At 39.8% G+C, this 144,179-nt stretch overlaps 1 protein-coding gene across 1 annotated transcript; it reads left to right on the forward strand.

Moving 5' to 3' along the window:
- The first annotated feature begins 12,025 nt into the window (after window positions 1–12,025).
- On the forward strand, window positions 12,026–108,138 carry LOC128645335 (histamine N-methyltransferase-like). The gene is made up of 7 exons (XM_053698258.1): window positions 12,026–12,154; window positions 43,144–43,318; window positions 44,758–44,810; window positions 52,601–52,708; window positions 76,896–77,026; window positions 97,933–98,026; window positions 107,674–108,138. The coding sequence occupies exons 2-7, from the start codon at window positions 43,182–43,184 to the stop codon at window positions 108,042–108,044; spliced, it is 894 nt and encodes a 297-aa protein (XP_053554233.1). The 5' UTR covers window positions 12,026–12,154; window positions 43,144–43,181; the 3' UTR covers window positions 108,045–108,138.
- Window positions 108,139–144,179: the final 36,041 nt, after the last annotated feature.

A 144,179-nucleotide genomic window follows, 5' to 3' on the forward strand; every position in this document is an offset into this window, starting at 1 on the left:
GGAGGTTTGCACTCAAAATCTCACGATACATGGCCCCATTCATTCTTTTATGTACATGGATCAGTCGTCCTGTTCCCTTTGCAGAGAAACAGCCCCAAAGAATGATGTTGCTATCCCCATGCAGTAGGTATGGTGTTCTTTGGTTGCAACTCAGCATTCTCTCTCCTCCAAACACAACAAGTTATGTTTCTACCAAACAGTTCTACTTTGGTTTCCTCTGACCATATGACATTCTCCCAATCCGCTTCTGGATCATCCAAATGCTCTCTAGCATACTTCAGACGGACCCAGACATGTACTGGCTTAAGCAGGGGGACATGTCTGGCACTGCAGGATCTGAGTCCCTGGCGGCGTAGTGTGTTACTGATGGTAGCCTTTGTTATGTTGGTCCCAGCAGCTCTCTGCAGGTCATTCACTAGGTTCCCCCGTGTGGTTCTGGGATGTTTTCTCACCGGTCTTGTGATCATTTTAACCCCACAGGGTGAGATCTTGCGTGGAGCCCCAGATCGAGGGAGATTATCAGTGGTCTTGTATGTCTTCCATTTTCTAATTATTGCTCCCACAGTTGATTTCTTCACACCAAGCTGCTTGCCTATTGCAGATTCAGTCTTCCCAGCCTGGTGCAGGTCTACAATTTTGTTTCTGGTGTCCTTCGACAGCTCTTTGGTCTTCATCATAGTGGAGTTTGGAGTGTGATTGTTTGAGGTTGTGGACAGGTGTCTTTTATACTGATAACAAGTTCAAACAGGTGCCAATAATACAGGTAATGAGTGGAGGACAGAGGAGCCTCTTAAAGAAGAAGATACAGGTCTGTGAGAGCTAGAAATCTTGCTTGTTTGTAGGTGACCAAATACTTATATTCCACCATAATATGCAAATAAATTATTTCCAAATCAGACAATGTGATTGTCTGGATTTGTTTTCACATTTTGTCTCTCATAGTTGAGGTATACCTATGATGAAAATTACAGGCCTCTCTCATCTTCTTAAGTGGGAGAACTTGCACATTGGTGGCTGACTAAATACTTTTTTGCCCCACTGTAGTCCAAATAATAACATGCATCCCTGTTACAGAAAACAGAGAAAAGCTTATAGACAAACTGTCATACACACCCCAGCAGCATAAGGGGGAGATGTATTAAATATCGTGTGGAAATGATCCGCTGTAGCGGATCATGTCCACCCAACATCGCTAAATGCCGACAGCATATGCTGACGTCATTTAACATTACACAAGCATTTCTGGTGAAATGCTTGTGCAATGCAACCCCTGCACATTCACGGCCAATCGGCCGCTAGATGAGGGTGTCAATCATCCCGATCGTATCCTATCGGGATGATTGCTGTCCGTCAAGTCAGAGGTGGCGGATGAGTTATGGAGCAGTGGTCTTTTATGGCATATTCTATCAGCATTTAACATTACACAAGCATTTCTGGTGAAATGCTTGTGCAATTCCACCACTCTGCACATTCATGGTCAATTGGCTGCTAGCAGGTTGTTTTAATCATTCCGATCATATCCGTTCTGCTGCTTCTTAACTTATGTTTCTGGCGAGCCTGAAGGCTCACGCAAAAACAGCTGCATTTGCAGCATAATAAATCTACCCCATTGTGTACAAATGGTAGCCCACCTCCAAAGGTGAGGTCATTTGTGAGACAACCAAAAAAAGAACAAGGGTGGTACTGTCTTAAAATTGTGGCAAGGGTCAAAACACAGCTGCACATAAGCTTTTTGCTGGCAAAAATAAAAGAGGCAAAAGTTATATTCTCTTCAAACAGATTTGCTGCCAGTTCACTCAGTGTCACCTGTGTCAATCCTGACCCTGCTGCCAGTGTATCTAGTGCCACCAGTGCCAATACAGCCCAGCTGCCAGTGCGTCCAGCACCATATGAAACACACAGCCCTCATTTATTACTCATGACAGTCGGATTGCTGTGACTATTATTAGATAATCTTCATCTTAATTTCTTTAAATGGATGTTCTTATTTTTGGGTATCTTCAGCTGTGTATATCATGTCCAATTACAGCGCCTAAAAGGAGCGGCTGTCATGTGAATATTATTTTCAATGTTCAAGCTTTCAAATGTCTGATTTTTTTTTTTTTTTTTGGGGGGGGAAACATCTTTAGCACTTAAATGTGTGGCTCATATTCATATTATTCATAAAAAACAATTGGCTAAATTACGAGTCTTGCGTTAGCCTTAAAAAGAAGCGTTGAGAGGTCCCAACGCTGCCTTTTAACACCCGCTGGTATTACGAGTCCGGCAGGTACAGGTGTATCTCTCACTTACCCCAAATCCCCTTACGTAAATTGCGTATCCTATCTTTTTAATGGGATATGCCTAACGCTGGTATTACGAGTCTTGGAAGAAGTGAGGGGTAGACCCTCTCCTGTCAAGACTCCTACCGCATTTAAAAATCAGTAGTTAAGAGTTATATGGGCTAACGCCGTAACATAAAACTCTTGACAAAAGTGCTAAAAAGTACACTAACACCCATAAACTACCTATTAACCCCTAAACTGACCCCCCCCCACATCGCAAACAGTTAACTAAAGTTTTAACCCCTATTCTGCCGACCGGACATCGTCGCCAATTTAATAAATATATTAACCCCTAAACTGCCTAAACCGCCAGACTCCCGCCTCGCAAACACTAGTTACATTTTTTTAACCCCTAATCTGCCATCCCTAACATCGCCGACACCTACCTACATTTATTAACCCCTAATCTGCCACCCCCAACGTTGCCGCTACTATATTAAATGTATTAACCCCTAAGTCTAAACCTAAGTCTAACACCCCCCTAACTTAATAAATACTTTAAATATAATTTAAATAAAACAAAATAAAATTACTACAATTAAATAAATTATTCCTATTTAAAAATAAATACTTACCTTTAAAATAAACCCTAAGATAGTTGCAATATAACTAATAGTTACATTTGTATCTATCTTAGGGTTTATATTTATTTTACAGACAACTTTGTATTTATTTTAACTAGGTAGAATAGTTATTAAATAGTTATTAACTATTTAATAATTTCCTAGTTAAAATAAACACAAATATACCTGTAAAATAAATCCTAACCTAAGTTACAATTACACCTAACACTACACTATCATTAAATTAATTACCTAAACTAACTACAATTAAATACAATTAAATTAAATAAACTAAAGTACGAAAAAAAAACCACTAAATTACAGAAAATAAAAAAATAATTACAAGAATTTAAACTAATTACACCTAATCTAATCCCCCTAATAAAATTAAAAGCCTCCCAAAATAATAAAATCCCCTACCCTATACTAAATTACAAATAGCCCTTAAAAGGGCTTTTTGCAGGGCATTGCCCCAAAGTAATCAGCTCTTTTACCTGTAAAAAAAAATACAATAGCCCCCCAACATTAAAACCCACCACCCACACACCCAACACTACTCTAAACCCCACCCAATCCCCCTTTATAAAACCTAACACTACCCCCTTGAAGATCACCCTATCTTGAGCCGTCTTCACCCATTCGGGCACAAGTGGTCCTCCAGACGGGCAGAAGTCTTCATCCGATCCGGCCAGAAGAGGTCCTCCAGACGGGCAGAAGACTTCATCCAGGCGGCATCTTCTATCTTCATGCGGAGCGGGTCCATCTTGAAGCCAGCTGACGTGGAGCATCCTCTTCTTCCGACAACTCCCGACGAATGCAGGTTCCTTTAAATGACATCATTCAAGATGGCGTCCCTTGAATTCCGATATCAGCCAATCAGAATAAAGGTAGAAAAAATCCTATTGGCTGATTGGATCAGCCAATAGGATTGAGCTTGCATTCTATTGGCTGTTTCAATCAGCCAATATAATGCAAGCTCAATTCTATTGGCTGATTGCATCAGCCAATAAGATTTTTTCTACATTAATTCCGATTGGCTGATAAAATCCTATCAGCTAATCGGAATTCAAGGGACTCCATCTTGGATGACGTCATTTAAAGGAACCTTCATTCGTCGGGAGTCGCCAGAAGAAGAGGATGCTCCGCGTCAGCTGGCTTCAAGATGGACCCGCTCCGCTCCGGATGGATGAAGATAGAAGATGCCGCCTGGATGAAGCCTTCTGCTCATCTGGAGGTCCTCTTCTGGCTGGATCAGATGAAGACTTCTGCCCTTCTGGAGGACCACTTGTGCCCAGCTGGGTGAAGACGGCTCAAGATAGGGTGATGTTCAAGGGGGTAGTGTTAGGTTTTATTAAGGGGGGATTGGGTGGGTTTTAGAGTAGGGTTGGGTTTGTGGGTGGTGGGTTTTAATGTGGGGGGGTATTGTATTTTTTTTTTTACAGGTAAAAGTGCTGATTACTTTGGGGCAATGCCCCGCAAAAGGCCCTTTTAACAGCTATTTGTAATTTAGTATAGGTTAGGGAATTTTATTATTTTGGGGGGATTTTTTATTTTATTAGGGGGATTAGATTATGTGTAATTAGTTTAAAATTCTTGTAAATATGTTTTATTTTCTGTAATTTAGTGTTTGTTTTTTGTACTTTAGTTTATTTAATTTAATTGTATTTAATTGTAGTTAGTTTGGGTAATTAGTTTAATGATAGTGTAGTGTTAGGTGTGATTGTAATTTAGGTTAGGATTTATTTTACAGGTATATTTGTCTTTATTTTAACTAGGAAGTTATTAAATAGTTATTAACTATTTAATACCTATTCTACCTAGTTAAAATAAATACAAAGTTGCCTGTAAAATAAATCTAAACCCTAAGATAGATACAAATGGAACTATTAGTTATATTGTAGCTATCTTATGGTTTATTTTATAGGTAAGTATTTAGTTTTAAATAGGAATAATTTATTTAATTGTAGTTATTTTATTTAGATTTATTTAAATTATATTTAAGTTAGGGGGGTGTTAGACAGGTTTAGACGTAGGTTTAGGGGTTAATGAATGTAATATAGTAGCAGCGACGATGGGGGCGGCAGATTAGGGGTTAATAATTGTAGGTAGGTAGCGGTGACATTGGGGGGGATATTAGGGGTTATTAACTATAATATAGGTGGCGGCGATGTTGGGGAAAGCAGATTAGGGGTTAATAAGTGTAGTTAGGTGGCGGCGACATTGGGGGCGGCAGAGTAGGGGTTAATAAATAAAAAGTAGGTGTCGGCGATGTTGGGGGCAGCAGATTAGGGGTGCATAGGGATAATGTAGGTGACGGCAGTGTCCGGAGCGGCAGATTAGGGGTTAATACTATAATGTAGGTGGCGACGATGTCGGGGGCAGCAGATTAGGGGTTAATAAGTGTAAGATTAGGGGGGTTTAGACTCGGGGTTCATGTAAGGGTGTTAGGTGTAGACATAAATTTTATTTCCCCATAGGAATCAATGGGGCTGCGTTAGGAGCTGAACGCTGCTTTTTTGCAGGTGTAAGGTTTTTTTTCAGCCGAGTCTGTCCCATTGATTCCTATGGGGAAATCGTGCACGAGCACGTTTAGCCAGCTTACCGTTACCGTAAGAAACGCTGGTATTGAAGTGAGATGTGGAGCTAAATTTTGCTCGTTAACAACGCACCCCTGTTACCGCAAAACTAATACTCAGTGAATTATTTTTAAAAAACAATTATGCGCAATACTCAGAAAATATTAAAAAAATCTCACTGGGTATTTCAAGTACTAGGAATTTAAAGTACTTCTACTAAAAAAAAGTGTTAAAAAATTACACTTTATATTTCCAGCAGAGGTGTATTTAGGTGTTGTGCTGCCCTAGGCCCTCAAAATTTTGCTGCCCCCCCACCCCCCTAGGTTTTAGGCTTTTTTTTTCAGCCATAATATTTTTACACCCCAGGACTTCCATGTATGTGTGTGTGTGTGTGTGTGTATATATATATATATATATATATATATATATATATATATATACATACATATATATAGTGTGTGTGTGTATGTATGTATATATATATATATATATATACACACACACACACACACAATGCACAGTCACAGACACAGTATAACTAATATTTCCAGCAGTAGCCCATCACCTGCAAAGAGGTTAAAAAGCCTGTTTTTTGCTGTGAGCAGGAGGGTGGGGGTATTTATGACCTGCCCTGCCGCAGCCGACTGTAGCACACATTATTTACAACAAGCCTTGCTATAACAATAACATCCCTGATCCCCCTCTTACCACATATTCACTGAATATTCTCCTGTGATCTGATCTATGCCCTGTCTTCAGAAGCCTGCTGTTCACTGCTACTGTCTTGATCTGCGTGGCTGTGTGCAGATGCTGTCAGACAGTCAGTGAAAGCAATGTCAGCTGAGCATGGCACTTGGGGGGCCAGGAAGGGGGAGGGAAGGAAACGACTGCTATGCTATTAGACAGATTAGGAAGCGGGACTGCTGGTTTCACAGACATTACACTGACTGTCTACACTTACACAGACAGTACCTCTCCTGTCCTCGCTTCAGCCCTAGCCATTAGTGTGCACTGTGCGGCAGCTAACACTTAATGCCTCCTCTGGTAGCAACATTAATATTTTATTTCTTAATGATTAGGCAATAAAATGTTAATGTCGCTGGCAGAGGAGGCATTAAGTGTTAGCTGCTGCACAGTGCATGTTAATGAGATCATTCCTATGGTACCTACTGTCAGGTGTCAGACTCAGCCCGCCCATACCTGAGTAAAGTGAAAGTCCTCTGGCTCCTCCACATGAGTCTCCGGCTGTCTCTTTCGCCACTGACTGGATGCCTTCTTGTTCTCCTAACCCCAGGCTGTTGCCGCCAAGCAATGTGCATGCGTGCGTGCGCCAGTGTTAAAAAAAAAACAAATACATGCAATTGGCTGAGAGTGTATGAAGTGGCACTTTCAAGTTTATTTTTTTATTTTTTAAATGATCAGCCGCATATTCAGTGCAGCCACGGCAAATGCCGCCCCTCAAAATCTATCGCACTAGGCACTGGCCTCGTTGGCCTATACCTTAATACACCCCTGATTTCCAGGTATGTGTGTGTATATGTGTGTGGTACTTCTTAAAAGTGGTTGCAAGTGCACAGATTATGCAGTGAAAATGCCCATTAGCAGAAAGTAAAGGTTACGCGTTTTGAGCTATGAGTACGGCATAAAAGCTTTACTTTCTGCTAATGGGCATTTTCACTGCATAATCTGTGCATTTGTTACCACTTTTAAGAAGTTAATAAAGAATAGTTTTATTGAGCTGCCCTCTCTCCAGACTCGTTTTTTGGAAGTTACTATTGCTAAATTGGGGAAAGGCAGCATTTATCACAGCAAGTTTTTCCTACACTTCGATAGAAGCATTGGGACGGATAAGTTCAGAACGGAGACACACAGAGGAAGTTTCCATTTTAATGACCAACTTACCCCAGGAAGCCGTCTACGTCGTGTGTCGTCATCCCCTGGAGCAGAGGCCTGTGGAGTCATGGCAGCAGATCAACCGTGAAGGATCCGTGGGAGAGTGTGAGACTGACGGCTACAAGCACAATGTATCCACAGGAGCGTCATAGCCAGATGAAGCCAAGGTGAGGGGTCTCCCTAAAGGCAAAATAGTAATTAGCAGTGAAGTGGGGGTAAGTGACACACTTGTTACGTGTTTGATCAAGTGCCTTTACTTTTGGAATACTGTGAATGGCTCCAAAACACACATGTTTAAACATGGATTATGTGTATTCCAGGTGGTAGGTGCACCAAGGGTCTCCTCTATGTGAGGTTTATTGTTTTTCTATATGTGTTTGGCATCTACCTATCTATCTATCTATCTATCTATCTATCTATCTATCTATCTATCTATCTATCTATCTATCTATCTATCTATATATATATATATATATATATATATATATATATATATATATATATATATATACTGTACATACTGTGAACCCTTCCCAGTCAAACACCTGTCATATACCATATCCTCTTTAAAGCCTTTTTTTTTTTAAAATAATTAAATATACATTTTTTTTTTTTTTTTTTTAATTTTAACATTTTTATTGATAAGAAATTTGCAGTACAATAGCAGTCAGACAACACTGCATCATAAGATACATGCATCAAATATAAATGGTACATTACAGAATTATGAAATGAAATTGACAATTCCCCCAAAGATATAAGGGGGCCTCTTTTGGACCTCCTAGACTAGATTGATGAGATAGTGGGGGAAGTTTGGGGAAAGGGAATAAAGTAACAAATCGGGCCACTCTTGGACCCAAAATATTTTATGTAGTAGTATCAAAACGGCTTACATAAGAGATACAGGGCAAGGGGTAATATTATGTTAGAGAAGCTTCTTGGTGGCAGAAAAGTATATAGAACCACAATATTGTCACACACTCTTTCCATAGTAAATAACATATCTAAGTTGGTCATTAAGTTATACACATATAGTGATCAAAGGAGACCGCTTATGGATCCCAAATATCTTACCTCATTTTTTATTTGGATAACTATTTGAACCCAACCTAACTAGAATATATATAGGGGTACAAGCTAACAGAGGACCTGATAATATAAACAATGCTTGACACTACCTAGGGGGATGTGAGCTGCATATATTTTGATTTGTAACATAAATTAATATGGCTCAGCAATTAACCACAATTGCAGATGAATAGACCAAGAGCTTGGAGAAAGAGATCTAGAGGCCACTAGTAGTCCAAGTGTTACTGAGTGGGACTATTTTATGAGGACTATGTATGGTGAATTGTAAAAATGCATAGAATAAAGGGATAACTAAACTATTAAATTGTAATGTAACAACTACTAGATATCAAACAGTGTTCCTATATAATAAACTATAAGGATCTCTCATACTTCCGCTAGAATATATATATGGGGCGAGACAGCATAAGAGGGCTCAGTGATACTGACAAAACGTAACGTCACCTGGAAGGCAATGAGTTTAAGATCCTCAGATGTACTACATCAACAAACACATTAGAATAGGCAAACAATTTGTGGCCGAGAAACAACTAATCAGTGCATAGTTAAAGTACAAGAACATACCAATGTGTTACCTTAATGTCTGTTTTATGAACCAGAGACTGAAGATATAAATGTTATCCTTTATATAATATCTAGTGAATCATTACGCTATTTCTCTAAAAGTGAGAGGGGTGAATAGCATATTACATGTGGGGATAAATCTTATTATTTCCCCCTTGAGGCTCTTTTGTAGGGCTTGAAAGAAACTGCATACCTATTCCCTCCATGACTTACCCCAGATAGGTCCTGCGTCAGTACAAAGTTTTGAGTTAGATAATAAATTAGTCACCCACATATATATAGCAGAATAGAAATAAAAGCTGGTATAGCTTAGTATTTAAAAACAGGGGGGCCTGGAATGGTACAAATTTCTCACATGGCTAGACATAGAGCCTTAAAGCAGGAATAGCTATCAAATATAAAAAAGGAATTTAAGAAGATACAGCTGTAAACAATATGGTAAGCATAGTAAGCTATCTGGCAGATTCTCCTAGCTAGTGGAGCAATGGGGGCAGTAAATGACAAAAATAAGGATCCACAAATCAGTAGTAGTATTAACACTTGCACTATCTAGTTAATGGTATGTGCTTGAAACGGCCACTATCTTTAACTCACTTGCTGACAAGTAACATATACAGAAAATAAAAAAAATAAAAATAAAACAACAACAGATTGTCCCACAGTATACTAGAGAACTCTCATATGGCATATCTTGATAGAGTCCTACTGTGATGCCATACTAGACTCAGGAGAACATCCTTTGAAGGAAAAGCGTAGCGTTCATATGGAGAAATCCCACAGAGTTATAGGTGATCATAAAATCACTAAAGTAAGTCAGCACCTAGCCTATACCCACCGGGTCCAGAGTTGATAAAACAAATATTGCAATGTGACCCGGAGTTAAGAGCCAACATACCAACACCGTGCCAATGATGATCAGTCCGTCTGTGTACAGACCCGCTCGTGTTATGTTATGTCCTGCAGCAGCGTGTCTCATCTCATCATGATGAACCGTCTTTGAGGGGGTAAGCAGCTCCCCTCTTGCGTGAGAGACACTAACTGAAGGGGGGGTACCGTGAACTGCCGGTCTAAGAAGTTGAGGAGATCGCCGGGAAGCCTGCTCGGAGGGGCGGTCAGCTGTCACGCATGGAAAACTCAGGTCAGAATGTATCCCCCTCATGTCGCGGTACCTTGCCTTGTTACGTGTCTGGTTGGCTCCGGGCCTGCAGGCATTAGCCGGTATGGGTTGATCTGCGGAGGGTAGACCCACACCTCTCAGAGTACCTCTCTGGCCTATCTCAGATCCATGCCCGATGTTTCTCACCGCTCCAGAAATAGGCACCTCAGATGTCCAGGGAATCCCATCCTTGGAGTCCACTGGTTCTGCAATTGTCGGAGCTGTAGGTTTAGGGTAAGTTAAATCCTCTGTTGGTAAGTGCGCTTTCAAGGGTAGCATAGGCAGCCGAGTGACCCCATCATCTATCCAAAGTTGCGGTCGAGTGCTGAAGCTATTAGTAATTAGGTGAGACAGCCTCTGAAAGTGCTCTTCAAAGATATGGTAAATTGTATCCTCGAGAATTTGCCAGTCGGATGCCATAGTTCCACCGACAATGAAGTTAAGGGTGCCAGAAGATAGCTTGACAAACTTGCTTTGGGAGGGGAAGAAAAGGGACAGCGTATAACGCTGCTATACCCGGCTTACCGGGGGGGTTAGGTGGAGGTCTGGCCCGCTTCTAGGCCGCCACTGCGTACCTCACCGTTCCGGTACCTCAGGACAGAAGTTGGCGTCGCAATCTAGATCAAAAGATTCAGCAGGAGCTACAGTTTTAATATATAGTAATTAAGATCATAGATGGTGCGGTAGTCAGGCGATATGCAGCAGATATATTAGCCAGACTCTTCAGCCTCTAAAATAAGCAGCCATCATGGCCGCCGCCCGGAAGCATCCCCCTAAATATACATATTTTTATTAAATATGTGTATAGTGTAAAACTTTATTTTAATATGTTTTCCATGTGTTTTTTAAAACTTTTATTTTAGCCCTAACACTTTACTTTAGGTCTCAGGTCCTGCTAATTCTCCTAGTGCTATTTTGGCTTTACATAGAATGCGACCCCTAATTTTCATCTTGTAATATGAGAGATGTTTAGCATGGTCACAATATCCATTGAAAGTTTAGGGTGTTCTAAAGTTATGTTGGCCATGCTAAAGCTTCTCTGGTAATTCTGTTTTAATATGGACTTCTAATATCAATTTGCGCACAAATTTTAGGGCTGTCCAGTGATATTGATATCCTTCCCTGTACTATAAATAGCGCTCCACTTGTAATGTGGGCTTGAATTGGTATTTTAATTATGACTTACCACTGACATTGATATGGCATCTGATTGCCATTAGGATACATGAGCAGTTTGTCTGTCTTGGCTGCCAGATAAGAACTTAGACGTAATATATATTCTGATAAACAAATTGTTAAAGGGATAGTATACACCAATTTTCATAAAACTGCATGTAATAGACACTACCATAAAGAATAATATGCACAGATACTGATATAAAAATCCAGTATAAAACTGTTTAAACACTTATTTAGAAGCTTCCACTTTAGCTCTGTTAAAAAGGTAGCTGGAACACCCACTGCAAGTGGAAAATAGCAGACACTCCCCCCTTCCCCTGCATATGAATAGACTCTTTACACAAACAGGATCAAGCTGCAGTAAGTATACATAAGTATTCTCCTAAAACTTTGGGGCTTCGTTAGGAGCAATGTTTAATCAGAGCAATGTTATATAAAAATAAGCAAAACTATACTGTACATTTAAAAAAAAAACTGTATGGGTTATATAAGTTGATCATCTGCAAAAAATTTATGCAAAGAAAAATCTAGTGTATAATGTCCCTTTAAACTTCTGCATTCACAAGCAATTATGTCTTTGTGAACTGAAGATCGCATCTAAACAGGTTAAACTGGTGAAACTGGTTGAATGTATGTATTTCATGTGGAAAATATCACTTAATAGCTAAATGTATAGTACCCTGACTCCTCCTTACTACAGGTATCCTTTTATATATGCCTACACTGTGCAACTACTCTAAGAAAGGAAAGTTTACCAAAGTTTTGAAGAACTACAGAGGTAAACTACTCTCAACTGAGCCTCAAGTCTAAGTAAGTAGATTTTCTTAATATAGTTGTTTTTTTACTGAGATATGCAGTCAATTTTTAAACATATTTATGATCACTATAATATATAAGCAAATGGGTTATTAATTTATATTCTAAGACAAATAATTCATTGGAAACTGGAAATGCATTTACATATTTTACTCTTTAAACTTTTTTTTTCTAATTTAAAGGGACAGTCTACTCCAAAATTGTTATTGATTAAAAAGATAGATAATGCCTTTATTAACACAGTTATATTAATATACTTTTTACCTCTGTGATTACCTTGTATCCAAACCTTTTCTGACAGTCCCCTGATCACATGACATGTTCTCTATTATCTATTGACTTGCATTTTATCCAATTAGTGCAGTGTCTGCCACAACCCACAGGTGTTAGCACAATGCTATCTAAAAGGCTCACATGAACTAGCACTCCCCTGATGTGAAAAGCAAATAAAAAAACATGTGATCAGAGGCTGTCTTTAGTGGCTTAGAAACAGGCAGACATTTAAAGGTTTAAGGTTATAAAGTATATTAATATAACAATGTTGGTTGTGCAAAGCTTGGTAATGGGTAGTAAAGGTGTTATCTATCTTTTTAAACAATAACAATTCTGGTGTAGAATGTCCCTTTAAATTTGCTTTTTTTTCATTGAGTCTCTACTGCAATATTCCACAGATAAAATGAGTGAAGAAAAATTTTGAATTTATAAAAAAATATTTTAAAGATATTTTTGCATTCACATTATTTAAGATATAAAGCACAACATACAATTGTACAATATAGTCAGTGGTTTTTAATATTTGTGCAATGGATAATTTTAATAAATGTATCTTAGCCTTAAGTAATGTATGTACACCAATGAATTTTAATGTTGTTAAAGAAAACTATATTTTATAACCCATATTCCCTTTAATCACTATGGCATGAATATCCCATAAAATAGATGTTTAACTTGCATCTCATTTTATTTTATTTTAGCAAAACAGAACTAATTTTTAAAGGGACAGTAAATCTAAAAAATAATGTTATATAATTCTGCACATAGTGCAGAATTATATAACATTATATTAATGCTATCGTTATAAAAGTTTATATTCCCTTTTAATTTTTTTAAAAAATGTCAGTTTTTCAGACCTGCTCTCTGCGCTCTTCTGAGCGGGTCTGTTTTTATTACACAGCGCATCGGGCCAGACAGAGCAGAAGCGAGCTGCACTTAGTGTTATGGCGCGGTCGGGCTGGGTTGTGACTATACAGCTGGCCCGATGCGCTGTGTAATAAAAACAGACCCGTTCAGAAGAGCGCAGAGAGCGGGTCTGTAAAACTGACATATTTTAAAAAAATTAAAAGGGAATATAAACTTTTATAACGATAGCACTAATATAATGTTATGCACTATGTGCAGAATTATATAACATTATTATTTAGATTTACTGACACTTTAACGCTTATGAGATATTTCACAATGTCACTTATAGAGCAGTCAGTTAGCAAACAAACAATTAGTGGTTTAGATTTTTATTAGTTTAGTGTTAGTTTGCGATCATGGGGTACTTAGGTTTAGGAGTATCCGATAGGCAGACGGCAGTTATTCAAAGGGATTGCTTACTATATGGTCGGCCAGAGGCGTAACTAGAATTCACAGGGCTCAGGTGCAAGAATCTAAGAAGCCCCCCCCAAAAAAGTGAATTTGATACATATCTTTTTTTATAGCTACATGAATCCATGCTAGTGATAGCGGTATTTTAACTCTATCTTTGTCTAACATCCTTTTTTTGTCTAGAAGCATTTTATTAAATTGTACATTTTTTTACTATTGAGAACAGTACTACATCGTTTTAGCTCATTTGAACTATCATAGTGACCATCTCCTTCTTACATTCTTCGTATGTTTAGCCTCTTAAGCTTGTTTTAGCGCTCACTCCATATCTTTTTCACTGTTACCCTTTTTAGTCCGCTAGGGGACTTATTTGGTAGTGAGCTTTAGGCCGTTTCTATAGCGCTTGGGTTACTACATACTTAGTATACAAAAGGGTTACATACACAGGTAAAGTCCATACAGATATTGCAGATCCTGAGCAGAACATGGTGGGTGAGCCAGTCAGGAAGGGCAGATAGACCCATGTAGTCCATGAGCTGCAATATGAATGGCTCTCAAGCTGGACCAGTTCAGTCATCCCCTTGTTGGAGGTTATACACATTAAAAATAGATTCTTAGTGCAATTACAGACTCTAACAATTTGGAGCATGTCATTTTAACTAGAATGTCCCATATTTAATAGCTGTAAGATTTTTAACCCTGGAATTTTAGAGAAAAACTGGCTGGAGAATTTTAGTTTTTTTTAATTTACCTATCAATATATCTACAGAATTTAAAAGTAAAAAAAACAGCAGGGTGCGTGCAGCTGCCAGGATGCTCTGGATATATATATATATATATATATATATGTATATATATATATATATATATATATATATATATATATATATATATATATATATATATCATTTGGGCGAACGGGTTAATTTCCTGCTTATAACATAAAATATTTTAAACAGATCATTAGAGTTTTAACAAAAAGTGCAGGATTGCCTGGTTTCAAAGTCAAGATCATTCCAATTTATTGAAAGTGTGTTTGTTATTTTGGACATTTTTCAGTGACAGTTCTAAGGAGGTGTAGAACTCAAATCTTTTATTTTATAGCCCAATTGGGCTCAAAATTAGGGTAAAAGTCCCTCCCTGCCACTGTCCATTTAGCTAAGCCACATCCCCATTCTATGTACCCTCATCCCTTACACCGGACCATGCCTCCTGACTTCTGAAATCCATCCACTGAATGCTTGTGACTGCACCTCCACCCTACCCAGTGATGTACTGTGATGTCAGAGGCTGGTGAGGCACTGGCTGTGATATGCCAGAGAAACACATATATGAAACCAACAGAGGCAGCTTAAATTTAAATAAAGCAGGTTGCAGGTCCAATTTACTGCTATTATTAAATTTGCTTCATTCTCTTGGTATCCTTTGTAGAAGGATATGCAGCAATGAACTACTGGGTGGTAACTGAACACATTAAATGAGCCAATGACAAGAGGCATATATGTGCAGCCAACAATCACCAGATGCTCCCAGTAGTGCATTGCTGCTCCTTAGCCTACCTAGGTATGCTTTTCAAATGATACCAAAAGAAAAAAGCAAAATAGATAACAGAAGTCAAATGTAAAGTTGTTGTTTTTTTATCTGATACCTGAAAGAAAAAATGTGTGTTTAATGCTCCTTTAACATTGTAAAACAAATTAACATTAATCTACTAAAATACAACTTAAATGGACAGGAAACCCCAAAATTTTATTTAATGGTTTTGATAGAACATACAACACATCTAGTTAGCCAGGCACCAATCAGCAGCAGCTCCCACTAGTGATATGTGTGTATTAGTATTCAAAAAGGGATACTAAGAGAAAAAAAGCACATTTAAAAATAGAAGTGAATTTAAAAGTGTCTTAAAATGACATGCTCTATCTCAAACATTCAAGTTTAATTTTTACTTTCCTATCCCTTTAAGTCACACATTCCAATATGTATTCTCTATTAGTTGTTATCCTTCCTTATAAAGCAACTGCAATTGTATTTCTTAAAGGGACATGAAACCCTAAATTTTTATTTCATGATTTAGGTAGAACAGACAATTATTTGAAGCTACTTTCCAGTTTACTTCTTTTATCTAATCTCCTTCATTATCTTTGTATCATTTGTTGAAGGAGCAGCAATGCACTACAGGTTTCTAAATGAACACATGGGTGAGCCAATGGCAATCGGTTTATAGATGCAGCCACCAATCAGCAGCTACAACCTAGGTTCTTTGAGGCTCCTGAGCTTTCCTAGATAAACCTTTCAGCAAAAGATAACAAGAGAAGGAAGCAAATTAAATAATAGAACTAAATTGTAAATTTTCTAATTAATTGTATACCTAATCTGAATCATAAAAGATAAATACACACACACTAACACCGCTAGAACTGAGTATATACACATACAGCTCTAGAACTGAGGATACACACATACACTGACACCTCTAGGACTGATGATACACACATACACTGACACCTCTAGGACTGAGGATATACACATACACTGACACCTCTAGGACTGAGGATACACACATACACTGACACCTCTAGGACTGAGGATACACACATACACTGACACCTGTAGGACTGAGGATACACACATACACTGACACCTCTAGGACTGAGGATACACATACACTGACACCTCTAGGACTGAGGAAAAACACACATACACTGACACCTCTAGGACTGAGGATACACACATACACTGACACCTGTAGGACTGAGGATACACACATACACTGACATCTCTAGGACTTAGGATACACACATACACTGACACCTCTAGGACTGAGGATACAGACATACACTGACACCTCTAGGACTGAGGATACACATACACTGACACCTCTAGGACTGAGGATATACACATACACTGACACCTCTAGGACTGAGGATACACACATACACTGACACCTCTAGGACTGAGGAAAAATACACATACACTGACACCTCTAGGACTGAGGATACACACATACACTGACATTTCTAGGACTGAGGATACACATACACTGACACCTCTAGGACTGAGGAAAAATACACATACACTGACACCTCTAGGACCTAGGATACACACATACACTGACATCTCTAGGACTGAGGATACACACATACACTGACACCTCTAGGACTGAGGATACACACATACACTGACACCTCTAGGACTGCGGAAAAACACACATACACTGACACCTCTAGGACTGAGGATACACAGTTTCAATAGTGACTTTCTTCTGCAAATTCTTCAGGGCTGCACAGAGGCCTAACCTGGTCTGGTCCTTATGCACCTGAACATTTAAATCTCAGAACTATTTAAATATTAAAATTATCTTAGGGAAATTTTACTGTAACAGACACCAGACTGACATAAATGTCGAGGTGGAGGTGGAGGTTTCAAGGTTTTATAAGAAGCATAAACAGAGAACTGGACTAATCACATACAAAGTGCTAAAGGTGGGCTGGTATGATGGGTACTTTTTTTCACTTGTATAACATCATAGATTTGTTTGTTTTTATCACAAATGCAAACATACAACCCACTAGTGCTAATAAAGTTTGAGCTAGCTTCTGTCTGTATGCCCCCACACAACCTAATTAAGTATCTGACTCCCCACTCCTAAACTGTCAGACGCCCCATTGCAATAATACCCTAAACCTTCAGACCTCCCTGCAAAAAAACCCTTAAACTGCCAGGTCCCTACAACTATAAACCCTAAACTGCCAGAAACACCATTATTATTAACTCATAAACTTCTAAAGCCCAACCTCTATTAACCCCTTAACCACCAGCTCACTCTGCTATAAAACCACAGTCCCAGACTCCTTACTCCTATTAACAACCTAGCTGCAGGACCTCTCACTGCTATTAACTGTATAGTCAATAAACCCCCCTCTTATAACTCCTAAACTGATAGACCTCCATCTCAAACATTTTTCTAAGAATTACACCCCATGAATTAAAACCCAGGAAACACATAATACACTTCAGGGACCCTCCTTAACTAATAAAACCTAAAAAGACCACCTCCCCCAAGACTCCCTAAGCATTGTATTACATTAAATATACTACCAGAAATAAAAAAGATGCATTTAAATATAAAAGCCCACCTAGATAAAATAAAATCACCCCATTTAATGTACCAAATGTACATGAATAATAATAAGTCTGGCTCTGCCTCATTGGTCAGTTCTATATATTGTGTGTGTTGGCCTTTGGTGGCCATTGTCAAAGGTTATGGATTATCCATTGCAAATGTAATCATTTATATATGCTCAAAATGTCACAGTCTCACATGCAATATTTGACACTTTGCCCTGTTACATTTTCTCATCCTAGAAGTAATACTTGTGTCTTTACACAGAAAATGCCTCTAGTAACTGTTAAAATAAAAAGTGATGTGTTGTATACTACTATACAAGGAAGGTGAGAAGGTCTAGTGGAATTGGAAGGAACCTTACCTGTCCTGAGCTGATGAGGTCCGGTCGGTCATCAGACAGAAGACTGAGAGACTCTGTCACTCCTGACTCCACCGGGTATCCAGGTCCACCCACTTGGCACTGGCTCCTCCACCTGAGTCCACCACCGTTCTCCTCCTGAGTCTCACTCTCTCTCCTCCATAACCGCAGCTAGCTGACTCACTGAGCAGAATTAGTGAGCACTAAGCACTTTAATTTTTACAGCCCAGGCGGGCACCACTGAGGGCAGGGCAGCACGGGCACGCAGTCGCACTATCTGCAGCAGCAGCAGCAGCAGCTCCCTCCAACTACTGAGCTACTGAGTCTTTCTGCCAGTCTGACTGTGTCGGCGGCGCAATGTCACACTCCAGACTGTCACTCAGCAGCCCAGCAGGCATGCCTCCCCACAGTGCTGAATGCTGATTGGGCAGATTGGCTGAGTGATCGCCATGGGGGGGGGTACACTTGGGGGCATGGCATAAAAGTAAGATGAAAAATATTTTTTTTTAAATAAATATTATTTGAAATCTTTTTTTTCCCTGATTGGACAGGGGAAGCGCTGCCTCCTCTGCCTCCTATTACTGCATGTCTCTGATAGATAGCTAGACCATTATGCCACTGACAAATGAGGCAAGTAGGCAACTTGGGAAATGGAGGCCTGCACTGAAATAAGCATTGACATAACTGCTAGGGGTTTTCGAGTGATCCAGTTGCTGCTATCATTGACAGATATTCTTTGTGTCCTCATATATAATTATACAAACATATTTATTGCAGATCTGTGCAGAACATCTGACCATTTAATAGTTTTAGGTAGGAACCCTTTAAATATGTCAAGGGAACTTGTAAATCAGGAAAAATCTTAAATTATAATTATAAGGAAGCCTTATTATTCTATAGTAGTTCTGCTTACATACAAACTCAGTACATACGAGTGGTGTCTTGCAGGGGAATAATATATTGTAATACTACAAATGTACAGTGTTTTTTCACTATAGGCAGGTTGTTTTGCCCTCGATTTTTGGTTTACGGCTATAATCCAGTTTTGCTGATGATTACATTCATTTTTGTAACCACACCTACAAAGTGTGAAATGAATGTTTGAGCAGAACAGCAGCACCAAAAATAGACAGCCTGTTTGGCCCCTTTGGGGCTTATCCCTCCATTGTGTTAATCTTAGCAAAAATTAAATATACTTATATGTGCAAAACTGCAGGGCCGCCACTAGAAATTTTGGGGCCCCTGACTTAACCATTGATCAGGCCCCCCCCCCCCTCCTTTGACATGTGCAATTTTTGACCAAGTGACTAAAACGCATTTGCACTTTATTCTTAAGTGTCTATTTAAACTTGGAAATGTTGTAAAGGTAGTAACATACAAACACACAGACACACTCATACACTGAAACACACAGACACACTCATACACTGAAACACACAAACACACACACTCACACATAAGGATTCACATATAGACACTCTAGCAGACATGCAAAGAAACACACGTAGACACCCAAACAGACACTTAGCACTTGTTTACATTGACCTGGCAAGTAATGAGGTAGACTACAGTTTTGTAAAAAAAAAAAAAAGGAGATTTAGAAAGCAAAATATGGAGTTCTGATTATCTTTTTGTAAAGGAAGATGCCAACTAAATGATGACAACAGCATGCAGTGGCTGAATGGAAGGGCCCTGAACTGCCTAAACAATAATTTAAAGGTTAAATGGTGGATTAGGGGACTTCCGGAAAGGTCTCATTATTCTCAAAGTCTGTAGAAAGATGTGAATAATCAGTAGTAAGGTCAAAATGTCCTAAAAAGGAACAGACAATGAACACACACACACAAAATCAAACACAAACTTGCACATACACCCAAGGAAACACCGACAGACAGCCTCAGAAAACACACAAAGACATACACACACACACAGAGACACCCACAGAAAACACACAAAGACACACACAAAGACATACACACACAGAGAGATAACCACATAAAACACAGAAAAACATATACATACACACACCCTCACTGAGACATCCACAGAAAACACACAAAGACATACACACACCCTCAAAGAGACACCCACAGAAAACACACACTCTCACAGAGACATCCACAGAAAACACAGACATACACACCCACCCTCACAGAGGCATCCAGAGAAAATACACGAAGACAAACATACACACACCCTCACAGAGACACCCATAGAAAAAGCTCAAATACACATGCACACACCCTCACAGACATCCACAGAAAATGCACATACATACACACCCACTCTCACAGAGAGACTCACAGAATAAAAATACATACACACTCTGAGACACAAACCAAAGCACAAAGACAAACACAGACACCCACAGAAACACTCACAGGGGGAAATATGTATGCATCTTGCATCCCCTAAATCAACAGTGTGTGACTTGCATGATAAAAACATGCAGAAATTTAGAGATCACTTTTTAAAGAATCATATTTGTAAATGTGCAAGTAAAAATAATTCTGTGAATTCAAAATTGTTTATTAATGATCTGCTTAGATGGCTAGATGAAGAAAAGTACTTTTAAAAGGTTGACATATGGTTGTTTTATTTTTCCCCAACCAGAAGCACAACTTCAAATATAGTGTACAAATGTTCCCATCTGTCAGCTGTACTTATGTTTTTTGAAAATGCTGTACTCTATATGGTCTTGGTGGAACCATAAGCTGTGGTACTCATACCATTAGATCTGGTTAAATGCAGGATTTAGGCTTGTTGGTATGTATTTCAAAATTAAGTCAGCTGTAGTGTAAACTGAACAGTTTTAAGTTAACCTGTCTCATTTCAAACACTGAGCAATCATAGTCTGAGAGTATAACATAGTATGCAGATGTAAAAATCTTAGATAAAATGCCTCCTTGCATCTGGAAAGTCCTTGCATAAAGGGGCAAACTGGAATGTAATATATATAAATAAATAAAAAAATGCATATTTGCCAAAAGGGCACCTACCGTTTGTGTATTGAGGAGGAAACATTACTGCATGGTTTTAAATATAGAATTTCTACAGCATTATCAAATAATCATAAATACACTGCTGCTAAAAAATGTGTTTTTATGGACCCCTGGCCCCACCATACAACTACTACCACACTGAAGTTATAATCCGAAATTGCACAAAGAAATAAAAAAAACATTTGCTTAGTAAGTGTCTGACTCAGGCACACACTGTACAAACAAAGTGCCAAGTCTGTCTCCCACTGTGCATAGTGGTTTAGTGCACACTCAGAAATCCTCTCAAATGTTAATACTTTACTCCTTGTAATAACATTTCCAATGCTGAATTAGCACTCTGCTGTAGTACCCACTGGTACCTCATGGGGCCCCCCTGGTCCATTGGGCCCCTGACAGGAGTCACCCCTGTCACCCCCTGATGGAGGCCCTGCAAAACTGCAACACTTATAATTCAAAATCCATTTCAATATAATGGGCAGCCACATAGCAAAGGGTGGAATGCTCGAGGACATCAGCATCAACCATAAGGACTTGAGTGAGAAAAAGTCCCAATGTAGCGAAACAGGCTGCGTATGGTTGATGCCGTGATATTTATGTTTAAATCATTTTTATTGAAATTTTGCATAGTACATATTATTCCAACAGTCTTTTCATATAAGATTAACAAAACTATGTACTGACAACAGATCACATTACCATGTCCAATCATGATAATATAAACTGGATATACTAGTGCTATAGTCCTCGACCACTCTTAACAGTCTTGCTGATTCACCGTCTCAAAATATGTTTGAAGGTTAAAGACTACAGTGGTCTTCCCTACCATGAATTGATCGGAAGCATGTGGAGCAATCTGGAATAGAGCGACTTTTCCTTCTGGAGAAATATATTCCTCCCTGGGGTGTCCACATGGTCCAAGTAAATACCCATATATAAATATAAAAAAAATAACAAATAACAAAACCATCAACAGAAATAAGTAGCCTTCAGGATATCAGAAACTCTGTTTGAATTTAAATGTTCTCAACAAAAATACCCATTGGGACAGTCACCACTTATCAAAAGATAATATCTATTGTTTCTCTATATGTACATAGGAGAATGAAAACATCTAACCAGCGTATTCAGATCCATTCCTGAGTGTCCAGTAGAACCAAACCTCATCATTAGCCTCCTTAGTTCCCAGAGACCAAGATGCTGACTCATACATTGTGCATATAAATTGAATCTTATTCTTAATTTCGGGCCACGGGGGTAACCCTATCTTCCAGTATTTCGCTATGCATGTTCTTGTTACCGTGCATAATATTTTGATGAAGGTATTGATTAGTCTATTACACCTGTGAAGTTGGGTTTGAAGTATTGCTTGTGTGATAGTGAGATGTATTCTTTCATCTAATATATAACTAATCAGCGAGGAGAGCCTTCTCCATATGTTCTGTATGTCTGTATAATCCCACCACATATGTCTATATGTACCCAGTTCTTTACATCCTCGGTAACATAGCCTGGAGCCGTTAGGAATCATGTGGGAGGATCTTAAAGGGGTTAGATACCATCTGAACATTGTTTTTAGGGAGTTCTCTTTTAGGTCTGCACTCACTAGTCCTCTACCCGCTGAGGTGAACACCTCATTCCACTTATCTCTAGTCAAGGTAAGTTCTAAATCTGCTTCCCATCGGAGTAGAAGTGGGTTTTTAGAGGCATCGCCCATTTTTTGCATCGCTATATATATTCTACTAATGGAGTGTTTTGGTCTGTTTTCTTCTAAACAGATAGTTTCCAACAAGGTCCTAGGTCTGTCTGCCTTTAGTTTAAGATATTTATTCATGGAAGAGGAAACCTGAAGGTATAAATACTATTGTAACTTAATAGGGTGTAGTTTGTCTTTTAGCTGTGGGAACGTCATAATTTTGTTTTGTATCAGTAGGTCTGCTACACGGTATAAACCCTTATTTTCCCATTTGTCTATATCTCTATGGAACTCCTTCGGCAGTAGATATCTAATGGGCATCAGAGTGGATTTAGGGGGGCACATTCCCCTTCTCATAGCCCATTCAGCCCATATATGAGTAGAGGTGTCCGGCACTAAAGATCTAATTGTAGTTTTCTTATTCACTACGGTTATCTCATCCCATAATCTAGAATCACTAGATTCTCTTCCCTCCATCACCGCTTCTAGTTTGATCCATATAGCTTCCTGTTTTAAAGGATGTCTTGGGCTAGTCTAGCTGTTCTGTAATAATCAAGTAAGTTAGGATTCCCAGGCCTCCCAGAGATCTATGGGTCATCATTAATTTATGTGACATCCTTGCTGCATTGTATGCTTGCCAGCTCTGGTTGTAGGAGTTAAATCAGGAGGGCCCTAAAAAGGTAGAGGAGGCATGGTAGGACATTCATCTTAATCGTGGAGATTCTCCCCAGCCAGGAGAAACCACATTTCTTCCAATTTAGTATGTCTTTTCTAATTGATTTATATAGAGCGGTATAATTCAACTTATACAATTGCTTAATTTTAGTTGTTAGGTGAATACCTAGATATTTAAGGGAGCGTTTAGCCATTCGGAGTTCAAAGTTTACCTCTATTAGTTTTTGGGTATGAGGAGGTATTTCTATAGGGAGCATTTCTCATTTGTCTATATTTACACGGAAGCCAGATATTACCGCAAATTTGGTGAGCACTTCAAATAAGTTAGGGAGGGAGATAAGCGGCTTAGTGATCATGAGTAAGATGTCATTTGCGAAAAGGGTCAATTTATACTCAGAATTTTTTATCTTAACTCCCGAGATATCTGGGTGCCCTGTCTCGCACCACTTAGGATGGGGAATGGTTGTGATTTATAGCTTGCAGAGGATACTTGGGCAGTAGGTGAATCATATATTGCCTTCAGGGCAGTAATAAATGAACCCTCAAATCCCATATGGGACAGGGACATCTGCATATATTGTCAATCAACTCTATCAAACGCCTTCTCCGCATCCAGCGCTAGAAGCAGAGAAGGTGTCTGGGTCTCACTCAAGAACTGGATAACATTAATTAGTCGTCTTATATTATCTGGGACTTCTCTATCTTTAATGAATCCCACTTGGTCCATATGGATCATTTTGTGCAGGATGTGTTTAAGCCTATTGGCTAGAATTTTGGTAAATATTTTTAGGTCTTGGTTTATGAGGGAAATTGGCCTATAGTTAGAACATTTCTTTGGGTCTCTACCAGGTTTGGGAATTACTATAATTTTGGCTTGTAATAATTTGGGAGGGATAGGATATCCCTCCATAATATGATTGCAAAGTTTGGTAAGATGTGGCACTAGGGTGGTTTTAAATCATTTATAATATTCACCGGGAAGCCATCTGGGCCCGCAGCCTTTCCTGGTTTAAGGTTCTTAATTGCCAATATCACCTCCAAATTTGTTATGGGGGCATTCAAAGATTTTCTGTCTGCATCTGAAATAGCAGGTTGAGGGGTAGTAGCTAGGAACTCGCTGGTAATGTTTCTCACCCCAGGGGTATGTTTAACCTTATGCCCATTATATAGTTCCCCATAGTGTTCCGCAAAGGTGTCTACTATCACCTGCGGGTGGGAAGTATATCTTTTGTCTGGTTTTTCTATGACTGGTATCGCAGTTGCTTTTTGGCGTTCTCTGGTTTTATGTGCTAGGAATTTATCTGGTTTATTGGCGTATATAAAATATTGACCTTTAAGTCTGGTGATTGCTCTACTGGCTTGAGTATTCAGGTGTTTTGCTAGGGTCGCTTTCTTATTCTGTAGGGTTTGTAGGATGGATTCCCTCTTGGTCAATTTGTGTTGTCTTTCTAGTATATCTATGTCTTTGTATAATTGGGCCAGTTGAGTCTTATTCTGCCTATGTTTATGGGCTTTTTCCTGGATAAGTAGTCCCCTAATGACTGATTTGTGAGCAGCCCACGAATATATAGGATTGGAAGTGGAATCTGTGTTTATCTGCCAATATTCACTGAGATGTTGGGATGTGTTAGAAAAAGATAGTGGATCCTTGTGGATTGTGGAGTCATATGTCCAGGATCTGACCCTGTTGTAGTCAGTTACCCCTTTGAGCTTAAGTGATAGTATAGAGTGGTCTGACCAGATGCATGGGTGTATAGTGGAGGAGATGAGTACAGGTTATAGGATCTGACTGGTATATATGTAGTCTAGCTTAAAATATGTATTGTTTGCTGCTGAGTAAAAAGTAGTATCAGACGTTATTCCATTTAAGTGGACCCAAGTGTGCACCAGGGAATGTGAGAAAAGAGAGCCCTGTATTGACTTGACTATACTGATGCATCTAAGCTCCTTATTGGAAGAGGGGCTAGGTAATTTGGTCATTGGTTTGGATATGGAGGCATTGAAATCCCCAGCTAGTATTATTCTAGATTGAGACCATTGTGTCAAGACGTGGGCAATACTCTCAAAGAATATATGTTGGCTTTAATTGGGTGCATAGACGTTGCACAGTACTACCTCCATGTTATTAAGTTGTCCCTTCACTATAAGATATCTGCCCTCTGTGTCTGCTATTGTGGACTTATGGGTAAAGTCTACCGTGGCATGAAGGAGAATAGAAACTTCCCTTTTCTTAGCTTCTGCAATAGCATGGTAGTGTTTTGTAAATCGCTGGGCCCAGTATCATGGTATTTAAGGTTTAACAAAGTGGGTTTCCTGAAGGAACAGGATATCTGCTCCAATGGAGCTGTATTGGTTCATTGCAGTGTGTCTCTTAATATTTGAATTTAATCCCCTAACGTTATGTGAAACTATATGTAGTGTGTGCATTATTTACCTGTGCAGATGAGGGTAGCTTATATACCTGATTTTTAGGCCGGGTGTGTAGATTTGGATGTTACATACAGGTATTTGAGGTATAACATTTCTGGAGTCTAGTGGTGAGTCTCCAAGAGCTTTGATATCCTTCAACAAAAAACAACAAGTTAATAACATTAAGTTAAAATATAAATAAAACAGTTGAACAAAATGATCATCCTTGGAATTGGGATCAACCGCTAACATTTAGCGAGAAAGGCTGCTACTAGCGCAGCATGTGTACATGGGATTACATACGTCATACTTCAAATCTGAGAAATTATTAATTCTGCTCCTAATGTTCCTATATTGGCTTATCTCAGAGATAAAGTGAACATAAACTCTAACATATTATCAGATAGCATTTTAAGGAAAACATTGCAGATTGACTGATCATAGTAAAAGGATACACTGAATGAATGTTCCTGGAGACCAGGGGTGTTGTTTCTCAGGGGCTGCTTTCCAGCCCTCAGATGTAAGGAGAGTAATCATATGGTCCTCTGAATTAAGTTTCAAGTTTTTTGTCTCTTGCGGTTTACTTTGAACCATTTTGGTATATTAGTGTGTGGCTTCTTCTTTGCTGTCTGTTCTGAGGATGTTGCCGGAGTCGAAGATGGGATTGTTGGAGCCTCCAAACCTAGAACACCACACACCTCCTCCATATTTTCTGGTTCCCTGATGGTGATAATTTTGGAATCTTTGGTGATGTAGAGTGCAAATGGGAACCCCCATTTATAGGGAATTTGATGTTTACGAAGAAGTGAAGTTAGCGGCCTCATTGTGTTTCTCCGCTGTAGAGTTCGCAGTCTGAGATCTTGAAAGAATTGCACTACATTGCCCTGGAATTTAAATGTCGGATTCTTCCGGGAGGCCTGTAAAATCTTTTCTTTTTCCTGGAACAGAGCGAGTTTAATTATAATGGGGCTTAGTTATCAAGCCGTCAACCTCAAATACGCTGGAATTCCGCAGCGTATTTGTGGCGAGGCTGATTCGCCTTAGTTATCAAAGGCTTCAGACCGGCAAAAGTAGAATTTTGTGACGTAAGCTTCGATCCGCCGGACTCCGTCCGACACAGATCGATTCTTACGTCACTCCAGATGTTCCGCACACAAGTGCGGCACAATCTCACTACTTTTGCTAGTTATCAAAAAACTAGCAGGTATGCTCTGCACTTTTACGGCCCAGCGTACCTGGTTTTCAATCCGCCAGCCTGGAGGCGGCGGATCCCATAGGAATCAATGGGAGTCTGACCATAGCGAAAGTACAAGTTAGCTGCTGCCAGATATCCCATTGATTCCTATGGGAGCTGTCTACACCTAACACCCTAACATGTACCCCGAGTCTAAACACCCCTAATCTGCCCCCCTACACCGCCGCAACTAAATAAAGTTATTACCCCCTAAACCGCCGCTCCCGGAGCCCACCGCAACTATAATAAATGTCTTAACCCCTAAAACCCCGGAGCCCACCGCCACCTACATTATACCTATTAACCCCTATCCTGCCCCCCCTATACCGCCGCCCTCTGTAATAAAGTTATTAACCCCTATCCTGCTGATCCTGCACCTCGCCGCAAATAAATAAATAGTTTAACCCCTAAACCGCCGCTCCCTGAACCCGCCGCAACCTATCTTAAATTTATTAACCCCTATCCTTCCCCCCCTACACCGTCGCCACCTATAATAAATTTATTAACCCCCTATCCTGCCCCCCACTACACCGCCGCCACTGTAATAAAATTATTAACCCCTAAACCTAAGTCTAACACTAACCCTAACACCCCCCTAACTTAAATATTAATTAAATACATCTAAATCTTATTTATATTATTAACTAAGTTAATCCTATTTAAAACTAAATACTTACCTATAAAATAAACCCTAATATAGCTACAATATAAATAATAATTACATTGTAGCTATCTTAGGATTTATATTTATTTTACAGGTAACTTTGTATTTATTTTAGCTAGTTAGAATAGTTATTAAATAGTTATTAACTATTTAATAACTACCTAGCTAAAAGAAATACAAAATTACCTGTAAAATAAATCCTAACCTAAGTTACAATTAAACCTAACACTACACTATCATTAAATTAATTAAACTACCTACAAATAACTACAATTAAATACAATTACATAAACTAACTAAAGTACAAAAAATAAAAAAAGCTAAGATACAAAAAATAAAAAATAAAAGTTACAAACATTTTAAAACATATTACAACAATTTTAAGCTACTTACACCTAATCTAAGCCCCCTAATAAAATAACAAACCCCCCCAAAATAAAAAAATGCCCTACCCTATTCTACATTAAAAAGTAAACAGCTCTTTTGCCTTACCAGCCCTTAAAAGGGCCTTTTGTGGGGGCATGCCCCAAAGTTCAGCTCTTTTGCCTGTAAAAGAAAAATACAACCCCCCCCAACATTAAAACCCACCACCCACATACCCCTAATCTAACCCAAATCCCCCTTAAAATAACCTAACACTAATCCCCTGAAGATCATCCTACCTTTAGTTGTCTTCACTCAGCCGAGCCACCGATGGAACTGAAGAGGACATCCGGACCGGCAGAAGTTATCCTCCAAGGGGCGCTGAAGAAATCTTCCATCCAATGAAGTGATCCTCCAAGCGGCGCTGAAGAAATCTTCCATCCGGGCGAGGTCATCTTCCAAGAGGCGCTGAAGAAGTCTTCTATCCGGGCGAGGTCATCGTCGAAGCCGGGTCTTGAATCTTCATCCCGCCGACGCGGAACATCCTCCTTTCCCGACGAACTACCGACGAATGAAGGCTCCTTTAAGGGACGTCATCCAAGATGGCATCCCTTCAATTCCGATTGGCTGATAGGATTCTATCAGCCAATCAGAATTAAGGTAGGAAAAATCTGATTGGCTGATGGAATCAGCCAATCAGATTCAAGTTCAATCCGATTGGCTGATCCAATCAGCCAATCAGATTGAGCTCGCATTCTATTGGCTGATCGGAACAGCCAATAGAATGTGAGCTCAATCTGATTGGCTGATTGGATCAGCCAATCGGATTGAACTTGAATCTGATTGGCTAATTCCATCAGCCAATCAGATTTTTCCTACCTTAATTCCGATTGGCTGATAGAATCCTATCAGCCAATCGGAATTGAAGGGACGCCATCTTGGATGACGTCCCTTAAAGGAGCCTTCATTCGTCGGTAGTTCGTCAGGAAAGGAGGATGTTCCGCGTCGGCGGGATGAAGATTCAAGACCCGGCTTCGACGATGACCTCGCCTGGATAGAAGACTTCTTCAGCGCCTCTTGGAAGATGACCTCGTCCGGATGGAAGATTTCTTCAGCGCCGCTTGGAGGATCACTTCATCGGATGGAAGATTTCTTCAGCGCCCCTTGGAGGATAACTTCTGCCGGTCCGGATGTCCTCTTCAGTTCCATCGGTGGCTCGGCTGAGTGAAGACAACTAAAAGTAGGATGATCTTCAGGGGATTAGTGTTAGGTTATTTTAAGGGGGGTTTGGGTTAGATTAGGGGTATGTGGGTGGTGGGTTTTAATGTTGGGGGGGGTTGTATTTTTCTTTTACAGGCAAAAGAGCTGAACTTTGGGGCATGCCCCCACAAAAGGCCCTTTTAAGAGCTGGTAAGTTTATGTAATTGTATTTAATTGTAGTTATTTGTAGGTAGTTTAATTAATTAATTTAATGATAGTGTAGTGTTAGGTTTAATTGTAACTTAGGTTAGGATTTATTTTACAGGTAATTTTGTATTTCTTCTAGCTAGGTAGTTATTAAATAGTTAATAACTATTTAATAACTATTCTAACTAGCTAAAATAAATACAAAGTTACCTGTAAAATAAATATATATCCTAAGATAGCTACAATGTAATTATTAATTATATTGTAGCTATATTAGGGTTTATTTTACAGGTAAGTATTTAGTTTTAAATAGGAATAATTTATTAAAGTATAGTGTAGTGTTAGGTGTAATTGTAACTTAGGTTAGTTTTTATTTTACAGGTTAATATCTCTTTATTTTAGCTAGGTAAGCTATTAAATAGTTAATAACTATTTAATAGCTATTGTACCTAGTTAAAATAAATTGAAAGGTACCTGTAAAATAAAAATAAATCCTAAGATAGCTACAATATAATTATTATTTATATTGTAGCTATATTAGGGTTTATTTTATAGGTAAGTATTTAGTTTTAAATAGGATTAACTTAGTTAATAATATAAATATGATTTAGATGTATTTAATTAATATTTAAGTTAGGGGGGTGTTAGGGTTAGTGTTAGACTTAGGTTTAGGGGTTAATAATTTTATTACAGTGGTAGCGGTGTAGTGGGGGGCAGGATAGGGGTTAATAAATTTATTATAGGTGCCGACGGTGTAGGGGGGGCAGGATAGGGGTTAATAAATTTAATATAGGTTGCGGCGGGTTCAGGGAGCGGCGGTTTAGGGTTTAAACATTTTTTTTATTTGCGGCGAGGTGCGGGATCAGCAGGATAGGGGTTAATAACTTTATTACAGAGGGCGGCAGTATAGGGGGGGCAGGATAGGGGTTACTAGGTATAATGTAGGTGGCAGCGGTGTCCGGGAGCGGCGGTTTAGGGGTTAATACATTTATAAGACTTGCGGCGGGGTCTAGGAGCGGCGGTTTAGGGGTTAATACATTTTTAATAGTTGCGGCAGGGTCTAGGAGCGGCGGTTTAGGGGTTAATACATTTTTAATAGTTGCGGCGGGGTCTAGGAGTGGCAGTTTAGGGGTTATCTAGGAGTGGCAGTTTAGGGGTTAGTAACTTTATTTAGTTGTGGGGGGCTCCGGGGGCGCCGGTATAGGGGGTAGAACAGTGCAGTTTAGTGTGGGTGCTTAGTGACAGGCTAGCAAGAAAGCTGTCAAACAGCCGAAGAGCAGCGAGATCGGATGAGTGATAACTCTCACAGTCTGCTGCTCATCGCCCCGCAGCTTTTTGACAGCTTTTTTTGATAACTTAGGCGTATTTTTTCAGGTCCGCGGCGGGGATGTGAGGCGAGCTTAGGCGGGTGTATTGGGCCGGCGAAGGCAGAAAAGTTGACGGCTTGATAACTACCCCCCATAGTCTCTAGTTGGCAGCCCTTTTTTGGGTTTAGGCTTGAGGGCTCTGTGGGCTCTTTCAATCCCCATACAGTAGTCTTCAAGTTCTCCTGTGATTTGGTGAAACAGCTGGGCTACATAAGAGAGCAGGTCTTAATTGGAAATTGATTCAGGTATTCCTTTCAGTCTAACATTAGATCTCCTACTCCTATTCTCTAGATCTTACAGTTTGTCCTGCATCTCATTAAGCAGTTGTTGTTGTGACACCACTGTCTGAGAGACTTCGTTGAGATCTTCTACTATTGAGTCTGTATGTTCTTCCAGGGAGTCAATCCTGCCACCCAGATCAGCAATCTCGGTTTTTATTTCAAAAAAGCTATTAGAGACTGAAGTGTACATATTGTCTATCTTGTTCCATAGCTTTTCAAAGCTTACAGACATGTCCTTTTTAGAGACTAGGGCTTTAAGGTCTGCCCTTGTTGCAGGTAGAGATTCTTCTTCCAGTGGGTTGGATTCAGTATTTAGCTCCTCTGATTCTTCTGGTGGTCTTTCCGTAGAGCTTGGGGTTTTTAGACCTTGGGATGCTTTAAAAAAGATGTTCATGTTGTTTAATTTAGAAGGCTTGTCTCCCTTTGTCGCCCTCCTAGAGGACATCTCTGAAAGTATTTTCTTGTTCTTGTGTAGTCAGGACTGGTACACCTCACAATCCCTCTTTGGGCCGTAGAGGCAAGATTCTTCTGGTGGTATATTCCCACCAGTTTGGTGTCCTTATTTAGAGAACCTCTGATGTCGCCCCCTTTGGGCTGCTATCTCTTCTGGGCGCAAGGATTACTGGGAGAAGTATTGAGTACCTCTCAATGTGGCGGGGATCCCTTGTATATAGATATGTATTAAGTTTTAGTGGCTAAGCATCCCCAATTGCTGATTATTTTCTTCTTCCTGGTATCACTATACTATTTTTGTTGGTATCTTGCATGTGTTCCTTAGTGATGCAGTGTTCACAAAGTTAGAGGTCAGTGGCGTATATAGAACAAGTAAAAGTTATGATAACTAGATCCCATGTCGCTGCGCCAATATAAACAATAAGACTTCCATGTTTAAAATCTTCACTCTAGCTACTATTTGGGCCATTTCAGGGTTCTGGAGCTTTGTATGGCAATTCAGGGGTTACAAGAGTGGTAATAGTAATAATGTGTAGTGCTGTGGTTTGGGTGTTAGGCCTATGTCGCATTTACACCCTCCCTCATCTTCTTCTCTTCCAGCTTTACTTTAAAAAATGGCGATTTGCGCCAACAACTCCGGGTAATCTCCTCTCCTCTCACTCTTTTTCATTAGGCTTTTTATCTCACCCCTGCTGCTCTTCTAATGTGTGGCTCTATTCTTCAACTGTTTTTGGTGGTGTTTGATGCTTTATTACCTCCAAGACTCCCGGAGCAGGCCACAGCCTCGGCCTTTCCTAGTATTTTGCTGGTTCTGTTTATCCGTTATGTCAAACGTTTGCTTCAATCAACTTAAAGTCAACTTGGATTGACTAGTATGATGTAACTTCTATCCCAGAGTCTTTTCTAGTCAAAGTACCCCCATTTTGTGTCCCAAAACACTGTTAATTATCATTTTTTATACGGAGCTCTGCAGTTTAGCTTCTGCTCAAGGTGCTGGCAAACTCCGCCCCCCATGCTGTGTTATTTAAAGGGACAGTCAAGTCCAAAAAACTTCCATGATTTAAATAGGGAATGTAATTTTAAACAATTTTCCAATTTACTTTTATCACCAATTTTGCTTAGTTCTCTTAATATACTTACTTGAAAGCTAAACCTAGGAGGTTCATATGCTAATTTCTTAGACCTTAAAGACTGCCTCTAATCTGAATGCATTTTGACCACTAGAGGGTATTAGTTCATGTGTTTCATATAGATAACATTGAGCTCATGCACGTGAAGTTACCCTAGAGTGAGCACTAATTGGCTAAAATGCAAGTCTGTCAAAAGAACTGAAATAAGGGGGAAGTTTGCATAGGCACAGATACAAGGTAATCACAGAGGTAAAAATTGTATTTCTATAACAGTGTTGGTTAGGCAAAACTGGGGAATGGATAATAAAGGGATTATCTTTCTTTTTAAAAAACAAAAAATTCTGGTGTTGACTGTCCCTTTAAGCATCATGTATTTCACAATTTGCTATACAACTGGTTTAAACTGACAGGTGCATATGGAATGCCATATTAAACATGCATTTTGAATTAGTAATACACTCTGTGGGATAATTTGTATATTCTATCCATTGTATTCACTGATGAACTAATTAAATGGAGGGTTTATCTCACTCTATTACAACAATACATTTATTTGGTACAATGGGAGTCCCTGCTCTAAAGAATTTCTATGGGTTTAAGTGCAGACCCTGTTACAAGGAGCTTACAATCTAGTGTTGTAGTGCTTTGCTCAAAGAGCGTATAATATTGTATTTAAGGAGAACTTACCTCTGGGTACTTACAGTGTAGAGAAATAAAAGGAATCCCTGATGTAAAATTGCACTCAGCATGTGACATAACACTATTGCCTCTGAAATCTTCAATCTTGCTGCCACTGCCAGAGAGTATTCCAGTCTTTATTATACTGCTTGCCAGATATGGATCAGTCTATGCACATCATGTAAGGATTTTTCATTCAATGCAAGAAGATAGGTGCATGACACACTGCAGTACTTTATTCAGTTTCTAATCTGAGGTATAAAATACAGGGCCATCCCATGACGTATCAAATCTTGTGCTTCACTATGATTCTCTGCTTCAAAAATCTATCAGTAGTACTTCTCCAACGGTGACTGTAGACATTCAAGTTTAGTGTCACAGGCATAGTAGTCCTTGTTCCAGGGTTCCAGCTTCAAGGTGCTTATAACCTAGTAGTATTATTGGTGTCCCTACGTCAAGGCATTACATTGAGGATATAAGTGCTAACATATTAATCATATCATTGTATTCTCTTTGCCAAGATCCTTAACATTATTACATTATACAGATATGTGCAGTGAGAGTGGATTTACACCATTCAATTTCATTGATTATTAAAGTTATAGCAGTGTAAGCATATTTATGCTGTATTGTTGATGTGATAGTTCAAGTTCTAGTGTCACATAGATGATATCTGTGATGAGATCCGGCTCCATGAGCGTACAGACACATATGCAGTGAGGTCAGATCATTGCTCACATTTCTGTCACACTTTTCCTTTACTTTACTATTTGATAAAAATCTTTAGCTTTTATTTGGTTCTGTATGGTTAAAACTTTCTGTACTCTTCAAGAATTATTGATATAAGATATGCAGAAGTTTTGGAACTACATTTCCATGATGCTCATCCAGCATATCAGCTGGCTGAGCATCATGGGATATGTAGTTCCAAAACCTCTGGAGGGCCAAGTTTGAGGATGTCTGATATAAAGTATATTAATATAACCATGTTTTTTGTGCAACGCTGGGAAACAGGTAGTAAAGGCATTATCTATCTTTTTAAACAATAACATTTTTTTCATGTTGACTGTCCCTTTAATTTCTAACAAAACTCCCATTATAATTCCTGAGTTTCCAGTGCTTATATGTTGGCAATAGAATAAAAATGACATGAACTGCTTTGATCTGACAATATCTACAGAGCTATGGCTGAGCCTCAGGATCATGTCATGTGATTACCTCTGGGGTTACCAGCCATACTAGCTAGGAAACTACAGGTCCTAGGTCTGTCATTATTTAATAGTAGAGTCCCCACATTTAGAAGCCTTTATGTCTGTATCAATGTATTTTAATTATAGTTGATCTGAACCATACAAATAGGGTGTTTAGTAGTTTAGCAGGCTGTCCAGTACAATCTGTACTAAAATACTGGACACTTAAAGATCCATGTCTAAATGTAAAGGGCCTTCTAGGCCTTTATGCATTAGAAATATGGCTAAAAAAAAAGGTACACTGTGAATTTTCTGTTATAGGCAACCATGGGGGTGTTTAATCATTGCTGGGTGATTACTTCTGGCAGCCAAGGGGGTCACATCACTACTACGTACAATGGCAACCAAGGGGTGAAAAATATATGTGGTGGGATCAAGGATGGGGCCTAAGGTTTAGCTTTTGTGGGGACATTGTGTGAACCCAGCTACATTCCGTGTCCAGTTACCTATAGGTTGTCCAGCATTTTTACTAGACCAGAGCGGGAGCGAGCTTCATTTATTCCAATAGCGCGACTGGGCGTGCTGTGACTAGCCAGCAAGCCCGCAAAGCACTTTGGATATCCAAAACCTGCTCAGTAGATCCTGGAGCGGAGTCCAATGTTACACTGCAAAATCGGAAAATACTTTTAATTTTCAAAGCTACCGCTTAAATAATGTTATATTATTCTGAACCTTTACTGTCTCTTTAAGTCACCAATTTTGTCCCAGTCCTCAGGTTGTACTTGCAATGTCATTTATGACCTGCGCATATGTGGCATGCACAATCAAAGCCAAAGGTGTGCTGCAAAGATTAACCCTTTGTTCTGCCAGAGAGGGAGCAATACAATGATATACAGAGCCTCAACTAAATGCTGCTTAGTGCACCAGGTATGAGCCACCATTAAAGCGACTATCAACACCAAAATTGTTAGTGTTTAAAAAGATAGATAACGCCTTTACTACCCATTCCCCAGCTTTGCACAACCAACATTGTTATATTACTATACTTTATAAGATTTAAACCTATAAATTTCGGCCTGTTTCTAAGTGCCTCTTATCACATGCTTTTGTATTTGCTTTTCACAACAGGGGAGAGCTAGTTCACGTAAGCCATATAGATAACATTGTGCTCACGCCCGTGGGTTGTGGCAGACACTGCACTAATTTGATAAATTCAAGTCAATAGATAATAAATAAAAAGCCATGTGATCAGGGGGCTGTCAAAAGAGGCTTTGATACAAGGCAATCACAAAGGTAAAAAGTATATTAATATAACTGTGTTGGTTATGCAAAACTGGGCAATAGGTAATAAAGGGATTATCTATCTTTTTAAACATTAAACATTTTTTGGTTGACTGTCCCTTTAACTATAAACTATAAATGTATGTGGCAATTACTAATGTGCAGATCGGCGCTGTATCTAGGGTTGCCACCTTTTGCCCAGAAGATTCCTGGACACTTTCTAAATGGGGGCGTGGCTTGGGGCGTGGCTTGGGGCGTGGCGTTTGGGGCGTGGCTTTGCGCGGCCTCAAAATTAATATGAAATCAAATTTATATGTATATAATATACAGTATATATAATATATATATATATAAGCTTTCAACCAGCCGAAAATACGTTATATTTAGCAGAACTTAGGGAGCATAAGGAGAAAATATATATATATCAGCATGAGGTAACTATAGTCATATCTTGGTGTCAAATGTTTTTTTTTACGTTAAAACAATGCACTGTGCTCACTAAATAAATACTAAATACTTGTCCCCAGTAAGCTGGACCGGTCACCGGCTGCACGAGCACGCACCTCTGCTCACTCACTGTCTTCTTGTCAGATTGTCTCCTCCTGAGTCCTGACTGAGTCCTTAAACAATCTGCGCACGCACTGCAGGCTCAGCGCAACGAGGAACATGGAAGTGAAGTGACATCACGTGACCCCCTCCTCCTCCTCCCTCCTTCCCACATACTCCAGAGTCAGACAGCTCAGGTTCCGTGACTGTCGCTCCTCCCTCCGGGTTATGAGCTCCTCTGCTCTGGCCAGCTGTTTTTTTTAAATCTGCGGTCAGTGCTGTGCCAGCCCCAGGGGAGCTCTTAGCCCGGGGCATTTGACAGTATTTCCGGGGCACGGGACATATAGTCCCAGACCGGGACTGTCCCGGTGAAACCGGGGCAGGTGGCAACCCTAGCTGTATCTCTCTCTCTCTCTCTCTCTCTGTCTATATCTGTCTGTCTGTCTAATCTATTATCTCTCAATTTATATATATAACATTATGCAAATAATCATCATAATGTCTTACTTTTTTGCTTATTAACTCCTTATGCCTGTGCAATGCTGTGCAACAGAAAAATCACCAGTAATTACTTCAGTTGTTTTATAAATAACAAATGTAATAATGTCTGATATATCACATATTTAGAGTTACATATCAGATTTATGAGAATGTAAATGTACTGTTATGGTGATTATATTAATTATGTCTGAGAAAGTTCACTCCAACTTACATTTCTCTCCATTTGAATCTCTCTCAATTTGAATCTGTTGCAGCCGTTACTAGAGTCAGGTTCAGAAATAAACTGTTGGGTTTGGTGGTTTAGTATATATCTCTATCTCAGCCTTGTGCTGTGACTTTCCTTAGTTTTTCTTACTTTTCCCTGTCTGCTTAGGGTTTAAACATGTTTATTTAATGCTATGGGAAGCAGTGAAGACAATTCAGCATAATATAACCAGTCATGCATTAAATTGAAGATTATGAAGATATCAGGTATGGTTACATTTGTCTAGGATAATTATTCATGCCCTTTGGCATCAAGTACTCATATAATGTAGCTTTTTAAACCAAACTAGGTCAACTAGGCCTGTGCCTAGGGCAGTAGGTTTTAGGAAATTCAGCTAATTTGGTAGAATATTTTAATATTTATTCTTATTTTAATATATTCTTATTTTTTTTATTAGTTTAATATAAGTTATCAGTTTATTTTTTGCTTAATAGGGTTCATAATCCCTCCATGCATGCATGTGAGTAGTATATGAAGCAAAAAAAAATAAAATAAAGTATTTGGGGTTAGGTAGCCAATTTCCCAGTGCCTAAGGGAATCACAAAAGCTAAATATGTCACTGTTTCAAACCTCAAACTTGTTTTTGGATTTTGATGCACATAACATTTAAGATAAAATGCCCCATTTCTACTTTGTATCTGGATCAAACTTCATTATTTAAAAAATCCCCATATCCTGGGTGTAATATTTTTCTCTTGCTTATATTTATTCTCATTAATTCAGTGTTATCTATATTGATTTCAACATTTTGGGTGCTCATTAAAGATAATTAAAATGGACTATAGGTTGTAAAAGAAGTTATTGACCATTGAAATAATTACTGAGATATAAACTTTTTATCTACGTGCATCATATGCCAATTTATTGCACTGTGATCTTATATTGCTTAAAGGGGCAGTATAAACCAATTTTCATTTAACTGCATGTAATAGACACTGCTATACAGAATAATATGCACAAATACTGAAATAAAAATACAGTGTAAAACCTTTTAAAATCTTACTTAGAAGCTCCCAAGTTAACACTGTTAATGAGATAAGCCTGGGACACCCACTGAAAGGGACGAATAGCAGAACCTCTCCTGCATATGAAAAGACCTATTACACAAACAGAAGCAATCTGAAGTCTGTATACATCGGTAAACATCTAAAACTTTGGGGCTTGGTTAGGTGTCTGAAAATCAGAACAATGTTATTTAAAAATAATCAAAACTATAATTTTTTACAAAGACACACCCAGATGGGTTATATAAATGGATCATCTACAAAACATGGTCCCAAATATGTGATAACCTAGTGTTATGCTGTTTTAGTTATCACAAAATACAAATAAGAAAATGTATAGATTCATATTATGACTGAATTTGGGAGCTCAGGGTAGAGTTATAAGGATGAGGAGAGACTAGGGGCCCAATGATCTAAAGGTCTCTGGGCTGGTGAGATTATTAAAGAATGCTCTCCAGTCCTTTTTACCATGACAACAGGGTGTCTCATACTGCATTTTTGTATGAGAAGGAGATCCATACGTACAAAAGTGCAGAATAAAATCTGTATTTTAAAAATATTACAAAACAAACAATTGAACTATTCACACAAAAATACACAGGAAAAAATTGTATTAAAGGTTCATCAAAAACCGTAATAAAAATTTGTCACCAAAAATAGTTTTTTTATCAAAAATGTAAAATTTGAAAGTAAATTACACAGGAATAATTTGTATTAAATATGCACAGCATAAATCGTAATTTAAGTACATTGGATGTGCAAAAATCACTTTGAAATTCATACATTTAAATACAAAATATAAAGCGTAATTGTTGTTTTCACGTAAAATGGGCTGAATATGGGTGTTCACATTGTCTGATTTGGAAAGCATTTATTTGCAAATTATGGTGGAAAATAAGTATGTGGTCAATATCAAAAGTTCATCAATGCTTTGTTATATATCCTTTGTTGGCAATGACAGAGGTCAAACATTTTCTGTAAGTCTTCACAAGGTTGTCACACACTGTTGCTGGTATGTTGGCCTGCATGCAGATCTCCTCTAGAGCAGTGATGTTTTGGGGCTGTCACTGGGCAACACAGAATTTCAACTACCTCCAAAGGTTTTCTATGGGGTTGAGATCTGGAGACTGGCTAGGCCACTCCAGGACCTTGAAATGCTTCTTACGAAGCCACTCATTCGTTGCCCGGGTGGTGTGTTTGGGATCATTGTCATGCTGAAAGACCCAGCCACGTTTAATCTTCAATGCCCTTGCTGATGGAAGGAGGTTTGCACTCAAAATCTCACAATACATGGCCCCATTCATTCTTTCATGTACACGGATCAGTCGTCCTGTTACCTTTGCAGAGAAACAGCCCCAAAGCATGATGTTGCCACTCCCATGCTTCACAGTAGGTATGGTGTTCTTTGGTTGCAACTCAGCATTCTCTCTCCTCCAAACACGAAGAGTTGTGTTTCTACCAAACAGTTCTACTTTGGTTTCATCTGACCATATGACATTCTCCCAATCCGCATCCAAATGCTCTCTAGCATACTTCAGACTGGCCCGGACATGTACTGGCTCCTGAGTCCCTGGCGGCGTAGTGTGTTACTGATGGTAGCCTTTGTTACGTTGGTCCCAGCTATCAGCAGGTCATTCACTAGGCCCCCCGTGTGGTTCTGGGATGTTTGCTCACTGTTCTTGTGATCATTTTGACCCCACGGGGTGAGATCTTGCGTGGAGCCCCAGATCGAGGGAGATTATCAGTGGTCTTGTATGTCTTTCATTTTCTAATTATTGCTCCCACAGCTGATTTCTTCACACCAAGCTGCTTGTCTATTGCAGATTCAGTCTTCCCAGCCTGGTGCAGGTCTACAATTTTGTTTCTGGTGTCCTTCAACAGCTCTTTGGTCTTTACCATAGTGGAGTTTGGAGTGTGACTGTTTGAGGTTGTGGAGAGGTGTCTTTTATACTGAAAACAAGTTCAAACAGGTGCCATTAATACAGGTAATGAGTGGAGGACAGAGGAACCTCTTAAAGAAGAAGATACAGGTCTGTGAGAGCCAGAAATCTTGCTTGTTTGTAGGTGACCAAATATTTATTTTCCATCATAATATGCAAATAAATTGTTTCCAAATCAGACAATGTGATTTTCTGGATTTGTTTCCACATAGTTGAGGTACACCTATGATGAAAATTACAGGCCTCTCTCATCTTCTTAAGTGGGAGAACTTGCACAATTGGTGGCTGACTAAATACTTTTTTGCCCCACTGTATGCAGAAAGCAGCATAATGTGATTTATATTGGCTGCAGGATTTAATTTTTAAATTACACACGCTGCTCACTGTTAAGTTCGCTCCACAGTGCGGGGTGCCTTTCCACCGAGCTCCATTACTTTCAATAGGAGACATTTCGCCATTCGCAGGGACTGCCCCCTTTTATGATAATTCCAACAGGGCAGCCCCTGCAAGTTTTGGCAAGAAAAACCATGTCTGAAATTGTGAGGTTTAGATCATTGGGCCCTAGGGCTCTAAAAGGGGCCAAGGAGACAGGCTTCCCAATGATAACCCCTTTTAAGCATAATGTAAGGTCATCCTGTTGTATACTGTGACCAGACCTTGAAGTAGCAATAGTAACTGATGAAGCCCGGGTACACATATGTTTGTGGACCTGTGGCATCAATGCAGGCTGCTGGTAGGTCTGTAGCAGCAATGTAGGCTGATGATAATTCTGTAGCAGCAATGCAGACTGCTGGTAGGTCTGTAACAGCAATGCAGACTGCAGGTAGGTCTGTAGCAGCAATGCAGACTGCTGGTAGGTCTGTAGCAGCAATGCAGGCTGCTGGTAGGTCTGTAGCAGCAATGCAGACTGCTGATAAGTCTGTAGCAGCAATGCAGGCTGCTGGTAGGTCTGTAGCAGCAATGCAGACTGCTGATAAGTCTGTAGCAGCAATGCAGGCTGTCGATAAGTCTGTAGCAGCAATGCAGACTGCTGGTAGGTCTGTAGCAGTAATGCAGACTGCAGGTAGGTCTGCAGCAGCAATGCAGACTGCTGGTAGGTTTGTAGCAGCAATGCGGGCTGCTGATAAGTCTGTAGCAGCAATGTAGACTGCTGGTAGGTCTGTAGCAGCAATGCAAACTGCTGGTAGGTCTGTAGCAGCAATGCAGACTGCTGGTAGGTCTGTAGCAGCAATGCAGACTGCAGGTAGGTCTTTAGCAGCAATGCAGACTGCTGGTAGGTTTGTAGCAGCAATGCAGACTGCTGGAAGGTCTGTAGCAGCAATGCAGCTTGCTGGTAGGTCTGTAGCAGAAATACATGCTGCTGGTAGATCTGTAGAAGCAATGCAGGCTGACATGTCTGTGGAAAAGGGAATGCTGCAAGGTATAAGTAAAACTACAATGTAAGTGCATATGTCTGTGGCAGAGTCAATGCACCAACACAAACTGATATCCCCGTGGTGATACCAATACAGGAACACACACATTATTTTTTTGACAGTAGCAATTGCAGGAACACAGAAAACCCAAGGCTGATAAGCATAAGGGCTAGAAGCAAAGCACAAAGTCAGGCAGTCAAGAGAGTACACAGCAACACAATTAGGGTCATATATTAACCAAACCAAAATTGTAGAATAAAAGCAGCTGAGCAAACACTGGAACCGAGGTACAGACAGGTTGGTTACAAAGGGAGATGTTCTAAAGACAGCAGGCAGCTCCCAGAAAATAAAGGCAAAGTTGATGGGACCCTCTAGTGGCACATGACATGAGTAACAGGGTGCAAGAACAAACCCTCAGTGCATGCTTACAATAATAAGATAGTATGGTTTGGAATACAGTACAAAGCATTAGGCATGTGCATTATATTAGGCTCAAATATCTGTATGTGCATAGATATTTGAGTGTTGGCATTGTTGTCAATTAAATACGGTGCTGAATATATATAAATGACAGACATTTCTGGGCTTTGTTTCACTAATAAATAACAAAGCCCAAAATAATGTATTACATCATGAGTTACAGAAATTTGGCATAAAGGGGCAGATAATCAGTGATAAAAAAAATTAAAAAAAATAATTCATAGAATTTTAGCAGAGTGCTCAACTTCTTAAAGGGACATGAAACCCAGAAAATGTATTTCATGATTCAGATAGAGAATACAATTTTAAACAACTTTCTAATTTACTTCTATTATCTAATCTGTTTTATTATCTTGGTATCATTTATTGAAGGAGCAGCATTGCACTACTGGTTTCTAACTGAACACATGGGTGAGCTAATGACCATCAGTTTATATATGCAGCCACCAATCAACAGCTAGAACCTAGGTTCTCTGCTGCACATGAACTTTCCTAGATAAACATTTCATCAAAGGATAACAAGAGAAAGAAGCAAATTAAATAATAGTAGTAAATTGGAAAGTTGTGTGAAATTGTATTCTCTATCTGAATTGTGAAAGAAAACTTTTGGGTTTCATGTCCCTTTAAGTAAAATAATTTGCCTTACTTTAAAATATGCCTCCTCTTCAATGACACCCTCACCTGTCTCACAAATTATTAATTTATTTTACATTATAGAACCCATGAACTAAATAGTGTTTTATTGAATTAGGTTCCCTAAAATAATATACAAACTGTATAATCAGATAGGCTGTTATTCAGTAAGAAAATGTATAAATCCGCTTCCTGAATACATTTAATCTGAGAACATGAATGTATTGTCATATGCCATCATCTTCCTTATCGTCATCTACATATCACAAAACATTTTATTTTATTTCTACAGTTTGGCAAATAGACTGAACAGGTTAATTATTGACAAACATGGACTCATCTTTAAGAAGTCTAATCACAGATCCCGTTCAGTATTCAGAAGCCTTCTTTATGTACCTTAACCGCTCAACAGAACATGAATGCATGCAGAGATTTATTGATACAAAGCTATCTGATATCATATCAAGGTAAATAGAGCATTCTTTTTATACAATTTCAGTTAAAATGTTTGTATAATACTGAAACCCATACAGGAACCATATTTTTTATTAAGCAACCAACTATTTAGAGATGCCTGCCAACAAAGAGATACTTTTATGGAAGTTTAAAAGGATATTCCAGCCAAAATTGGAATTCACATGGATGCATTTCAGTTTTGAATAGAAGCATTTTTGTAATATACATGTATTAGCAAAAATGCTTCTAATAAAAGCTATAGCTGTTTTAAAAGTGTATTTAAGTATGCACCTTGCACCAGCATTTTAAACACAGCACTTGCTCAGAGAGTCTAAGGTGCTTGTACCACCTGGTAATGGTGCAATTTGTTAATTGCTGACATGGTACAATCCCCACCGGAGCTCTGAGCAGCTGCAGTATTTAAAATGCTGGAGCACTGAGAATATCTAGCTATGTTTCACATGCAGAGGAAAATGCTAACACTAAAACAGTGATAACTTGTACTTTATTTTTACTGATACACGTATATTGCAAATATGTTTCTATTCAAAGATTTCATTCATCTATGTGTATTTAAATTTTGAGAGGAATGGTCCTTTAAGTAATACAATTTTGCTTCCATATACAATCCATTACTGCATTTTGCTCTCTGCATAGAACACATCTAAATCTGTGCTGTGGATTATATGGGGGAGGGAGTAAATGTAGGATAGTTGGCAAAACGAGTGCAAATAACCAAGCTTGAAATGCTAGACAGTACCCAATGAACTCCTGCCTATTGGTGCAAGTAGTGTTACTATTTTTGAAGCACTAAAAGCTTGACAATAACTTTACAAACAACATTTTTCAAATCCATCTCACAATGGTTTTACTATTAAAATTTCTTACTTTCCATTTTGTATTTCTTAAACTAGATTCTGATATACTGAGAGTCATCCTGCAGCAAACATTTATAATTGTACTCTTGCAGTACCGGGGAGAGAAGGATCATCAAATGGAGCTTAGAAGCAAGAGAACACTATGGGTGCAGCAGCACCCACTCTATGTGCTGATGGTTATAGGTAAAGCTAGAGAGCATAAGGTGTTGCTGTACCATGTGCTGTTGGAGAGGCAGAAGATGCAGATACATAAACAGCTTGACTTGCAGGGAAGGGTGATTGTACTAGGCACAGAGTGCACTCATCCATGGCACATGTAGTGATGTAGTGCAAGTAGGTGATATGAATAGCCACAGCCATGCCACACCCACCACATTGCCTCAAAATATGTTTTGGAAATTCCCGTGAAATAGATGGTCAACCTAGTCAGGAAGAATGTAATTTTAAGTATTGTAGATTATGTTATGAAAATTACTACAAAAGGAACAAATGAAATAAAGCTCTTAAAGATGTTGTTTAGATGTTATTACATAGGCTATAAATGCACATGACATATATCATCTTTATTTCAGAATAGGCAGTGGGAAGTCTCCTATCAATGTCTTGAGTTTAGGAAGTGGAACAGGTATGTTAACATGAACCTCTTAACAGTTTAAATCTAGGTTGCCTAAATGACGATAGTTTTTAAAATAAAATAAAAAAAAATGTGTAAATATACCAAATTATGTAAGTCCAAAGATAGTATACAGTTATTTTTTGTTAGTAATTTCCTATGTAATTTTAACTAAAAAAGGGATTATAATCCTATAATATAAAAGGCCAAGGCCTAGATTTAGAGTTCGGCGGTAGCCGTCAAAACCAGCGTTAGAGGCTCCTAACGCTGGTTTTGGCCTCCCGCTGGTATTTGGAGTCAGTGATTAAAGGGTCTAACGCTCACTTTTCAGCCGCGACTTTTCCATACCGCAGATCCCCCTACGCCATTTGCGTAGCCTATCTTTTCAATGGGATCTTTCTAACGCTGGTATTTAGAGTCGTTTCTGCAGTGAGCGTTAGAGCTCTAACGACAAGATTCCAGCCGCCTGAAAATAGCAGGAGTTAAGAGCTTTCTGGCTAACGCCGGTTTATAAAGCTCTTAACTACTGTACCCTAAAGTACACTAACACCCATAAACTACCTATGTACCCCTAAACCGAGGTCCCCCCACATCGCCGCCACTAATCTGCCGACCGCCACCTACGTTATACTTATGTACCCCTAATCTGCTGCCCCTAACCCCGCCGACCCCTATATTATATTTATTAACCCCTAACTTGCCCCCCACAACGTCGCCGCAAGCTACTTAAAATAATTAACCCCTAATCTTCCGACCGCAAATCGCCGCCACCTACGTTATCCCTATGTACCCCTAATCTGCTGCCCCTAACATCGCCGACCCCTATGTTATATTTATTAACCCCTAATCTGCCCCCCACAACGTCGCCGACACCTACCTACACTTATTAACCCCTAATCTGCCGAGCGGACCTGAGCGCTACTATAATAAATGTATTAACCCCTAATCCGCCTCACTAACCCTATCATAAATATTATTAACCCCTAATCTGCCCTCCCTAACATCGCCGACACCTAACTTCAATTATTAACCCCTAATCTGCCGACCGGAGCTCACCGCTATTCTAATAAATGTATTAACCCCTAAAGCTAAGTCTAACCCTAATACTAACACCCCCCTAACTTAAATATAATTTACATCTAACGAAATAAATTAACTCTTATTAAATAACTTATTCCTATTTAAAGCTAAATACTTACCTGTAAAATAAATCATAATATAGCTACAATATAAATTACATTTATATTATAGCTATTTTAGGATTAATATTTATTTTACAGGCAACTTTGTAATTATTTTAACCAGGTACAATAGCTATTAAATAGTTAAGAACTATTTAATAGTTACCTAGTTAAAATAATTACAAATTTACCTGTAAAATAAATCCTAACCTAAGTTATAATTAAACCTAACACTACCCTATCAATAAAATAATTAAATAAACTACCTACAATTACCTACAATTAACCTAACACTACACTATCAATAAATTAAATAAACACAATTGCTACAAATAAATACAATTAAATAAACTATCTAAAGTACAAAAATAAAAAAGAACTAAGTTACAGAAAATAAAAAAATATTTACAAACATAAGAAAAATATTACAACAATTTTAAACTAATTACACCTACTCTAAGCCCCCTAATAAAATAACAAAGACCCCCAAAATAAAAAATTCCCTACCCTATTCTAAAATACAAAAATTACAAGCTCTTTTACCTTACCAGCCCTGAACAGGGCCCTTTGCGGGGCATGCCCCAAGAATTTCAGCTCTTTTGCCTGTAAAAAAAAACATACAATACCCCCCCCCCAACATTACAACCCACCACCCACATACCCCTAATCTAACCCAAACCCCCCTTAAATAAACCTAACACTAAGCCCCTGAAGATCTTCCTACCTTGTCTTCACCTCACCAGGTATCACCGATCCGTCCTGGCTCCAAGATCTTCATCCAACCCAAGCGGGGGTTGGCGATCCATAATCCGGTGCTCCAAAGTCTTCCTCCTATCCGGCAAGAAGAGGACATCCGGACCGGCAAACATCTTCTCCAAGCGGCATCTTCTATGTTCTTCCATCCGATGACGACCGGCTCCATCTTGAAGACCTCCAGCGCGGATCCATCCTCTTCTTCCGACGACTAGACGACGAATGACGGTTCCTTTAAGGGACGTCATCCAAGATGGCGTCCCTCGAATTCTGATTGGCTGATAGGATTCTATCAGCCAATCGGAATTAAGGTAGGAATTTTCTGATTGGCTGATGGAATCAGCCAATCAGAATCAAGTTCAATCCGATTGGCTGATCCAATCAGCCAATCAGATTGAGCTTGCATTCTATTGGCTGTTCCGATCAGCCAATAGAATGCGAGCTCAGTCTGATTGGCTGATGGGATCGGCCAATCGGATTGAACTTGATTCTGATTGGCTGATTCCATCAGCCAATCAGAAAATTCCTACCTTAATTCCGATTGGCTGATAGAATCCTATCAGCCAATCGGAATTCGAGGGACGCCATCTTGGATGACGTCCCTTAAAGGAACCGTCATTCGTCGTCTAGTCGTCGGAAGAAGAGGATGGATCCGCGCTGGAGGTCTTCAAGATGGAGCCGGTCGTCATCGGATGGAAGAACATAGAAGATGCCGCTTGGAGAAGATGTTTGCCGGTCCGGATGTCCTCTTCTTGCCGGATAGGAGGAAGACTTTGGAGCACCGGATTATGGATCGCCAACCCCCGCTTGGGTTGGATGAAGATCTTGGAGCCAGGACGGATCGGTGATACCTGGTGAGGTGAAGACAAGGTAGGAAGATCTTCAGGGGCTTAGTGTTAGGTTTATTTAAGGGGGGTTTGGGTTAGATTAGGGGTATGTGGGTGGTGGGTTGTAATGTTGGGGGGGGTATTGTATGTTTTTTTTTACAGGCAAAAGAGCTGAAATTCTTGGGGCATGCCCCGCAAAGGGCCCTGTTCAGGGCTGGTAAGGTAAAAGAGCTTGTAATTTTTGTATTTTAGAATAGGGTAGGGAATTTTTTATTTTGGGGGTCTTTGTTATTTTATTAGGGGGCTTAGAGTAGGTGTAATTAGTTTAAAATTGTTGTAATATTTTTCTTATGTTTGTAAATATTTTTTTATTTTCTGTAACTTAGTTCTTTTTTATTTTTTGTACTTTAGATAGTTTATTTAATTGTATTTATTTGTAGCAATTGTGTTTATTTAATTTATTGATAGTGTAGTGTTAGGTTAATTGTAGGTAATTGTAGGTAGTTTATTTAATTATTTTATTGATAGGGTAGTGTTAGGTTTAATTATAACTTAGGTTAGGATTTATTTTACAGGTCAATTTGTAATTATTTTAACTAGGTAACTATTAAATAGTTCTTAACTATTTAATAGCTATTGTACCTAGTTAAAATAAATACCAAGTTGCCTGTAAAATAAATATTAATCCTAAAATAGCTATAATATAAATGTAATTTATATTGTAGCTATATTAGGATTTATTTTACAGGTAAGTATTTAGCTTTAAATAGGAATCATTTATTTAATATGAGTTAATTTATTTCGTTAGATAAAAATTATATTTAACTTAGGGGGGTGTTAGTGTTAGGGTTAGACTTAGCTTTAGGGGTTAATACATTTATTAGAATAGCGGTGAGCTCCGGTCGGCAGATTAGGGGTTAATAATTGAAGGTAGGTGTCGGCGATGTTAGGGAGGGCAGATTAGGGGTTAATACTATTTATGATAGGGTTAGTGAGGCGGATTAGGGGTTAATACATTTATTATAGTAGCGCTCAGGTCCGCTCGGCAGATTAGGGGTTAATAAGTGTAGGTAGGTGTCAGCGACGTTGTGGGGGGCAGATTAGGGGTTAATAAATATAACATAGGGGTCGGCGATGTTAGGGCAGCAGATTAGGGGTACATAGGGATAACGTAGGTGGCGGCGGTTTACGGAGCGGCAGATTAGGGGTTAAAAGTGTAATGCAGGGGTCAGCGATAGCGGGGGCGGCAGATTAGGGGTTAATAAGTGTAAGGTTAGGGGTGTTTAGACTCGGGGTACATGTTAGAGTGTTAGGTGCAGACGTAGGAAGTGTTTCCCCATAGGAAACAATGGGGCTGCGTTAGGAGCTGAACGCTGCTTTTTTGCAGGTGTTAGGTTTTTTTTCAGCTCAAACAGCCCCATTGTTTCCTATGGGAGAATCGTGCACGAGCACGTTTTTGAGGCCGGCCGCGTCCGTAATCAACTCTGGTATCGAGAGTTGCATTTGCGGTAAAAATGCTCTACGCTCCTTTTTTGGAGCCTAACGCAGCATTTGTTTGAACTCTCGATACCAGAGTTAAATTTATGGTGCGGCCAGAAAAAAACCCGCGGAGCGTTAACAGCCCTTTTACCGCCGAACTCTAAATCTAGGCCCAAGTGTGTTTGTCTGAAGCTGTCATGCTCAGTAGAGACTGCGCAAGGACAAAAACCTGGCCTTCAATAAACTGACCTAGCACCTGATCCGTGAAGGAGGTGAGGCTAGCCGGGCGTGAAGTGGCAGAGCCAGTGGGCGTGACCGGGCCGGGCGGGGCCAGACGGGTGGGGCAGGGTGGGGCTGGGCGGGAGCAGCTGTGGCCATCTGCTGTGAGAGAGAGAGCGCACAAGAGGGGGGATATAGAGCAAAAGAGGGGAGGATAGAGCAAAAGAGAGGGGTGAGAGAGAGCAAAAGAGAGGGGTGAGAGAGGAAAAGAGAAGTGGGAGAGAGAGCAAAAGAGAGGTGGGAGAGAGTAAAAGAGAGGGGGAGAAAGAGCAAAAGAGAGGGGAGAGAGAGCAAAAGAGAGAGGGGAGAGCAAGCAAAAGAGAGGGGGAGAGCAAAAGAAGTGGAGAGAGAGAGCAAAAGAGGGGGAGAGAGAGCAAAAGACAGGGAGAAAGAGAGAGAGCAAAAGAAAGGGGGAGAGAACTAGAGCAAAAGAGAGGAGGAGAGAGAGAGCAAAAGAGAGGGGAAGAGCGAGAGAGAGCAAAAAAGAGGGGGGAGATAAAGAGAGAGAGAGCAAAAGAAAGGGGGGAGAGAATGAGAGAGAGCAAAAGAGAGGAGGGAGAGAGCGCAAAAGAGAGGGGGAGAGAGCGCAAAAGAGAGAGGAGAGAGAGAGCACAACAGAGAGGGGGAGAGAGAGAGCGCAAAAGAGAGGGGAAGAGCGAGAGAGAGCAAAAAAGAGGGGGGAGATAAAGAGAGAGAGAGCAAAAGAAAGGGGGGAGAGAATGAGAGAGAGCAAAAGAGAGGAGGGAGAGAGCGCAAAAGAGAGGGGGGAGAGAGCGCAATAGAGAGAGGAGAGAGAGAGCACAACAGAGAGGGGGAGAGAGAGAGTTCAAAAGAGAGGGGAGAGAGAGAGCACAACAGAGAGGGGGAGAGAGAGAGCGCAAAAGAGAGGGGAAGAGCGAGAGAGAGCAAAAAAGAGGGGGGAGATAAAGAGAGAGAGAGCAAAAGAAAGGGGGGAGAGAATGAGAGAGAGCAAAAGAGAGGAGGGAGAGAGCGCAAAAGAGAGGGGGGAGAGAGCGCAATAGAGAGAGAGGAGAGAGAGAGCACAACAGAGAGGGGGAGAGAGAGAGTTCAAAAGAGAGGTTGAGAGAGATAGAGCAAAAGAGAGGGTGAAAGAGAAAGATTGCAAAAGAGAGGGGGAGAGAGAGAGAGCAAAAGAGAGGGGAGAGAGAGTAAAAAGAGAGAGGAAGAGAGAGAGCAAGAGAGATGGGGAGAGAGAGAGAGCAAAAGAGAGGGGGAAGAGAGCAAAAGAGAGGAGGAGAGAGAGCAAAAGAGAGGAGAAAGAAAGAGAGAGAGAGTGAGAGAGATAGCAAAAGAGAGGGTGAGAGAGAGAGTGCAAAAGGGAGGGGGAGAGAGAGCAAAATAGAGGGTGGAGATAGAGCAAATTAGAGAGGGGGAGAGAGAGCAATAGAAAGGGTAGAGAGAGAGAGAGAGAGCAAAAGAGAGGAGGGAGAGAGAGAGCAAAAGAGAGGGGGAGAGAGAGCAAAAGAGAGGGAAGAGAGAGCAATAGAGAGGGTGGAGAGAGAGAGAGCAAAATAGAGGGGGGAGAGAGAGAGCAAAAGAGAGGGGGAGAGAGTGCAAAAGAGAGTGGGAGAGAGTGCAAAGGAGAGGGGGAAGAGAGAGCAAAAGAGAGGGGAGAGAAAGAGAAAAAGAGAGGGGAGAGAGAGCAAAATAGAGGGGGAAGAGAGAGAGCAAGGGGTGGGACTGCTGTACTGCAAAAAATGGCCCGTGTACACAGGCTTTAGGACTAGTTTTTTTATATTTAGCATAATTGTGAGTATAATATAGTGTCAATCCTGCCATAAAAGCAATAAGCAGGCAGATGCATCTTGGAAGCACCTCAGGTTGTTGCTTTCTTGTTTCATGAGTGCTGGCCTGCTGGAGTGAGTATATATATATATATATATATATATATATATATATATATATACTGTAGATAGATAGATAGATAGATAGATAGATAGATAGATAGACTTTACATAAAAATGTAAACATTAAACAATTATGACAGCTACTGGTTACAAGTCATATTAAATTAAAGGGACATGAAACCCAAAACTTTACTCCTGTTATCAATTTTGCTTCTTTCTTTTGGTATCTTTTGTTGAAGAAGCAGCAGTGCACTTCTGGGAGATAGCTGAAAACATTTGCAAGCTTAGCTAAAAATGGGCATACAAGTTCAGCCACCAATCAGCAGCTAGTTCCAAGCTCCCGAGCCTATCTAGATATGGTTTCCAACAAAGGATACCAAGAGAATGAAGCAAATTATATAATAGAAGTAAATTGGTAAGATTTTTAAAATTGTATGCTCTATCTGATTCATGAAAGACATTTTTTTGGGTTTTATGTCCCTTCAAATGTATCTTTTGACAGGAAGTCCTTATCTCAAATTAAAGGGACAGTCAAGTCCAAAATAATTTTTTATGATTCAGATAGGGCATGTAATTTTAAAAAACTTTCCAATTTACGTGTATCACCATTTTTGCTTTGTTCTCTTGGTATTCTTATTTGAAAGCTAAACCTAGGTAGGCTCATATGCTAATTTCTTAGACCATGAAGGCTGCCTCTAATCTGAATGCATTTTGACAATTTTTCACCACTAGAGGGAGTTAATGTGTGTCATAAAGATAGCATTGAGCTCACACAAGTGGTTACCTAGGAGTCAGCACCGAATGGCTAAAATGCATGTCTGTCAAAAGAATTGAGATAAGGGGGCAGTCTACAGAGGTAAAATGTGTATTATTATAACTGTGTTGATTGTGCAAAACTGGGGAATGGGTATTAAAGGGATTATCTATCTTTTTAAACAACAACAATTTTGGTATTATCTGTCCCTTTAAGTGTGTTTGCTAAGAGTGGCCATGCATTTTATCTCATTTGTTAAAAGGATTGTTATAAAGATGTCCTTGTGACAGGGAAATCATATACTATTTTGTTAAACAGATAATAAATTCAAATGATTTCTTTATGCATTCAATTGCAATTATGAAGCCATAGGCTTCCCTGATAAACTTTTAGTGCATTTTTAACATGTTTTCTAAAATCCATACCACATAATTGTTTAACGTTTAATGCATAAAGCTTCATACATGGACATAAAAGACCAATTTTTTAGTACTTTTCCTTCAACAAAGGATACCAAGAGAATGACACAAATTGTTGAGTTTCATGTCCCTTTACCTAATTCTGCAATATGGCAGTTTATCATTATTAAAATTGATAAATTAGAATATTTTACAAACACTTTGTGCCATTGTGAATCAAATTAATATGATGTTTCTTGAAGGTGAAATGGATATGCATATCCTCTCTAAACTGAGGAACATGTATCCTGGTGCCCTCATCAATAACGAAAGTGTTGAACCTAGTGAAGAACATATTCTCCTTTACAAAGGTATCATTTAGACACCTGAAATGTATTTGAATTGTTTTTACAACAGAAGGAAAATGTGATTTTAATGAGAAAAGCAAGAATAAGTAGTAGAAATGGATGATACTTCCAAAAGGTCTAGTATGATTGTGATTATGACACTCAATTGATACTTTATAGACCTTATGTACATCCCCCACCGAAGACCTAAAATACCAATAAACTAGCAGTCATGATACTGGAGCATAGGAATCTGAGTAAGCATATACAAATGAGAAAAACAATTCTCCACTATTTCTCTTGTAAGGTGTATCCAGTCCACGGATCATCCATTACTTGTGGGATATTCTCCTTCCCAACAGAAAGCTGCAAGAGGATCACCCACAGCAGAGCTGTCTATATAGCTCCTCCCCTTAGCTGCCACTCCCAGTCATTCTCTTGCAGCTCTCGACAAGATAGGAAGTAGCTAGAGAGATGTGGTGATTATGTAGTTTATCTTCAATCAAAAGTTTGTTATTTTCAAATGGTACCGGAGTTGTACTGTTTTAGCCTCAGGCAGAAAGTTGTAGAAGAGTCTGCCTGTGGTTTTTGATGATCTTAGCAGCTTGTAACTAAGATCCATTGCTGTTCTCACACATAACTGAAGAGATGAGGTAACTTCAGCTGGGGGAATGGCGTGCAGGGTCTCCTGCTATGAGGTATGTGCAGTTTAAATTTTTCTAGAGAAATGAATATGCTAGAAAATGCTGTTAATACCGGATTTATTTAATGTAAGCCTGATTACAGTGATTTAATAACGACTAGTATCATGCTTGCTGTAAAAGGTAATATTCTTATTACTTCTCACATTACTGAAAATAAGATAACGTTTGCTGGAAGTGTTTAAACGTTTTTTTCTACATATTGGTGATAAAACTTTATTGGAGCCCAGTTTTTTCCACATGGCTGGCTAGATTTTTGCCTAGGGTTAGTTCTGTTAGGCCCTCTCACTGTGAATACAGGTTGGGAGGGGCCTATTTTCACGCGTAAATGCGCATTAGATTTTGCAAGTTGAGACATCCAGTTTCCCTGAAGGAGTTCCCTGAACACTTAGGACCTCTACAAAGGTTTTTTTTGCCTTCAAAAGTCGTTGTATGGGCAGGTAGGGCCACAGCAGAGCTGTGGCAGTTTGTTGTGACTGTTAAAAAACGTTTATATTGTTTTTTTGATCCGGTTTTGAAACTAAGGGGTTAATCATCCATTTGCAAGTGGGTGCAATGCTCTGTTAGTCTATTATACACACTGTAAAAATTTCGTAAGATTTACTGCTTTTTTTCACTGTTTTTCAATTTCTGACAAAATTTGTTTCTCTTAAAGGCACAGTACTGTTTTTATTTTTTGCTTGTTTACATTTATCAAAGTGTTTTCCAAGCTTGCTGGTCTCATTGCTAGTCTGTTTAAACATGTCTGACATAGAGGAAACTCCTTGTTCATTATGTTTAGAAGCCATTGTGGAACCCCCTCTTAGAATGTGTACAAAATGTACTGATTTTACTTTAAGTTATAAAGATCATATTCTGTTAATCATCCATTTGCAAGTGGGTGCAATGCTCTGTTAGTCTATTATACACACTGTAAAAATTTTGTAAGATTTACTGCTTTTTTTCACTGTTTTTCAATTTCTGACAAAATTTGTTTCTCTTAACCCCTTAATGACCGGACCATTTTTCAATTTTCTTACCCTTAATGACAATGGCTATTTTTACATTTCTGCAGTGTTTGTGTTTAGCTGTAATTTTCCTCTTACTCATTTACTGTACCCACACATATTATATACCGTTTTTCTCGCCATTAAATGGACTTTCTAAAGATACCATTATTTTCATCATATCTTATAATTTACTATAAAAAAAATACAAAATATGAGGAAAAAATGGAAAAAACACACACTTTTTCTAACTTTGACCCCCAAAATCTGTTACACATCTACAACCACCAAAAAACACCCATTGTAAATAGTTTCTAAATTTTGTCCTGAGTTTAGAAATACCCAATGTTTACATGTTCTTTTTTTTTTTTGCAAGTTATAGGGCAAAAAATACAAGTAGCACTTTGCTATTTCCAAACCTCTTTTTTTTAAAAATTAGCGCTAGTTACATTGGAACATTGATATCTTTCAGGAATCCCTGAATATCCCTTGACAAGTATATATTTTTATTTAGAAGACATTCCAAAGTATTGATCTAGGCCCATTTTGGTATATTTCATGCCACCATTTCACCGCCAAATGCGATCAAATAAAAAAAATTGTTGACTTTTTCACAATTTTTTTCACAAACTTTAGGATTCTCGCTGAATTTATTTACAAACATCTTGTGCAATTATGGCATAAATGGTTGTAAATGCTTCTTTGGGATCCCCTTTGTTCAGAAATAGCAGACATATATGGCTTTGGCGTTGCTTTTTGGTAATTAGAAGGCCGCTAAATGCCGCTGCACACCACATGTGTATTATGCCCAGCAGTGAAGGGGTTAACTAGGGAGCTTGTAGGGAGCTTTTAGGTTTAATTTTAGCTTTAGTGTAGTGTAATAGACAACCCAAATTAATGATCTAGGCCCATTTTGGTATATTTCATGCCACCATTTCACCGCCAAATACGATCAAATAAAAAAAAACTATTAAATTTTTCACAATTTTAGGTTTCTCACTGAAATTATTTACAAACAGCTTGTGCAATTATGGCATAAATGGTTGTAAATGCTTCTCTGGGATCCCCTTTGTTCAGAAATAGCAGACATATATGGCTTTGGCGTTGCTTTTTGGTAATAATAAGGCCGTTAAATGCTGCTGCGCACCACACTTGTAATATGCCCAGCAGTTAAGGGGTTAATTAGGTAGCTTGTAGGGTTAATTTTTATCTTTAGTGTAGAGATCAGCCTCCCACCTGACACATCCCACCCCCTGATCCCCGCCTGACCTCCTTCAAACAGCACTCTTCCCTCCCCCACCTCACAATTGTTTCCGCCATCTTAAGTACTGGCAGAAAGTCTGCCCGTACTGAAATAAAAATCATTTATTATTTTTTGTTATTTTTTTTTTCATACTGTCTGCAGTCTGCATCCCCCTTACCCCACAACCTCCCTGATCCCCCCATACATCTCTCTAACCCTCCCCCTCTACCTATTTGCCGCCATCTTGGGTACTGGCAGCTGTCTGCCAGTACCCAATTTGCCCCCCAAAATAGTTTTTTTTTAACTTTTTTAGATTAAAAATTAGTTTTCTGTAGTGTAGCTGGCCCCCCTTAATTATCTACATCCCTCCCCCTCCCAGATCCCTTACTAAACAAAGAAGATCCCCATGCATCTTTATTGATCTGATTTTTTTTTTCTCGGGCATATTTTTCTCGGGCTAAGAACTCAGGTTTTGCTATACAGGCGCGTAGGGCGCTATGGCTTAAATCCTGGACCAAACAAACTAATTTTCGTGCCTTTCGAAACTTTAAGACGAGCGCGGCATCAACTCCCTCTAATGCAAAACAAGAGGGAAATTTTGCTCAATCCAAGCCGGTCTGGAGACCTAACCATGCCTGGAACAAAGGTAAGCAGGCCAAGAAGCCTGCTACTGCCTCTAAGACAGCATGAAAGATCAGCCCCCGATCCGTTAACGGATCTAGTAGGGGGCAGACTTTCTCTCTTCACCCAGGCTTGGGCAAGAGATGTCCAGGATCCCTGGGAATTGGAAATTGTGTCCCAGGGATATCTTCTGGACTTCAAAGCTTCTTCCCCAAAAGGAAGATTTCACCTCTCACAATTATCTGCAGACCAGATAAAGAGAGAGACATTCTTACATTGTGTTCAAGACCTCCTAGTTATGGGAGTGATCTACCCAGTTCCAAAGGAGGAACAGGGGCAAGGCTTCTATTCAAATCTCTTTGTGGTTCCCAAGAAAGAGGGAACCTTCAGACCAATCTTAGATCTCAAGATCCTAAACAAATTTCTCAGGGTCCCATCTTTCAAGATGGAGACTATTCGAACCATCCTACCTATAGTGATGTCCCGAACTGTTCGCCCGCGAACTGTTCACAGCGAACATAGCTTGTTCGCGTTTGTGGGCGAACACATGGCGATGTTCGATTCAACCCTATGTGTCATCATTGAGGAAACTTTGACCCTTTATGTCACAGCCGCCTGACACATTAGAGCCAATCAACATCAGACACTCCCTCACAGACCCTCCCAGCTACTCGGAATCCGACATTTTAGACTCATAACGACCTTGCTTTCTTAATGAGAGGACGTGTTGTGTTTTTGTTCCTGACATTAATAGGAAAAACATAGCTAGGCTAGTGTATTTACAGTTCAGAAGGACTCCACTCATCTCTGCTGCAAGCACAGCACCCCAAAAAGCCCTTTTTAGGGCTATATTTCGTGCAGTTTTTTTGTTTTTTTTTCCGTTTTTTTTTTATTAGCATTTGCCTGGCTTTCAGGCTGTGTGTTTAAGGCTCACAGCATATGATTACTGCCACCACTGATATCTCCCTAACAACATTAGTTTAAATTTAACTAAACAAAAAATTTAATTATTTTGCTAGTGTAATTTTTTTTCATTTTCTATCAGGCCAGTGTCACACAGCATATACTCTGGTTCATTGCTCTGTGCCAGCCAGCAGCCACCAGTGTTAATATCCGTTTATAACATTATTTTAAATAAAAAAAAAAAAAAAAATCTAATTACATTTACTATCAGGCCTGTGTCTGTCAGGCTCACTCAGCATTAATATACCTCATTTTTTTTAGTCTTTTGGTTAATTGGTCTGTGCCAGGCAGCCACCCAGCACTCATATCTATTCTTCTTCACCTTAATTTTAATATATAAAAAAAAAAGTTTAAATTTGTTTGATAGTGTAATCTAATATAATTTTCTAACTGGCCTGTGTGTTTTGCTGACATACAGAGCCTACTGTGTTTACTTGCTGCCCTCCCTAGTCTATGAGCCATGACTCATATGTGTTTAACCTTTTTTTTAATTTCCCCCCCAAAAAAAATAATTTAAATCATTTTTCTAGTGTAATCTAATAGTATTTTTCTATCAGGCGTGTGTGTATCTGACTTACAGAGCCTACTGTTTTTAATAGCTACCCCTCCAAGGCTATCAGCCACGACTCATATGTATGTGCTTAACCTTTTTCTTTAAATTGCCAAAAAAAGTCTTTAAATCATTATGCTAGTGTAATCTAATTTTATTTTCTATCAGGCCTGTGTCTAACTGTCTATCTGACTTACACAGCATACTGTTGTTAATTGCTGCCCTACGTAGCAGCCAGCCAGTGCGACCACTCATAGAGTCATATGTGCATTGCACTTCTTAACATAATTTTAATATTAAAATCTAAAATTTTAAAATATTTTGCTAGTGTAATCTAACTTAATTTTCTATCAGGCCTGTGTTTTTGTCACTTACACAGCATACTGTGTTAAATTGCTGCCCTACCTACCATCCACAACTCTTATCTGCCAGCCTGTGTGCCAGGCCCAACTAGCCAATTAGTGGCACCAATCATAATTCTTGTAACAGTATATAAAAAAAAATAATCATAATTTTTTGGACTGCAAATATTCAGTCTCCTAGTGCCATTGAATTGCATTTACCTCCTGCCTGCCACTGCCAGCCTTTTGTGCCAGGCCGTCTAGCCAACTATTTACACCAATCATAATTGTTGTCACAGACAGTATAGTTACTAATTAAAAATAAAAAAAATGTGATTGTTGATCTTAATCCTCAGTTTGCTCGTGCCCTAGAATTACACTTTTCTACTGCCTTCCAAGCCTGTGTGCCAGGCCTACTTAAAAAATATTTACACCAATCATATTTGTTGTCACAGTATTCATAATAATTAAAAAATAAAATTTTTGGTAATAGTTGTTGTGAATCCTCAGTTTGCTCGTGCCATTGAATTGCACTTTTCCTCCTGCCTTGCAGCCTGTGTGCCAGGCCCACCTAGCCAATTATTGCCAGCAATCATATTTCTTTAAACAGTATTGCAAAAATTGTCAATCATCACTGTTTTGACTGTCAGTATGCAGTCTCCTAGTGTCCTTGAATAGCATTTACCTCCTGCCTGCCAGCCTTTTGTGCCAGGCCGTCTAGCCAACTATTTACACCAATCATAATTGTTGTCACAGACAGTATAGTTACTAATTAAAATTAAAAAAAATGTGATTGTTGATCTTAATCCTCAGTTTGCTCGTGCCCTAGAATTGCACTTTTCTACTGCCTTCCAAGCCTGTGTGCCAGGCCTACTTGAAAAATATTTACACCAATCATATTTGTTGTCACAGTATTCTTAATAATTAAAACATACAATTTTTGGTAATAGTTGTTGTGAATCCTCAGTTTGCTCGTGCCATTGAATTGCACTTTTCCTCCTGCCTGCCAGCCTTTTGTGCCAGGCCGTTTCACAAATCATACTTGTTGTCACAGTACAGTTACTAATTAAAATTAAAAAATTCTTGATTGTTGATCTTAATCCTCAGTTTGCTCGTGCCCTAGAATTATACTTTTCTACTGCCTTCCAAGCCTGTGTGCCAGGCCTACTTGAAAAATATTTACACCAATCATATTTGTTGTCACAGTATTATTAATAATTAAAAATTAAAATTTTTGGTAATAGTTGTGAATCCTCAGTTTGCTCGTGCCATTGAATTGCACTTTCCTCCTGCCTTGCAGCCTGTGTGCCAGGCCCACCTAGCCAATTATTGCCAGCAATCATATTTCTTTTAACAGTATTGCAAAAATTGTCAATCATCACTGTTTTGACTGTCAGTAATCAGTTTCCTAGTGTCCTTGAATTGCATCTACCTCCTGCCTGCCAGCCTTTTGTGCCAGGCCGTCTAGCCAACTATTTACACCAATCATAATTGTTGTCACAGTACAGTTACTAATTAAAATTAAAAAATTCTTGATTGTTGATCTTAATCCTCAGTTTGCTCGTGCCCTAGAATTATACTTTTCTACTGCCTTCCAAGCCTGTGTGCCAGGCCTACTTGAAAAATATTTACACCAATCATATTTGTTGTCACAGTATTCTTAATAATTAAAAAATACAATTTTTGGTAATAGTTGTTGTGAATCCTCAGTTTGCTGGTGCCATTGAATTGCACATTCCTCCTGCCTTGCAGCCTGCTGTGTGCGAGGCCCACCTAGCCAATTATTGCCAGCAACCATATTTCTTTTAACAGTATTGCAAAAATTGTCAATCATCACTGTTTTGACTGTCAGTAATCAGTCTCCTAGTGTCCTTGAATTGCATCTACCTCCTGCCTGCCAGCCTTTTGTGCCAGGCCGTCTTGCCAACTATTTACACCAATCATAATTGTTGTCACAGTATAGTTAATAATTAAAATAAAAATTTTTTTGATTGTTGATCTTAATCCTCAGTTTGCTCGTGCCATTGAATTGCACTTTTCTACTGCCTGCCAGCCTGTGTGCCAGGCCCAACTATCCAATTAGTGCCAGCAATCATATTTATTTTAATAGTATTGCAAAAATTGTCAATCATCACTGTTTTGACTGTCAGTAATCAGTCTCCTAGTGTCCTTGAATTGCATCTACCTCCTGCCTGCCAGCCTTTTGTGCCAGGCCGTCTTGCCAACTATTTACACCAATCATAATTGTTGTCACAGTACAGTTACTAATTAAAATTAAAAAATTCTTGATTGTTGATCTTAATCCTCAGTTTGCTCATGCCCTAGAATTATACTTTTCTACTGCCTTCCAAGCCGCCTGTGTGCCAGGCATACTTGAAAAATATTTACACCAATCATATTTGTTGTCACAGTATTCTTAATAATTAAAAAATACATTTTTTGGTAATAGTTGTTGTGAATCCTCAGTTTGCTGGTGCCATTGAATTGCACATTCCTCCTGCCTTGCAGCCTGCTGTGTGCTAGGCCCACCTAGCCAATTATTGCCAGCAACCATATTTCTTTTAACAGTATTGCAAAAATTGTCAATCATCACTGTTTTGACTGTCAGTAATCAGTCTCCTAGTGTCCTTGAATTGCATCTACCTCCTGCCTGCCAGCCTTTTGTGCCAGGCCGTCTTGCCAACAATTTACACCAATCATAATTGTTGTCACAGTACAGTTACTAATTAAAATTAAAAAATTCTTGATTGTTGATCTTAATCCTCAGTTTGCTCGTGCCCTAGAATTATACTTTTCTACTGCCTTCCAAGCCGCCTGTGTGCCAGGCCTACTTGAAAAATATTTACACCAATCATATTTGTTGTCACAGTATTCTTAATAATTAAAAAATACATTTTTTGGTAATAGTTGTTGTGAATCCTCAGTTTGCTGGTGCCATTGAATTGCACATTCCTCCTGCCTTGCAGCCTGCTGTGTGCTAGGCCCACCTAGCCAATTATTGCCAGCAACCATATTTCTTTTAACAGTATTGCAAAAATTGTCAATCATCACTGTTTTGACTGTCAGTAATCAGTTTCCTAGTGTCCTTGAATTGCATCTACCTCCTGCCTGCCAGCCTTTTGTGCCAGGCCGTCTTGCCAACTATTTACACCAATCATAATTGTTGTCACAGTACAGTTACTAATTTAAATTAAAAAATTCTTGATTGTTGATCTTAATCCTCAGTTTGCTTGTGCCCTAGAATTATACTTTTCTACTGCCTTCCAAGCCGCCTGTGTGCCAGGCCTACTTGAAAAATATTTACACCAATCATATTTGTTGTCCCAGTATTCTTAATAATTAAAAATTTAAAATTTTGGTAATAGTTGTTGTGAATCCTCAGTTTGCTCGTGCCATTGAATTGCACTTTCCTCCTGCCTTGCAGCCTGTGTGCCAGGCCCACCTAGCCAATTATTGCCAGCAATCATATTTCTTTTAACAGTATTGCAAAAATTGTCAATCATCACTGTTTTGACTGTCAGTAATCAGTCTCCTAGTGTCCTTGAATTGCATCTACCTCCTGCCTGCCAGCCTTTTGTGCCAGGCCGTCTTGCCAACTATTTACACCAATCATAATTGTTGTCACAGTATAGTTACTAATTAAAATTAAAAAAATTTTGATTGTTGATCTTAATCCTTAGTTTGTTCGTGCCATTGAATTGCACTTTTCTACTGCCTGCCAGCCTGTGTGCCAGGCCCAACTATCCAATTAGTGCCAGCAATCATATTTATTTTAACAGTATTGCAAAATTTGTCAATCATCACTGTTTTGACTGTCAATCTGCAGTCTACTAGTGCCCTCCTTGAATTGCATTTTCCTCCTGCCTGTGTGCCAGTCCCAACTAGCCAATTAGTGCCACCAATCATATTTATTGTAACAGGATTGGAATTTTTGTTAATCATAACTGTTTTGACTGTGATTCTTCAGTCTCCTAGTGCCATTGAATTGCAGTTTCCTTTCTCCCAGCGTGTGTGCCAGACAGGCCCATTTTCCAACTAGTGCCAAACAATCATATTTGTTGTCACAGTACTTGTAATATTTTAAAAAATTAACAATTTGTGATTTTTAAAACATCTGTCTTTTTTGTTGTTGTCAGTCTCACAGCGTATACTGTGCCCACTTTCACAGTGCCACCACTCAATTGGTGTAATAGTATTGTTAGTGTCCATTTAAAAAAAAATGACAGGCAGAGGCAGGCCACCCCGCAGGTTCCGTGGTGCTGTGATTCCTTTAGACCCTACAAATATGCACATTGTTCAGACGCCGGGTGCCAGGGGGGACGCGAAAACTTCTGAGGAGGACCTAGTTGAATGGCTAACACAGGACACCCAATCTTCTTCAGCTTCCGCTGCTAGTCCTCCTAACCTTGACGCACCATCTACGTCCAGCTGTGCTTTGGGCAGGTCTCAAGTGACCAGTGCCACTCCCCCACCTGTCGCCACCACCAACACTAGCACCACAGCCGCTTCACTTGATCTGTCACAGGAGTTATTGACACATCATTTGGAAGAAATGAGTGATGCACAACCATCATTGACAGAGGATGTAGATAATAGTGATCAGTCTCAGTCAGGCAGCATTACTGACATGGAGGTACGGTGTGATGATGATGATGTTGTACCCGCTGCTGCTTCCTTTCTTGATGTTTCAGATACAAGTGAAGCGGTTGATGATGATGTGTCGGTGGATGTCACGTGGGTGCCTGCTAGAAAAAAAGAAGAAGAGGGGGAAAGTTCAGATGCGGAGACAGAGAGGAGGAGGAGACGATTTGGAAGCATGGGGAGGTCGTCTCAAGGAGCTAGTGGCACAGTCAGACAGCATGCATCGTCACTAGGGGTCAGCCAGACAGCACGCCGGCGCCCATCAATGCATGCTGTTGCCACCACCAGAATGCCGTCATCGCAGAGCTCAGCAGTGTGGCATTTTTTTGTGTGTGTCTGCCTCTGACAACAGCGATGCCATTTGCAACCTGTGCCAAAAGAAACTGAGTCGTGGGAAGTCCAACACCCACCTAGGTATAACTGCTTTGCAAAGGCACATGGTCTCCCATCACAAAGGCCGATGGGAAGAACACATAAGTAGAAGCAGCACACAAAGTGAAAGCCGCCCTCCTCCTCCTGCTCCAGCATCTTCAGCCATGTCATCCAGTGCTGTCCTCCTTGCCCCCTCTCAACCATCCTCCACTGAGTCTCTCTTACGTAGCAGTTCCTGGTCATCTGCCCACAGTCAGGTGTCTGTCAAGGACATGTTTGAGCGTAAGAAGCCAATTTCTCAAAGTCAGCCCCTTGCCCGGCGTCTGACAGCTGGCTTGTCTGAACTCTTAGCCCGCCAGCTTTTACCATACAAGCTGGTGGAGTCTGATGCTTTCAAAAAATTTGTATCTATTGGGACACCGCAGTGGAAGGTACCTGGTAGAAATTTCTTTTCACAAAAGGCAATCCCAAACCTGTACTCTGTTGTGAGAAAGGAAGTTATGGCATGTCTGGCACACAGCGTTGGGGCAAGGGTCCATATGACCACGGATAGCTGGTCTGCAAAGCATGGTCAGGGCAGGTATATCACCTACACTGTGCATTGGGTAAACCTGCTGACTTCTGACAAGCATGGAATGCGTGGCTCTGCAGAAGAGTTGGTGACACTGCCACGACTTGCAGGCAGGCCTGCTGCTACCTCCTCTACTCCTCCTACTCCATCCTCTTCCATAACCTCTTCCTTGGCTGAGTCCTCTTCAACTTCTGCGTCTTGCTCCACATCTATGGCACCCCCTCCAGCTCCCCAGGTACTATGCTACATCGCGGGTACGGCATTGTCAGGCCGTCTTGGGGTTGACTTGCCTGAAAGCGGAGAGTCACACCGCACCAGCACTCCTGACCGCCGTGAACGCACAGGTGGATCAGTGCCTGACTTCGCACTAACTGGAGATTGGCAAGGTTGTTTCTGACAATGGAAGTAATTTGGTGGCGGCATTGAAATTGGGCAAGTTGACACATGTGCCGTGCATGGCACATGTGTGTACTCTAATTGTACAACGATTTGTCCATAAGTACCCAGGCTTACAGGACATCCTGAAGCAGGCCAGGAAGGTGTGTGGCCATTTCAGGCATCCTACGCGGCCATGGCGCACTTGTCCGATATCCAGCATCAAAACAACAAAGTATACTGGGTGTCTAATCAATCTTTTTTTAGATTTCACGGTTGCAACAAATTATCCCCGGGTTTCTAAAATCAATGCCTTTCCTGTAATCTATTATTCACAAGGATGCCATATGTCCTCTTTCATGCTGTTGTTTCTGTTGAGGCTCCTGGAGCCTCTTATAAAAAGGCCTAAGTATAAAGAAGTGTACTGGGTGTATAATCTATGTTTTTTTAGATTTCATGGTTGCAACTAATGATCTCTGTGTTTCTAAAATCAATGCCATTCCTGTAATCTAATATTCAAAAGGATGCCATATGTCCTCTTTCATGCTGCTGGTTTTGTGGAGGGTCCTGGAGCGTCTGCTAAAAAGGCCTAAGGATAAATAAGTGTACTGGGTGTCTAATCAATCTTTTTTTAGATTTCCCGGTTGAAACAAATTATCCCTGAGTTTCTAAAATCATTGCCTTTCCTTTAATCTATTATTAACAAGGATGCCATATGTCCTCTTTCATGCTGTTTTTTCTGTTGAGGCTCCGGGAGCCTCTGATAAAAAGGCCTAAGGATAAAGAAGTGTACTGGGTGTCCAATCAATGTTTTTTTAGATTTCACGGTTGCAACAAATTATCCCTGGGTTTCTAAAATCAATGCCTTTCCTGTAATTTGTTATTCACAAGGATGCCATATGTCCTCTTTCATGCTGTTGTTTCTGTTGAGGGTCCTGGAGCCTCTGATAAAAAGGCCTAAGGATAAATATGTGTACTGGGTGTCTAATCAATGTTTTTTTAGATTTCCCGGTTGAAACAAATTATCCCCGGGTTTCTAAAATCAATGCCTTTCCAGAAATCTATTTTTCAAAAGGATGCCATATGTCCTCTTTCCTGCTGCTGGTTTTGTTGAGGGTCCTGGAGCCTCTGCTAATAAGGCCTAAGGATAAATAAGTGTACTGGGTGTCTAATCAAGGTTTTTTTAGATTTCCCTGTTGCAACAAATTATCTCTGGGTTTCTCAAATCAATGCCTTAAATTTAATCTATTGTTCAAAAGGATGCCATATGTCCTCTTTCCTTTTTTTTTTTTCTCTGTATTTTTGTTTATTTTAGAAAATGTAATGCACTTATTATAGGTTCACTAAGATTATGACTTTGCACACTGCCATTTTCCAAGCAGCATTTTGACATGTCGTGTGATATGACTAGAAGAATGGTATGTTTTGAATCTGCTGAGCATAATAAAAAAAAAAAAAATTAACTTGAGTTAATAACTGAAGCATGACTTCAGGAGTCAGGTGTGGTCATAGGTAGTGGTTGTTAGCAGATTCTTTTTAATGCAAATTGCAATTGCCACAGCGTGCATAAAATGTGCGTCACTAGTCTCCAAATCTTACCTTTTTTTTTCATTCAGGATTAGTTTGGTGTCCGGCGCCATATTGGAAAGGCAAAATACAGGTCTCCGTACCCGTTGATATAAGGGGTGACTAGTGCTTTTCCTTCTCTTTGTCAATAGTTGTGATTAACGAGTTGTCCAGTTACTATAGAACTGGTTTGATAACCCAGGGTCCTGGGGGGTATATTGGCGGCAGCTTTGACAGCACTATCAGGCTAGAGAGGCCTCTCAGTGTCGCGGCTAGCTGTAATGCAGTCAGCTGAGGAACATAGGTAAGCCGATATGAGTAAGGTATCTCCAGGCTCCTCTTGGATAGCCCCAGAAAGTGTGACTATGAATCCCAAAAAGAAAATTAAATTAAGGTTGAAAACTAACTCCAAAGTAAATTGTAAGACCTGGAGCTCCTCAAACACACGTCCTACCGCAACAGCTATAGGCTCCGCCCCCCCAAATCTTACCTTTTTAATGCCAATTGATATTGCCACAGCTGGAACAACAGTAAATAATATGTGCGTCACCACAGTCTCCGAAGCTGTTGTCGGATGTATACAAAAACACTGAAAGTATTCCTTTCGGGGCGCAAAGAGATGGCTACCGGAACACTCCAGGAACTTCCCAAGAGTCGCTGTCTTGTGTTTCTGGTGATGTTAAAGAGATATCTGGGTAGTGTACAGGGAGGCCCAAAATCCTCTCCATCTCTGTGCACCACAGGACAGGACGTCCTTGTCATCCATAAGCACATGAAATTGCTTGCATTTTCCTTGGTTCAAGAAGTTCAGCTTTTGTGGTGATAGTACAGAATTAAATAAACTTTGGTTTCCTACCATACTCAAGACAATCTTGTAGTTCAAGCTTCGGACTTGCTGTGGGAAACAGTGGCCTGTCCATACCAGGAAGATGATTTAGACAGAAGTAACAGGCTCTGATTGCAGGTGACACATGTTTATCGTCAATCATCAAAGGGGTTGCATGCAGAATATGGCTGATGGCCCCTTATCCACATGTTTGTCCAGAGCCACAACATTTGCAAACAGCCAGAAGAAAGGTCGGTTCTCACAAGCCTTAAGTTGAGCTTCAATTACCAAATGCTGATATTCAAAAAAATAGACAAACAGTGCCTTAAAAAACACATTTGCAATATGGATTCACCAGAGCAATGTAATTGCAAGTACTTCCCACGATAACAAAATTAAAATGCCACAACTCCGCAATCTTCCCCTTCACATTATTATTGTCACACTTCATTGTACTCCTATGCCCACCTCCCTGCTCTTGTTTTTGTTGAGGGTCCTGGAGCCTCTGCTAAAAAGGCCTATGGATAAAGAAGTGTACTGGGTGTATAATCTAAGTTTTTTTAGATTTCCCGGTTGCAACTAATTATCTCTGTGTTTCTAAAATCAATGCCTTTCCTGTAATCTATTATTCAAAAGGATGACATATGCCCTCTTTCATGCTGTTGTTTCGGTTGAGGCTCCGGGACCCTCTTATTAAAAAGGCCTGAGGATAAATAAGTGTACTGGGTGTCTAATCAATGTTTTTTTCTATTTCCCGGTTGCAAATAATGATCTGTGGGTTTCTAAAATCAATGCCTTTCCTGTAATCTATTATTCAAAAGGATGACATATGTCCTCTTTCATGCTGTTGTTTCGGTTGAGGCTCCGGGACCCTCTTATTAAAAAGGCCTGAGGCTAAATAAGTGTACTGGGTGTCTAATCAATGTTTTTTTCTATTTCCCGGTTGCAAATAATGATCTGTGGGTTTCTAAAATCAATGCCTTTCAATTAATCTATTATTCAAAAGGATGACATATGTCCTCTTTCATGCTGTTGTTTCGGTTGAGGCTCCGGGACCCTTTTATTAAAAAGGCCTGAGGATAAATAAGTGTACTGGGTGTCTAATCAATGTTTTTTTCTATTTCCCGGGTCATATAAATGATCTCTGCAATTCTAAAATCAATGCCTTTCCTGTAATCTATTATTCAAAAGGATGACATATGTCCTCTTTCATGCTGTTGTTTCGGATGAGGCTCTGGGACCCTCTTATTAAAAAGGCCTGAGGATAAATAAGTGTACTGGGTGTCTAATCAATATTTTTTTCTATTTCCCGGTTGAAACTAATGATCTCTGGGATTCTAAAATCAATGCCTTTCCTGTAATCTATTATTCAAAAGGATGACATATGTCCTCTTTCATGTTATTGTTTCGGTTGAGGCTCCGGGACCCTCTTATTAAAAAGGCCTGAGGATAAATAAGTGTACTGGGTGTCTAATCAATGTTTTTTTCTATTTCCCGGTTGCAAATAATGATCTATGGGTTTCTAAAATCAATGCCTTTCCTGTAATCTATTATTCAAAAGGATGACATATGTCCTCTTTCATGCTGTTGTTTCGGTTGAGGCTCCGGGACCCTTTTATTAAAAAGGCCTGAGGATAAATAAGTGTACTGGGTGTCTAATCAATGTTTTTTTCTATTTCCTGGGTCATATAAATTATCTCTGCAATTCTAAAATCAATGCCTTTCCTGTAATCTATTATTCAAAAGGATGACATATGTCCTCTTTCATGCTGTTGTTTCGGTTGAGGCTCTGGGACCCTCTTATTAAGAAGGCCTGAGGATAAATAAGTGTACTTGGTGTCTAATCAATTTTTTTTTCTATTTCCCGGTTGAAACTAATGATCTCTGGGATTCTAAAATCAATGCCTTTCCTGTAATCTATTATTAAAAAGGATGACATATGTCCTCTTTCATGTTATTGTTTCGGTTGAGGCTCCGGGACCCTCTTATTAAAAAGGCCTGAGGATAAATAAGTGTACTGGGTGTCTAATCAATGTTTTTTTCTATTTCCCGGTTGCAAATAATGATCTGTGGGTTTCTAAAATCAATGCCTTTCCTGTAATCTATTATTCAAAAGGATGACATATGTCCTCTTTCATGCTGTTGTTTCGGTTGAGGCTCCGGGACCCTCTTATTAAAAAGGCCTGAGGCTAAATAAGTGTACTGGGTGTCTAATCAATGTTTTTTTCTATTTCCCAGTTGCAAATAATGATCTGTGGGTTTCTAAAATCAATGCCTTTCAATTAATCTATTATTCAAAAGTATGACATATGTCCTCTTTCATGCTGTTGTTTCGGTTGAGGCTCCGGGACCCTCTTATTAAGAAGGCCTGAGGATAAATAAGTGTACTGGGTGTCTAATCAATTTTTTTTCTATTTCCCGGTTGAAACTAATGATCTCTGGGATTTTAAAATCAATGCCTTTCCTGTAATCTATTATTCAAAAGGATGACATATGTCTTCTTTCATGCTGTTGTTTCGGTTGAGGCTCCGGGACCCTCTTATTAAAAAGGCCTGAGGATAAATAAGTGTACTGGGTGTCTAATCAATGTTTTTTTCTATTTCCCGGGTCATATAACGATCTCTGGGATTCTAAAATCAATGCCTTTCCTGTAATCTATTATTCAAAAGGATGACATATGTCCTCTTTCATGCTGTTGTTTTGGTTGAGGCTTCGGGACCCTCTTATTAAAAAGGCCTGTTGATAAATAAGTGTACTGGGTGTCTAATCAATGTTTTTTTCTATTTCCCGGGTCATATAAATGATCTCTGGGATTCTAAAATCTCTGCAATTCTAAAATCAATGCCTTTCCTGTAATCTATTATTCAAAAGGATGACATATGTCCTCTTTCATGCTGTTGTTTCGGTTGAGGCTCTGGGACCCTCTTATTAAGAAGGCCTGAGGATAAATAAGTGTACTTGGTGTCTAATCAATTTTTTTTTCTATTTCCCGGTTGAAACTAATGATCTCTGGGATTCTAAAATCAATGCCTTTCCTGTAATCTATTATTAAAAAGGATGACATATGTCCTCTTTCATGTTATTGTTTCGGTTGAGGCTCCGGGACCCTCTTATTAAAAAGGCCTGAGGATAAATAAGTGTACTGGGTGTCTAATCAATGTTTTTTTCTATTTCCCGGTTGCAAATAATGATCTGTGGGTTTCTAAAATCAATGCCTTTCCTGTAATCTATTATTCAAAAGGATGACATATGTCCTCTTTCATGCTGTTGTTTCGGTTGAGGCTCCGGGACCCTCTTATTAAAAAGGCCTGAGGCTAAATAAGTGTACTGGGTGTCTAATCAATGTTTTTTTCTATTTCCCAGTTGCAAATAATGATCTGTGGGTTTCTAAAATCAATGCCTTTCAATTAATCTATTATTCAAAAGTATGACATATGTCCTCTTTCATGCTGTTGTTTCGGTTGAGGCTCCGGGACCCTCTTATTAAGAAGGCCTGAGGATAAATAAGTGTACTGGGTGTCTAATCAATTTTTTTTCTATTTCCCGGTTGAAACTAATGATCTCTGGGATTTTAAAATCAATGCCTTTCCTGTAATCTATTATTCAAAAGGATGACATATGTCTTCTTTCATGCTGTTGTTTCGGTTGAGGCTCCGGGACCCTCTTATTAAAAAGGCCTGAGGATAAATAAGTGTACTGGGTGTCTAATCAATGTTTTTTTCTATTTCCCGGGTCATATAACGATCTCTGGGATTCTAAAATCAATGCCTTTCCTGTAATCTATTATTCAAAAGGATGACATATGTCCTCTTTCATGCTGTTGTTTTGGTTGAGGCTTCGGGACCCTCTTATTAAAAAGGCCTGTTGATAAATAAGTGTACTGGGTGTCTAATCAATGTTTTTTTCTATTTCCCGGGTCATATAAATGATCTCTGGGATTCTAAAATCAATGCCTTTCCTATAATCTATTATTCAAAAGGATGACATATGTCCTCTTTCATGCTGTTGTTTCGGTTGAGGCTCCGGGACCCTCTTATTAAAAAGGCCTGAGGATAAATAAGTGTACTGGGTGTCTAATCAATGTTTTTTTCTATTTCCCGGTTGAAACTAATGATCTCTGGGTTTCTAAAATCAATGCCTTTCCTGCAATCTATTATTCAAAAGGATGACATATGTCCTCTTTCATAATGTTTTTTCTGTTGAGGCTCCGGGAGCCTCTTATAAAAAGGCCTAAGGATAAAGAAGTGTGCTGGGTGTCCAATCAATGTTTTTTTTTATTTCACAGTTGCAAAAAAATTATCTATGGCTTTGTAAAATCTATGCCTTACCTGTCATCTATTGTTCAAAAGGATGCCATATGTCCTCTTTCCTGCTGTTGTTTTTGTTGGGGGTCCGGAACACTATTCTAAAAAGGCCGAAGGAGAACGACCTGTACTGTACTTGGTGTCCAATCATGTTTTTGTTTTCAATTTCACGGTTCATAATAAATATCGCTGTGTAACTAAAATCAATGCCATACCTGTACTCTGTTGTTCAAAAGGATGGCATATGTGGTGTTTCATACTGTTGTGGTTGTTGAGGGTTGTGGCCGTGGGACAGCGTATAAAACGGCTGAAGGAGAACAACCGGTACAGCCTTGCTCCTCTTTTTGCATACATGCCCACAGACTCGGTAAAGCATGCCTCTTTTAGGGAGAGGTGCAGCCATAATGCAGGGTCAGAACCTCTGCCTGCAACTGTTATACTCGATTTTGCGAAAGGAAGTAAGCTTACCATGGTTCCCTGCATGCACGTATTGTTGTTATATTTTGGTGAGGGTAATCATGATGGCCATGTAGACCACCACCACTGAGAGTCCTGGAAGTAACAGGGATGAGATGAAAGAGCTAAGAATATCAGAACTTGAAACAACAGAGTTAGCAATGGGTGTTAGTGCAAGACCGCTTGGCTTTTTTTTTGGCTTTGGGTGCGGCTATTCATGCAGGCCATATAGAGCTGCCACCATTCGGTGTTGTATCAGGTATTAAACTAATAAGAACAGTACTACCAAAATACAGCCAATGAAGGGCCTTATGAAGACTGAGCCAAGGTTGGACTGTAGTATTTGGTTAGGCTAATCATGATGGCCATGTAGACCACCACCGAGAGTCCTGGAAGTAACAGGGATGATGAGATGAAAGTGCTAAGAATAGTACTACTTGAAACAACCGAGTTAGCCATGGGTGTTAATCCAAGACCGCTTGGATTTATTTTTGTATTGGGTGCGGCTAATCATGCAGGCCATATAGAGCTGCCACCATTCGGTGTTGTATCAGCTATAAAAATAATAAGAACTGTACTATCAAAATACAGCCAATGAAGGGCCTATGAAGACTGAGCAAAAGTTGCATTGTAGTATTTTGTTCGGCTAATCATGATGGCCATGTAGACCCCCCGTAACAGGGATGAAAGTGCTAAGAATAGTACTAATTGAAACAACCAAGTTAGCCATGGGTGTTAGTCTAAGACCACTCGGCTTTTTTTGGGGTTTGGGTGCAGCTAATCATGAAGGCCAGATAGACCTGCCACCATTTGGTGTTGTAACAGGTATTAAACTGCAAAGAACAGTACTACTTAACACAACCTACTTACCGTGGGTCACAGAGCATATGTTTGGTTATTATATTTTGTAAGGGTAATCATGCAGGCCATATAGACCTCCACCGATAGGGTGAGTATGAGTAACAGCTATTAAAATGCGAAGGACATTACTAATTAACACAACATAGTTACCATGGGTCGCAGACCAAGAGCAGATGTCTTATTATTATATTTTGTATGGGTAATCATCCAGGCCGTATAGACCTCACCAAATAGGGGGAGTTACAGAGATTAAAGTGCTAAGAATGGTAGTACTTAAAACACAACCTAGTTAAAATGGGTACCAGACCGCATGTCTTATTATTATATTTTTTCAGGGTAATCGGGCAGGCCATATAGAACACCCCTAATAGGAGGGGGGACAGGGATTAAAGTGCTAAGAAAAGTACTAATTAACACAAGCTAGTTATCATGGGTTCAACACCGTGTGTCTTGATGTTATACTTTGTCAGGGTAATCATGCAGGCCATATAGACCTCCCTTGATAGGGGGAGTAACAGGGATTACAGTTATAAGAATAGTACTACTTAAACACAACCTAATTACCATGGGTCCAAGACCAGATGTTTTATTATTATACTTTGTCAGGCTAATCATGCAGGCCATATAGAGCTCCAACAAAAGGGGGGGTAAGAGGGATTCAAGTGATAAGAAAAGTTTTACTTAACACAACAAAATTACCATGGGTCCCAAACCACGTGTCTTGTTGTTATACTTTGTCAGGTACTTTGACATATAGACCTCCACCAATAGGGGGAGTTACAGGGCTGAAAGTGCGAAGAACAGTACTACTTAACACAACCTAGTTGGGTCCAAGAACGCATGTTTAATTATTAGACTTTATTAGGGTAATTATATATCTATTTCTCTTCTATCGATTCTATTTAACTATCAATCTATGTATATCTATCTATCCTATCTATCAATCTATCTTATGTCTGGGATGTTTTGAGACAGCCACTTTGGGAATGTTAGTTGATTTAGGCCCATTATGGCTTAAAAGCAGACTCTGCATAAACTATGTAATTTTCCATGGCAGTTTTGACAGGGATCCCCCTCCAGCATGCGACAGTCCAGGTGTTAGTACCATTGAAACAACTTTTCCATCACTATTGTGGCCAGAAAGAGTCCCTTGTAGGTTTTAAAGTTCGCCTGCCTATTGAATTCAATGGCGGTTTGCGCGGTTCGCGAACAATACCGGAAGTCCGAGTCCGCCGTTCATGAACCGAAAATTTTAGGTTCGCGACATCACTACCTACCTATGATCCAGGAGGGTCAATACATGACTACCGTGGACTTAAAGGATGCTTATCTTCACATTCCGATACACAAAGATCATCATCGGTTTCTCAGGTTCGCCTTCCTAGACAGGCATTACCAGTTTGTGGCTCTTCCCTTTGGGTTAGCTACGGCACTAAGAATCTTTACGAAGGTTCTGGGGTCACTTCTGGCGGTCCTAAGGCCGCGGGGCATAGCAGTAGCCCCTTACTTAGACGACATTCTGATACAGGCGTTGAATTTCCAAATTGCCAAGTCCCATATGGACATTGTTCTGGCATTCCTGAGGTCTCATGGGTGGAAAGTGAACAAAAAGGGAAAGAGAAGAAAAGAGTTCTCTATCCCCTCTCACAAGAGTTTCCTTCCTGGGAACTCTGATAGATTCTGTAGAAATGAGGATTTACCTGACAGAGGACAGGTTGTCAAAACTTCTAAATTCCTGCCGTGTTCTTTATTATACTTCTCGCCCTTCGGTGGCTCAGTGTATGGAAGTAATCGGCTTAATGGTAGCGGCAATGGACATAGTTCCATTTGCCCGCCTACATCTCAGACCGCTGCAACTCTGGATGCTCAGTCAGTGGAATTGGGATTACACAGATTTGTCCCCTCTTCTAAATCTGGATCAAGAGACCAGGGATTCTCTTCTCTGGTGGCTATCTCGGGTCCATCTGTCCAAAGGTATGACCTTCCGCAGGCCAGATTGGACAATAGTAACAACAGATGCCAGCCTTCTGGGCTGGGGTGCAGTCTGGAACTCTCTGAAGGCTCAGGGGTCGTGGACTCAGGAGGAGGCACTCCTTCCATTAAACATTCTGCAACTAAGAGCGATATTCAATGCTCTTCAGGCTTGGTCTCAGCTAGCGGCAGTGAGGTTCATCAGATTTCAGTCGGACAACATCACGACTGTAGCTTACATCAACCATCAAGGGGGAACAAGGAGTTCCCTAGCGATGTTGGAGGTTTCAAAGATAATTCAATGGACAGAGATTCACTCTTGCCATCTATCAGCTATCCATATCCCAGGAGTAGAGAACTGGGAGGCAGATTTTCTAAGTCGACAGACTTTTCATCCGGGGGAGTGGGAGCTCCATCCGGAGGTGTTTGCACAGTTGATTCAACGTTGGGGCAAACCAGAACTTGATCTCATGGCATCTCGCCAGAACGCCAAGCTTCCTCTTTACGGATCCAGGTCCAGGGATCCCAAGGCAGCGCTGATAGATGCTCTAGCAGCGCCTTGGTTCTTCAACCTGGCTTATGTGTTTCCACCGTTTCCTCTGCTCCCTCGTCTGATTGCCAAGATCAAACAGGAGAGAGCCTCGGTAATTTTGATAGCACCTGCGTGGCCACGCAGGACTTGGTATGCAGATCTGGTGGACATGTCATCCTTTCCACCATGGACTCTGCCTCTGAGGCAGGACCTTCTACTTCAGGGCTGACTGCTTGGAGATTGAACGCTTGATTTTATCAAAGCGTGGTTTCTCCGAGTCGGTCATTGATACCTTAATACAGGCGCGAAAGCCTGTCACCAGGAAAATCTATCATAAGATATGGTGTAAATATCTTCATTGGTGTGAATCCAAGGGTTACTCATGGAGTAAGGTCAGGATTCCTAGGATGTTATCTTTTCTCCAAGAAGGATTGGAGAAGGGTTTGTCAGCTAGTTCCTTAAAGGGACAGATTTCTGCTCTGTCTATTCTTTTGCACAAACGTCTGGCTGAGGTTCCAGATGTTCAGGCATTTTGTCAGTCTCTGGTTAGAATCAAGCCTGTGTTTAAACCTGTTGCTCCACCATGGAGTTTAAATTTAGTTCTTAAAGTTCTTCAAGGGGTTCCGTTTGAACCTTTGCATTCCATAGATATTAAGCTCTTATCTTGGAAAGTTCTATTTTTAGTAGCTATCTCCTCAGCTCGAAGAGTTTCGTAGTTATCTGCTTTACAATGTGATTCCCCTTATCTCATTTTCCATGTGGATAAGGTAGTGTTACGTACCAAACCTGGTTTTCTACCTAAGGTGGTATCTAATAAGAATTTCAATCAGGAGATTGATGTTCCGTCACTGTGTCCTAATCCTTCTTCGAAGAAGGAATGTCTATTACACAATCTTGACGTGGTTCGTGCTTTAAAGTTTTATTTACAAGCTACTAAAGATTTTCGTCAAACATCTGCATTGTTTGTTGTCTACTCTGGACAGAGAAGAGGCCAAAAGGCTTCGGCAACTTCTCTCTCTTTTTGGCTAAGAAGTATAATCCGCTTAGCTTATGAGACTGCTGGCCAGCAGCCTCCTGAAAGAATTACGACTCATTCTACTAGAGCGGTAGCTTCCACATGGGCTTTTAAGAATGAGGCTTCTGTTGAACAGATTTGTAAGGCGGCGACTTGGTCTTCGCTTCATACTTTTTCTAAATTCTACAAATTTGATACTTTTGCTTCTTCGGAGGCTATTTTTGGGAGAAAGGTCTTACAGGCAGTGGTGCCTTCCGTTTAAGCGCCTGCCTTGTCCCTCCCTTCATCCGTGTCCTATAGCTTTGGTATTGGTATCCCACAAGTAATGGATGATCCGTGGACTGGATACACCTTACAAGAGAAAACATAATTTGTGCTTACCTGATAAATTTATTTCTCTTGTGGTGTATCCAGTCCACGGCCCACCCTGTCATTTTAAGGCAGGTGTTTTTTATTTTTAAACTACAGTCACCACTGCACCCTATAGTTTCTCCTTTCTCTTGCTTGTCTTTGGTCGAATGACTGGTAGTGGCAGTTAAGGGGAGGAGCTATATAGACAGCTCTGCTGTGGGTGATCCTCTTGCAGCTTCCTGTTGGGAAGGAGAATATCCCACAAGTAATGGATGATCCATGGACTGGATACACCACAAGAGAAATAAATTTATCAGGTAAGCATAAATTATGTTTTTTTGCATCAAATATCAGTTTAAAACATGGATTCCTTCAAGCTAGTGCAATGATGCTCTGGGCTGCCTTAAAGTATAGCATGGATTTTAAAGTGCTGCAAGAAAATTAAATGGGGACAGCTGTTCGATAGATGATAGAGGACACGTCCCTTTTTTGTTTTTTTACTTGGTGTCCAGCTTCTCTATTCAACCTTTACATTTCTAAATCTGCAACCTATTCACACTAGATAGACTGCTTTTTTTTTAACAACTGGTTTATTCCTGTTCACTGTGAGTGGATCTAGTATATTGGTTTATATACATGCTCATTTACAGGTTATTTCTATTGAATTATTTATTTTTAACATATGTAAAATGATAGTCCTTAGCCTTTTGGACAAGATCAAAGTGTTTATTTAACGGGACAGTAAAGTCTAATTTAAACTATTATGGCAGACAGAGCATGCAAGTACGGTTTTGCTTTTTCTGAGGTAAGCAAAATTGATAATATAAGTAAATTGGTAAGTTATTTAAAATGACATGCTCTGTCTGAACCATTAAAGTTTAATTTTGACCTTACTGTACCTTTAAGCACTATAAATAGTGCAAACATTTTAAAATGAATGATATTTGATTTTTCATCTCTTTCAGACAATGTTTCAAAGACACAAAACATTGACAATGTTACCTTTTCCTGGCATAAGAAAGATACTAGTGAATATGAGACAGAAATAAAACAGAGGAAAGAAATAAAACAATTTGATTTTATTCATATGATCCAGGTAACTTTTTTTTTTTTTTTTAAGAGAGCTATATATCATTTCATCATGGTCTATCTCCCTGCAAAATTCAAAGTAAATCTGTTATGTATTATTTATTAAAAAAATCATATTGTATGTCTTACTAATACATTTGGAAAAACACCAATAACAACTAAGAGCTAGATTACAAGTGGAGCTATGTTTAATGCTTTTGCTGAGTACTAACACTGCCGGAAGTAAAGTTTTGTGTTTGCAGGTTAGCGCTCATATTACACTCAACACGGATATAGACCTACAGTGCTAAACCTTAAGTGAATTATGCATATTTCACATTCCAATTTTCTTCACATAGAAAACATCATTCTTTTTATTTTTAAATATATACGTATATATATATATATATATATATATATATATATATATATATATATATATATATATGAAGCTTTTATTGTAAAATATATATCTATATGAATATATACAGGTTTAGATATATACAAATATAAATAGGAATATCAATTTAAAAATACAAAGAACATTGGAAAGTAAAACATTGACAGTAAATACACAGTAAAACACATTATTATATATTATAATTGAATTATGATTTTTCATCTTTCCAGGTATTTGAGTGCAAATGGTTCCAAAGTGTGTGTGTCTATGTATATATGTATTTACATGTGAATATATGTATGAATATACACATGTGTGTGTGTGTGTGTGTGTATATATATATATATATATATATATATATATATATATATATATATATATATATATATATATATATATATATATATATATATATATATATATATATATATATATATAATAACTCATTTTGTAGTTCATTTAACAAATCTAAGCAAGTCAGGAGGCAAACCTTTGCTGCGTTGGAAACAATGTATCCAGAGGTTTTCTATGGGAAAAGCAAGCCTCTTGACTTGTTTACATTTGTTAAATGAACTACACAATGAGTTATTTTCTTTACATTTTGTGCTTGGTAGAGGATTTTATACTCACTTTTCACCCCACCCCCCAAGTTGTTGTGTATATATATATATATATATATATATATATACAGTCATGGCCAAAAATATTGACACCACTGCATTTATGTCAGATAATGCACCACTTCGCCCAGGAAATTGCTGCAATTATATTAAAAAATGTTTAAGCATTCTCATGTTTATTTCTTTTGTTTGTATTGGTATGACACAAAAAAGTGAAGAAAAAAAGCCAAATCTGACACATTCCATGCAAAACTCTAAAAATAGACTGCACAAAATTATTGGCATGCTCAATTTAATATTTTGTGGCACACCCCTTGGAAAAAATAAATGAACTCAATCGCTTCCTGTAGCCATCAATGAGTTTCTTACACCTCTCTACTAGAATTTTGGACCACTCTTCTTTCGCCAACTGCTCCAGGTCTCTCAGATTGGAAGGGTTCCTTTACCCAACTGCTGTTTTGAGATCTCTCCACAGGTGCTCCATGGGATTGAGATCTGGACTCATTGCTGGTTAGTTCAGTACTCTCCAGCACTTTGTCTTAAACCATTTCTGGGTGTTTTTTGACGTGTGCTTTGGGTCATTGCCCTGCTGTAAGACCCATGACCTCTGACAGAGACCCAACTTTCTGACACCGGGCCCTATATTGCACCACAGAAATGTTTGGTAGTCTTCAGATTTCATAATGCCGTGCATCCAGTGCCTGAAGCAGCAAAACAGCTCCAAAATATCAGTGGCCCTCCATGTTTGACTGTATTACTGTATTCTTTTCTTTAAAAGCCTAATTTCTTTTTCTGAAAACAGTAGAATGATGGGCTTTACCAAAAAACTGTAATTTAGTTTCCTCTGTCCACAGCACATTTTCACAAAAGGATTTTGGCTTCCTCGGAAAGATTGAGTACATTTTTCACCATTTTAACTGGTTGCCGGTGTGATTTCTATATTGTCAGTACCTTTTAATTGATACAGGTGAGTTTAATTACAAATTACAGGAGCAACACAAAATTGGATTGCAATTATTTCTTTTAATTTTGAGAAGGTGCCAATAATTTTGTGTCAGATTTGGCTTTTATTTCTCCACTTTTTTGTGTCATACCAATACAAACAAAAGAAATAAACATGAGAATATCTAAGCATTTGTAATTGCAACAATTTTCTGGGAAAAGTGGTGCATTTTCTGTCAGAAATGTTGGGTGCCAATATTTTTGGCCATAACTGTGTATATATACTGTATATATACTGTGTGTATATATATATATATATATATATATATATATATATATATATATATATATATATTCATCCAAAAAATCACACTTGCTGGATTTAAGCACAGTAAAGGTTTATTCAGTGATTTTTCAGGGTTTACAACCCTTCCTCAAACCCTGAAACATCACTGAATAAACCTTTGCTGCTGTGCTTAAATCCATAGTGTGGATGCATATTTGACTACTTCTGCACCCTGGTTCTTAGGATTCCTGCTGATAAGAATATGCTTATAAGTATTTATATATATATATTTACTTTAAAGGGACATGACACCCACATTTTTTCTTTCACGATTTAGAAAGAGAATGCAATTTTAAACATCTTTCTAATTTACTTATATTATCTAATTTGTTTTATTCTCTTGATATTTTTTGCAGAAAAGCATATCTAGATATGCTCAGCAGCTGCTGATTGGTTGCTGCACATAGAAGCCTCGTGTAATTGGCTCACCATGTGCATTGCTTTTTCTTCAACTAAGGATATATAAAAAATGAAGCAAAATAAATAATAGAAGTAAATTGTAATGTTGTTTAAATTTCTATTCTCTATCTGAATCATGAAAGAAAGATTTTGGGTTTAGTGGCCCTTTAAGTACTTAGAGAGAAATATTGAAGAGGACACAGTAGTGTTCTCTCCAAAAAAGACAGGGATTTCAGCACTCCATAAAATTATAAAATAATTAAGTCACTGACACATTCGAAGAAATTTATTAAATTTATTAAGAGCAGGTGTTCAAAGCTTTCGCGCAACCAAATAACTTCTGGGTCCCCTAAACGAAAACCACACAAAATTAAGTATTAGTAAAATTTAATTTCTCCAACATTGGTGTGTCCGGTCCACGGCGTCATCCTTACTTGTGGGATATTCTCTTCCCCAACAGGAAATGGCAAAGAGTCCCAGCAAAGCTGGTCACATGATCCCTCCTAGGCTCCGCCCACCCCAGTCATTCTCTTTGCCGTTGCACAGGCAACATCTCCACGGAGATGGTTAAGAGTTTTTTGTAGTTTTATTCTTCTATCAAGTGTTTGTTATTTTAAAATAGTGCTGGTATGTACTATTTACTCTGAAACAGAAAAGGATGAAGATTTCTGTTTGTAAGAGGAAGATGATTTTTAGCAGACAGTAACTAAAATCGATTGCTGTTTCCACATAGGACTGTTGAGATGAAGTAACTTCAGTTGGGGGAAACAGTTAGCAGTCTTTTCTGCTTAAGGTATGACTAGCCATATTTCTAACAAGACCATGTAATGCTGGAAGGCTGTCATTTCCCCTCATGGGGACCGGTAAGCCATTTTCTTAGTTAAACATAAAAGAATAAAGGGCTTCAAAAAGGGCTTAAAAACTGGTAGACATTTTTCTGGGCTAAAACAATTGCTTTACTAGGCATATTATGCAGATTCTAACTAATTATTGGTATTATAATCTTGGGGAACGTTTAGAAAAACGGCAGGCACTGTGTTGGACACCTTTTTCAGATGGGGGCCTTTCTAGTTATAGACAGAGCCTCATTCTGGGACTGTATAGGGGTTAAATGTAAAAATGGCTCCGGTTCCATTAATTTAAGGGTTAAAGCTCTGAAATTTGGTGTGCAATACTTTTAATGCTTTAAGACACTGTGGTGAAATTTTGGTGAATTTTGAACAATTCCATCATACTTTTTCACATATTCAGTAATAAAGTGTTTTCAGTTTGAAATTTAAAGTGACAGTAACGGTTTTATTTTAAAACGTTTTTTGTGCTTTGTTGACAAGTTTAAGCCTGTTTAACATGTCTGTACCATCAGATAAGCTATGTTCTATATGTATGAAAGCCAATGTGTCTCCCCATTTAAATTTATGTGATAATTGTGCCATAGTGTCCAAACAAAGTAAGGACAGTAATGCAACAGATAATGATATTGCCCAAGATGATTCCTCAAATGAGGGGAGTAAACATGATACTACATCATCCCCTACTGTGTCTACACCAGTTATGCCCACACAGGAGGCCCCTAGTACATCTAGTGTGCCAATACTTATTACCATGCAACAATTAACGGCTGTAATGGATAACTCCATAGCAAATCTTTTATCCAAAATGCCTACTTATCAGAGAAAGCGCGATTGCTCTGTTTTAAACACTGAAGAGCAAGAGGACGCTGATGATAACTGTTCTGACATACCCTCACACCAATCTCAAGGGGCCATGAGGGAGGTTTTGTCTGATGGAGAAATTTCAGATTCAGGAAAAATTTCTCATCAAGCTGAACCTGATGTTGTGACATTTAAATTTAAATTAGAACCTCTCTGCGCACTGCTTAAGGAGGTGTTATCTACTCTGGATGATTGTGACAATTTGGTAATTCCAGAGAAATTATGTAAGATGGACAAGTTCCTAGAGGTTCCGGTGCCCCCGACGCTTTTCCTATACCAAAGCGGGTGGCGGACATAGTAAATAAAGAGTGGGAAAGGCCCGGCATACCTTTTGTTCCCCCCACTATATTTAAGAAATTATTTCCTATAGTCGACCCCAGAAAGGACTTATGGCAGACAGTCCCCAAGGTCAAGGGGGCGGTTTCTACTCTAAACAAACGCACTACTATTCCTATCGAAGATAGTTGTGCTTTCTAAGATCCTATGGATAAGAAATTAGAGGGTTTGCTTAAAAAGATTTTTGTATAGCAAGGTTACCTACTACAACCAATTTCATGCATTGTTCCTGTCACTACGGCAGCGTGTTTCTGGTTCGAGGAACTAGAAAAATCGATCAGTAAAGAATCTTCGTATGAGGAGGTTATGGACAGAGTTCAAGCACTTAAATTGGCTAACTCTTTTGTTTTAGATGCCGCTTTGCAATTAGCTAGATTAGCGGCAAAAAATTCAGGGTTTGCTGTCGTGGCGCGCAGAGTGCTTTGGCTAAAGTCTTGGTCAGCGGATGTGTCTTCCAAGACAAAGTTGCTTAACATTCCTTTCAAAGGTAAAACATTATTTGGACCTGATTTGAAAGAGATTATTTCAGACATCACTGGGGGAAAGGGCCACGCCCTCCCACAGGATAGGTCTTTTAAGGCTAATAATAAGCCTAATTTTCGTCCCTTTCGCAGAAACGGACCAGTCTCTAATTCTGTATCCTCTAAGCAAGAGGGTAATACTTCACAACCCAAACCAGCCTGGAAACCAATGCAAGGCTGGAACAAGGGTAAGCAGGCCAAGAAGCCTACCACTGCTACCAAAACAGCATGAAGGGATAGCCCCCGATCCGGGACCGGATCTAGTGGGGGGCAGACTTTCTCTCTTTGCTCAGGCTTGGGCAAGAGATGTTCAGGATCCTTGGGCGCTAGAAATAGTTTCTCAAGGTTATCTCCTGGAATTCAAGGAACTACCCCCAAGGGGAAGGTTCCACAGGTCTCAATTATCTTCAAACCAAATAAAGAGACAGGCATTCTTACATTGTGTAGAAGACCTGTTAAAGATGGGAGTGATACATCCAGTTCCAATAAGAGAACAAGGAATGGGATTTTATTCCAATCTGTTCATAGTTCCCAAAAAAGAGGGAACATTCAGACCAATTTTGTATCTAAAGATCCTAAACAAATTTCTCAGGGTACCATCGTTCAAAATGGAAACTATTCGAACGATCCTACCTACTATCCAGGAAAATCAATTTATGACTACCGTGGATTTAAAGGATGCGTACCTACATATTCCTATCCACAAGGAACATCATCAGTTCCTAAGGTTCGCTTTTCTGGACAAGCATTACCAGTTTATGGTACTTCCATTTGGATTAGCCACTGCTCCAAGGATTTTCACAAAGGTACTAGGGTCCCTTCTAGCGGTTCTAAGACCAAGGGGCATTGCAGTAGTACCTTACTTGGACGACATCCTGATTCAAGCGTCGTCCCTGTCAAAAGCAAAGGCTCATACGGACATCGTCCTAGCCTTTCTCAGATCTCACGGATGGAAGGTGAACAAAGAAAAAAGTTCTCTGTCCCCGTCAACAAGAGTTCCCTTCTTGGGAACAATAATAGATTCCTTAGAAATGAGGATTTTTCTGACAGAGGTCAGAAAATCAAAACTTCTAAGCTCTTGTCAAGTACTTCATTCTGTTCCTCGTCCTTCCATAGCGCAGTGCATGGAAGTAATAGGATTGATGGTTGCAACAATGGACATAGTTCCTTTTGCACGAATTCATCTAAGACCATTACAACTGTGCATGCTCAGACAGTGGAATGGGGATTATACAGACTTGTCTCCGACGATTCAAGTAGATCAAAAGACCAGAGATTCACTCCGTTGGTGGCTGACCCTGGACAATCTGTCACAGGGAATGAGCTTCCGCAGACCAGAGTGGGTCATTGTCACGACCGACGCCAGCCTAGTAGAGTCTCTTCTCCCGAAAAACATTCTGGAACTGAGAGCGATATTCAATGCTCTCAGAGCTTGGCCTCAACTACCAAATTCATAAGGTTTCAGTCAGACAACATGACGACCGTTGCATATATCAATCATCAGGGGGGAACAAGGACTTCCCTGGCGATGAAAGAAGTGACCAAGATAATTCAATTGGCGGAGGATCACTCCTGCCACTTGTCTGCGATCCACATCCCAGGAGTGGAAAATTGGGAAGCGGATTTTCTGAGTCGTCAGACATTCCATCCGGGGTAGTGGGAACTCCATCCGGAAATCTTTGCCCAAATAACTCAATTATGGGGCATTCCAGACATGGATCTGATGGCGTCTCGTCAGAACTTCAAGGTTCCTTGCTACGGGTCCAGATCCAGGGATCCCAAGGCGACCCTAGTAGATGCACTAGTAGCACCTTGGACCTTCAACCTAGCTTATGTATTCCCACCGTTTCCTCTCATCCCCAGGCTGGTAGCCAGGATCAATCAAGAGAGGGCCTCGGTGATCTTGATAGCTCCTGCGTGGCCACGCAGGACTTGGTATGCAGACCTGGTGAATATGTCATCGGCTCCACCATGGAAGCTACCTTTGAGACAGGACCTTCTTGTTCAGGGTCCATTCGAAAATCCGAATCTGGTTTCCCTCCAACTGACGGCTTGGAGATTGAACGCTTGATTTTATCAAAGCGTGGGTTTTCAGATTCTGTAATAGATACTCTGATTCAGGCTAGAAAGCCTGTAACTAGAAAAATTTACCATAAAATATGGAAAAAATATATCTGTTGGTGTGAATCTAAAGGATTCCCATGGAACAAGATAAAAATTCCTAAGATTATATCCTTTCTACAAGAAGGTTTGGAGAAAGGATTATCTGCAAGTTCTCTGAAGGGACAGATCTCTGCTTTATCTGTTTTACTTCACAAAAGACTGGCAGCTGTGCCAGATGTTCAAGCATTTGTTCAGGCTCTGGTTAGGATCAAGCCTGTTTACAGACCTTTGACTCCTCCCTGGAGTCTAAATCTAGTTCTTTCAGTTCTTCAAGGGGTTCCGTTTGAACCCTTACATTCCGTAGATATTAAGTTATTATCTTGGAAAGTTTTGTTTTTGGTTGCAATTTCTTCTGCTAGAAGAGTTTCAGAGTTATCTGCTCTGCAGTGTTCTCCGCCCTATTTGGTGTTCCATGCAGATAAGGTGGTTTTGCGTACTAAGCCTGGTTTTCTTCCGAAAGTTGTTTCCAACAAAAATATTAACCAGGAGATAGTTGTACCTTCTTTGTGTCCGAATCCAGTTTCAAAGAAGGAACGTTTGTTACACAATTTGGACGTAGTCCGTGCTCTAAAATTCTATTTAGAGGCTACTAAAGATTTCAGACAAACATCTTCCTTGTTTGTTGTTTATTCTGGTAAAAGGAGAGGTCAAAAAGCGACTTCTACCTCTCTTTCCTTTTGGCTTAAAAGCATTATCCGATTGGCTTATGAGACTGCCGGACGGCAGCCTCCTGAAAGAATCACAGCTCACTCCACTAGGGCTGTGGCTTCCACATGGGCCTTCAAGAACGAGGCTTCTGTTGACCAGATATGTACGGCAGCGACTTGGTCTTCACTGCACACTTTTGCCAAATTTTACAAATTTGATACTTTTGCTTCTTCGGAGGCTATTTTTGGGAGAAAGGTTTTGCAAGCCGTGGTGCCTTCCATTTAGGTGACCTGATTTGCTCCCTCCCTTCATCCGTGTCCTAAAGCTTTGGTATTGGTTCCCACACGTAAGGATGACGCCGTGGACCGGACACACCAATGTTGGAGAAAACAGAATTTATGCTTACCTGATAAATTACTTTCTCCAACGGTGTGTCCGGTCCACGGCCCGCCCTGGTTTTTTAATCAGGTCTGATGAATTATTTTCTCTAACTACAGTCACCACGGTATCATATGGTTTCTCCTATATATATTTCCTCCTGTCCGTCGGTCGAATGACTGGGCTGGGCGGAGCCTAGGAGGGATCATGTGACCAGCTTTGCTGGGACTCTTTGCCATTTCCTGTTGGGGAAGAGAATATCCCACAAGTAAGGATGACGCCGTGGACCGGACACAACGTTGGAGAAAGTAATTTATCAGGTAAGCATAAATTCTGTTATTTGTGCAAACAAAATAACAAAAAAACACATACGTTTAAATATACAATGTGTACATTAAATGCATAGATAAAGCTGGCCAGCTCACTGTGAGTAAACACGATACAAATAGAAACCTAAAATTAGGCTAAAGAATTATTAAGCAACACCCCTACCAGCGGGTAGCAATGTATAACTACAGGGATCTGCTACCATGGATAATATTGGGGATCTATGCAAAATAACTCAAAATACACAAGTGAAAATGGCAACACCTCACTCAGGGGATAACCAAAACAAACTGGGAAACTTGTTACCTTGAGAATAATCTGAGGATCTATGCCAGTCACTTATATACTTAGCAATTAGGTAAAGCAATTAGTTACATGCTTAACATTTTACACTCTATGTTCAAGAAACAACACCAGAGGGTAGCACCAATATTGCAAAAACGTACCTGCTACCTTGGTACTGTTTGGGGATCTATGTTTCTCTAGTAGTAAATGTGAAGATGCAGCATTTATAAGAACCACATATATAGAGCAAGCAATATGAGCTATTAAGGAATTTGATAGTAGCAAACTCTTCAAATCCGCTGTAGCCTTGTTCAAGCTGTAATGTGTACAGTTTAGTACATTTCATTAATCCCAGACAGTACATTCCATTTTAGACTCGTAAGTCCGTGAATTCTTTACAAATGACTTCTGGCGCTTGAAATCCTCCTCCTTTGTTAGGGTGGTGAAAATCCAGATGCGGTGCCTGCTTGCTGCTGTGGTTGAAAAGCTGTGTGTTGCATTGAGTAACACTCAGGGGCTGGATCTCAGCTGTGCAAAATGACGTCACATGCCAACGGCCGTTTCACCCCCCATGTGACCGAGCGTCATTGGGGCTTCCTCAGGGCGTATACTTAGCAGTTCCATGTGCGTTCTATTTAAACTCAGCCCATAATTCGGATTGGTGAAAATATCTTAGGTGAAATTGAAACAATGTTTTTTATTGCTCAGATGTAACAAGTAGAGCCATTCGTTCTCACATTAGCCATAATAACAGCAACTTTGTGGTAACATATTATAACAATTTAGGTAGTTTTAAATACAAAAAATTGTTAAATTGTTTGCACATATTTGAAGAATATATATATATATATATATATATATATATATATATATATACTGTATATATACACACACACTTATTTAGACATATATGAATATGTATAATACATGGCCATATACCATATAACTTTAAACCCTTATAGAAAATTTGTATTAACATTTTTATTAATCAGAGCCGCTATCCCAGCGCATGTTCAATTGCACTCAAGTGAACATGTTTACTTCCAACTTGTAATACACGTGCATGTTAATTATAGTGCACCACTTGTAATCTAGCCTTAATTGTATTTTTTAAAGTTAATCTTTATTGATTTGTTGGAATTATTTGGTTTCCTTTTTCCAAATCTTTTAAAATGTATATTTGTTTGAAAACATTTGTAGGAATTAAATAAAATGTTCAAATAAAGCATAATAAAAATGTGAAAGGACATTCAATATAAATTCTATGCACATTATTTAATTAATAAAGGCAAATTAAAATGTATCTAATACAACTACTTTTCAATTTTATACTTCACCTAATCAAACGAACAATTAAAATCAACCCCACGCTCACTAACTTTAGAGGGAAGAGAAAAATAAAAAAGCAAATTGTCAGTTTGTGAAGAACTCAAGTCACCTTTGTTATACTAAAGAGTCTGTGACCCATGCTCAGGTGTATTAGACTAGTATATGCAACCAGGGAGTCTCATGCTGATATAAAGAGAAAAGGCAGACATGATTCAGCCTATAAAGGCAAAGTATTGTAGTTTTAACATTAGGACACCTTTTAAGTTTGTAACTAGCTATAAAGAGTATTGTTTGAGAAAGATACCTACGGCCAGATTACAAGCTTTGCGTTATGAGCGGCTCGGTAATAATTTGCAAGTTATTGTCACCGCTCACCTCCCTATAGTGCTGCTATTACAGGTTTGCAAAAACCTGGCGTTAGCAGGCAATATGGCAGCGTTGAGCTCCATTCCGCACACAAATACCAGCGCTGCTTTGAGCTGGTTTTACGTGCTCGTGCACGATTTCCCCATAGGCATCAATGGGGAGAGACCGGCTAAAAAAAAGCCTAACACCTGCAATAAAGGAGCGTAAAGCTCCGTAACGCAGCCCCATTGATTCCTATGGGGAAAGAAAAGTTATGTTTACACCTAACGGCTAGATTACGAGTTTTGCGGTATGAGTAAAAAAGCAGCGTTAAGGCTCATAAAGCTGTTTTTTCACTACCGCTGGTATTACGAGCCTTTCAGGTTTAGGGACACTGAACACTTTTTTGGCCATACCGCAAATTAACTTACGCAATTTGCGTAAATTCTTTTTTCAATGGGACTTCCATAGCGCCGATATTACAAGCTTTTTCTGGAAGGCCAAAAAGTGAGCGGTGCAGCCTATCCCGCAAGATTCATAACGCATTCTAAAGTCAGTAATTATGAGTTTTATACTACAAAGCTGTAGCATAAAACTCATAACTAAAGTGTTAAAAAGTACACTAACACCCATAAACTACCTATTAACCCCAAAACCGAGGCCCTCCCGCATCGCAAACACTAAAATAAAATTATTAACCCTAATCTGCCGCTCCCGACATTGCCGCCACTAGAATAAACATATTAACCCCTAAACCACCGCACTCCCGCATCGCAAACACTAGTTAAATATTATTAACCCCTAATCTGCCATCCCCGACATCGCCAACACCTACATTATACTTATTAACCCCTAATATGCTGCTCCCGACATCGCCGCCACTAAAATAAACATATTAACCCCTAAACCACCACACTCCCGCATCGCAAACACTAGTTAAATAGTATTAACCCCTAATCTGCCGTCCCCGACATCGCTGACACCTACATTATACTTATTAACCTCTAATCTGCCTCTCTGGATATTTTTGTCACTATAATAAACATATTAACCCCTAAACCACCGCACTCCCGCATCGCTAACACTAGTTAAATATTATTAACCCCTAATCTGCCGCCCCCAACGTCGCCGCCACTATACTAAATTTATTAACCCCTAAACCTAAGTCTAACCCTAGCCCTAACACCCACTAACTTAAATAACTTAAATTAAAATAAATCTAAATAAAAATTACTATCATTACCTAAAATATTCCTATTTAAAACTAAATACTTACCTATACTTACTTACTTACCTATAAAATAAACCCTAAGCTAGCTACTAATAGTTATATTGTATCTAGCTTAGGGTTTATTTTTATTTTACAGGCAAGTTTGGATTTATTTTAACTAGGTAGAATAGTTACTAAATAGTTATTAAATATTTACTAACTACCTAGCTAAAATAAATTCAAATTTACCTGTATAATAAAACCTAACCTGTCTTACACTAACACCTAACCTTACCCTACAATTAAATAAATTACCTAAATAAAATAAAATTACCTAAATTACAAAAAAAAACAAAACACTAAATTACACAAAATAAAAAAGAAATTATCAAATATTTAAACTAATTACACCTAATCTAATAGCCCTATCAAAATAAAAATGCCCCCCCAAAATAAAAAAAACCTAGCCTAAACTAAGCTGCCAATAGACCTTAAAAGGGCCTTTTGTGGGACATTGCCCCAAAGAAATCAGCTCTTTTACCTGTAAAAAAAAAATACAAACACCCCCCAACAGTAAAACCCACCACCCACACAACCAACCCCCCAAATAAAATCCTAACTAAAAAAACCTGAGCTCCCCATTGCCCTGAAAAGGGGATTTGGATAACGGCATTTAGCTCTTTTTCAGTGCCCAAACCCTAACCTAAAAATAAAACCCACCCAATAAACCCTTAAAAAAACCTAACACTAACCCTCGATGATCCCCTTACAGTTTTGAAGAGCTGACATCCATCCTCAACGAAGCCGGGAGAAGTCCTCAACGAAGCAGCAAGAAGTCCTCAACGAAGCCGGGAGAAGTCTTCATCCAAGCCAGCAGTAGTGGTCCTCCAGATGGGCAGAAGTCTTCATCCAGACAGCATCTTCTATCTTCATCCATCCAGCGTGGAGCGGGTCCATCTTCAAGACATCAAGCACGGAGCATCCTTTTCAAACAAAGTCTTCTTCCCGAATGAATGTTTCTTTAAGTGACGTCATCCAAGATGGCGTCCCTTGAATTCCAATTGGCTGATAGATTTCTATCAGCCAATCGGAATTAAAGGTGAAAAAATCCTATTGGCTGATGCAAGCAGCCAATAAGATTGAGCTTCAATCCTATTTGCTGATCCAATCAGCCAATAGGATTGAGCTTGAATTCTATTGAATGTTCCAATCAGCTAATAGAATGCGAACTCAATCCTATTGGCTGATTGGATCAGCCAATAGGATTGAAGCTCAATCCTATTGGCTGATTTCATCAGCCAATAGGATTTTTTTCACCTTTAATTCTGATTGGCTGATCGAATTCTATCAGCCAATCGGAATTCAAGGGACACCATCTTGGATGACGTCACTTAAAGAAACATTCATTCGGGAAGAAGACTTCATTTGAAGAGGATGCTCCGTGCCGGATGTCTTGAAGATGGACCCGCTCCGCGCCGGATGGATGAAGATAGAAGATGCCGTCTGGATGAAGACTTCTGCCCATCTGTAGGACCACTTCTGCCGGCTTGGATGAAGACTTCTCTCGGCTTCTCCCGGTTTATTGGGTGGGTTTTATTTTTAGGTTAGGGTTTGGGCAGCAATAGAGCTAAATGCCCTTTTAAGGGCAATGCCCATCCAAATGCCCTTTTCAGGGCAATGGGGAGCTTAGGTTTTTTTAGTTAGGATTTTATTTGGGGGTTGGTTGTGTGGGTGGTGGGTTTTACTGTTGGGGGGTTGTTTGTATGTTTTTTTACAGGTAAAAGAGCTAATTTCTTTGGGGCAATGCTCCCGCAAAAGGCGCTTTTAAGGGCTATTGATAGTTTAGTTTAGGATAGGTTTTTTTTTTTATTTTGGGGGGACTTTTTTATTTTGATAGGGCTATTAGATTAGGTGTAATTAGTTTAAATATGTGATAATTTGTTTTTATTTTGTGTAATTTAGTGGGGTTTTTTTTGCAATTTAGGTAATTGTATTTAATTTATATAATTTATTTCATTGTTGTGTAATGTTAGGTGTTAGTGTAACTCAGGTTAGGTTTTATTTTACAGGTAAATTTGTATTTATTTTAGCTATGTAGTTAGTAAATAGTTAATAACTATTTAGTAACTATTCTACCTAGTTAAAATAAATACAAACTTGCCTGTAAAATAAAAATAAACCCTAAGCTATATACAATGTATCTACTAGTTAGCTTAGGGTTTGGGGCGGCAGATTAGGGGTTAATAATATTTAACTAGTGTTTGCGATGCGGGAGGTTTAGGGGTTAATATGTTTATTATAGTGGCAGCGATGTCCGGAGCGGCAGATTAGGGGTTAATAATTTTATTTTAGTGTTAGCAATGCGGGAGGGCCTTGGTTTAGGGGTTAATAGGTAGTTTATGGATGTTTAGTGTACTTTCTAACACTTTAGTTATGAGTTTTATGCTACAGCTTTGTAGCATAAAACTCATAAGTAGTGACTTTAGATGGCGGTACGAATCTTGTCGGTATAGGCTTTACCGCTCACTTTTTGGCCTCCCAGGCAAAACTCGCAATACTGGCACTATGGAAGTCCCATTGAAAAAGGACTTTTCTCTTGTAAGGTGTATCCAGTCCACGGATCATCCATTACTTGTGGGATATTCTCCTTCTCAACAGGAAGTTGCAAGAGGATCACCCACAGCAGAGCTGCTATATAGCTCCTCCCCTAACTGCCATATCCAGTCATTCTCTTGCAACTCTCAACAAGCATGGAGGTAGTAAGAGAGAAGTGGTGAAATGTAGCTGTTATTTTGCTTCAATCAAGAGTTTATTATTTTTAAATGGTACCGGAGTTGTACTATTTTGTTCCAGGCAGAAAAAAAGAAGAATCTGCCTGTAATTTCTATGATCTTAGCAGGTTGTAACTAAGATCCATTGCTGTTCTCACACATGACTGAAGAGAGAGATAACTTCAGCAGGGGAATGGCGTGCAGGTTATCCTGCTATGAGGTATGTGCAGTTAAGTTTTTTCTAGAAGATGTGAAAGCTAGAAAATGCTGCTGATACCAAATTTATGTAAGGTAAGCCTTAATACAGTGATTTAATAGCGACTGGTATCATGCTTACTTTCTGAGGTAATACTCTTTTATATTTACAATATAAAACGTTTGCTGGCATGTTTAAAAGTTTTTATATATACTTTGGTGATAAAACTTTATTGGGGCCTAGTTTTTTCCACATGGCTGGCTTAAATTTGCCTGGAAACAGTTTCCTGAGGCTTTCCACTGTGTTACTATGAGTGGGAGGGGCCTAATTTTGAGCTTTTTTGTGCAGTAACTTTTACAGACTGAGACATCCAGCTTCCTCCAGGAGTCCCCTGAATGCTATAGGACATCTCTAAAGGGCTCTTAGGCTTTCCAAAATCATTTGTTGGGGAAGGCAGGCCCACAGCAAGGCTGTGGCAGTTTGGTGTGACTGTTAAAAAACGTCTATATCGTTTTTTTGATCCGTTTTTTGAACTAAGGGGTTAATCATCCATTTGCAAGTGGGTGCAATGCTCTGTTAGTTTATTATACACACTGTAAAAATTTCGTTTGATTTACTGCCTTTTTTCACTGTTTTTCAAATTCTGACAAAATTTGTTTCTCTTAAAGACACAGTACCGTTTATTATATTTGCTTGTTAATTTGATTTAAAATGTTTTCCAAGCTTGCTAGTCTCATTGCTAGTCTGTATAAACATGTCTGACATAGAGGAAACTCCTTGTTCATTATGTTTAAAAGCCATGGTGGAACCCCCTCTTATAATGTGTACCAAATGTACTGATTTCACTTTAAGCAATAAAGATCATATTTTGTCTTTAAAAGGCTTATCACCAGAGGAATCTGACGACGTGTCAGATCCTTTGACTCCCACTCAAGGGACTCGCGCTCAAATGGCGCCAAGTACATCTAGGGCGCCCATAGCGTTTACTTTACAAGATGGCGGCAGTCATGGATAATACACTGTCAGTGGTATTAGCCAGACTACCTGAATTTAGCTCTGGAGTTAGACGAAATACAGAGCATACTGACGCTTTAAGAGCTATGTCTGATACTGCCTCACAATATGCAGAAGCTGAAGAAGGAGAGCTTCTTTCTGTGGGTGATGTTTCTGACTCAGGGAAGATGATGCAACCTGATTCTGATATGTCTACATTTAAATTTAAGCTTGAACACCTCCGCGTGTTACTCAAGGGAGGTTTTAGCTGCTCTGAATGACTGTGATACAATTGCAGTGCCAGAGAAATTGTGTAGACTGGATAAATACTATGCAGTTCCGGTGTGCACTGATGTTTTACTAAGTTACTAAGGAATGGGATAGACCAGGTGTGACGTTCTCTCCCTCTCCTATTTTTAGAAAAATGTTTCCAATAGACGCCACCACGGGACTTATGGCAGACAGTTCCTAAGGTGGAGGGAGCAGTTTCTACTCTAGCAAAGCGTACTACTATCCCTGTCGAGGACAGTTGTGCTTTCTTAGATCCAATGGATAAAAAGTTAGAGGGTTACCTTAAGAAAATGTTTATTCAACAAGGTTTTATCCTACAGCCCCTTGCATGCATTGCTCCTGTCACTGCTGCTGCGGCGTTCTGGTTTGAGTCTCTAGAAGAGGCTTTACAGGTAGCGACTCCATTGGATGGAATACTTGACAAGCTTAGAGCACTTAAGCTAGCCAATTCTTTTGTTTCTGATGCCATTGTTCATTTGACCAAACTAACGGCTAAGAATTCTGGTTTTGCTATCCAGGTGCGCAGAGCGCTATGGCTTAAATCATGGTCAGCTGACGTTAATTCAAAATCTAAGCTGCTTAACATTCCCTTTAAGGGTCAGACCCTTTTCGGGCCTGTTTTGAAGGAGATTATTGCTGATATCACTGGAGGAAAAGGTCATGCCCTTCCTCAGGATAGGTCCAAATCAAGGGCCAAACAGTCTAATTTCTGTGCCTTTCGAAACTTCAAGGCAAGTGCGGCATCAACTTCCTCTAATGCAAAACAAGAGGGAACTTTTGCTCAGTCCAAGACAGTCTAGAGACCTAACCAGACCTGGAACAAAGGTAAGCAGGCCAAAAAGCCTGCTGCTGCCTCTAAGACAGCATGAAAGAACGGCCCCCTATCCGGTAACGGATCTACTAGGGGGCAGACTTTCGCTCTTCCCCAGGCGTGGGCAAGAGATGTCCAGGATCCCTGGGCGTTGGAAATTATATCCCAGGGATATCTACTGGACTTCAAGGCTTCACCCCCAAAAGGGAGATTTCACCTTTCACAATTATCTGCAAATCAGATAAAGAGAGAGACATTCTTACACTGTGTACAAGACCTCCTAGTTATGGGAGTGATCCATCCAGTTCCAAAGGAGGAACAGGGACAGGGATTTTACTCAAATCTGTTTGTGGTTCCCAAAAAAGAGGGAACCGTCAGACCAATTTTGGATCTAAAGATCTTAAACAAATTCCTCAGAGTTCCATCATTCAAGATGGAGACTATTCATACCATCCTACCTATGATCCAGGAGGGTCAATACATGACTACAGTGGATTTAAAGGATGCTTATCTGCACATTCCGATACACAAAGATCATCATCGGTTTCTCAGGTTTGCATTCCTAGACAGGCACTACCAGTTTATAGCTCTTCCCTTTGGGTTAGCTACAGCCCCAAGAATTTTTACGAAGGTTCTGGGGTCGCTTCTGGCGGTCCTAAGGCCACGGGGCATAGCAGTGGCCCCTTATTTAGACGACATCCTGATTCAGGCGTCAAACTTCCAAATTGCCAAGTCTCATACGGACATAGTGTTGGCATTTCTGAGGTCGCATGGGTGTAAAGTGAACAAGGAAAAGTGTTCTCTATCCCCCCTCACAAGAGTTTCCTTCCTAGGGACTCTGATAGATTCTGTAGAAATAAAAATTTACCTGACAGAGTCCAGGTCAGTGTTCACTTTAAGGCTAGTTTTGTGAGCAGCCCAGCAGTGAAATAGTTAATAAGGGAACCACACCTTGGAGTCTGCATTGTGTAGTGTTTGTTAATTGCTATAATTAACTGTTTCACTGCTGGGCCGCTCACAAAACTGGCCTTAGAGGGAACAGTGGTCCAGGTTATCAAAACTTCTAAATTCCTGCCGTGTTCTTTATTCCATTCCTCGACCTTCGGTGGCTCAGTGCATGGAAGTAATCGGCTTAATGGTAGCGGCAATGGACATAGTGCCGTTTGCACGCCTACATCTCAGACCTCTGCAACTCTGCATGCTCAGTCAGTGGAATGGGGATTACACAGATTTGTCCCCTCTACTGAATCTGGACCAAGAGACCAGGGATTCTCTTCTCTGGTGGCTATCTCGGGTCCATCTGTCCAAAGGTATGACCTATCGCAGGCCAGATTGGACAATTGTAACAACAGATGCCAGCCTTCTAGGTTGGGGTGCAGTCTGGAACTCCCTGATGGCTCAGGGATCGTGGACTGAGGAGGAGTCACTCCTTCCAATAAACATTCTGGAACTAAGAGCGATATTCAATGCTCTTCAGGCTTGGCCTCAGCTAGCGACAGTGAGGTTCATCAGATTTCAGTCAGACAACATCACGACTGTGGCTTACATCAACCATCAAGGGGGAACAAGGAGTTCCCTAGCGATGTTAGAAGTCTCAAAGATAATTCGCTGGGCAGAGATTCACTCTTGCCACCTATCAGCTATCCAGATCCCAGGTGTAGAGAACTGGGAGGCGGATTTTCTAAGTTGACAGACTTTTCATCTGGGGGAGTGGTAACTCCATCCGGAGTTGTTTGCACAATTGGTTCATCGTTGGGGCGAACCAAAACTGGATATCATGGCGTCTCACCAGAACGCCAAGCTTCCTTGTTACGGATCCAGGTCCAGGGACCCCAAGGCAACGCTGATAGATGCTCTAGCAGCGCCTTGGTCCTTCAACCTGGCTTATGTGTTTCCACCGTTTCCTCTGCTCCCTCGTCTGATTGCAAAAATCAAGCAGGAGAGAGCATCTGTGATCTTTATAGCGCCTGCGTGGCCACGCAGGACTTGGTATGCAGATCTGGTGGACATGTCATCCTTTCCACCATGGACTCTGCCGCTGAGACAGGACCTTCTACTTCAAGGTCCTTTCAACCATCCAAATCTAATTTCTCTGAGGCTGACTGCCTGGAGATTGAACGCTTGATTTTATCAAAGCGTGGTTTCTCCGATTCAGTCATTGATACCTTAATTCAGGAACGAAAGCCTGTCACCAGGAAAATCTATCATAAGATATGGCGTAAATATCTTTATTGGTGTGAATCCAAGGGCTACTCATGGAGTAAGGTCAGGATTCCCAGGATATTATCTTTTCTCCAAGAAGGATTGGAGAAAGGATTGTCAGCTAGTTCCTTAAAGGGACAGATTTCTGCTCTGTCTATTCTTTTGCACAAGCGTCTGGCGGATGTTCCAGACGTTCAGGCATTTTGTCAGGCTTTAGTTAGAATCAAGCCTGTGTTTAAACCTGTTGCTCCACCTTGGAGCTTAAATTTGGTTCTTAAAGTTCTTCAGGGGGTTCCGTTTGAACCTCTTCATTCCATAGATATCAAACTTTTTATCTTGGAAAGTTCTTTTTTTGGTAGCTATTTCCTCAGCTAGTAGAGTTTCCGAGTTATCTGCCTTACAATGTGATTCTCCTTATCTGATCTTCCATGCAGATAAGGTAGTTCTGCGTACCAAACCTGGGTTTTTACCTAAGGTGGTATCTAATAAGAATATCAATCAGGAGATTGTTGTTCCATCATTGTGTCCTAATCCTTCTTCAAAGAAGGAACGTCTATTACACAATCGACGTGGTTCGTGCTTTAAAGTATTATTTACAAGCTACTAAAGATTTTCGTCAAACATCTGCTTTGTTTGTTGTCTACTCTGGACAGAGGAGAGGCCAAAAGGCTTCGGCAACTTCTCTTTCTTTTTGGCTAAGGAGTATAATACGCTTAGCTTATGAGACTGCTGGCCAGCAGCCTCCTGAAAGGATTACAGCTCATCCTATTAGAGCTGTGGCTTCCACATGGGCCTTTAAAAATGAGGCTTCTGTTGAACAGATTTGCAAGTCGGCGACTTGGTCTTCGCTTCATACCTTTTCAAAATTCTATAAATTTGATACTTTTGCTTCTTCGGAGGCTATTTTTGGGAGAAAGGTTTTACAGGCAGTGGTACCTTCCGTTTAAGTACCTGCCTTGTCCCTCCCTTCATCCGTGTACTTTAGCTTTGGTATTGGTATCCCACAAGTAATGGATGATCCGTGGACTGGATACACCTTACAAGAGAAAACATAATTTATGCTTACCTGATAAATTTATTTCTCTTGTGATGTATCCAGTCCACGGCCTGCCCTGTCATTTTAAGGCAGGTATTTTTTAATTTTAAACTACAGTCACCACTGCACCCTATGGTTTCTCCTTTCTCTGCTTGTCTTCGGTCGAATGACTGGATATGGCAGTTAGGGGAGGAGCTATATAGCAGCTCTGCTGTGGGTGATCCTCTTGCAACTTCCTGTTGAGAAGGAGAATATCCCACAAGTAATGGATGATCCGTGGACTGGATACACCACAAGAGAAATAAATTTATCAGGTAAGCATAAATTATGTTTTTGAAAGGTGCAGTAGTTGCGTTGCGTTACGGCCAAAAAAGTGTGCTGTACACCTATACCTGCAAGACTCATAGTGAAGAAGCAGCGTTATGAGGCTTTTTCACTCATAACGCAAAAATCGTAATCTATCCGCTATTTTGCTATAACACCATAGGTGTTTTTGCAGGTAATTCTTGATTGTTTGCAAGTGGATGTGTGCCAAAACCCTTTGTTTTATATTTAAATGTGTATATATATATATATATATATATATATATATATATATATATATGTGTGTGTGTGTGTGTGTGTGTGTGTGTGTTTGTTAGATATATACTTTATATATAATTTCTGGTTTCAGATGATATATTATGTGAAGGATGTTCCTGCAACCATAAAATTCTTCAGAAGTTGTCTTGCCCCAAATGGAAAACTCCTGATTGTTGTTTTATCAGGTATGTGCATTCAAAGTAATAAATCCATTAAGATGAATATATTTAAGTCAGAAAAAAAGGCTTCTTAAAGGGACACAAAACCCCAAGGCCTAGATTTGGAGTTTTGTCGGTAACGACCCGAAAAACTAACGCCGGCTTTTTTCTGGCCGCACCATAAAAATAACTCTGGTATCGAGAGTCCACATAAAGGCTGCGTTAGGCTCCAAAAAAGGAGCGTAGAGCATTTCTAACGCAGCTTCAACTCTCGATACCAGAGTTGCTTACGGACGCGGCCAGCCTTAAAAACGTGCTCGTGCACGATTCCCCCATAGGAAACAATGGGGCTGTTTGAGCTGAAAAAAAACCAAACACCTGCAAAAAAAGCCGCGTTCAGCTCCTAACGCAGCCCCATTGTTTGCTATGCGGTAACCCTTCCTACGTCTGCACTTAACACTCTAACATGTACCCCGAGTCTAAACACCCCTAACCTTACACTTATTAACCCCTAATCTGCTGCCCCCGCTATCGCTGACCCCTGCATATTATTATTAACCCCTAATCTGCCGCTCCGTAAACCGCCGTTACTTACATTATCCCTATGTACCCCTAATCTGCTGCCCCTAACACCGCCGACCCCTATATTATATTTATTAACCCCTAATCTGCCCCCCACAACGTCGCCTCCACCTGCCTACACTTATTAACCCCTTATCTGCCGACCGGACCTGAGCGCTACTATAATAAAGTTATTAACCCCTAATCCGCCTCACTAACCCTATCATAAATAGTATTAACCCCTAATCTGCCCTCCCTAACATCGCCGACACCTAACTTCAATTATTAACCCCTAATCTGCCGACCGAATCTCGCCGCTATTCTAATAAATGTATTAACCCCTAAAGCTAAGTCTAACCCTAATACTAACACCCCCCTAAGTTAAATATAATTTAAATCTAACGAAATTAATTAACTCTTATTAAATAAATTATTCCTATTTAAAGCTAAATACTTACCTGTAAAATAAATCCTAATATAGCTACAATATAAATTATAATTATATTATAGCTATTTTAGGATTTATATTTATTTTACAGGTAACTTTGTATTTATTTTAACCAGGTACAATAGCTATTAAATAGTTAAGAACTATTTAATAGCTAAAATAGTTAAAATAATTACAAATTTACCTGTAAAAGAAATCCTAACCTAAGTTACAAATAAACCTAACACTAGACTATCAATAAATTAATTAAATAAACTACCTACAATTACCTACAATTAACCTAACACTACACTATCAATAAATTAATTAAATACAATTGCTACAAATAAATACAATTAAATAAACTAGCTAAAGTACAAAAAAAATAAAAAAGAACTAAGTTACAAAAAATAAAAAAATATTTACAAACATAAGAAAAATATTACAATTTTAAACTAATTACACCTACTCTAAGCCCCCTAATAAAATAACAAAGCCCCCCAAAATAAAAAAATGCCCTACCCTATTCTAAATTACTAAAGTTCAAAGCTCTTTTACCTTACCAGCCCTGAACAGGGCCCTTTGCGGGGCATGCCCCAAGAAATTCAGCTCTTTTGCCTGTAAAAAAAAACATACAATACCCCCCCCAACATTACAACCCACCACCCACATACCCCTAATCTAGCCCAAACCCCCCTTAAATAAACCTAACACTAAGCCCCTGAAGATCATCCTACCTTCTCTTCACCATACCAGGTTCACCGATCGGTCCAGAAGAGCTCCTCCGATGTCTTGATCCAAGCCCAAGCGGGGGGCTGAAGAGGTCCATGATCCGGCTGAAGTCTTCATCCAAGCGGGCCAGAAGAGGTCTTCCATCCGATTGAAGTCTTCATCCAAGCGGCATCCATCCGGAGCGAAGCGGCAGCATCCTGAAGACCTCCACCGCGGAACATCCATCCTGGCCGACGACTGAACGACGAATGACGGTTCCTTTAAATGACGTCATCCAAGATGGCGTCCCTCGAATTCCGATTGGCTGATAGGATTCTATCAGCCAATCGGAATTAAGGTAGGAATATTCTGATTGGCTGATGGAATCAGCCAATCAGAATCAAGTTCAATCCGATTGGCTGATCCGATCAGCCAATCAGATTGAGCTCGCATTCTATTGGCTGTTCCGATCAGCCAATAGAATGCAAGCTCAATCTGATTGGCTGATCGGATCAGCCAATCGGATTGAACTTGATTCTGATTGGCTGATTCCATCAGCCAATCAGAATATTCCTACCTTAATTCCGATTGGCTGATAGAATCCTATCAGCCAATCGGAATTCGAGGGACGCCATCTTGGATGACGTCATTTAAAGGAACCGTCATTCATCGTTCAGTCGTCGGCCAGGATGGATGTTCCGCGGTGGAGGTCTTCAGGATGCTGCAGCTTCGCTCCGGATGGATGCCGCTTGGATGAAGACTTCAATCGGATGGAAGACCTCTTCTGGCCCGCTTGGATGAAGACTTCAGCCGGATCATGGACCTCTTCAGCCCCCCGCTTGGGCTTGGATCAGGACATCGGAGGAGCTCTTCTGGACCGATCGGTGAACCTGGTATGGTGAAGACAAGGTAGGATGATCTTCAGGTGCTTAGTGTTAGGTTTATTTAAGGGGGGTTTGGGCTAGATTAGGGGTATGTGGGTGGAGGGTTGTAATGTTGGGGGGGGTATTGTATGTTTTTTTTTACAGGCAAAAGAGCTGAATTTCTTGGGGCATGCCCCGCAAAGGGCCCTGTTCAGGGCTGGTAAGGTAAAAGAGCTTTGAACTTTAGTAATTTAGAATAGGGTAGGGCATTTTTTTATTTTGGGGGGCTTTGTTATTTTATTAGGGGGCTTAGAGTAGGTGTAATTAGTTTAAAATTGTTGTAATATTTTTCTTATGTTTGTAAATATTTTTTTATTTTTTGTAACTTAGTTCTTTTTTATTTTTTGTACTTTAGCTAGTTTATTTAATTGTATTTATTTGTAGCAATTGTATTTAATTAATTTATTGATAGTGTAGTGTTAGGTTAATTGTAGGTAATTGTAGGTAGTTTATTTAATTAATTTATTGATAGTCTAGTGTTAGGTTTATTTGTAACTTAGGTTAGGATTTCTTTTACAGGTAAATTTGTAATTATTTTAACTATTTTAGCTATTAAATAGTTCTTAACTATTTAATAGCTATTGTACCTGGTTAAAATAAATACAAAGTTACCTGTAAAATAAATATAAATCCTAAAATAGCTATAATATAATTATAATTTATATTGTAGCTATATTAGGATTTATTTTACAGGTAAGTATTTAGCTTTAAATAGGAATAATTTATTTAATAAGAGTTAATTAATTTCGTTAGATTTAAATTATATTTAACTTAGGGGGGTGTTAGTATTAGGGTTAGACTTAGCTTTAGGGGTTAATACATTTATTAGAATAGCGGGGAGATTCGGTCAGCAGATTAGGGGTTAATAATTGAAGTTAGGTGTCGGCGATGTTAGGGAGGGCAGATTAGGGGTTAATACTATTTATGATAGGGTTAGTGAGGCGGATTATGGGTTAATAACTTTATTATAGTAGCGCTCAGGTCCGGTCGGCAGATTAGGGGTTAATAAGTGTAGGCAGGTGGAGGCGACGTTGAGGGGGGCAAATTAGGGGTTAATAAATATAATACAGGGGTCGGCGGTGTTAGGGGCAGCAGATTAGGGGTTCATAAGGATAACGTAGGTGGCGGTCGGCAGATTAGGGGTTAAAACATTTTTTCGAGTGTCGCCGATGTGGGGGGACCTCGGTTTAGGGGTACATAGGTAGTTTATGGGTGTTAGTGTACTTTAGAGCACAGTAGTTAAGAGCTTTATAAACTGGCGTTAGCCCAGAAAGCTCTTAACTACTGACTTTTTTCTTGCGGCTGAAGTTTTGTTGTTAGATGTCTAACGCTCACTTCAGAAACGACTCTAAATACCGGAGTTAGAAAAATCCCATTGAAAAGATAGGATACGCAATTGACGTAAGGGGATCTGCGGTATGGAAAAGTCGCGGCTGGAAAGTGAGCGTTAGACCCTATTTTGAGTGACTCCAAATACCGGCGGTAGCCTAAAACCAGCGTTAGGAGCCTCTAACGCTGGTTTTCACGGCTAACGCCAAACTCTAAATCTAGGCCCAAATTTTCCTTTCATGAGTTAGGTAGAACATACAATATTTAACAACTTTCCAGTTTACTTCTATTATCAAATTTGCTTCATTCTCTTGGTATCATTTGTTAAAGGAGCAGCAATACACTACTGTTTTCTAACTAACACATGGGTGAGCCAATGACAATCGGTATATATATGCTGCCACAAATCAGCATCTAGAACTTAGGTTCTTTGCTGCTCCTGAGCTTACCTAGATAAACTTTTCAGAAAAGGATAACAAGAGAAGGAAGCAAAATAAATACTAGAAGTAAATTGGAAAGTTGTTTAAAATTGATATTTCTTTCTGAATCATGCAATAATTTTTTGGGGGTTTAATTAGAGAATAAACAGTAAGTTTGATAAAAACTGTTTTGGGTTGAAAAGATTTTCTGTACAATAACATACAACAGTTACCTTCACTAAACACCCTTGAATTCATATTTATTAAAACTTTTTATTCTGAAATTGTTCATTATGTTTGCATAACTATAGGCAAATTAAAGGGACATAAAACCCAACATTGTTTTTGTGATTCATATAAATCATACAACTTCAGTTGTTAGTTTTTCTTGTATCCTTTGTTGAAGGAGTAGTAAATGTACTACTGGGAGCTAGCTGAAAGCCAATGACAAGAAGCATAAATGTGCAGCCACCAATCAGCAGTTTCTGAGCCTACCTAGGTATACTTTTTAACAAAAGATACAAAGAGAACGAAACAAATTAGATAATAGACATACATTAGAAAGTTGTTTAAAATAGTATGCTCTATTTGAATCATGAAAGAAAGAAAGAAAAAAAATAGGTTTCATGGCCCTTTACAAATGTATTTCTTTCCTAAGATATGGTGAGTCCACGGCTTGAGTAATTACTGTTGGGGAATATCACTGCTGGCCAGCAGGAGAAGGCGAAGAGCACCACAGTTAAACTGCCAAGTATCACTCCCTTACCCACAACCCCCAGTCATTCATTTTGCCTTCGGTGCATGGAGGAGGTGAAATTTAGGTGTCTGAAGAAAAAATTTGATTTGATCTACAAGCAAGTTTTCCACGTCATTCCTTCCAGTCGGGTAGTGGTGGCTTTAAAGCAGTTAGGAACTTGTAGAGGTACTTACTGCGTTTTCCTAAAAATTGCTGCCCTAGTTTAGAAAGCCAAAGTTGGCTACTCTGTTCTTTCTTTTTCAACGGTCTCTGTGAGGAACTGTGTCCTCTTATACCTTGTAACTGTCTACATGCTGGACAGTGGAGCAGGTAAGTGCTTTTTCTTCCAGTTGGGGAGACCATGCACTTAACAAATTAAAAGACACCGCTTTTTTATTGGGACATAGATAATCCTGTTGTATGGGTTACACTGGGACATGAAGCAGGCACTGTAGCATGTGTGAGACTAACATTTAAACTCTTTTAAAAAGAAAGGGTAAAATGTTTTTATTAGGCTTTATTTTCTGACACATATTTACTTGATAAAACAATACAAGTTTAAACTGAAAGTAAGGCTGAATTTTCTATTTCAGCATCTTATTCATTTCCCCTTTGCTTTAAAATAAAACAATGCAACATTTTAAACTGTCAGGTTTGAAAAAACGGTTATTTCTGGTACTCAGTGTACCAGAAAGTAGTGCCTCTCTGTGTCGCATTAGTAATTTCAGCTTTGCGGTTGCGGTCACATGACCGGCTTTACTTCATAACGTTTCTGAGGAAAAAGTTGTTTATTTGATGTTTGTTAAATGTTTTTTTCTTAACTTTTCTCACATAATTTTAGCTGGGGACCTGCAGTGTGTATTGCTACCATGATTAGTGCGGCATCAAATTGGTTCAATGCCTTGTCTGATTCTCTTCAAGTATAGACTTCCTTGGATTAAATTCAAGATAGGATTAAAGCTCTTAAATTGGCCAATTCCTTTTTTGCAGATGCAATTTTACAGGTTGTTAGACTAGGAGCTAAAACTTCTAGATTCACTGATCTAGCCCGCAGGGCATTATGATTGAAATCCTGGTCTGCGGACATTTTCTCTAAAGTCAAACATCTGGTGATTTATTACAAGGGCAAAACCTTGTTTAGACCCGGTTTGGCATACATTATCTCTGATATTACTGGTGGAAAAGGGTCTTTTCCCCCTCAAGAGTAGAATAGAGCTAAAGACTGTCAGAGTAGTTTTCGTTCCTTTTGTAACTTCAGAGGAAAGCCTTCCCCTTCTTCTTCCAAGCAGGAACAATCCAAGTCTTCTTGGAAACCCAATCAGTCTTGGAACAAGGGGAAACAATCAAAGAAACCCACAGCTGATTCCAAATCAGCATGAAAGGCTTGCCCCGATCCAGGATCAGATCAGGTGGGGGCAGACTTTCTCAGTTCTCTCAAGCTTGGATACGACATGTCCCAGACACCTGGACTGTGGACATAATATGCCAGGGTTACAAATTGGAATTCAAGACTTTTCCTCCCAGAGGCATCTCTCAAGATTATCTGTAAACCAGATAAAGAGAGAGGCGTTTTTGAAATGTATACAACATCTTTCCTCCCTGGAAATGATAGTTCCAGTTCCAGTGCAGGAACAGGGTCTTGGGTTCTACTCCAACCTATTTGTGGTTCCCAAAAAAGAGGGAATTTTCCATCCCATTCTAGGCCTGAAGTGTCTAAACAAGTTTCTTAAGTTCCATCCTTCAAGATGGAAACTATACCCTCCATTCTTCCTTTAGTACAAGAGGGTCAGTTCATGACAATCATAGACCTAAAGGATGCATATCTTTATGTTCCTATTCACAGGGACCATCACAGATTCCTGAGATTTGCCTTTATGGAAAAACATTTCCGTTTGTGGCCCTTCCATTTGGTCTAGCCATGGCTCCCAGAATTTTTTCAAATGTTCTGGGGGCTCTTTGGCAGTGATCCATTCTCATGGAATTGCTTTGGCACCCTACCTGGATCACATATTGGTTTAGGCACCATCTTTTCAACAAGCAAAATCTCACACAGAGATATTGTTGTCTTTTCTTTGTTCCCACGGATGGAATGTGAATCTGTAAAAAAGGTTTATTTCCCCTGCTACAAGAGTAGTGTTCTTAGGGACCATAATAGATTCTCTATTGATGAAGATTTTTCTGAAAGCAGTCAAAAAATACAAAATCATTTCCTCTTGCCTCTCTCTTCAGGCTACTGCTTATCCTTCAGTGGCTCAATGTATGGAGGTATTTAGTCTGATGGTGACTTCCATGGACATCATTCCTTTTGCTCAATTCCATTTGAGAGCTCTCCAGTTGTGCATGCACAAAGTTAGATCTGTCATCAAGGGACTCTCTCCCGTGGGGGATTTCTCAGGAACATCTGTCTCAGGGCACATGCTTTCGGAGACCTTCTTGGGTGATCGTGACCACGGACGCCAGTCTTCTGGGCTGGGGAGCAGACTGGAACTCGTTTAAAGCTCAGGGCCTTTGGACTCAGGAGGAGTCTGCTCTTCCCATCAACATCTTGGAGTTGAGGGTGATTTACAATGCTCTATTGGCATGGCCTCAGTTGTCCTCAGCCCAGTTTATCAGGTTCCAGTCAGACAACATTACCTCTGTGGCTTACTTCAATCACCAGGAAGGAACTCGGAGTTCCTTAGCCATGAAGATGGTTACTCGGATTCTTCAGTGGGCAGAGATCCACAATTGCTGTCTATCTGCCATCCACATTCCAGGAGTAGACAACTGGGAAGCGGATTTTCTGAGCAGACAGATTTTTCATCCCGGGGAGTGGGAACTCCATCCCGAGGTGTTTTCCAGCTTAGTCCTCAAATGGGGGGTGCCGGAGAATAGATCTGATGGCGTTCAGTCAGAACGCCAAGCTTCCAAGGTACGGTTCAAGGTCAAGAGATCCGCAGGCCATTCTGATAGATGTTCTGGCTGTTCCTTGGGTTTTCAGGTTGACATACCTGTTTCCTCCTTTTGCTCTCCTTCCACGAGTCATTGCTTGTATCAAACAGGAGAAGGCTTCGGGGATTCTAATAGCCCCTGCATGGCCTTGCAGGATCTGGTTTGCAGACCTAGTGGAGATGTTATCTCTCCCACCTTGGAGACTACCTCTGAGAAAAGACCTCCTAATTCAGGATCCCTTCCTTCATCCAAATCTCATTTCTCTGAAGCTGACTTCTTGGAGAATGAACGCTTAATTCTGTCTAAGCGTGGTTTTTCTGAGTCGGCCATTGAGACCATGATTCAGGCTTGCAAGCCTGTTACTAAAAAAATTTACCATAAGATATGGCGTAGAATTAGAATTCCTAGAATGTTATATTTTCTTTAGGAAAGCATGGAAATGGGATTGTCAGTCAGTACCTTGAAGGGTCAGATTTCTGCTTTATCAGTTTTACTACATAAACATTTGGCGGATGTGCCAGATGTGCAATCTTTTTGTCAGGCCTTGGTCAAAATCAGGCATGTCTTTAAGTCTTTTGTTCCTCCTTGGAGCCTTAAACTTGTTCTTAAAGTTTTACAGCTGGCTCTGTTTGAGTCATTTCAATCCATAGGCATTAAGTTGTTATCTTAGAAGGTTTTGTTTCTTGTTGCTATCTCTTCTGCTCAAAGAGTCTCTGAACTCTCAGCTCTGCAGTGTGATTCCCCTTATCTTATTATTTATACCGATAAGGTGGTTCTTCGTACTAAGTTAGGTTTCCTACCTAAGGTTGTTTCTAATGGAAATATCAATCAGGAAACTGTACTGTTGTTCCCTCTCTGTGTCCTAATCCTTCTTCTTCCAAGGAAACGTAAAGGTCAGAGAGCTACTACTACTACTCTTTCTTTTTGGTTACAAAGTATAATTTGTTTGGCTTATTAGAGTGCTGGACAGCAGCCTCCTGAGAGAATTACAGCTCATTCCACAAGAGCTGTTTCCTCTTCTTGGGCTTTCAAAAATAAAGCTTCTGTGGAACAAATTTGCAAGGCTGCAACTTAACTTGGTCTTCTCTACATACTTTTTCCACATTTTTCCAAATTTTATAATTTTGCCTCGGCAGAGGCTTCTTTTGGGAGAAAGGTTCTTCAAGCAGTGGTGCCTTCTGTTTAGGACTGCCTGTCTTGTCCCTCCCTATGTATCTGTGTCCTCTAGCTTGGGTATTGTTTCCCAACAGTAATTACTCAAGTCGTGGACTCACCCTATCTTAGGAAAGAAAAACAAAATATATGCTTACCTGATAAATTTCTTTCTTTCCGGATATGGTGAGTCCACGGCCACACCCTTTATTTTAAGACAGTTGTTCTTTTGACTATTACCTCAGGCATCTCTACACCTTGTGTTAGTCCTTTTTCTCTATTTCCCTTCGGTCGAAGGACTGGGGGTTGTGGGTAAGGGAGTGCTCTTTGCCTCCTCCTGCTGGCCAGGAGTGATATTCCCCAACAGTAATTACTCAAGCCATGGACTCACCATATCTGGAATAAATACATTTATAAGGTAAGCATAAATGTTGTTTTTATTTTATTGTTGTTGTTATTATTATTTATGTATTTATTATTTACAGAAAAAAGTGGATGGATCCGTTTTTATGATGCTTGTAGCTCTCATTTGTCAAAGAGTGAGCTTCCCATAAATATATGTTCTGGTGATATCACACAAATTCTTGACTCACAAGGAATTCAATATGAAAGCTACAACATTCAGTCATATCTGGATGTAACTGAATGCTTTATTGAAGGAAACAGAAATGGACAACTTTTATTGGATATGCTGACAGAAACATGCAATTTTAACGGAACGGCCACAGATAACCAAAAAATGTTTGTAATGGAACAACTACGAAGTCCTGATTATTCTTTTGAAGAAAATGGAAAAATCTTACTAAGCACAGACCTCACGGCATTGATAATTAATGCTGAAAATCATATTTACTAAAAGTGAATTTAAATATCAAAAATATCCTGGGTATTAAGAACAGTGTTACAACTAAAATTTCACTAAAATAAAGATTTGCTATACAGAACAACAAGTAATACAAGGGTTGTTATTTTTTTAATGCTAGCAATAACACAACATTTTAATTATCAATACATTTAGCTATATTTGCGCTTCACTGAGTAATACCAGTGCTGGTATTACAAGTTGACAGCAATGCGAACACGAGCTCGATTTCGCATTGCTGGGAAGAATTGAGCTCACAAGAGAGGGCTTCCATAGGCTACTATGGGAGCCTCGTTCTGATGCCTTCAGAGACGGCATCAGAACTTCAGCGCAGCGAAGGGGGTAAGTAGCTCAGCAATTTTATGTATATGATTATATACATATATATTTATGTGTCAATATATGTATATATACACATATAAACACATAAATATATTTGTGTATAAGCATATACATATATATTTACAGGGAACACACAGTTGACATAGACTGCAATGTAAAGGTACTTTTTAGTGCCATTTGTTTTCTAACACCCCACAGCCGCTGATTTTAGCCCCAAGAAACTGCTAAGTACATTTTTCTTTTATTAAAAAAATGCTACTTTTTTACATTGTATTTTGGGGGCATTTGGGACACATTTATAAAATTAACCAGAGATCTGGCTGGTTATTTATTGCGCTCCCTCAAATGTGCAAATTTGCCCATTTAAAGGCGCAGGATAAATTAGCTCTCCACTTGTAATCTAGCCCTTATTACATCCCTCTGAAAACAATAGCATGTAAAAACTAATCTTATCATTGATGATTGTCTCTAATCAACAAGGACAAAAAGAAATACTGAAAATAAACTAGGTATTGACCATTTTCATGACAAAGTATTGTTGAATGGGGAGGGATACATAGAAAATTAACATGCATGAACTAAGGAATCCTCTAGTAGAGGAAGGATTGTGCACAAACAGCTTTATTAATATTTATAAAAAAACAAAGAGCACATTGCTCTTTACAAAGGGTCTATACCTATTTCTCAGCATGTGAAATTATTGTTTTAATGAGTGACTTATGTTTAGATCAAAACTTATTTATTCCAAATAAACCTGCAAGAGCATGGCCAAGCTGGTGCCATTAGAAGCCAAGATTACAAATGAAGTGCAAAAATGGTAGCACTATGGTACACGAATATCATAAGAGCACAATCCATAGAGCTCCCATTTTTACTTCCATATTACAAGTTCAAAGTGAAATGTTAGCGCTCAAGATAAAGCCTAAGCCTAAGGCACACTAACATCTGGGGGCCCGATAGTAACTAGAATCCATTGCTGTTACCACGCAGGGCTGTTGAAACCAGAGAACTTCAGTTGGGGGTAACAGTTTGCAGACTCATCTGCTCCAGGTATGACTAGTCTCCTTTCTAACAACACATGCTATTGCTAGAAGACTGTCATTTTTCCCCTCAGGGAAACGGTAAGCCATTTTCTTAAAACTCAGTAACAGATAACAGGCTTACTTTTTTTGGGCTTTGTGCTGGTAGACACTGTTGTGGGCCAAATCGATTGACTTATATCACATTTTTATAGCATTTGAAATGTTTTGTGAACATATATACACTTGGGAACGTTTTAATTAGATCGGGCATTGTATTAGACGCCTAATCTAGTCAGGAAGGCCCCTTCACTCTAGTATGCTGAGGGAGGAGGCCTCATTTTCGCGCCTCAGTTGCGCAGTTAATTTTAAAGGCAGTGCATGCAGCTTCATGTGAGAGGGTCCTGTGTCTCAGAAACAGACTTCGGAAGGCTTATTTCTGTGTTGGATAACCCCTAAGGAAGGTAAAAGCTACAGCAAAGGCTGTAGCAGGGACTGTAGTGTGTAAAACTGGTTAATTTGAACAATTAGCTCCGGTTTGCTTATTTAAGGGTCTAGAGTCTTTATTTTTGGTGTGCAATACTTTCAAAGCATTAAGACACTGGGGTATAAATTTTATAAAATTCGGATATTGCCTTCATAGTTTTTTCAACTTTCAGAAATAAAGTGTGTCATTTTACTATTTAAAGAGACAGTAACGGTTTTGCTTAAAATCGTTTTTAGTGCATTAATAGCCTGCCTAAAGCTGTTTAACATGTCTGTGCCATCAGATAACCTATGTTGTGTGTGTATAGAGGCCAATGTGGTTCCCCCTTCGAGTGTATGTGATAATTGTGCCATAGCATCCAAACAAAGTAAGGACAGTGCTGTCACATTTAATAAAGTTGCCCAAGATGATTCATCTAATGAAGGTAGTGGGGATAGTTCTACATCCTCTCCTTCTGTGTCTACACCAGCTTTGCCCGCGCAGGCGATACCTTCTGACGCGCCAATGCTTGTTTCTATGCAGCAATTAACAGCAGTAGTGGATAATTCTATAGCAAATCTTTTATCCAAACTGCCAGCATTTCAGAGAAAGCGTGATTGTTCAGTTTTAAATACAGATAAAAAGGATGAACAATTATACGCTGACGATGCCTTATCTATTTTACCCTCACATCAATCGGAATTGGCTGTGAGGGAGGGGCTGTCTGAGGGAGAAATTTCTGACTCAGGAAAAATTTCTCAACAGGCAGAACCTGATATAGTAGCATTTAAATTTAAGCTAGAACATCTCCGCGCCCTGCTTAAGGAGGTATTAGCTACTCTTGATGACTGTGATTCTATGGTAATCCCAGAGAAGTTGTGCAAATTGGACAAATTCTTAGAGGTTCCAGTGCACGCAGACGCCTTTCCAATACCCAAGAGGGTAGCGGACATAGTGAATAAGGAATGGGAGAAGCCGGGTATACCCTTTGCCCCACCTCCTATATTTAAGAAAATGTTTCCCATTGTAGACCCCAGAAGGGACACATGGCAGATGGTCCCGAAGGTAGAGGGAGCAGTTTCAACGTTAGCGAAGAGCACAACTATTCCTATAGAGGACAGCTGCGCTTTCAAAGATCCTATGGATAAAAAAATGGAAGGATTGCTTAAAAAGATTTTTGTTCAGCAAGGCTTCATTCTTCAACCAGTTACGTGCATTATTACTGTCACCTCAGCGGCGTATTTTTGGTTCGAGGAATTAGAAACCTTGTTCCAGAAGGAGACTTCATATGAAGAAGTCATGGACAGAATTCACGCACTTAAGTTAGCTAATTCCTTTATACTGGATGCCGCTTTTCAAATAACGAAATTAGCGGCGCTTAGGGCGCTTTGGCTAAAATCTTGGTCGGCAGATGTGTCGTCCAAGACTAAATTACTTAATATTCCTTTCAAAGGTAAGACCCTTTTTGGGCCGGAATTGAAGGAGATTATTTCAGACATCACTGGGGGTAAGGGCCATGCCCTCCCACAAGATAGGCCTTTCAAGGCTAAGAACAAGTCTAATTTTCGCTCCTTTCGCAATTTCAGGAACGGACCGACTTCTAACTCTACAGACTCTAGACAAGAGGGTAACGCTGCCCAGCCCAAACCTGCATGGAAGCCTGTGCAAGGCTGGAACAAGGGTAAACAGGCCAAGAAGCCTACTGCTGCTACCAAGACATCATGAAGGGGTAGCCCCCGATCCGGGACCGGATCTAGTAGGGGGCAGATTATCTCTCTTTGCTCAGGCTTGGGCAAGAGATGTTCCGGATCCCTGGGCACTAGAAATAGTCTCCCAGGGATACCTTCTAGAGTTCAAGGGACTTCCTCCAAGGGGAAGGTTCCACATGTTTCGCTTATCTTCAGACCAGATAAAGAAACAGGCATTCTTACATTGCGTAGGAGACCTATTAAAGATGGGAGTGATAAACCCAGTTCCCTCAGGGGAACAAGGTCTAGGGTTTTACTCAAACCTGTTTGTAGTTCCCAAAAAAGAGGGAACTTTCAGGCCAATTCTGGATTTAAAGATATTAAACAAATTCCTCAGAGTTCCATCTTTCAAAATGGAAACCATTCGGACGATTTTGCCAACAATCCAGGAGGGTCAATATTTGACTACCGTGGACTTAAAGGATGCTTATCTGCATATCCCTATCCACAAAACTCATCATCAGTTCCTGAGGTTCGCCTTTCTGGACAAACATTACCAGTTCGTGGCTCTTCCATTCGGTTTAGCCACCGCTCCCAGAATTTTCACAAAAGTGCTAGGGTCCCTTCTAGTGGTCCTAAGGCCGAGGGGCATCGCTGTAGCACCTTACCTAGATGACATTCTAATCCAAGCGTCGTCTCTTTCCAAAGCAAGGGCTCATACAGACATTGTTTTAGCCTTTCTCAGATCTCACGGGTGGAAGGTGAACATAGAAAAAAGTTCTCTGTCCCCGTCCACAAGGGTTCCTTTTCTGGGAACAATAATAGATTCTGTGGAAATGAAGATTTTCCTGACAGAGGTCAGAAAGTTAAAGCTTCTAAACACTTATCGAGTTCTTCATTCTATTCCTCAGCCCTCCATAGCTCAGTGCATGGAAGTAATAGGACTAATGGTTGCAGCAATGGACGTGGTTCCTTTTGCTCGAATTCATTTAAGACCATTGCAGCTGTGCATGCTCAAACAGTGGAATGGGGATTATGCAGATTTGTCTCCCCAAATTCAAGTAGACCAGATAACCAGGGACTCACTCCTCTGGTGGATGACTCAGGATCACCTGTCTCAGGGAATGAGTTTCCGCAGACCGGAGTGGGTCATTGTCACGACCGACGCCAGCCTCTTGGGTTGGGGCGCGGTCTGGGACTCTCTAAAAGCTCAGGGTCTATGGTCTCGGGAAGAGTCTCTTCTCCCGATAAACATTTTGGAACTGAGAGCGATATTCAATGCGCTCCTAGCTTGGCCTCAACTAGCGGAGGTCAGGTTCATAAGATTTCAGTCGGACAACATGACGACTGTAGCGTACATCAATCATCAGGGGGGAACAAAGAGTTCCTTAGCGATGAGAGAGGTATCCAAGATCATCAAATGGGCGGAGGATCACTCCTGCCACCTATCTGTGATCCACATCCCAGGAGTAGACAACTGGGAGGCGGATTATCTGAGTCGTCAGACTTTCCATCCGGGGGAGTGGGAACTTCACCACCTTAAGGTTTTTGCCCAGTTAACTCAACTATGGGGCAATCCGGATATGGATCTGATGGTGTCTCGTCAGAACTCCAAGGTTCCTCGCTACGGGTCCAGATCCAGGGATCCCAAGGCGGCACTGGTGGATGCATTAGTGGCGCCCTGGTCGTTCAATCTGGCTTATGTGTTTCCACCGTTCCCTCTCCTTCCCAGGCTTGTAGCCAGGATCAAACAGGAGAAGGCCTCTGTGATTCTAATAGCTTCTGCATGGCCACGCAGGACTTGGTATGCAGACCTGGTGAATATGTCATCGGTTCCACCATGGAAGCTACCTTTGAGGCAGGATCTTCTAGTACAAGGTCCATTCAGACATCCAAATCTAGTCTCTCTGCAACTGACTGCTTGGAAATTGAACGCTTGATTCTATCTAAGCGTGGGTTTTCTGATTAGGTTATAGATACTCTGGTTCAAGCCAGGAAACCAGTGACTAGGAAAATTTACCATAAGATATGGCAAAAATATATCCGTTGGTGCGATTCCAAAGGGTTTTCTTGGAGTAAAATCAAAATTCCTAGAATACTTTCCTTTCTCCAAGAGGGTTTGGATAAAGGTTTGTCAGCTAGCTCTTTAAAAGGACAGATATCTGCTCTGTCTGTTTTACTACACAAACGACTGGCAGCCGTGCCAGATGTACAGGCGTTTGTACAGGCGTTAGTTAGAATCAAGCCTGTCTACAGACCTATGACTCCCCCATGGAGTCTAAACTTAGATCTTTCAGTTCTTCAAGGGGTTCCGTTTGAACCCTTACATTCCATAGATATTAAGTTACTATCTTGGAAAGTTCTGTTTTTGGTTGCTATTTCTTCTGCTAGAAGAGTTTCTGAATTGTCTGCTTTGCAGTGTTCTACTCCCTATCTGGTGTTCCATACAGATAAGGTAGTTTTACGTACCAAGCCTGGTTTTCTTCCAAAAGTGGTTTCCAACAGGAATATTAACAAGGAACTAGTGGTTCCTTCCCTGTGTCCGAATCCAGTTTCAAAGAAGGAACGCTTGTTGCACAACCTAGATGTGGTCCGTGCTCTAAAATTCTACTTAGAGGCAACTAAGGATTTCAGACAAACTTCATCCTTGTTTGTTGTTTATTCTGGTAAGAGGAGAGGGCAGAAAGCTACTGCTACCTCTCTTTCCTTTTGGCTGAAAAGCATCATCCAATTGGCTTATGAGACTGCCGGACGGCAGCCTCCTGAACGAATTACAGCTCACTCTACTAGGGCTGTGGCTTCCACATGGGCCTTCAAGAACGAGGCTTCTGTTGATCAGATCTGTAAGGCAGCGACTTGGTCCTCACTGCATACTTTTACAAAGTTTTACAAATTCGATACTTTTGCTTCTTCGGAAGCTGTTTTTGGGAGAAAGGTTTTGCAAGCCGTGGTGCCTTCCGTTTAGGTCGCCTGACTTGTTCCCTCCCTTCATCCGTGTCCTAAAGCTTTGGTATTGGTTCCCACAAGTAAGGATGAAGCCGTGGACCGGACACACCTATGTAGGAGAAAACAGAATTTATATCTTACCTGATAAATTCCTTTCTCCTACGGTGTGTCCGGTCCACGTCCCGCCCTGGCTTTTTTGTCAGGCTTAAAATGTTTTATCTCTATACACTACAGGGAGTGCAGAATTATTAGGCAAGTTGTATTTTTGAGGATTAATTTTATTATTGAACAACAACCACGTTCTCAATGAACCCAAAAAACTCATTAATATCAAAGCTGAATAGTTTTGGAAGTAGTTTTTAGTTTGTTTTTAGTTATAGCTATTTTAGGGGGATATCTGTGTGTGCAGGTGACTATTACTGTGCATAATTATTAGGCAACTTAACAAAAAACAAATATATACCCATTTCAATTATTTATTTTTACCAGTGAAACCAATATAACATCTCAACATTCACAAATATACATTTCTGACATTCAAAAACAAAACAAAAACAAATCAGTGACCAATATAGCCACCTTTCTTTGCAAGGACACTCAAAAGCCTGCCATCCATGGATTCTGTCAGTGTTTTGATCTGTTCACCATCAACATTGCGTGCAGCAGCAACCACAGCCTCCCAGACAGAGAGGTGTTCAGAGAGGTGTACTGTTTTCCCTCCTTGTAAATCTCACATTTGATGATGGACCACAGGTTCTCAATGGGGTTCAGATCAGGTGACGCGTGTGATGGAGCATTGTCCTGCATGAAAATCATGTTTTTCTTGAAGGATGCAGACTTCTTCCTGTACCACTGCTTGAAGAAGGTGTCTTCCAGAAACTGGCAGTAGGACTGGGAGTTGAGCTTGACTCCATCCTCAACCCGAAAAGGCCCCACAAGCTCATCTTTGATGATACCAGCCCAAACCAGTACTCCACCTCCACCTTGCTGGCGTCTGAGTCGGACTGGAGCTCTCTGCCCTTTACCAATCCAGCCACGGGCCCATCCATCTGGCCCATCAAGACTCACTCTCATTTCATCAGTCCATAAAACCTTAGAAAAATCAGTCTTGAGATATTTCTTGGCCCAGTCTTGACGTTTCAGCTTGTGTGTCTTGTTCAGTGGTGGTCGTCTTTCAGCCTTTCTTACCTTGGCCATGTCTCTGAGTATTGCACACCTTGTGCTTTTGGGCACTCCAGTGATGTTGCAGCTCTGAAATATGGCCAAACTGGTGGCAAGTGGCATCTTGGCAGCTGCACACTTGACTTTTCTCAGTTCATGGGCAGTTATTTTGCACCTTAGTTTTTCCACATGCTTCTTGCGACCCTGTTGACTATTTTGAATGAAACGCTTGATTGTTCGATGATCACGCTTCAGAAGCTTTGCAATTTTAAGAGTGCTGCATCTCTCTGCAAGATATCTCACTATTTTTTACTTTTCTGAGCCTGTCAAGTCCTTCTTTTGACCAATTTTGCCAAAGGAAAGGAAGTTGCCTAATAATTATGCACACCTGATATAGGGTGTTGATGTCATTAGACCACACCCCTTCTCATTACAGAGATGCACATCACCTAATATGCTTAATTGGTAGTAGGCTTTCGAGCCTATACAGCTTGGAGTAAGACAACATGCATAAAGAGGATGATGTGGTCAAAATACTCATTTGCCTAATAATTCTGCACTCCCTGTACAGTCACCACGGCACCCTATAGTTTCTCCTTTTTCTCCTAACCGTCGGTCGAATGACTGGGGGGCGGGGCAAGAGGAGGGGCTATATGGACAGCTTTTGCTGTGTGCCTCTTTGCCATTTCCTGTTAGGGAAGAGAATATTCCCACAAGTAAGGATGAAGCCGTGGACCGGACACACCGTAGGAGAAAAGAATTTATCAGGTGAGATTTAATTCTGTTTTTTACATCTGTGATTACCTTGTATCTAAGCCTCTGCAAACTGCCCTCTTTTCTTTTTTCAGTTCTTTTGATAGACTTGCATTTTAGCCAATCAATGCCCTCTCATAAGTAACTCCACAGGTATGTAATCCATATGGCACACATGAACTAATGCCCACTATCTGTGAAAAACTGCATTCAAATAAGAGCCGATCTTCAAGGGCTTAGAAATTAGCATATGGGCCTACCTAGGTTTAGCTTTCAACTAAGAATACCCAGAGAACAAAGCAAAAATGACTATAAAATTGAATTGGAAAGTTGTTTAAAATTGCATGCCCTATCTGAATCATAAAAGTTTAATTTTTACTAGACTGTCCCTTTAAAGGACCATTAAACTTGATTTTAACAACGCATACAATGTTTCATTATTGCAAGAGAAATTTTATTGCAATATACATTATTTATTTTGCCACCTTTTTGTTGTAAAATACATCTAAAAAGCGTGTTTGTTTCACTTTCTCCCAGGGATGCTTGAGTTAATACTGTAAGGCAATTGTTGCAAGCTTTTATTCACTTTTCCCACCCTCCCTAAGCTTTTATTGTGTCAAATGCTTTTAAAAGGTGGATTATAAATTTTGCATCAACAATCATGATAGACAAATCATTCTTTGCAATGGATAGTAACCAAGTTGAATCAGTGCTAAACCACCTTAAGGGAATATAAGAGGGCAGGCTACCCCAGTGTGCACTTGTGCAAACAAGAGTTTGCGCTTTATCTATATATTAGTTTGTGATTGGTTAGCAAGTGTTCTTTTGTTCTGGAGGATAGGGAAATCAGTGAAAAGAATAAACATAAAACAATATGCTCATTTGATAAAATAAATGCAGTTTACATTGCAAAATTATTCTTATATATTAAGGTTCATAACCATGAAGTCTACAATTTGTAATTAGTTTCCCTTTAAACAACTTTCCAATTTAATTCAATTATTTTTTTTTATTTTCTTTTTATACTTTGTTGAAAAGCATGAGACATGAGTGTGCACGTGTCTGCAGCATTATATGGCAGCAGTTTTGCAATAAAGTTATATATTAGCAAGAGCACTAGATGGCAGCCCTATTTACTGTCATGAAAAATAATAAAAAAAATTGTAAACACAATAGATAATTATGTGATTTAAAAGTAGATGATGCAAATAAATAAAAAAGTGAAAACCATAAACACCATTTATATATAAACATTTATTTCTCTTGTAAGGTGTATCCAGTCCACGGATTATCCATTACTTGTGGGATATTCTCATTCCCAACAGGAAGTTGCAAGAGGACACCCACAGCAGAGCTGTAATATAGCTCCTCCCCTAACTGTCATACCCAGTCATTCTCTTGCAACTCTCAACAAGCTAGGATGTTGTAGGAGAGAGTGGTTAAATATAGTTAGTTTATTTTCTTCAATCAAAAGTTTGTTATTTTTAAATAGTACCAGAGTTGTGCTATTTTATCTCAGGCAGTAAATAGAAGAATAATCTGCCTGAGGTTTCTATGATCTTAGCAGGTTGTAACTAAGATCCATTGCTATTCTCACATATGTCTGAGGGGATTACACAGATGAGGTAACTTCAGCGAGAGAATGGCGTGCAGTTTATTCTGCTATCAGGTATGTGCAGTTATATATTTTTCTAGAGATGGAAAACACTAGAAAATGCTGCTAATACCGGATTAATGTAAGTTAAGCCTGAATACAGTGATTTAATAACGACTGGTATCATGCTTACTCCCAGGGATAATACCCTTATGATATTGCAATATAAAACATTTGCTGGCATGTTTAATCGTTTTTTATATATGCTTTGGTGATAAAACTTTATTGGGGCCTAGTTTTTTTCCACATGGCTGGCTTAAATTTTGACTAGAAACAATTTCCACTGTTGTAGTATAAAAGTTACAGTTGGTGCAGTTAAAATTACAAACTGTGACATCCAGCTTCCCTCAAAGGCCCTCTGAATGCTATAGGACATCTCTAAAGGGCCCAAAGGCTTTCCAAAGTCGTTTATTGGGGAAGGTAGGGCCACAGCTTGCTGTGGCAGTTGGTTGTGACTGTTAAAAAACATCTATTTCATTTTTTTGATCCGTTTTTTGAACTAAGGGGTTAATCATCCATTTGCAAGTGGGTGCAATGCTCTGTTAGCCTATTATACACAATGTAAAAATTTTGTTTGATTTACTGCATTTTTTCACTGTTTTTCAAATTCTGACAAAATTTGTTTCTCTTAAAGGCACAGTACCGTTTTTTATATTTGCTTGTTAACTTGATTTAAAATGTTTTCCAAGCTTGCTAGTCTCAGAGCACTATGGCTTAGATCATGGTCAGCTGACGTGACTTCAAAATCTAAGCTACTTAACATTCCCCTCAAGGGGCAGACCCTATTCCTGGCCTGGTTGAAGGAGATTATTGCTGATATCACTGGAGGAAAAGGTCATGCCCTTCCTCAGGACAGGTCCAAATCTAGGGCCAAACAGTCTAATTTTCGTGCCTTTCAAAACTTCAAGGCAGGTGCGGCATCAACTTCCTCTAATAATAAACAAGAGGGAACTTTTGCTCAATCCAAGACGGTCTGGAGACCAAACCTGACATGGAAAAAAGGTAAGCAGGTAAAAAAGCCTGCTGCTGCCTCTAAGACAGCATGAAGGAACGGCCCCCTATCCGGGAACGGATCTAGTAGGGGGCAGACTTTCACTCTTTGCCCAGGCGTGGGCAAGAGATGTTCAGGATCCCTGGGCGTTGGAAATTATATCCCAGGGATATCTTCTGGACTTAAAAGCTTCCCCCCCAAAAGGGAGATTTCACCTTTCACAATTATCTGCACACCAGATAAAGAGAGAGGCATTCTTACACTGTGTACGAGTCCTCCTAGTTATGGGAGTGATCCATCCAGTTCCAAAGGAGGAACAGGGACAGGGTTTTTACTCAAATCTGTTTGTGGTTCCCAAAAAAGAGGGAACCTTCAGACCAATTTTGGATCTAAAGATCTTAAACAAATTCCTCAAAGTTCCGTCGTTCAAGATGGAAACTATTCGTACCATCCTACCACTGATCCAGGAGGGTCAAAATATGACTACAGTGGGTCTAAAGGATGCTTATCTTCACATTCACATAGATCATCATCGGTTTCTCAGGTTTGCCTTTTAAGACAGGCATTACCAGTTGTAGCTCTTCCCTTGGGATTAGCTACAGCCCCAAGAATCTTTACAAAGGTTCTAGGGTCACTTATGGCGGTTGTAAGGCCGCGGGGCATAGCAGTAGCCCCTTATTTAGACGACATCCTGATACAGGCGTCAAACTTCCAAATTGCCAAGTCTCATATGGACGTAGTACTGGCATTTCTGTGGTCGCATGGGTGGAAAGTGAACGAGGAAAAAAGTTCTCTATCCCCACTCACAAGAGTTTCCTTTCTAGGGACTCTGATAGATTCTGTAGAAATGAAAATTCACCTGACGGAATCCAGGTTATCAAAGCTTCTAAATTCCTGCCGGGTTCTTCATTCCATTCTGCGCCCTTCAGTGGTTCAGTGTATGGAAGTAATCGGCTTAATGGTAGCGGCAATGGACATAGTGCCGTTTGCACGCTTATATCTCAGACCGCTGCAACTATGCATGCTCAGTCAGTGGAGCGGGGATTACACAGATTTGTCCCCTCAACTGAATCTGGACCAAGAGACCAGGGATTCTCTTCTCTGGTGGCTATCTCGGGTCCATCTTTCCAAAGGTATGACCTTTCGCAGGCCAGATTGGACAATTGTTATGACAGATGCCAGCCTTCTAGGTTGGGGTGCAGTCTGGAACTCCCTGAAGGCTCAGGGATCATGGACTCAGGAGGAGTCTCTCCTTCAATTAAATATTCTGGTACTAAGAGCAATATTCAAGGCTCTTCAGGCTTGGCCTCAGTTAGCAACTCTGAGGTACATCAGATTTCAGTCGGACAACATCACGACTGTAGCTTACATCAACCATCAAGGGGGAACGAGAAGTTCCCTAGAGATGTTAGAAGTTTCAAAAATAATTCGCTGGGCAGAGATTCACTCTTGCCACCTATCAGCTATCCATATCCCAGGTGTAGAGCACTGGGAGGCGGATTTTCTAAGTTGTCAGACTTTTCATCCGGGAGAGTGGGAACTCCATCCAGAGGCATTTGCACAACTGATTCATAGTTGGGGCAAACCAGAACTGGATCTCATGGCATCTCGCCAGAATGCCAAGCTTCCGTGTTACGGATCCAGGTCCAGGGATCCCAAGGCGACACTGATAGATGCTCTAGCAGCGCCCTGGTCTTTCAACCTGGCTTATGTGTTTCCACCGTTTCCTCTGCTCCCTCGACTGATTGCCAAGATCAAGCAGGAGAGAGCATCTGTGATTCTGAAAGCACCTGCGTGGCCACGCAGGACCTGGTATGCAGATCTAGTGGACATGTCATCCTTTCAACCATGGTCTCTGCCTCTGAAACAGGACCTTCTACTTCAAAGTCCTTTCAACCATCCAAATCTAATTTCTCTGAGGCTGACTGCCTGGAGATTGAATGCTTGATTTTATTAAAGCGTGGCTTCTCTGAGTCAGTTATTGATACCTTAAGACAGGCACGAAAGCCTGTCACCAGGAAAATTTACCATAAGGTATGGCGTAGATATCTTTATTGGTGTGAATCCAAGGGTTACTCATGGAGTAAGGTCAGGATTGCTAGGATATTATCTTTTCTCCAAGAAGGTTTGGAAAAAGGATTGTCAGCTAGTTAAGCGTCTGGCAGATGTTCCAGACGTTCAGGCATTTTGTCAGGCTTTAGTTAGAATCAAGCCTGTGTTTAAACCTGTTGCTCCACCATGGAGCTTAAACTTGGTTCTTAAGGTTCTTCAAGGAGTTCCGTTTGAACCTCTTCATTCCATAGATATCAAGCTATTATCTTGGAAAGTTCTTTTTTTTTGGTAGCTATTTCCTCGGCTCGTAGAGTCTCTGAGCTATCTGCCTTACAATGTGATTCTCCTTATCTGATTTTTCATACGGATAAGGTAGTCCTGCGTACCAAACCTGGGTTCTTACCTAAGGTGGTATCTAACAAGAATATCAATCAAGAGATTGTTGTTCCATCCTTGTGTTACACAATTTGGACGTGGTCCGTGCTTTAAAGTTTTACTTACAAGCTACTAAAGATTTTCGTCAAACATCTGCTTTGTTTGTTGTCTTCTCTGGACAGAGGAGAGGTCAAAAGGCTTCTGCAACCTCTTTTTCTTTTTGACTAAGAAGCTTAATCCGCTTAGCCTATGAGACTGCTGGACAGCAACCTCCTGAAAGGATTACAGCTCATTCCACTAGAGCTGTGGCTTCCACTTGGGCCTTTAAAAATGAGGCTTCTTTTGATCAGATTTGCAAGGCGACGACTTGGTCTTCGCTTCATATTTTTTCAAAATTTTACAAATTTGATACTTTTGCTTCTTCGGAGGCTATATTTGGGAGAGAGGTTTTACGGGCAGTGGTTCCTTCCATTTAAGTTCCTGCCTTGTCCCTCCCTTCATCCGTGTACTTTAGCTTTGGTATTGGTATCCCACAAGTAATGGATGATCCGTGGACTGGATACACCTTACAAGAGAAAACACAATTTATGCTTACCTGATAAATTTATTTCTCTTGTGGTGTATCCAGTCCACGGCCCGCCCTGTCATTTTAAGGCAGGTAATTTTTAAATTTAAACTACAGTAACCACTGCACCCTATGGTTCCTCCTTTCTTGGCTTGTTTTCGGTCGAATGACTGGCTATGAGAGTTAGGGGAGGAGCTATATTACAGCTCTGCTGTGGGTGTCCTCTTGCAACTTCCTGTTGGGAATGAGAATATCCCACAAGTAATGGATGATCCGTGGACTGGATACACCACAAGAGAAATAAATGTATCAGGTAAGCATAAATTGTGTTATAAATACTTATATAGATAGATAGATATCACAAAAAGAAAGATGCAAAGCGCTAAAGGAATGTGAGTATTCTGTTTAGTCTAAATATATACTCCCATCCGTTACCCAGAATATATATATGTGTATATACACACGACCAGTACAGTTTATGTAGCAAACAGTCTCATTTATCAGAAATTGGCCAGTCTGTGATTATAAAAAAGTTCCTTATAATCCCCAGTTCTAGTTCCTGTGTGCTGTAATTGTTTGGCAGCCCATCTGGAAAGAAAGGTGATCCCCCGCTGGGCGAGGTTCCTCTAAAGAATCTGAAAAGTATAGGACAAGACAGGCGCACAGGGGCACATTTCGTGTAATACGTTCAAAAAAATAGAAATAAATAAAAAGGTGAAATATCCACGCTCACCTGGTGTGACCTCACAGTATGAGGTATATATGATGCCTTAATGTTAGTGTAGTCTTTCTCCTTCCAATCCTCTGTTCCTCCACTGATCCTCAGATATCCTGCAGGTTGTTTCTGGTAACAGAACGCCTTTTCTGTATTACCGTTCAGTATAGGGAGATGTGGGGATGAGGGGAAAGACTAGTGTGCTTACATATACATATGTTCCATATGAACACCACTAACAACGTTGTTAGATAATCGTAAATTTAATGCTGGTTATAAAAGTTCACATAAAATTACCCTTATCAGGGTGTCAATAACATATAACATACAATAAATATCCTTATAGCAGAGCCGTAGTCAGACCGGTTGTGAAATCCACAATTCAGTTCACTATACCGTAGTCTGCTAATGCGCTCTATCCTGTGGTATTCAGTCTAAGGAGCAATCAAGGATATTTCTCTTGTAAGGTGTATCCAGTCCACGGATCATCCATTACTTGTGGGATATTCTCATTCCCAACAGGAAGTTGCAAGAGGACACCCACAGCAGAGCTGTAATATAGCTCCTCCCCTAACTGTCATACCCAGTCATTCTCTTGCAACTCTCAACAAGCTAGGATGTTGTAGGAGAGAGTGGTTAAATATAGTTAGTTTATTTTCTTCAATCAAAAGTTTGTTATTTTTAAATAGTACCGGAGTTGTGCTATTTTATCTCAGGAAGTAAATAGAAGAAGAATCTGCCTGAGGTTTCTATGATCTTAGCAGGTTGTAACTAAGATCCATTGCTATTCTCACATATGTCTGAGGGGATTACACAGATGAGGTAACTTCAGCGAGAGAATGGCGTGCAGTTTATTCTGCTATCAGGTATGTGCAGTTATAATTTTTTCTAGAGATGGAAAACACTAGAAAAGGCTGCTGATACCGGATTAATGTAAGTTAAGCCTGAATACAGTGATTTAATAACGACTGGTATCATGCTTACTCCCAGGGGAAATACCCTTATGATATTGCAATATAAACGTTTGCTGGCATGTTTAGTCGTTTTTATATATGCATTGGTGATAAAACTTTATTGGGGCCTAGTTTTTTCCACATGGCTGGCTTAAATTTTGACTAGAAACAGTTTTACTGAGGCTTTCCACTGTTATAGTATAAAAGTTACAGTTGGTGCAGTTAAAATTACAAACTGTGACATCCAGCTTCCCTCAGGAGTCCCCTGTATGCTATAGGACATCTCTAAAGGGCTCAAAGGCTTTCCAAAGTCGTTTATTAGGGAAGGTAGGACCACAGCTTGCTGTGGCAGTTGGTTGTGACTGTTAAAAAACAACAACAAGAACAAAAAAAAAAGTCTATTTCATTTTTTTTTTTATCCATTTTTTGAACTAAGGGGTTAATCATCCATTTGCAAGTGGATGCAATGCTCTGCTAGCCTATTACATACACTGTAAAATTTTCGTTTGATTTACTGCATTTTTTCACTGTTTTTCAAATTCTGACAAAATTTGTTTCTCTTAAAGGCACAGTACCGTTTTTTTATATTTGCTTGTTAACTTGATTTAAAGGGTTTTCCAAGCTTGCTAGTCTCATTGCTAGTCTGTATAAACATGTCTGACATAGAAGAAACTCCTTGTTCATTATGTTTAAAAGCCATAGTGGAACCCCCTCTTAGAATGTGTACCAAATGTACTGATTTAATTTTATGCAATAAAGATCATATTCTGTTTTTAAAAAAAATATCACCAGAGGAATCTGACGAGGGGAAAGTTATGCCGACTAACTCTCCCCACGTGTCAGACCCTTTGACTCCCGCCCAAGGGACTCGCGCTCAAATGGCGCCAAGTACATCTAGGGCGCCCATAGCGTTTACTTTACAAGACATGGCGGCAGTCATGGATAATACACTGTCAGCGGTATTAGCCAGACTACCTGAACTTAGAGGTTAGCGAGATAGCTCTGGGGTGAGACAAAATGCAGAGCATACTGACGCTTTAAGAACCATGTCTGATACTGCCTCACAATATGCAGGAGCTGAGGAAGGAGAGCTTCAGTCAGTGGATGATGTTAATGACTCAGGAAAGATACCTGATTCTAATATTTCTACATTTAAATTTAAGCTTGAACACCTCCGCGTGTTACTTAGGGAGGTTTTAGCTGCTCTGAAAGACTGTGATACCATTGCAGTGCCAGAGAAATTTTGTAGACTGGATAAATGCTTTGCAGTGCCGGTGTGTACTGATGTTTTTCCAATACCTAAAAGGTTTACAGAAATTATTAATAAGGAATGGGATAGACCAGGTGTGCCGTTCTCTTCCCCTCCTATTTTTAGAAAAATGTTTTCCAATAGACGCCACCACACGGGACTTATGGCAGACAGTCCCTAAGGTGGAGGGAGCAGTTTCTACTCTAGCAAAGCGTACTACTATCCCTGTCGAGGACAGTTGTGCTTTTTTAGAGCCAATGGATAAAAAATTAGAAGGTTACCTTAAGAAAATATTTATTCAACAAGGTTTTATCCTACAGCCCATTGCATGCATTGCCCCTGTCACTGCTGCTGCGGCGTACTGGTTTGAGTCTCTGGAAGAGACTTTACAGGTAGAGACTCCATTGGATGACATACTTGGCAAACTTAGAGCACTTAAGCTAGCCAATTATTTTATTTCTGATGCCATTGTTCATTTGAATAAACTAACGGCTAAGAATTCTGGTTTTGCTATACAGGCGCGCAGAGCGCTATGGCTTAAATCATGGTCAGCTGACGTGACTTTAAAATCTAAGCTACTTAACATTCCCTTCAAGGGGCAGACCCTATTCGGGCCTGGTTTGAAGGAGATTATTGCTGATATCACGGGAGGAAATGGTTGTGTCCTTCCTCAGGACAGGTCCAAATCTAGGACCAAACAGTCTAATTTTCGTGCCTTTCGAAACTTCAAGGCAGGTGCAGCATCAACTTCCTCTAATAATAAACAAGAGGGAACTTTTGCTCAATCCAAGACGGTCTGGAGACCAAACCAGACCTGGAAAAAAGGTAAGCAGGTCACAAAGCCTGCTGCTGCCTCTAAGACAGCATGAAGGAACGACCCCCTATCCGGTAACGGATCTAGTAGGGGGCAGACTTTCACTCTTCGCCCAGGCATGGGCAAGAGATGTTCAGGATCCCTGGGCGTTGGAAATTATATCCCAGGGATATCTTCTGGACTTCAAAGCTTCCCCCCCAAAAGGGAGATTTCACCTTTCACAATTATCTGCAAACCAGATAAAGAGTGAGGCATTCTTACACTGTGTACGAGACCTCCTAGTTATGGGAGTGATCCATCCAGTTCCAAAGGAGGAACAGGAACAGGGTTTTTACTCAAATCTGTTTGTGGTTCCCAAAAAAGAGGGAACCTTCAGACTGATTTTGGATCTAAAGATCTTAAACAAATTCCTCAAAGTTCCGTCTTTCAAGATGGAAACTATTCGTACCATCCTACCACTGATCCAGGAGGGTCAATATATGACTACAGTGGATCTAAAGGATGCTTATCTTCACATTCCGATACACAAAGATCATCATCGGTTTCTCAGGTTTGCCTTTCAAGACAGGCATTACCAGTTGTAGCTCTTCCCTTTGGATTAGCTACAGCCCCAAGAATCTTTACAAAGGTCCTAGGGTCGCTTTTGGCGGTCCTAAGGCCATGGGGCATAGCAGTAGCCCCTTATTTAGACGACATCCTGATAAAGGCGTCAAACTTCCAAATTGCCAAGTCTCATACGGACGTAGTACTGGCATTTCTGAGGTCGCATTGGTGGAAAGTGAACAAGGAAAAGTGTTCTCTATCCCCACTCACAAGAGTTTCCTTTCTAGGGACTCTGATAGATTCTGTAGAAATGAAAATTTACCTTGACGGAGTCCAGGTTATCAAAGCTTCTAAATTCCTGTCGGGTTCTTCATTCCATTCCGTGCCCTTTGGTGGCTCAGTGTATGGAAGTAATCGGCTTAATGGTAGCGGCAATGGACATAGTGCCGTTTGCACGCTTACATCTCAGACCGCTGCAACTATGCAGGCTCAGTCAGTGGAGCAGGGATTACACAGATTTGGCCCCTCAACTGAATCTGGACCAAGAGACCAGGGATCCTCTTCCCTGGTGGCTATCTCGGGTCCATCTGTCCAAAGGTATGACCTTTGCAGGCCAGATTGGACTATTGTAACAACAAATGCCAGCCTTCTAGGTTGGGGTGCAGTCTGGAACTCCCTGAAGTCTCCCTAGAGATGTTAGAAGTTTCAAAAATAATTCACTGGGCAGAGATTCACTCTTCCCACTTATCAGCTATCCATATCCCAGGTGTAGAGCACTGGGAGGTGGATTTTCTAAGTCGTCAGACTTTTCATCCGGGAGAGTGGGAACTCCATCCGGAGGTATTTGCACAACTGATTCTCCGTTGGGGCAAACCAGAACTGGATCTCATGGCGTCTCGCCAGAACGCCAAGCTTCCGTGTTACGAATCCAGGTCCAGGGATCCCAAGGCGACACTGATAGATACTCTAGCAGCGCCCTGGTCTTTCAACCTGGCTTATGCGTTTCCACCATTTCCTCTGCTCCCTCGACTGATTGCCAAGATCAAGCAGGAGAGAGCATCTGTGATTCTGATAGCACCTGCGTTGCCACGCAGGACCTGGTATGCAGATCTAGTGGACATGTCATCCTTTCCACCATGGTCTCTGCCTCTGACACAGGACCTTCTACTTCAGGGTCCTTTCAACCATCCAAATCTAATTTCTCTGAGGCTGACTGCCTGGAGATTGAATGCTTGATTTTATCAAAGTGTGGCTTCTCCGAGTCAGTTATTGATACCTTAATACAGGCATGAAAGCCTGTCACCAGGAAAATTTTGCATAAGGTATGGCGTAGATATCTTTATTGGTGTGAATCCAAGGGTTACTCATGGAGTAAGGTCAGGATTCCTAGGATTTTATCTTTCTCCAAGAAGGTTTGGAAAAAGGATTGTCAGCTAGTTTCTTAAAGGGACAGATTTTGCTCTGTCTATTCTTTTGCACTAGCGTCTGGCAGATGTTCCAGACGTTCAGGCATTTTGTCAGGCTTTAGTTTGAATCAAGCCTGTGTTTAAACCTGTTGCTCCACCATGGAGCTTAAACTTAGTTCTTAAGGTTCTTCAAGGAGTTCTGTTTGAACCTCTTCATTCCATAGATATCAAACTTTTATCTTGGAAAGATCTTTTTTTTTTTTTTTTGGTAGCTATTTCCTCGGCTCGTAGAGTCTCTGAGCTATCTGCCTTACAATGTGATTCTCCTTATATGATTTTTCATACGGATAAGGTAGTCCTGCGTACCAAACCTGGGTTCTTACCTAAAGTGGTATCTAACAAGAATATCAATCAAGAGATTGTGGTTCCATCCTTGTGTTACACAATCTGGACGTGGTCTGTGCTTTAAAGTTTTACTTACAAGCTACTAAAGATTTTCGTCAAACATCTGCTTTGTTTGTTGTCTACTCTGGACAGAGGAGAGGTCAAAAGGCTTTGGCAACCTCTTTTTCTTTTTGGCTAAGAAGTTTAATCCGCTTAGCCTATGAGACTGCTGGACAGCAGCCTCCTGAAAGGATTTACACCTCATTCCACTAGAGCTGTGGCTTCCACTTGGGCCTTTAAAAATGAGGCTTCTGTTGAACAGATTTGCAAGGCGGCAAATTGGTCTTCGCTTCATACTTTTTCAAAATTTTACAAATTTGATACTTTTGCTTCTTCGGAGTCTATATTTGGGAGAGAGGTTTTACAGGCAGTGGTTCCTTCCATTTAAGTTTCTGCCTTGTCCCTCCCTTCATCCGTGTACTTTAGCTTTGGTATTGGTATCCCACAAGTAATGGATGATCAGTGGACTGGATACACCTTACAAGAGAAAACACAATTTATGCTTACCTGATAAATTTATTTCTCTTGTGGTGTATCCAGTCCACGGCCCGCCCGGTCATTTTAAGGCAGGTAATTTTTAAATTTAAACTACAGTAACCACTACACCCTATGGTTCCTCCTTTCTTCGGCTTGTTTTCGGTCGAATGACTGGCTATGACAGTTAGGGGGAGGAGCTATATTACAGCTCTGCTGTGGGTGTCCTCTTGCAACTTCCTGTTGGGAATGAGAATATCCCACAAGTAATGGATGATCCGTGGACTGGATACACCACAAGAGAAATAAATTTATCAGGTAAGCATAAATTGTGTTTTTCAGACTGTCACACTACGATATTTTGTGCAGCAGCTGAATCCTTCTGCAGCTCTGTTTCTCTCTTGTGTGTTTGCACTGATGTATGGCGGGGGCGGAGCCTAACGTGTTTCGTAACCAATGGGTTATTTCATCAGAGGTGTGGGCCGCCCCCCTACCTAGATGTTTATAAGCGTATAGCTGAGGTCACTTAGCCTCCTATCTGCCCCTATATCGCCATCTTGTTTATAGGCACCAAATAAAACCGGCTTTGTTAACCAGATATAAATGCAATAGCAAGACTTTTTATTGTCAGTTTTTATATTGCACTGTTTTTATATCTATGTTTAAGTGATAGTTTACATAAACCACTATAGTTTTGTTCTTACACATGAAAGCCCTATTTTATGCAAGGCACCTTCATTTGTGCAGTGATGGGTAAACGATTATACAGGAAATAATTTAGTTGCTTATACACATATATATATATATATATATATATATATATATATATATACTCATTTTATATAAACAATAAGTTAAATAAATAATTAAATCAATAAAACCTAATACTTGATCAGTCATCACATATTTTTGATACACTCAGTATTTAAATCTAATTAAAAGATATTTAAATGCTCTATTCATCCTCTAGCAGCTTATGGTCTATATATCCATAGATTAATCTGACAGATTTTAGAAAATTATTATAAATTGTGCTTGTAGGAGAGACATATTAATATATATATAATTTACAACATGATAGTAAATCACAATTAAAAGTTTTAAATTATTTTAAAATACATGTTAAAATTTTTTTTTGTTAAACAAATTTCTCTTGTTAAGTGTATCCAGTCCACGGATCATCCATTACTTATGGGATATTAACTCCTCCCCAACAGGAAGTGCAAGAGGATTCACCCAGCAGAGCTGCTATATAGCTCCTCCCCTAACTGCCATTCCCAGTCATTCTCTTGCACCCAACGAATAGATAGGATGTGTGAGAGGACTGTGGTGATTATACTTAGTTTCATACCTTCAATCAAAAGTTTGTTATTTTATAATAGCAACCGGAGTGTGTTATTCCTTCTCTGGTAGAATTTGAAGAAGAATCTACCTGAGTTTTTCTATGATTTTAGCCGGAGTAGTTAAGATCATATTGCTGTTTCTCGGCCATCTGAGGAGAGGTAAACTTCAGATCAGGGGACAGCGGGCAGATTAATCTGCAAAGAGGTATGTAGCAGCTTATTATTTTCTGACAATGGAATTGATGAGAAAATTCTGCCATACCGATATAATGTAAACTCAGCCTTAAATGCAGTAGCAGCAACTGTATCAGGCTGTCATGTATGTATATTTTACACTTCAGTATTCTGGGGAATGGCACTTCACTGGAATTATACTGTATGCATAAAACCTTAGCCTAATTTGCAGGGACTAGCAACAGGCTTTTTAATAACACTCAATTTATTAATGTTAAACGTTTTTTGCTGGCATGTAAAATCGTTTAATTTTCTGAGGTACTGGGTGAAAAAATGTTTTGGGCACTATTTTTTTCCACTTGGCAGTCGTTTTATTTAATTTATGACAGTTTACTGATCTCTCTCACTGTTATGTGTGAGGGGGAGGGGCCTTTTTTGGTGCTTTTGCTACGCATCAAAAAATTCAGTCAGAAGTTTATTGTCTTCCCTGCATGATCCGGTTCATCTCTACAGAACTCATGGGTCTTCAAAACTTGTTTTGAGGGAGGTAATCACTCACAGCAGAGCTGTGAGATTGTAGTTGACTGTGATAAAAAAACGTTTATTTCTGTATTTTTTTTTCTGCTATCAGGGTTAGTTATCCTTTGCTAATGGGAGCAATCCTTTGCTAAAATTGTGTTTTTTACAAAGATTTGATGCTATAACTTTTCAGTTTATTAATTTTCAACTGTCATAACTTTTTCTGTGCTTCTTATAGGCACAGTACGTTTTTCATATTATAGTAAATTACTTGAAAAGTATTTCCAAGTTGCTAGTTTATTTGCTAGTGTGTTAAACATGTCTGATTCAGAGGAAGATATCTGTGCTATATGTGCTAAAGCCAAAGTGGAGCCCAATAGAAATTTATGTACTAACTGTATTGATGCTACTTTAAATAAAAGTCAATCTGTACAAATTGAACATATTTCACCAAACAACGAGGGAGAGTTATGCCGACTAACTCGCCTCACGTGTCAGTACCTGCATCTCCCGCTCGGGAGGTGCGTGATATTGTAGCGCCGAGTACATCTGGGCGGCCATTACAAATCACATTACAGGATATGGCTACTGTTATGACTGAAGTTTTGGCTAAATTACCAGAACCAAGAGGTAAGCGTGATCACTCTGGGGTGAGAACAGAGTGCGCTGATAATATTAGGGCCATGTCAGACACTGCGTCACAATTTGCAGAACATCAGGACGGAGAGCTTCATTCTGCGGGTGACGGTTCTGATCCAAACAAACTGGATTCAGATATTTCAAATTTTAAATTTAAGCTGGAAAACCTCCGTGTATTACTAGGGGAGGTGTTAGCGGCTCTGAATGATTGTAACACAGTTGCAATACCAGAGAAAATGTGTAGGTTGGATAAATATTTTGCGGTACCCGGCGAGTACTGACGTTTTTCCTATACCTAAGAGACTTACTGAAATTGTTACTAAGGAGTGGGATAGACCCGGTGTGCCGTTCTCACCCCCTCCGATATTTAGAAAGATGTTTACAATAGACGCCACCACAACGGTCCCTAAGGTGGAGGGAGCAGTTTCTACTTTAGCTAAGCGTACCACTATCCCGGTGGAGGATAGCTGTGCCTTTTCAGATCCAATGGATAAAAAGTTAGAGGGTTACCTAAGAAAATGTTTGTTCAACAAGGTTTTATATTGCAACCTCTTGCATGCATTGCGCCTGTCACGGCTGCAGCAGCATTTTGGTTTGAGTCTCTGGAAGAGACACTTGAATCAGCTCCATTAGATGAGATTACACACAAGCTTAAAGCCCTTAAGTTAGCCACTCATTTATTTCAGATGCCGTAGTACATTTAACTAAACGTACGGCTAAGAATTCCGGATTCGCCATTCAGGCACGCAGAGCACTGTGGCTAAAATCCTGGTCAGCTGACGTTACTTCTAAATCTAAATTGCTTAATATACCTTTCAAAGGGCAGACCTTATTCGGGCCCGGGTTGAAAGAAATTATCGCTGACATTACAGGAGGTAAAGGCCATGCCCTGCCTCAAGACAGAGCCAAACCTAAGGCTAAACAGTCTAATTTTCGTTCCTTTCGTAATTTCAAAGCAGGAGCAGCATCAACTTCCTCTGCACCAAAACAGGAAGGAGCTGTTGCTCGCTACAGACAAGGCTGGAGACCTAACCAGTCCTGGAACAAGGGCAAGCAGGCCAGGAAACCTGCTGCTGCCCCTAAGACAGCATGAATCGAGGGCCCCCGATCCGGGAACGGATCTAGTGGGGGGCAGACTTTCTCTCTTCGCCCAGGCTTGGGCAAGAGATGTCCAGGATCCCTGGGCGTTAGAGATCATATCTCAGGGATACCTTCTAGACTTCAAATTCTCTCCCCCAAGAGGGAGATTTCATCTGTCAAGGTTGTCAACAAACCAAATAAAGAAAGAGGCGTTTCTACGCTGCGTACAAGATCTTTTATTAATGGGAGTGATCCATCCGGTTCCGCGGTCGGAACAAGGACAATGGTTTTACTCAAATCTGTTTGTGGTTCCCAAAAAAGAGGGAACTTTCAGGCCAATCTTGGATTTAAAGATCCTAAACAAATTCCTAAGAGTTCCATCGTTCAAAATGGAAACTATTCGGACAATTTTACCCATGATCCAAAAGGGTCAGTACATGACCACAGTGGATTTAAAGGATGCTTACCTTCACATACCGTTTCACAAAGATCATTACCAGTATCTAAGGTTTGCCTTTCTAGACAGGCATTACCAGTTTGTAGCTCTTCCATTCGGATTGGCTACGGCTCCGAGAATCTTCACAAAGGTTCTGGGTGCTCTTCTGGCGGTACTAAGACCGCAAGGAATTGCGGTAGCTCCGTACCTAGACGACATTCTGATACAAGCTTCAAGCTTTCAAACTGCCAAGTCTCATACAGAGTTAGTACTGGCATTTCTAAGGTCGCATGGATGGAAGGTGAACGAAAAGAAGAGTTCTCTCTTTCCACTCACAAGAGTTCCCTTCTTGGGGACTCTTATAGATTCTGTAGAAATGAAGATTTACCTGACAGAAGACAGGTTAACAAAGCTTCAAAATGCATGCCGTGTCCTTCATTCCATTCAACACCCGTCAGTAGCTCAATGCATGGAGGTGATCGGCTTAATGGTAGCAGCAATGGACATAGTACCCTTTGCACGTCTACATCTCAGACCGCTGCAATTGTGCATGCTAAGTCAGTGGAATGGGGATTACTCAGACTTGTCCCCTACTCTGAATCTGGATCAAGAGACCAGAAATTCTCTTCTATGGTGGCTTTCTCGGCCACATCTGTCCAGGGGGATGCCATTCAGCAGGCCGGACTGGACAATTGTAACAACAGACGCCAGCCTACTAGTTTGGGGCGCTGTCTGGAATTCTCTGAAGGCTCAGGGACAATGGAATCAGGAGGAGAGTCTCCTACCAATAAACATTCTGGAATTGAGAGCAGTTCTCAAGGCCCTTCTGGCTTGGCCCCAGTTAACAACTCGGGGGTTCATCAGGTTTCAGTCGGACAACATCACGACTGTAGCTTACATCAACCATCAGGGAGGGACAAGAAGCTCCCTAGCAATGATGGAAGTATCAAAGATAATTCGCTGGGCAGGTCTCACTCTTGCCACCTGTCAGCAATCCACATCCCGGGAGTGGAGAACTGGGAGGCGGATTTCTTAAGTCGTCAGACTTTTCATCCGGGGGAGTGGGGAACTTCATCCGGAGGTCTTTGCCCAAATACTTCGACGTTGGGGCAAACCAGAGATAGATCTCATGGCGTCTCGACAGAACGCCAAGCTTCCTCATTACGAGTCCAGATCCAGGGATCCGGGAGCGGTTCTGATAGATGCTTTGACAGCACCTTGGACCTTCGGGATGGCTTATGTGTTTCCACCCTTCCCGATGCTTCCTCGATTGATTGCCAGAATCAAACAGGAGAGAGCATCAGTGATTCTAATAGCGCCTGCATGGCCACGCAGGACTTGGTATGCAGATCTAGTGGACATGTCATCCTGTCCACCTTGGTCGCTACCTCTGAAACAGGACCTTCTGATCCAGGGTCCCTTCAAACATCAAAATCTAATTTCTCTGAAGCTGACTGCTTGGAAATTGAACGCTTGATTTTATTTTATTTTTTCTGAGTCAGTTATTGATACCTTAATACAGGCTAGGAAGCCTGTTACCAGAAAGATTTACCATAAGATATGGCGCAAATACTTATATTGGTGCGAATCCAAGAGTTACTCATGGAGTAAGGTTAGGATTCCGAGATATTGTCTTTTCTACAAGAAGGTTTAGAAAAGGGTTTATCCGCTAGTTCCTTAAAGGGACAGATTTCAGCTCTGTCCATTCTTTTACACAAACGTCTGTCAGAAGTTCCGGACGTTCAAGCTTTTTGTCAGGCTTTAGCTAGGATCAAGCCTGTGTTTAAAACTGTTGCTCCACTATGGAGTTTTTAAATTAGTTCTTAATGTTTTACAGGGGGTTCCGTTTGTACCCCTTCATTCCATTGATATCAAGTTGTTATCTTGGAAAGTTCTGTTTTTTAATGGCGATTTCCTCGGCTCGAAGAGTCTCTGAGTTATCTGCCTTACATTGTGATTCTCCTTATCTGATTTTTCATTCAGACAAGGTAGTTCTGCGTACTAAACCTGGGTTCCTACCTAAGGTGGTCACTAACAGGAATTATCAATCAAGAGATTGTGGTTACATCTTTGTGTCCTAATCCTTCTTCGAAAAAGGAACGTCTGCTACACAATCTAGATGTAGTCCGTGCCCTGAAATTTTATCTACAGGCAACTAAGGATTTTCGACAAACGTCTTCCCTGTTTGTCGTTTATTCTGGTCAGAGGAGAGGTCAAAAAGCTTCAGCTACCTTTCTCTCCTTTTGGCTTCGTAGCATAATACGGTTTAGCCTATGAGACTGCTGGACAGCAGCCTCTTGAAAGAATTACAGCACATTCTACTAGAGCTGTGGCTTTCCACTTGGGCCTTTAAGAACGAGGCTTCTGTTGAACAGATTTGCAAGGCTGCAACTTGGTCTTCTCTTCATACTTTTTCCAAATTTGACACTTTTGCTTCTTCGGAGGCTGTTTTTGGGAGAAAGGTTCTTCAGGCAGTGGTTCCTTCCGTATAAAGAGCCTGCCTGTCCCTCCCATCATCCGTGTACTTTAGCTAATGGATGATCCGTGGACTGGATACACTTAACAAGAGAAAACATAATTTATGCTTACCTGATAAATTTATTTCTCTTGTAGTGTATCCAGTCCACGGCCCCGCCCTGTCACTTTAAGGCAGGTAATTTTCCATTAAACTACAGTCACCACTGTACCCTATGGTTTTCCTTTCTCTGCATGTTTTCGGTCGAATGACTGGTAATGGCAGTTAGGGGAGGAGCTATATAGCAGCTCTGCTGGGTGAATCCTCTTGCACTTCCTGTTGGGGAGGAGTTAATATCCCATAAGTAATGGATGATCTGTGGACTGGATACACTACAAGAGAAATAAATTTATCAGGTAAGCATAAATTATGTTTTTTTGGATGTATTAGAGATAGAGAGACATGGATATATATTACAGAAATGCTGCCAGATCAATATCTCTATTTAGCCCCTTGGGTTCAAGGGTTCCCAATCTGTGTATCCAGAATGTCTCTCTTTTGCGTAATTCTTAAAGTCTGCCGCCCCCCTCGTTTACCTAGTTGCACTTGCTCTATAGCTTTAATAAAAAAACTAATTTTTATTTTTTCCATGTACTTGTGAAAAATAGTTTATTAGTGGATTTTTTAGGGTCCCTGCTTCAATATTTTTCATGTGTTCTAAGCAGCGTATCTTGAGACCCTGTGTAGTTCGACCTATATATCTTTTTGGGGTACTACAAGTGCATTCTAGCATATATACCACTGATCTGATTTACAGTTTTAATAAACTTTTAATAGGGTATTTTTCCCCGTTCCCCTCACTTATAATATGTTTATTAAACTTTTTTGTCTTTATGTATATGTGTACAACAAACGCAGTTTTTTCTTTGGCATTTATAGAAACCTTTTAGGTCAGGTAATATGCCCTGTATTACTTGTTTATTAATTCTTTGTATGTCACTGGGGTGCTAGAATGTTTTTTAGATTTTTATTTTTCTTATAAGTAATATTTGGTTTATTACCTATGTGTCTTTCAATATTGGATCACTTTTCAGTATAGACCAATTTTTTTGGAGTATATTCTTAATTCTCCAATGGCCCTCATTAAATGTAGTAACAAAATTGATTCTTGTATCCCTTTTTGTTTCTTGGGTATTGCTATATTATTTCCATTTTCAGTCATTGTTTTCTTTCTCTGAACCAACTTCTGTCTATCTAGTTTAATAGCTCTTTCATATGCCCCTTGAACAATATCTTGTGGGTAATGTTTCTCTGCAAATTTTTCTTTTAGGTGTTGTGATTCGGCTACAAAGTTATTAATATCTGTGCAGTTGTGCCTCAATGTCTGGAATTGCCCGTAGGGATATTTTCTATCCATTTGGGGTGATGGCTACTTCTTGCATCTAGATAACCATCAGTGTCTATTGTTTTCCTATTCAATGTGCTACATATATTTCCATTAGAGATATATAAATTGACATCTAAAAAATCAATAGAGAATTCTTCGAGTCTCTGGGTGAAACTAAGATTCATGCAGTTAGTATTTAATTCTTGAGCATATGTGTTCCATGAATCAATTTCACCATCCCAGATGACCAGAATATCATCTATAAAATGATGCCAGAAGACTATATTTTTATGTTTGAACTCCAAACCCTCATAGACCATATCCTCCTCATATACTCCCATATACAAATTTGCGAAATTCGGCGCGAATTTCGTGCCCATCGCTGTCCCCTGTGCTTTGTAGATAATATTTTCCTTCAAATTTGAAGTAATTATTTTGTAGAATGTATTTAACTGATTCTACTATAAAGTTCCTTTGAATGGGAGCAATATTTTTGGGTAGTATCAAGTGATCTCCTAATGGTGCTAATTCCACACTCGTGTGGGATAGATGTGTACAATGCTGTCACATCAAGTGTTGCCCATTTGTATGTGGGCTTCCATTCTACATTCTCTATAATTTGTAAGAGATGAGGGGTGTCTCTTAGATATGATCGTAAATTAACTACCATTTCTCTGAGGAATAAATCTACATATTCAGATAGGCGGGATGTAAGAGAGTCAATTCCTGAGATAATGGGTCTACCCAGTGGTTTTTCCAAGCTTTTGTGGATTTTAGGTAGGTAGTAGAATATTGCCACTTAGGTTCATCGTTAGCTAAATACTTCCTCTCTCTTTCTGAGAGTACTCTATTCTGGTAGCCGTTGTTATATATGTTCCGTGTAAGTCCTAAAAAATATGGGGGTGGGGTCCTTTTTTAGAATGACATATGTGCTAGTGTCTGAAAGTAGGCGTTTTGCTTCTTCTAAATAGTCTATCCTATCGAGACCACAATCCCTCCTCCCTTATCTGCCTCACGTTTTATTACCTGTTCATTTTCTGTTTGTGTTTTTAATACACATTTTTCTTTTATAGTCAAATTATAATTAGAAATCTTATAGTTATTACATAAGTCCATGCATTCTTGAATGACTTTATCTTTGAATTGAGTGATAAATTTTCCTTGTGATTGGACTGGAAAGAATATAGACTTAGGTCGTAGACCACTATTGGTTATACTTGGTTCTATTAGCATATCACTGCTTTGTTCTACTTCTAGTCCAGTATATAAATTGAAGTCAATTTGGGATGGTAGTTATTCCCACTTTCTTTATCCAAGTCTATTAGAGCTTCTAATGTATCTACATCTGATTGTGTGAGAGTGTTGGAGTTATGAGACTTTTTTTCTTTCTCAAAGTGTCTTACTAGCGTCAATTTCCTTATAAACTTGTTTATGTCAATAAACAGGTCAAATGGATTGGGTTTTTGTGTTGGTGCAAAAGATAGCCCCCTTTTCAGTAGGTTGGTCTCTTCAAGACTCAGTGTGTGTGTGGATAGATTAAAGATTTTTATGGTGTCATCTTTTAGTTTCTCATTTCTCTGCGTCTTTTTAAGCTGAGGTTTTCTTCCAGCTCTACATCCTCTTCTTCTTCCATATGACTTTTTCCCCTTCTCCCTTCTATATGTATCGGCGGTTGTTGCCACTCTAGGGGTGTATGTTGTGGGGACCTTCTTTCTCCCTGTATCTCTACACCTCTTGGTTTGTCTGTGAGGTGTCTGTTGTGAAAAACATTATCATGGTAATTGTTTTTATTTTTGTTTCTGGAATTTTCACTTTGGTGATCCCAACTTTGATTTGTTTTCTCCCACCGATTATTCCACTGACTTTGGTCATAGGTTCTCATCATATGTAGGTTATTATAACTATTGTTAGATCTATAGTTGTATTCCCTTCTGCCTCTCCTATAGTGGTTATTCCCCCTTGGATGATGGTATAATCCCTCTCTATCATATCCTTCTGCTCCACCTGATTCATTTCCATAGTTAGTGTGTTGATATTGATTATCTCTAATTGAAATATTGTTTTTATTTTTATTTTTATTTATGTTGTTTTGTCTTGGAGTTAATGTTCTAGGTGGAAATTCAAATCTAATACTTGAAGGTTTGGGTGTTCTTAAACCCTGCCTATTGTTTCCTTTCAAGTGGTTGTTTCTTACTGTCTCACTATATAAAGTGTTACCTGAAGTGTTTGTTATAAGTGGTGTATTTGGTGTATCATTATCCCCTGGTGTTACAGGTGTAAAAGGTACATCAGTTTCAACTTCAATATTTCCTGTCTGTTCATCTGCTTTTCTTTGGAGATCTCTTTCCATTTTTTTCTTTTTCTTAAGTTTTAGATCTCTCTCTAATTTACTCATTCTTTCTCTTATAACACTATCTAGTTTATCATAGTATGAGTCTCCTTTAAATGGTAGTAATAAGGTTCTTAACTTTACAAGTTCTGAAGTTACCTTTTCTAGGTTAGCCTCTCTAAATCTGATTATAATTCTTATCAGTTTATTGGAGCTTTCTTCTAGAACCGTTTCCCACTCTGTGATAAGTTCAATATCTGTACTGTTAAATATCGCTGTTTTACTTAGCATTAAACCTTTAGGTATTACACCAGCTTTTAAATAGGTCTCTAATCCTATTATATCACACCAGTTTTTTATCTGGATCTTACTTAGTTTTTCCACTTGTTTAAATAATTTTTTAGGGTTTAGTGGTTTTTCCACATTATTGGTATTTGTTTCTCCTTGCAGATCTATAGATAGAGTTCTCTTTTTACTGTTAGGATCAAAGTAAACCCCAAAATTACACATAGATGTATCTTCAGCAGCTATTGACATAGTAATTCCTAAGGGCCACTAGTGACACAGAAAATTACCCAAATAGACACACAAAAAGAAAGATGTAAAGCGCTAAAGGAATGTGAGTATTCTGTTTAGTCTAAATATATACTCCCATCCGTTACCCAGAATATATATATGTGTATATACACACGACCAGTACAGTTTATGTAGCAAACAGTCTCATTTATCAGAAATTGGCCAGTCTGTGATTATAAAAAAGTTCCTTATAATCCCCAGTTCTAGTTCCTGTGTGCTGTAATTGTTTGGCAGCCCGTCTGGAAAGAAAGGTGATCCCCCGCTGGGCGAGGTTCCTCTAAAGAATCTGAAAAGTATAGGACAAGACAGGCGCACAGGGCACACTTCGTGTAATACGTTCAAAAAATAGAAATAAATAAAAAGGTGAAATATCCACGCTCACCTGGTGTGACCTCACAGTGTGAGGTATATATGATGCCTTAATGTTAGTGTAGTCTTTCTCCTTCCGATCCTCTGTTCCTCCACTGATCCTCAGATATCCTGCAGGTTGCTTCTGGTAACAGAACTCCTTCTCTATATTACTGTTCAGTATAGGGAGATGTGGGGATGAGGGGAAAGACTAGTGTGCTTACATATAGATATGTTCCATATAAACACCACTAACAACGTTATTAGATAATCGTAAATTTAATGCTGGTTATAAAGTTCACATAAAATTACCCTTATCAGGGTGTCAATAACATATAACATACAATAAATATCCTTATAGCAGAGCCGTAGTCAGACCGGTTGTGAAATCCACAATTCAGCTCACTATACCGTAGTCTGCTAATGCGCTCTATCCTGTGGTATTCAGACTAAGGAGCAATCAAGGATATTTCAGACTGTCACACTATGATATTTTGTGCAGCAGCTGAATCCTTCTGCAGCTCTGTTTATCTCTTGTGTGTTTGCACTGACCATGGCGGGGCGGAGCCTAATGCGTTTCGTAACCAATGGGTTACTTCATCAGAGTGGTGGGCTGCCCCCCTACCTAGATGTTTATAAGCGTATAGCTGAGGTCACTTAGCCTCTTATCTGCCCCTATATCACCATCTTGTTTATGGGCACCAAATAAAACCGGCTTTGTTAACCAGATATAAATGCAATAGCAAGACTTTTAATTGTCAGTTTTTATATTGCACTGTTTTTATATCTATGTTTAAGTGATAGTTTACATAAACCACTATAGTTTTGTTCTTACACATGAAAGCCCTATTTTATGCAAGGCACCTTCATTTGTGCAGTGATGGGTAAACGATTATACAGGAAATAATTTAGTTGCTTATACACATATATATATATATATATATATATATATATATATATATATATATATATATACTCATTTTATATAAACAATAAGTTAAATAAATAATTAAATCAATAAAACCTAATACTTGATCAGTCATCACATATTTTTGATACACTCAGTATTTAAATCTAATTAAAAGATATTTTAAATGTTCTATTCATTCTCTAGCAGCTTATGGTCTATATATCCATAGATTAATCTGACAGATTTTAGTAAATTATTATAAATTGTGCTTGTAGGAGAGACATATTAATATATATATAATTTATAGTAAATCACAATTAAAACGTTTTAAATTATTTTAAAATACATGTTAAAAATGTTTTTGTTAAACAAATGTTTTGGATGTATTAGAGATAGAGAGACATGGATATATATTACAGAAATGCTGCCAGATCAATATCTCTATTTAGCCCCTTGGGTTCAAGGGTTCCCAATCTGTGTATCCAGAATGTCTCTCTTTTGCGTAATTCTTAAAGTCTGCCGCCCCCCCTCGTTTACCTAGTTGCACTTGCTCTATAGCTTTAATAAAAAACTCATTTTTATTTTTTCATGTACTTGTGAAAAATGGTTTATTAGTGGATTTTTTAGGGTCCCTGCTTCAATATTTTTCATGTGTTCTAAGCAGCGTATCTTGAGACCACCGTGTAGTTCGACCTATATACTTTTTGGGTACTACAAGTGGCATTCTAGCATATATACCACGTGATCTGATTACAGCTTAATAAACTTTTAATAGGGCATTTTTCCCCGTTCCCCTTGCTATTGCATTTATATCTGGTTAACAAAGCCGGTTTTATTTGGTGCCCATAAACAAGATGGCGATATAGGGGCAGATAGGAGGCTAAGTGACCTCAGCTATACGCTTATAAACATCTAGGTAGGGGGGCAGCCCACACCTCTGATGAAGTAACCCATTGGTTACGAAACGCGTTAGGCTCCGCCCCGCCATGGTCAGTGCAAACACACAAGAGATAAACAGAGCTGCAGAAGGATTCAGCTGCTGCACAAAAATATCATAGTGTGACAGTCTGAAAATATCCTTGATTGCTCCTTAGTCTGAATACCACAGGATAGAGCGCATGAAGCAGACTACGGTATAGTGAGCTGAATTGTGGATTTCACAACCGGTCTGACTACGGCTCTGCTATAAGGATATTTATTGTATGTTATATGTTATTGACACCCTGATAAGGGTAATTTTAATGTGAACTTTTATAACCAGCATTAAATTTACGATTATCTAACAACGTTGTTAGTGGTGTTTATATGGAACATATCTATATGTAAGCACACTAGTCTTTCCCCTCATCCCCACATCTCCCTATACTGAACGGTAATATAGAGAAGGAGTTCTGTTACCAGAAGCAAACCTGCAGGATATCTGAGGATCAGTGGAGGAACAGAGGATTGGAAGGAGAAAGACTACACTAACATTAAGGCATCATATACCTCACACTGTGAGGTCACACCAGGTGAGCGTGGATATTTCACCTTTTTATTTATTTCTATTTTTTGAACGTATTACACGAAGTGTGCCCCTGTGCGCCTGTCTTGTTCCTATACTTTATATATATATATATATATATATATATATATATATATATATACAGTATATCTATGTATATATTGTATTTTATATACATATTTATATATGCTACTTTCGCCATATACCATATTCCTTTTAAAAACATATTTATCAATATGAATATATAAAAATATTAACAAACTTGTATGTATGAGTTTAATACTTTATTTTAAAGTGCTTCATATGTGTTTTGTGAAGAAAAACTCTTACACTTTACTTCATGTCTCAAGTCATGCTAATTCTTTTAGGACTATTTGGGCTTTCACTCATATGCAACTCATAACTTACAACTTGTGATATCACTCGGCTAGATTACGAGTTTTGCGTTATGAGTGAAAAAAGCCTCATAATGCTGCTTTTTCACTACCGCTGGTATTTCGAGTTTTGTAGGTACAGCTGTACCGCACACTTATTTGTTCCTCATGCAATGTAACTACAGCACTTTTTAAAAAGTTCTTTTTCAATGGGACTTCCATAGCGCCGGTATTACAAGTTTGCCTGTCCGGCCAAAAAGTGAGCGGTACAGCCTATAACTACAAGATATGTACCCGTAAACTGAAAGTCGGTAGTTATGGGTTTTACGCTACAAAGCTGTAGCATAAAACTCATAACTAAAGTGTCACAAGTACGCTAACACCCATAAACTACCTATTAACCCCTAAACCGATGCCCCCTCCCGTATCGCAAACACTAAAATAAAATTATTAACCCCCTAATATGCCGCTCCTGACATCGCCACCACTATAAAAAACTTATTAACCCCTAAATCGCCGCACTCCCCACATCGTAAACACTAGTTAAATATTATTAACCCCTAATCTGCTGCCCCCAATGTCGTCGCCACCTACATACACTTATTAACCCCTCATCTGCTGTCCCTAACATCGCCACAACCTACATTACTGTTATTAACCCCTAATCTGCTGCCCCCAAAATTGCTGCCACCTAACTACACTTATTAACCCCTAATCTGCTGCCCCCAATGTTGCTGCCACTATACTAAAGTTATTACCCCTAAACCTAACCCTAAGTCTAACCCTAACCCTGACGTAACCCTAACACCCACTAACTTTAACATAATTACAATAATCCCAAATAAAAATTACAATTAATACCTAAATTATTCCTATTTAAAAGTAAATAAATAATTACCTGTAAAATAAAACCTAAGCTAGCTACAATGTAACTAATAGTTATATTGTATCTAGCTTATGTTTTATTTTTATTTCACAGGTAAGTTTGTATTTATTTTAACTAGGTAGACTAGTTAGTAAATAGTTATTAACTATTTACTAGCTACCTAGTCAAAATCAATACAAATTTACCTGTAAAATAAAACCCAACCTGTCTTACACTAAAACCTTAATAAATTAAATTAACAAAATACATTTATCTAAATTACAAAAAATAATAAACACTAAATTACACAAAATAAAAAAAGAAATTATCAAATATGTAAACTAATTACACCTAATCTAATAGCCCTATCAAAATAAAAAAGCCCCCCTAAAATAAAAAAAAAACCTAGTCTACACTAAACTGCCAATGGCCATTAAAAGGGCCTTTTGTGGGGCATTGCCCCAAAGAAATCAGCTCTTTTACCTGTAAAAAAAATACAAACAACCCAAACAGCCCCCAAACAGTAAAACCCACCACCCACAGAACCAACCCCCCCAAAAAAAAACCTACTTAAAAAACC

The sequence above is a fragment of the Bombina bombina genome, chromosome 1, assembly GCF_027579735.1.
Source record: "Bombina bombina isolate aBomBom1 chromosome 1, aBomBom1.pri, whole genome shotgun sequence".
NCBI classification, from domain to species: Eukaryota; Metazoa; Chordata; class Amphibia; order Anura; family Bombinatoridae; genus Bombina; species Bombina bombina.

Coding starts and splice junctions, on each gene's coding strand:
- LOC128645335 (XM_053698258.1), top strand. CDS start 43,182: ATGGACTCATCTTTAAGAAGTCTAATCACAGATCCCGTTCAGTATTCA. Junction 44,811..52,600: donor GAGTTTAGGAAGTGGAACAG/GTATGTTAACAT, acceptor TGTTTCTTGAAG/GTGAAATGGATATGCATATC. Junction 52,709..76,895: donor ACATATTCTCCTTTACAAAG/GTATCATTTAGA, acceptor CATCTCTTTCAG/ACAATGTTTCAAAGACACAA.